We start from the raw sequence: 144,179 nt of genomic DNA, 5'->3' as shown, positions 1-144,179 counted from the left end.
TTGGAGGCTAATTACTTTACAATATTTTATTGATTTTGCCATACATTAACACGAATCTGCCCCGGGTGTACATGTGTTCCCCATCTTGAACCCCTCTCCCACCTCCCTCCCCATATCATCCCTCTGGGTCATCCCAGTGCACCAGCCCCAAGCATCCTATATCATGCATCAAACCTGGACTGGTGATTTGTTTCACATATGATGTTTCAATGCCATTCTCCCAAGTCTTCCCACCCTCGCCCTCTCCCAGAGTCCAAAAGACTGTTCTATACATCTGTGTCTCTTTTGCTGTCTTGCATACAGGGTTATTGTTACCATCTTTCTGAATTCCATATATATGCGTTAGTATACTTACTGGTGTTTTTATTTCTGGCTTACTTAACTCTGTATAATAGGCTCCAGTTTCATCCACCTCATTAGTACTGATTCAAATGCATTCTTTTTAATGGCTGAGTAATACTCCATTGTGTACATGTACCACAGCTTTCTTATCCATTCGTCTGCTGATGGACATCTAGGTTGCTTCTATGTCCTGGCTATTATAAACAGTGCTGCAATGAACACTGGGGTACACGTGTCTCTTTCAATTCTGGTTTCTTTGGTGTATATGCCCAGGAGTGCGATTGCTGGGTCGTATGGCAGTTCTATTTCCAGTTTTTTAAGGAATTTCCATATTGTTCTTCATAGTGGCTGTACTAGTTTGCATTCCCACCAACAATATAAGAGGATTCCGTTTTCTCCATGCCCTCTTCAGCATTTATTGCTTGTTTGATATTCCCTTGGACTGCAAGGAGATTCAACCAGTCCATCCTAAAGGAAATGAGTCCTGAATGTTCATTGGAAGGACTGATGCTGAAGCTGAAACTCCAATACTTTGGCCACCTGATGCGAAGATCCGACTCATTTGGAAAGAGCCTGATGCTGGGAAAGATTGAAAGAGAGAAGAGAAGGGGACAACAGAGGAATGAGATGGTTGGATGGTTCACTGACTCAATGGACATGAGTTTGAGTAAATTCTGGGAGCTGGTGATGGACAGAGAGGCCTGGCGTGCTATTATTCGTGGGGTCGCAAATAGTCAGACACGACTGAGTGACTGAACTGAACTGATAGATGGAGGATGAGTTATCTTAATAAACAGAAATATACATTTTTTGTTTGTTTCTGTGTTTTCCTATCAGTCTGACATAAGCAATCAGCTGGGGTCCCTCTGTCTACTCCAGGCTGAATCAAAGTCTCCACAGAAGAGTCTACATTTAGCAAATTCTTCCCCATGCAAGTCTAAAGATGTGGCAAATTTGGGGGAGGAGGGAAACAGTATGTATATACTTTTTCTAAGAGTATTAAGCTTCAGCAAATAATGTCCTAGGGCTGTGTTGAATGCATTCATCTCATCCAGAAAAAGCATTTCACAATCTTGCCAGATCCTAAGAGTAGCATTAAGGACACACACTACAAAACTGTTGCAAGAATGCATTTTATTTTATGTGCCTTAAAAAAATATTGTTTTAATTTATTTTCAATTGGAAGATAATTGCTTTGCAATATTGTGTTGGTTTCTGCCATCCATCAACATGGATCAGCCATAGGTATGCATATGTCCTCTCCCTCTTGAATATCCCTCCACCTCCCACCACATCCCACTGCTCTAGGTTGTTACAGAGCACTGGGTTGGAGCTTCCTGTATCATACAGCAAATTTCCACTGGCTATCTGATTTTACACATGGTTATGTATATGTTTCAGTGCTCTATTTGTCTCCATTTGTCTCAATTTGTCCCACCCTCTCCTTCCCCTGCTGTGTCCACAGTCTGTTCTCTGACTCTCCATGTCCATTGCTGCCCTGCAGACGGGTTCATTGGTACTATCTTTGTAGATTCCACATATATGTGTTATCATGTAATATTTGCTTTTCTCTTTCTGACTTAATTTGCTCTGTATAAGACGCTTTAGGCTTATCCACCTTATTAGAACTGGGTCACATGTGTTTCCTTTTATGGCTGAGTACTATTCCATTGTGTATATGTACCACAAATTCTTTAACCATTCATCTGCCGATGAACATCTAGCTTGCTTCCATGTCCTAGCAACTGTAAATAGTGCTGCGATGAACATTGGGGTTTATGTGCTTTTTTCAATTTTGATTTCCTCAGGGTATATTCCCAGTAGTGGGATTGTTGGGTCTTGTGGTAGTTTTATTCCTAGTATTTTAAGGAATTTCCATACTTCTCTCCACAGTGGCTGCATCAATTTGCATTCCCACCAACCCTGCAAGGGGGTTCCCTTTATCCACTCCCTCCCAAGCATTTATTGTTTGTAGATTTTTTGATGGTGGCCATTCTGACCGGTGTGAGATGATACCCTCTTTGCAGTTTTGATTCATATTTCTCTAATAATGAGTGATGCTGAGCATCTTTCATGTGTTTATTAGCCATCTGTATTTCTTCTTTGGAGATATGTCTGTTTAGGTCATCTGCCCACTTTTTGATTGGGTGGTTTATTATTCTGGTATTGAGCTGAATGAGCTGCTTGTGTATTTTGGAGATTAATCCTTTGTCATTTGTTTTTCTTGCAATTATTTTCTCCCATTCCGAGGGTTGTCTTTTCAACTTGTTTATAGTTTCCTTTGCTGTGCAAAAGCTTTTAAGTTTAATTAGGTCTCATTTGTTTATTTTTGTTTTTATTTCCATTACTCTAGCAGGTGGGTCATAAAGGATCTCTCTGTGATTTATGTCCAAGAGTGTTCTGCCTATGTTTTCCTCTAAGAGTTTTATAGTTTCTGGTCTTACATTTAGGTCTTTAATCCATCTTTAGTTTATTTTTGTGTATGGTGTTAGGAAGTGTTCTAATTTCTTTCTTTTATATGTAGCTGTCCAGTTTTCCCAGCACCACTTACAGAAGAGGCTGTCTTTTCTCCATTGTATATTCTTGCCTCTTTTGTCAAAGATAAGGTGCCCATACATGCATGGGTATATCTCTGGGCTTTCTATCTTGCTCTATTGGTCTATATATCTGTTTTTGTGCTGGTACCATACTATCTTGATGACTATATCTTTGTAGTACAATGTTACGTGTCTTTTTGCCACAATAGTAAAGCACATACATTATGATGGAATTGTGTAGGTTATAAGACCTAGAGCTTCCTGTTCAACAGATAATTTTTAATAGAAATCCCATTTACAATAATTGCTGCTCAGGTGATCTCAGGGTGTTCTATAGCAGTCACACTTGATGATAAGCAGAGTAGTTATTATCAACTCTAAGTTAGCTTGTATAAATTTGTTTTACACAATAAATGATGTGAATCATGCATTCTGTTTTGCAATCTCAATTATTTTTGCCATTTTTTATGAAATAACTCATTACTTTCCTGCTGACTGGAAAGTAATCAAAACTCCTTCAGGGAAAAGCCAGTTTCTCTATCAAATAATGAAGCCCTTGAAGAGAGTACCATAATCAACTTTACCAAGGGGTGAGGACGGTAAGAGGCAAAAGTAAAAAGGATTTACCCATAAATGTCCAGAAATACCTGCTGTGAGGTAAACACCTCACAATAGTGAATATGTACAACAGGAACTCGTAAAAAAGTTGTTTCTTAGGAGAGATTTGTCTTCTAGACTCCCAAGTAGTGGCCTGGGAATATCGTGCAATGGCAGCCAGGAATCTGAACCACTTTGTTGCCATTTGCCTGGTTACTAACAATTCAGGCACATCCAGTAATTACTAATTGGAATTCACTACTTTTCCTGTTTGAGGACTTTTTTTTTTTGACACTTTGATAACCTTAGCTATTTGTATATTTTCATCCTTACATAAGATTTTCCCATTCCAGTCCTTTGAACAAGTAGACATGTGATATACTAATAACAAATTAGTGATAAGTGATTGGTACTATTTTTGTCAAAATTTTCTTCTATTTATCTTTTAAAGTGCATTACACTTCATAATACGAGAAGAGAAGAGCATAGCCGACTTTTCTTCCAGCAAGGAAGCAGTAGTGTTGATAACAGCATTGGGGCAGAGCAGGGCAGAGTCTGATCTGTGTAATGCAAAATGAGTTTCCAAATTTGGGGACACACGCTTTGAACATTTGTAACTTTGGCTTTCCTTCCTTTAATCAGTAGGTTGACTAAAAGCAGCTGCATATATTGTCTTTGAGATAAGGCTTTGAAACACTGCAAAAGAATAAGGAAGACAAATTCATTATATGTCATTTCTTTCAGTCTGGCAGGCAGATGATAAGAGTCCTGTTTTCATGAATTATAGAACATCTATCCTGCTCTTGGTTTTGGGAGCCTTAAACTGTCAAAGCTTCATCTCTGTGAAACTTTATCCTTATCCTTAAATAGTTATTTTCATTACCTGTTTGCTTTCATTAATTCTTTCAGTATAATAGCATCAAAAGACCTCAGCAGCTATTTTATACATATGCTGCATCAGTACTCGTTACCTTGTTATATTGGTACTTAGTATACATATTAGTAAATGGGGCATTCTCTCCAGTTACTTTAGGGGTATCTATTTGTGATATTGTGACTTATAATAACAAATATATATTTGGTATTTTGGCATAAAACCTTTGGAATTTCCTAAGTGATAAAAACAACAAAGGTGCCTTTTATTTGTTAATGAGGTAGATTTTGAACTGACCTTAGGTAACCTAAATGTGGCGGCTGGTTGCCAAGAGAATCAACTTTATGTTTAGAAGCCTGGAATGTTCAGTCCAGTGCCCTGACCTCCAGTGAGGAGAGAGGACTTGGAGGTGGATGTCACCAATGGCCAAAGATGTAATCAGTCATATCTATCTGACAAAGCCTCTGTACAAACACAGAAGGATGAAGTAGCAAGAGCTTCCTGGTCAGGGAACATGTCAAAATTCTGGGAGAGCTTGTGTCTGGAGAGGGTCTGGAAAGCCCCAAGCCCTTTGCCCAAACCTCACCCTGTGCACGTCTCCTGTTGGTTGTCCCTGGGTTGTATCCTTTTAAAACAAACTGGTAATCTAATGTTAACTAAGAAATAAATGCACAACCTAAAAGTTGAGAGGTATATTTTATTCAGTGGACATACTGAGGATTTTAAGCCTGGGAGGCAACATGTCAAATAATCCTAAGAGAACTGTTCCCAGGAGGTGAGGGGAGGAGCCAGGTTATATAGGAGTTTTTGCAACAAAGGGCAGGTAGTTGGAAAAAAGTGAAAGCGAAGTCACTCAGTCATGTTTGACTCTTTGCGACCCATGGTCTATAGCCTACCAGGCTTCTCTGTCCACAGGATTTTCCAGGTAAGAGTACCGGAGTGGGTTGCCATTTCCTTCTCCAGGGGATCTTTCTGACTCAGAGATCGAACCTGGGTCTCCTGCATTGCAGGCAGAGTCTTTACCCTCTAAGCCACCATGAACACTCAAGAAAACCAGACATCTCAAGTTAAAGAATTTAGTGCTTTTCTATGTATGGGAAGATGCAAGAGTCTGGACTCACTGAAGTCATTCCTTTGCTGTGCACCTCAACTCTCTGGGGCCAGGATCTTTTGTTTTCACAACCTGAGTTCCACATGGCTTACTGTTGGGAGTGGCTGCAGTCTGATGGCTGCTGGATGGCAGGTGTTCTTTCCTTCCTGAGTCCCCTCCGGGCTCACCAGCTTACTATCTATGGTGGCTGCAACTGCTAAGGATTGTGACATTCTTTGTTCACTGATATGGCAGGAAATATTCCATTTCTCAATATTATTTCCATTTTAGGATAAAGTTACCGAGGTTAAGCAAAGTCAGAAGACATGGTAGTGCAAGTAACTGTTCTGTGAGAGGGAAGGGTTAGAACAGGAACAGTCTGCTTCACACTTACTCCTTTACCAGATCACACTTAGGACATTAAGAAACATTGTTTTCTTATCAAGCCACTGTTACTAGTATCTAATACTGTCCCTCAGATACATTGTGAAATACGGTCAGTACCATTTAACTCTCAAGATGTAGACTCATTAATTTCCTTAATTAAGAAAGTAACTCATTCTGTCATATTATGAATTATGAAACCATAAACTGGAGCTGGATTTGACATCTCCAATAGCAAAAGTTGATATAGTCTGCCATGTTTTAAAAATGAAATTAAGAATAATATTCACTACTCTATATGAAGCCAGTATTGTTACCTAGCAGACATTCATAGTCAGTGGCATTGTAGAATTACATTATATTTTGAACTTTGTAGCTTCTTAGTGTTACTGCCCAAATCCTGGTTCCCTCTCCACTGATGCCAAACAAAAATATGGAGACAAGAGTTTGGAGGAAATAGAAAGATGGGTGAAAGGAGAACACCACAGGCTAGCATCTCAAGACCTGTGCCCCGCTTTGGAGAATCTGAGGGAATCACGTAGGTGGGGCTTGCAGTCTGGGATATGTGATAAGAAACAAAATAGTGAGAATCTTGAATTCTTCTTCCTGCATTACTTCCAAACAGTCAGAACTGGTGTCAAGTAGTCCAGTAATTGGGTCCTTTGTCTCTATATTTATCACCTTACAACATTTTTTTCTGAAATACAAAAAGCTACAAGGAGTGGTCTGCAAAGGGAGTGTGGGGAAGGTAAGCACCAGGTACAGGATAGTGCAGTGTCAGGGAGTGGTAAGTTAGCTTTGTGAAATATTAATCTTGTTACAGACTCTGCAACAGTTAAAGCAAAGCTAGGAGTGATTAACTTCTCCAGGTTCATTTATGTTTCTTCTCTAGTCTTTTCACTGCTCCCCTGTCCTTTCCTTGTTCTCGGGAGAGGAAAAACTTCATTTCTATTTTTGCTGCAACATTAGCTTTAAGTCTGTAATTCATTTCTCTTGGAAAGTATTAGGCAGTAGCCTTTGACCAAAAGCATTCAGTTTAAAAAAAAAAGACTGACTTGAATATAACTCTTATTTTCTTTATATAAATCACCTTTGGGTAAAAGGCACTGAGGCAGGAGGTAGATGGGCCTCCATGCAGGGTAAAGCAATTGGAGATCTATCCCCTGTGGACCAACACTCCAAGACAAGGATGGCACAACTGAAAGAGGAGGCTGGGCCCCACCCAGACAGAAGACAAGAGACCACATGTTTCTTATTCTCAGAGTCAGAGACCTTCCTGACTACACATGTGCAAAAAGACTCCTTGGAGGTCAAAAGAGGAGTGATGTTAAGAGATACTACCTAAAGGCCTCTTTCGTGGAATCCATCTTGGCTGAGAGATGCATGGACACACGTGGGAGGATCCTGAGACACACCAGATATGGACTCTGAACCAGGCAAATCAAAATGACTGGTCAAAGGAAACCCAGAAGAAATGCCCCATGAAAGTATTTCAAATTGTCAATGAGCACGCGACTCAGCGACTCTCTCTGAGCCTGCCTGCGTGTCTATACACACATACTGTATTCTTTTTACTCCTATTAAATAATTTACTTGTTTCACCACTTTCTATCCCTGTGGGAGTTCATTTTCTGCAAAGCCGAAGAGACAGGGTCTTATCACTGACAGACCACTGGTCTAGTGGCTAGAATTCAGTGCTCTCACAGCCATGACCTGACCTCAATCTCTGGCTGGGAACTGATCTCTGCTTCAAATTGCTGCAGGCTGAGGCCACTAAGATCATGGCATATGGTCCCATCACTTCATGGCAAATAGATAGGGAAACAATGGAAATAGTGAGAGACTTTAATTTTGGGGGCTCCAAAATCACTACAGATGGTGCCTGCAGCCATGAAATTAAAAGACGCTTGCCCCTTGGAAGAAAAGCTATGACCAACCTAGACAGCATATTAAAAAGCAGAGACATTACTTTGCCAACAAAGATCGATCTAGTCAAAGCTATGGTTTTTCCAGTAGTCATGTATGGATGTGAGAGTTGGACTATAAAGAAAGCTGAATGCCAAAGAATTGATTGTTTTGAATTGTGGTGTTGGAGAAGATGCTTGAGAGTCCCTTGGACTGCAAGGAGATCCAACCAGTCCATCCCAAAGGAGATCAGTCCTGAATATTCATTGGAAGGACTGATGCTGAAGCTGAAACTCCAACACTTTGACCACCTAAGGTGAAGAACTGACTCCTTGGAAAAGACCCTGATTCTGGGAAAGATTGATGGCAAGAGGAGAAGGGGACAACAGAGGATGAGATGGTTGGATGGCATCACCAACATGATGGATATGAGTTTGAGTCAGCTCCAGGAGTTGATGATGGACAGGGAAGCCTGGTGTGCTGCAGTCCGCAGGGTTGCAAAAAGGTGGACATGACTGAATGACTGAACTGAGGCCACCTGAGATCAGCACTAGGGTGAATTTTGGATGTAAGTCTTCTGAAAAATCAACCTAGCAGTGTGTCACAGTGTTGGAATACTAGGACCATTTTTGAAGGTCTCCCTCTTGAATTTTCCTCCAGATTTAAAGAAGTAATTGCTCCCTTTGGCTGGACGCACAGGTCCTGGAGAAGACAGTCAACTACACCTGCCCTGATGCATTGTGATGGTGGATCCCTCGAGTGCTTACAATGTGCTGCTGCTTATTTTAGGTGCTCTACAGTTATCTCTCACTTTCCAACACAATAAATCTGAGAAATGGAAAGCTCAAGCTCAGACGGCTTCAGTCGTCTGTTTGAAATCCCTCAGCTTGAAAGTGATGGACCTGGTGTGCCAAACTGGTCTTGTGCTTCTCTATTCAACACTATCTCTCAAGAACAAAACCAAGGACATGGCTCGGAATCCCATGTTTCTCAGTGCTGGTTCCAACAAGGTCTCAGGAAGCAGTTATCAGAAGATGAGGAAGGACAGAGGAAGGAAGGAAGGAAGGACAGAGGGGGAGACAAGGATGTGCAGTGAGGAGAATTTGGGAGAGAATGGGAAAGTGACTAGGGCTGCACAGCAAAGGGCAGATCCACACTCAGGACCTGTGAGGTCACACCTGCTTTCTCATCATGAGGACTTCTCCTCTGGGCCTTAGCTTGGCAGATATTTGTTGTTTATTGCATCATATATTTCACTAAAAGTCTGAAATTTGTGATTTTCAATTATCTCATTTCTTTCACAATTATTAGTTGAAATACTTGAAACAAGGAAAACTCCCACAACTGGTACTATTTGATTACTCTGAAACCCTTTGAAAGAAAAAACAGAAAAAACTTAGAACTTCATGCTTTTGAGGTGATTGGTCTTGGAGAAGTTCATGTTTTCCAGATCCTTTGACTAAGCAGACTCTTACAAACACCACCTCTTCAAGGAAGCCAATCACTGTCCACCCAGCAGCCCTAGGAATCCACATCTCTGACTCTAAAGTCTTTGTGCTTTTAGAACAAAAACCACAGAAAACTGGGTGTATCCCAAAATACATTTCAGGTTTTGAGGCAAGGCTAGATGCACCGTTATTTTATGTAAATAAGACAGAGTATATAATTATGGTTTTGGCAGAGGCTCGTAGAAGAGATGAGTAAAGAGAGGGTTTCAAATATACTTACTCATGAGCTGTCCCGCATTCTGTGACATATCCATCAAAGGAGACCCACCCCAAGGTTGCCTCTTGGGAGGACACATCCATCTAATCCTGAAAGCCAAACTGGACACAGTGATTTTGGTGGGTATGATTTCACCTTTTCCAAAATCTCCACGCAGACAGAGGTGGGAAGTGGAGGTGTCTCCTGTCTGCAGAAATACATTTTCATGTCTTAGCCCCAAGTGTCAGAAAATGCAAGACTTTATGTCTGATTAAGACCCAGTCTCTCCTTCTGATGCAATCTCATTCCTAAACACTGATTTGTGTGGACCTGGAACACTGCTGCTGAGATGATAACATTTTTTTCCTGAGTAGTGCTTCTGACAGGAGAGAATGTAAAGCTAACATCTCATCACCAACATTAGAATCCTTAAGCCATGTTCTGTTCCTCTCACCCTTTCTTTTTGTCCACCACTGGCCATAGTGATATAATGAACTTAATACAATGGGTCTATTGTCAAGGGTGACACTTCTGGCCAGACATGATTTTGAACATAGCTCTGCTTCATCGTGGGCTTTTCTGGTGGCTCAGTGGTCAAGAATCCATCTGCCAATGCAGGAGTCATGGGTTTGACCCCTGAGTTGGGAAGATCCTCTGGAGAAGAGAATGGCAACCTACTCCAATATTCTTGCCTGGAGAATCCCATGGACAGAGGAACCTGGTGGGCTACAGTTCATGGGGTTGCAAGAGAGTCAGACAAGACTTAGTGACTAAACAACAACAACTGCTTCTTCATATTATAAAAATAAGCAATTCACTTATTAAATATCATCTTAGGCTTTTAATTTTAACACAGATTTCAGATGTGAAATCTTATTAATAATCTTTGAGAACTTAATCCAAAATCATGGAGGGGTTCATAGAATTAAGTTAGTTCTCATTTTCTTCATTTCTAAGATAAAGAAAGAGAATCCATATTATTCAATGTAACTATGACTCTGTGATCCATCTAGTCTTACGAAAAGCATATCAGAAGCGGCATTTTGTATCCAGGCTTAAATGACTACTGGGAAGGAAATGTGAGGTGTCTATTTATGGGGTTTGTTCTCAAAATTAATGGGAAAGACTGAAAGGGCTCGCATCATTAGTTGGAAAGCAAAGGGCACTTTGTCTCACTTTTCTGTGCCTGCAAGTCCAGCCAAGAAAGCGTGCTGATGCTCACAGGAGATCATATGCAGAAAGGATAGGCAGGCAGATCAACACTTGTCAGGAAGATGATTTGCAGGGAAATGATTTTTGGAATATTTCTAAGTCTCAGTAAATATAAAATAACTTAGGAGACACAAACAAAACTCAATTCAGAATGATATGAGTTGTCCATGGATTCCAGACAGTTGGGCTTAGGGAAGTGAACAGCTTTGTCTCACTGAAGTTTGAACAGGAGCACAGACCAAGTTCAACAGCTGTTGCATACATGAGTTGTTACTTTTTTCTCTTTTTAATTTAATTTTGTATTGAAGTGCAGTTGATTTGCAATGTTGTGTTAGTTTCAGGTGCTCAATAACATGACTCAGTTACATATTCTATTTTAGATTCTTTAAAAATGCACATTTAATTTTTCAACATATTATTTAAGATTTATTAAATTAAAAAAGGCCCCATGTGATGACTATAATTTAATGTCATTTAAAAAATTCTTGTCCTGATAAGACCTAATTAGTGTGAGAAACTTTTATTAATGCTTATCAGTAAATCAGATAGAAGAGAATGTCATTTTTTGCCAGCGCCAAAATTCCAGATCACAGATGCATGAAAACTGTTATGTTCTCATGCCAGAGCTTGAAAATATTCTGTTTATTTTTTTCTCTAAGACTGATCAAGGTCAAATTCTTCATACAAGAATAAAGGCAACTTGCCGATGATGAGTTTTGGATCTAATGTGAGTGTTTTCCTAAATTTGGAAAAACCTTTCATGGACACTGCAATGCCTACAGCATAGAAGTAGAGACTGGATATTCATAACTGCCTTTAGTTCTTTACTGTTAAATCCTTTTTATATGATTATGGATATTACTCCAAAGCACAGTAAAAATGAGATACCTTTGCTGCCCATTTGCAATAGGTGGCTCCTCGTTTTCTCAGAAGAGGACATCTGATGTGAGAGGGCAGGTCTGAGGTCTGGGATATCTATTCACTCCCTCCCTGGCTGCAGGAGAGGTTCCTTCTCAGCCCAACAAGGTTCCTGTTGACAGAGCGCAATCTTTGCATACTCTGGTTTAAAACATCCCTCTGAGGAAGGCACCCAGACCCCAGGACCCAGGACAGAAGGGTCCTCAGGAGCTTCCTGGGCACAGACCCCCAGAGAAGGGTGAGAAATGCCCCCTATGTCAATCACAGGAAAGGTGCAGCCCCTGTGGGAAAGGGCACAGCTTCCATCCACACACAGATAACACTCCCATCTAATAACTGCCACTTTAACCTTCTTTCTGCCTTTCCGCCTTTCTCTGCATTTTCTGCTTTTGTTTTCCTTCCTCTTCTCTCACCAACAGGTCCCTTTCTTCGGTGTGTTCTTCCTTTTCCTCCCTCACATCTCTCGAGCTCATTTCCTCTTTCTCTACTCCTGCTCCAGCTTAACTTCCTTCCTCACCACGAACTTTCCTTTTCTTTTTCATCATTTCTGACTTCAACCACTGCAGAGGAGCATATGCCCTTCCATAGAACTATGGTTCTTTCCGACAGGCACAGAAATGCTTAAAAGATATATTTGGAGTGATCTAATGTTTCAGTGTGGTCACTAAAAACTAAAGCTATGTCAGGATGTGAAGGGTTGGGTGGTAACTGCTGTATTTCACAGTAAGTTCCCTACAAATGAATGAGTCCTGTTCCAAGAGTAAGTCCAATTTGTTTCTAAGTCCAACGAAGTCAGCTCAGGTACCCAACTAACACAATTGGCTCTATAGTACTGCACTGAAATTGGTTTATAATACTTTTCACACAAATAATACATAAAAAACATACACACAATAAAGAAAACATTTTTAATCTTACAGTGCAGTACCTTGAAAAGTACAGTAGTACAGTACAACAGCTGGCATACAGGGGCATATTTGCATCTTTGGAAGTTCACAACTTGAAAGTTTGTATGTAGGTACTTACTGTACTAGAAATTTGCTTAGTCCTTCTTACTTCACTAAGGCAATTGAAGTTTTCTCCACTTGCTATGGAACCTTTACCTTAGAAGCAAACCTCAAGGACATGGGCCATGAATGTTTCTGACGAACTTGAAGCTTTCCACCAAGAGGCAAGTTCTGCAGCCCCATCTGTCAGAAGAAGAGGTGATGTAGCTTGTTAACGTTAAAACACACATTGTTTCCCCTACCTTGGCTTAATAAGTTAGGAATCTGCAACAATGATTCACCAGAAGATTAAACTACAACTCACCCTTGAACAATGGGCTTGAACTTCAGGAGTCCACTTATATGTGAATTTTATCATAGATACAGTGCTTATATTTTCATTGTACAAAAATTTAGATTAACAGAGTGTAGGGGGAAGTTTGGTTTGATTAGAGATCACAGAATGTGATTTCCAAAGGGTTCAAATCCTGATTTCAACCAAACTGCTTTAGCTTCCTGCCCTGGTGTGAGGGCATTTTTTGAGGCAGAGATGGCAGCCTGTACTTTTTCCACTGTGAGAGGTCAGAGCACCTGATCCCTTGTGTGTCTAAGGGGCAGCTGTATGGTATTTCCGTCTTGCACTGACATTGGAAGAGGATCGGCAAAGCTATTAAGCAAATAATTTCTTTTATCTGCTTTTGTGTATTTAAGAAGGATAAACTAGTAGCTTCATGCTGGTCTAAAATTTTCCATTTAAGGAATTTTCTGTTTTAGCATTGTCCCTGCCTCAATATAACAACTACTTTGTGCTGTTATAAAGTTTTTTTTATTAAAGTTAGTGTTTATTAAGTCTTCTTCTTGGCAAAGATTTTAATAAAGAATAGATATTACTCAGGTGGCAGAGTAGTGTGCAGATTCCTTCTAAAGAAACTATATTTTTCGTAAGAACAAAGAAAGATTGCAAACCATATAAACTAATTTAATTTGTCATTCAAAGTATACTTCACCTCCTGAGGCTTAAATTCCTATACCAACTGAAGATTATTATTTTTTCTATCTTTGCAAAATTACCAAAATAAGAAGTCAGTTATCTTTTAAGTCCTATGTATGAAGTGTATATAAACGAATTGTACAAAATCATCACACAGAAAAGAAATTGCCTGTCAGATTCCCTTGTGAGTTTCATACCTGTCAGAAGGAGCATTCTCCTTTAGAATGAAAACAGGCCCACCTTCGCTAATTTTCTACTTGATAAGAGAAAAAGTAATTATAGACAGTTAACCATAGAATTCACCACTTATTAATTTTCTACTCTCCGTCTGACTAAATTTTTTCTTCCATTTCTCTTAACTGAAGTTACTAATTTTACCTAAAAACATCTTTATATGAGTCAATGAGTCAAGCCTGAAGTTGTGTTATTTCAATGAGGTTAATGCAAATTATAAAAGACCAGATCTTTTTGCACCTTTTCCAGAGTAGCAACATGTGAAGTCAAAGTAAAATACATTGAAGGAAGATTTTTAGTAAGAAACTGTGTGGCCTGTTAACTCATTAAATTGTTGAATTAGGGTCGGATCACAACTCCATGCACACTGACATTTCTGTTTGCTTTATCCTGGGGACAAACAGCAGCAAGCCTTGCTTAGCAAGGAAACAAAACATATCCAGTCCTTTCCAGAAACATCCTGAACTTCCTCAAGGAGGATGAATGGACTATGGGGAAATTTTATTTGCTCTTGGTCAAAGGAACAATTAATTCAAAACAGATTTAAATCGGGGCAGCTGTAAGGCATTGGGTTAGAAAGAGGAAAAGGAAAAGAAAAAATTGTTCTGTGTTTCAAGAGAGTTTAGGAGATTTCTTTCAAGTCTAAAACTGCAACCCAAAGAACACAAAGCTTAACCAAAAATAACAGCATTATGACTCTTGGAAAAGAATCAAGACTTTTTTCAATAAAATAATCAGTACATCTGAGTGATCTACTATACCAACAGTTCTATAATATTTATACTTGTATTGATGTTGCAACATGGAACAGTGTATATATTGGACCAAAGTTGTGCTAAAATAAGGCAACACAGCAAAAGTTTGACTACAGAAGAGTTATTTTATAGTGTAAGCCTCCATGAATAAAAGTATACATGCTTATCATCAAACCGACACTAGATGTAGGATGGAGCAATAATTCCCACAGTTTGGTTTCATATATTAAGTGCTTCTATTTTGAGTCAATTTCCTAATATATGTGAATATAAAATTAATTTCATATTTCAACTAGAGAACATACTACCTAATTTTATATGGTTTATTCCATTAAGAATGGTCTCTAAAGATTTGATGAGACCATGATATTGTGTATGTATAAAATGTCTTGGGAGTTCTTTGCAAAATAGATAGTTTACATTTAATCTGCAAAATATGTCTATAAAACCATATAATTGTATGCAAAAGTATCATAATATTAACTTTGTATCTACTTTGTAAGTATCTAAACCATTTGTAAGAAAGAATAAACTACTTTTTGTATTTTGATAATAATCTATATCAGAATCTCCAAATGAACAAAATAGAAAAAAAGTACTTGAAGCCATAAGTTATATTTAGGTATTTGTCAAGAAGCCAGATTCCATGGGTTTTGAATATCTGACCCTTTGGCATCTTCCCACATAATCAGCCCTTTAACCCAGACTTGGAGTAAAGGGAATAACAGTGTTTTTTTTCCTTCTCTGTTTAACTTGGCTTAGCTTTCTGTAGAAACTCCTCTTTCCCACAGCCCAATTCCAAACAAATTGTAATGTTAACAATACCCTTACCATGGTTAATTCAATCGTTTTGCCTGTTAACCTGATGAAAGGCCAACATTAGATTGTTTCCTTTTTAGGTGAGAAAGTAATTAGGAATTTCAACCTATGATTGACTTGTATTCTTATTACTGAATTTCCTTTTTTAATTTTTTTTGTTTTGCTTTTGAGCAAAATTTTCCTCTTTCATTGCTTTTGAGCAAAAATTTCCAGACATGAAGAGATCTTAAGAGCAACAACAACAAAAAAAACCTTAGGGGGATGATATCAAATGATTTAGAAAAATATATGTTTTCCCTTCCTGAGTAACCAATAAGTAACAGAATGCTGGAAAATGGGCCACAGACAAATCTTTGATATGATCATTTTTCTGGGGTAAATTTGAGATGGTCAAATGTCTTGTTGATTTTTTGTAGTCTTCAGAGAGAAAATACATGGATTTGAAAAATAATTGTATTTTAAGTCAGGAGAGAAAAAATATCTGTCATGCTTTTGGTAGAAATTAAATAGCTAGGGGCTGGAGAGCAAGATGATTTAACCTTATGTGAGGGCTGAACGTGACTATCAGGACAGAGTATTTCAGCTTTGCTCATTTGACAGAAAAGCAGGAGCCATAAAATATGTCAAAAGTCTCCATTCATGAGGAAAAAGTGGGTTCCAGGGGCTGAAAAACTGCTGCCCATGACACTGAGCCAGGAGCTGGCTGGTCTGTTCCTTTGTTTTCCAGGGATCGATGGGGCACTACAGTCCTGTAAAGCATTTAAATGATGTCCACAGTGGTGGGGGTAAAGGTTGGGGCAACAGCCTTAGTGATTACACATGATGTAGAAATGCTATTAATGTATTCATGGTTTGAATGTTTAGTGTTAAACAGATGTCTGACTTTGCTTATCCAGAGCTGCCCCCATTTATTTCAGCAAAGAATTTCCCTCTCTGTTCCTTGCCATACACACACACACACATACACACCAAATCTTTCACAAACCAGAGAATATAGGTGTCCTAAAAAAATGCATCTTGGTCAATGATGGTCTTCATTGTTGTCAGTTGTCTGAAACTAGGATTGGATGTATTGGTGCAAAAGTTGGAAAATATTAAGGACTTTGGAACTCTCAGGATACACATTTGGCTTTTCATATCCACAGGTTCCTTGTCCACAGAGTGAACCAACAGTAATTCAGAAGTGTTTGAAAAAAAATTTCAGAAAGTTTCAAAAAAGAAAACCTCAAATTTGCCTTTCACCTGGCAAATATTGGGGCTTCCCTAGTGGCTCAGTGGTGAAGAATCCACCTGCAATGTAGGAGATTCAGGAGATGCAGGTTCGACCCCTGGTTCAGGAAGATCCCATGGAGGAGGAAATGGCAACCTATCCCAATATTTTTGCCAGGAAAATCCCATGGACAGAGCAGCTTGGCAGGCTATAGTCCGTGGGGTAGCAAAGAGTCAGACATGACTGAGCATGCATGCCTTTGCAACTATTAATTAATAGATTTGCATTGCATTTGGTATAATCTATCAGTTCAGTTCAGTTCAGTTCAGTCGCTCAGTCGTGTCCGACTCTCCGCGACCCCATGAATCACAGCACGCCAGGCCTCCCTGTCCATCACCAACTCCCGGAGTTCACTCAAACTCATGTCCACAGAGTCCGTGATGCCATCCAGCCATCTCATTCTCCGTCGTCCCCTTCTCCTCCCGCCCCCAACCTTTCCCAGCATCAGAGTCTTTTCCAGTGAGTCAACTCGTCGCATGAGGTGGCCAAAGTATTGCAGTTTCAGCTTTAGCATCAGTCCCTCCAATGAACATCCAGGATTGATCTCCTCCAGAATGGACTGGTTGGATCTCCTTGCAGTATAAGGGACTCTCAAGAGTCTTCTCCAACACCACAGTTCAAAAGCATCGATTCTTCGGCGGTCAGCCTTCTTCACAGTCCAACTCTCACATCCATACATGACCACGGGAAAAACCATTGCCTTGACTAGACGGACCTTGGTTGGCAAAGTAATGTCTCTGCTTTTTAATATACTATCAAGGTTGGTCATAACTTTCCTTCCAAGGAGCAAGCGTCTTTTAATTTCATGGCTGCAATCAGCATCTGTAGTGATTTTGGAGCCCAAAAAAATAAAGTCCGACACTGTTTCCACTGTTTTTCCATCTATTTCCCATGAAGTGATGGGACCAGATGCCATGATCTTTGTTTTCTGAATGTTGAGCTTCAAGCCAACCTTTAATCTATGGATGATTTAAATTATATAGAGGATATGCAAAGCTCCCATGCAAATACAACACCATTTTGTAGGAGGGACTTGAGCATCCATGGATTTGGGTATTTAAAGGGAGTCCTGGAGTCAGTTCCCTGTGGATATTGAGGGAACACTGTATTTAGTGGTCTAACGCTACCCATGAAGGCTAAGTTCAAAGGATCTAAAAATGAATCACATAAGAGCTTAATTTTCAGCTACTTAGAGAAGTCTATGTTGTCTTGCCTGGGAAATCCCACGGATAGAGGAGCCTGGTGGGCTACAGTCCATGGGGTTGCAAAGAGTCTGATATGACTTAGGGACTAAACAACAACAATAACAACAACACCAATGTTAATCTACAGAAGCATGGACTCATTCCCTTTGGTCTGTGTATCCAAAGCAGCTATCTAACATTGTTACTCAAGGCTGAGTAGACATGGGGCCCAGTATTTAAAGACTTACCCTTCTTTCTTTGCTTTTTATTGTTAATTGAAGTTAAGATCTCCTCTAGGGCATTAGATATTTTCTAGAACCGTAGTTCCTCTTCTTTCCCATAGAAAATTAATTTTTCCCATTCATATAGGACCATAAGAGCAAAACCTGGCCCTTATTTCAGTCTTCAATATTCCTGAATGCGATGAATGTAAGTGGTAGGTTTTGTTTAATATAGTACATAAAAATGAAAACCAGGCCATAGAAGATATGTTGGCTAAGCCTTGCCTCATCCTACACACTGTAGGAGGAATAAATGTCTAAAGAGGTGAGAATTGGAAAGATATTGAAGATATATGATGTAGGAAAAGTGTAATCCATGAAATCTGTTGAAGGACTCCTCTGATTTGGAATTAAAGTATTTTATTGCTCAATCCTATAGCTTCCATATGGAGAAGACAATGGCACCCCACTCCAGTACTCTTGCCTGGAAAATCCCATGGATGGAGGAGCCTGGTAGGCTGTGGTCCATGGGGTCGCTAAGAGTCGGACATGACTGAGCGACTTCACTTTCACTTTTCACCTTCATGCATTGGAGAAGGAAATGGCAACCCATTCCAGTGTTCTTGCCTGGAGAACCCCAGGGGTGGGGGAGCCTAGTGGGCTGACGTCTATGGGGTCGCACAGAGTCGGACACGACTGAAGTGATTTAGCAGCAGTGGCAGCAGCAGCAGCATAGCTTCCATATAACACACTCACAAGTGATTGTTTGGGATCATTTTATTTTTATGTGACTCCCATACTCTAAAGATTCACAATGTGTCTGAAAAATAGACAATCCTGTTACTAGTAACAAAAGTATCCACTCTCTATTGCTGTTGGAGGAAACCAGGGAAAATATTTAAATGTCTTTCTATATGTATTATCATGACCTGTATACAGTAGTCACTTAATAATGCTGCTACAGTTGTGCTCATGTCAAACATAGCAGAGTCCTCACTCCCATTGCTGGAAGGTACTAGGAGGCTACACAGCATAAAAGGAGAAAATAAGGTGCATATAATGAACATTCATTTAGTAGGAGTCCTATGTATTTATCCCCAATTCGTTTATTTGCTCTGCAAATATGATATGAGATCAGTTAATCTTTCTGCAATTCTGATATTTTCCTTCTGGACTAGAGATAATATCACTCATTTCTGGGCATATGGTTTTGTGGAAATTTCATTATGATAAAGAAACGCTGGGCTGGAGGAAGCACAAGCTGGAATCAAGATGGCCAGGAGAAATATCAATAATCTCAAATATGCAGATGACACCACCATTATGGCAGAAAGTGAAGAAGAACTAAAGAGCTTCTTGATGAAAGTGAAAGAAGAGAGTGAAAAAGTTGGCTTAAAACTCAACATTCCGAAAACTAAGATCATGGCATCCGGTCCCATCACTTCATGGGAAATAGATGGGGAAACAGTGGCTGACTTTATTTTTCTGGGCTCCAAAATCACTGCAGATGGTGATTGCAGCCATAAAATTAAAAGATGCTTACTCCTTGGAAGGAAAGTTATGACCAACCTAGACAGCATATTAAAAAGTAGAGACATTACTTTGCCAACAAATGTCCGTCTAGTCAAGGCTATGGTTTTTCCAGTGGTCATGTATGGATGTGAGAGCTGGACTGTGAAGAAAGCTGAGCACAGAAGAATTGATGCTTTTGAACTGTGGTGTTGGATAAGACTCTTGAGAGTCCCTTGGACTGCAAGGAGATCCAACCAGTCCATCCTAAAGGAGATCAGTCCTGGATGTTCATTGGAAGGACTGATGTTGAAGCTGAAACTCCAATACTTTGGCCACCTGATGCAAAGAGCTGACTCATTGGAAAAGACCCTGATGATGGGAAAGATTGAGGGCAGGAGGAGAAGGGGACGACAGAGGATGAGATGGTTGGATGGCATCACCAACTCAATGGACATGGGTTTGGGTGGACTCCGGGAGATGGTGATGAACAGGGAGGCCTGGCATGCTGCGGTTCATGGGGTTGGGAAGAGTAGGACATGACTGAGTAACTGAACTGAACTGAAACCGTATTTTGAAAAATGCCTACCTATTTATTTATTTTCGTCTGTTCTAGGTTTTCATTGCTGTGCGAGTGCTTTCTCTAGTTGCAGTGAGCGGGGCCTACTCTCTAGTTGTGGTATGAGGGTTTCTCACTGCAGTGACTTCTTTCATTGCAGAGCACAGACTCTAGGCATGTGGGCTCACTAGTTGTGGTACACAGCTTCAGTTGCCCCAAGGCATGTGGAGTCTTCCCAGACCAGTGATTGAACCCATGTCCCCTGCATTGACAGGCAGGTTTTTCATAATTAGACCAACTGGGAAATCCTCTATATTTCTGAGAGAGTATTAAATCATAGCTAATCACTAGCTTGGAATCATACAAAATGGCAATTTTTTCTTTTCTCCACATTTTATTTTCTTGACTTAATTTGGTCAAATAATAGCACAATTTAAAAAATATTCAGTTCTCAGAAAATAAAGGCTCTTGAAGGATGTAAAAAAATGTGTCCATGCATGAAACAGGCCACTCAAAGCTGGTGCACTGGGACAACCCAGAGGGATGGAATGGGGAGGGAAGTGATAGCGGCTTTGGGATAGGGGGACACATGTACACCCATGTGTCCTGATTCATGTCAATGTATGCCATTCATGTCAATGTATGGCAAAACCACCACAATATTGTAAAGTAATTAGCCTCCAGTTAAAATAAATACATTAATTTTAAAAAACTATGTTCGATCTCAAAATTCTTCAAAATCACATACAAGACCCTCAAGTAAATTTTTTAGTTTCAAATATATGTACAATTATGTGTGTGATAGTATACACTGCTGCACTGTGCTTAGTTGTTCAGTAGTGTCTGACTCTTTTTGACCCCATGGACAGTAGCCCACTAGGCTCCTCTGTCCATGGGGGTTTTCCAAGCAAGAATACTGGAGTGGGTTGCCATGCCCTCTTCCAGGGGATCTTCCAAAACCAGGGATGAAACCCAGTTTTCCCATATTGAAGGAGGTTTCTTTACCACCTGAGCCAACAGGGAAGCCCAAGAAAACTGGAATGAGTAGTCTATCCCTTCTTCAGGGGATCTTCCCAACCCAGGAATTGAACTGGGATCTCCTGCATATCAGGCAGATTCTTTAGCACCTGAGTTACTAGGGAAGTCCATGAAGTATCAGTTCAGTTCAGTTCAGTCACTCAGTTGTTTCTAACTCTTTGCAACCCCATGGACTTCAGCATGCCAGTTTTCCCTGTCCATCACCAACTCCTGGATCTTACTCAAACTCATATCCATCATGTTGGTGATGCCATCCAACCATCTCATCCTCTGTCGTCCCCTTTTCCTCCTGCCTTCTATCTTTTCCAGCATCAGGGTCTTTTCCAAAGAGTCAGCTCTTTGCATCAGGTAGCCAAAGTATTGGAGTTTCAGCTTCAGCATCAGTCCTTCCAATGAACACTCAGGACTGATCTCCTTTAGGATGGACTGGTAAGACTCCTTGCAGTTCAAGGGACTCTCAAGAGTATTCAACAAACACCACAGTTCAAAACCATCGATTCTTCAGTGCTCAGCTTTCTTCACAATCCAACTCTCATATCCATACATGACCACTGGAAAAACCATAGCCTTGACTAGACAGACCTTTGTTGCAAAGTAATGTCTCTGCTTTTTAATATGCTGTCTAGGTTGGTCACGGCTTTTCTTCCAAGGAGCAAGCGTCCTTTAATTTCATGGCTGCAATCACCATCTGCATTGATTTTGGAACCCCCAAATATAAAATCTCTATTTCCATTGTTTCTCCATCTATTTGCCATGAAGTGATGGGACCAGATGCAATGATCTTAGTTTTCTGAATGTTGAGCTTTAAGCCAACTTTTTCACTCTCCTCTTTCACTTTCGTCAAGAGGCTCTTTAGTTCTTCTTTGCTTTCTGCCATAAGGGTGGTGTCATCTGCATATCTGTTATTGATATTTCTCCTGGAAATCTTGATTCTAGCTTGTGCTTCATCCAGCCCAGCGATTCTCATGATGTACTCCACATATAAGTTAAATAAGCAGGATAACAATATACAGCCTTGATGTACTCCTTTTCCTATTTGGAACCAGTCTGTTGTTTCTATGTCCAGTTCTAACTGTTGCTTCCTGACATGAAGATTTCTCAAGAGGTAGGTCAGGTGGTCTGGTATTCCCATCTCTTTCAGAATTTTCCACAGTTTGTTGTGATCCGCATAGTCAATAAAGAAGAAGTAGATGTTTTTCCAGTATTCTCTTGCTTTTCCAATGATTCAATATATGTTGGCAATTTGATCTTTGATTCCTCTGGCTTTTCTAAATCTAGCTTGAACATCTGAAGTTCACAGTTGACATACTGTTGAAGCCTGGCTTGGAGAATTTTGAGCATTACTTTGCTACTGTGTGAGAGGAGTGCAATTGTGCAAGAGGAGTGCAATTGTGCAATAGTTTGAGCATTCTTTGGCATTGCCTTTCTTTGGGATTGGAATGTAAAACTGACATTTTCCAGTCCTGTGGGCACTGCTGAGTTTTCCAAATTTGCTGGCATATTGAGTGAAACAGTTTAACAGCATCTTCTTTCAGGGTTTGAAATAGCTCAACTGGAATTCCATCACCTCCACTAGCTTTGTTCATAGTGATGCTTCCTAATGTCCACTTGACTTCACATTCCAGGATGTCTGGCTCTAGGTGATCACACCATCATGGTTATCTGGGTCATGAAGATATTTTTTGTATAGTTCTGTGTATTCTTGCCACCTCTTCTTAATATCTTTTGTTTCTGTTAGGTCCATACCATTTCTGTCCTTTATTGTGCCCAACTTTGCATGAAATATTCCCTTGGTATCTCTAATTTTCTTGAAGAGATCTCTAGTATTTCCCATTCTATTGTTTTCCTCTATTTTTTTGCATCGATCACTGAAGAAGGTTTTCTTCTTCTTTTCAGTGAAAAGGACATCTATTTCAGGTATTAGTTCTAGAAGGTCTTGTAGGTCCTCATAGAACCATTCAGCTTCAGCGTCTTCAACATTACTGGTCAGGGCATAGAGTTGGATTACCGTGATATTGAATGGTTTGCCTTGGAAACAGAGATAATTCTGTGGTTTTTGAGATTGCATCCAAGTACTGCATTTCAGACTCTTTTGCTGACTGTGATGGCTACTCCATTTCTTCTAAGGAATTCTTGCCCACATTAGTAGATATAATTGTCATCTGAGTTAAATTTACCCATTCCAGTCCATTTTAGTTCGCTGATTCCTAAAATGACGATATTCACTCTTGACACCTCCTGTTTGTCCACTTCCAATTTGCCTTGATTCATGGACCTAACAATCCAGGTTCCTATGCAATATTGCTCTTTACAGCATCAGACTTTACTTCCATCACCAGTCACACCCATAAGATGTGGATGACAAGCATCAATATCATAAGATCTGTCTTATATGTGGAATTTAAAAACAAAAAAAATCAGCACCAAACCAAAGTCCTAGATACAGAGAACAGATTGGTGGTGGCCAGAGGCTGTGGTAGAGTAGGAGAAAAAGGAGAAAAAGGTGAAGGGGATCAAAGGACAAAAAGAAATAAGAAGATAAGATAAAAAACAGATAAATCATTCGTATATGTAATCCACCTTAGAAGTTGCAGAAACACTCCAAAATATTAAGTACCACAGAAAAGGAAATAAAGAACTGAGTTAAAACTCAGGTTATTTATTAGTCTTTTCCTAAGAAAAATAGTTTCCAGCCAGTGGGGGCCTCGTGGGCCATGGCAAGCTGACGAGAACATGTCCTTTTGGCCGGAGCTGTTGTGCCTACTCAGCAGACACCTTGCACAGCTCAGCCTTGAAGCTTCTCCAGGAAGATGTCAGTCTCATCTCTTCACATAAATGCGTACTTCTCCCAGCCTACAGTTTTATCAACCCTAATGGTTCTTCTTCTTCTCATCTCTTTTTAAAAAATCTCCACTGCCTGACAGATATTTCCACTTGGATGAATTACTGTCATCCCAAATTCAATATGTTTAAACTTAAATGCATACTCTTCCCTCTCCTCTTTCCAAAGAAACCTTAATGCCACATTATCCCAAGGACATCTGTACAGCTAGCCTTTTACCAAGCTGAAAACTGTTAGTTATTTTTAATTCTCAGTACACTCCTGTTCTGGTTCCTATGTTCTCTTCCAACTTGTCCATCTGAGATATCAGTTTATTTAATTTACTCTCCATTAGTGACCTCGCGTGCAGAGAGCCTGGGCTTTGCAACAGGTCCCCTGCTAAGTTTCACTTAAAATGTCAACAATAGTAAGTCCAATGAGGTTAAGAAACTATTTGAGAAATAGTCACTGTTAATAGAAAAAAGGGAAAGAAAGAGGGAGGGAAGGAAGGAAAGAGGGAAGAAAGGAGAGAAGGAAGGAAAGAAGTAGGGAGAGAAAGAAGGAAGGAAAGGAGAAGGAAAGGAAGGAAGGAGAAAAGCAAGGGAAGAAAAGGAAAGATAAGATATGTAAATAAAAGAGCACTCAATAAAACTTGGGAGAACTGGTTCTCCTTGTACTAGTTAGCTCCAGTAAACCATTAAACACTGTTCGTTTTCAGTAACTTGAGATGGGAGTGTTAGTCTGTGTGGCATGAGATCTTTCCAGTCCTGACACTTTATGACTTTTCTTTAGAAATCCCTGTTTTCTAGGTTGCAATCCTCAAGCTAGATTATGAGAGAGCCCTGGAGTCAAGTAGCGACCTCAGCAGGCCTCGAGAAGTGCTCAAGTTACTAGAGGGGTGCCAGAGAGCATGCAATTCCCCAGTGTCCCCATCCTAAGAAACCAAGACCTGCGATGCTAAGCCGGGGTCAGCTGCAGAACCTAAGAGGCTTGGTCAAGGATAAGATAGGGCATCCCTTGTCCATGGCTACTACCTGTTGTGCAGAGAGAGGGGTAACCCAGGACAGCATCTTAGGAAGACTGAGTCAAAGCCAGCCAGACCACCAAACAAATCTGAACCATCTAAAGGGCTGGGACATCCATCCAAGACATGGAAACAACCTAAGTGCCCATTGGCAGATAAATGAATAAAGATGTGCTGCATATATACAATGGGATGTTACTCAGCCGTAGAAAAGAAGGAAATAATGCCACTTGCAGCACCATGGATGCAAGAGAGACTATCATACTAAGTGAAGTAAGTCAGACAGAGAAAGGTAAATACCATATGATGTCACTTATGTGTGGAGTCTAAAATATGACACAAATGAACTTATCTATGATACAGAAACAGACTTGCAGACGTAGAGAACAGACTTGTGGTTGCCAAGGGGGAGGAGGTCAGGGAGGAATGGAGTGGGAGTTTGGGGTTAACAGTTGTGAACTATTTAATATTGCATAGAGAGTGGATAAACAAGGTCCGACTCGATGGACATGAGTTTGAATGAACTCGGGGAGTTGGTGATGGACAGGGAGGCCTGGCGTGCTGTGAGTCATGGGGTCGCAAAGAATCGGACACGACTGAGAGACTGAACTGACTAACTGACTGAAACAAAGTCCTACTGTATAGCATAAGGAACTATACTCAATATCCTATGATAGATCATAATGGAAAAGAATATTAAGAAGCTTATTTATACAGCTGAATCACTGTACGGTACAGCAGAAATTGACACAACATAGTAAATCAACTATACTGTAATAAAAAAAAACAAAGGACTTAGGTAGATAGGAGAAAAACATATTGGGTTGGTCAAAAAATTTGTTCTGGTTTTTCTGTAAGCTGTTATGGGGAAACCCAAATGAACTTTTTGGCCAGCCCAATATATGAAGCAGAGAAAAATTCTAGAAATTTTCTGTCAGAAGAACTTTGTCAAAGGATGATCATGTCCTCTGGCTAAAACTTTGACCTGGCTCTGTCTCTGTGTGTGTGTATATGTGTGTATGTATTTCTGTCTCTTTGTGTCTGTGTGTGAATGCTAGTTTGAAAGGAGTATGAACGGTTAAGATAAAAAAGCAATGGGCTAAAATATGAATGAGAATATAATGAATGTGAATATATATAAATTATTCTGTTAATGCTTCCAAGACATTTGATAGTGAAGGAAAAATATAAGTAACAGTTAGAAGAGGGTATAGATTGAAAATAAATGTTTATTGAGAACCTACTGATGTCTATATGTTGCTTCTAAAGAGTCAGCAACATATTACACAAACCTGGACCTCAAACTGTGCCATGATTTTAATGTAAAACTAAAATTATCACAATGCTAGACTAAAATTATCCTGCTTAGCATCTTTGCTAAAAACCACACAGAATAAAGAAGAAAGCATGTACACCAGACGAGTTAAGAAAGACTGTGCCTTGCCAAACCTTCTGTGAAGCTCCTGCAGGTTTGCCTGAAACTTAGTACACCCCCACCCCCACCTCACGTTGGTGGAGGAGGATGAACTCGCTCTTTCAAGCTGTGAAGTGGTCACTGGGTATGACCACAATGCCAATGAGCACATTCAGGGGACTCATGGGACAAAGATGTAGTTGAGGCTATAATCTACCAATAAAACATTCCTCCCAGCTCTGTTCTTAGCAAATGTGTGAGGATAGAAAGTGAGGCTAGTCTAGGTTGGAGGTCAAAGGTGACAGGTTTTCCTCTTAGCTTTCCATCTGTCACTGCAGCAAAAATCCCCAAGTACCTCTGTGCTCAGGCAGCTCTGAAGCTGAAAACCTTCCACAAAATTCGCATGTGAGAACAGGTTTACTCTTTTCTGTTGGTTTTTTTTTTTAATTTTAAATTGAACTATAGTTGGCTCACACTGTAGTGTTAGTTTTAGGTATACAGCAAAATGACTCGGCTATACATACATATGTATCTATTTTTTCCAGATTCTTTTCCCTTGTTGGTTATTACATACTATTGAGTAGAGTTTCCTGTGTTACACAGTAGGTCCTTGCTGCTTCTCTGTTTTATATTTAGTAGTGTGTATATGTTAATCCCAAGGTGCCAATTTTTCCCTCCCCCTTTACCCTTTGGCAATCATAATGATACAATTGAACTTATATACAAAACAGAAATAGATCCACAGATCTAGTTTACTCTTGTCTACTTTTCCTCCATTTATTTATTTCTCACTCATTCATACAACCTAGTTATTGTGTAAAATTTATGCTCTAGGTCCTAAGAAATAGAAATAAAGTGGTGAAAAAAAAGAAAGGGGCCCTGGGCTCACAGAGCTTACCATACAGAAGGGGATACAGACAATGACCAAATCGTTGCAATGAAGTGAATGTTACTATTACGGGAAGTGCTATAGAAACACAAAAGGTGCACCCAGATGAGGAGTGAGAAATCAATTTTGAAGAGAAAGACACTTCAGATGAGACAATGAGTTAGCTGAGGCGAGACTCTTGCAGAAACATGCATCGGTGAAAGCAGGCTGAATCATGCTGATTTAGAGATCTGCAGGTCTCAGTGGTTTATGTGTCCCTCATGGGTTGGCTGCAACTCTGAGATAGGCTGGAACCTGGGACCCTTTGCTGCAGTGCTTGCACCTGGACAAACATCTCTTCAAGCAACAAAATACAAAGAAGCTATAAGGGAGTAAAAATAACTGTCATGGGCAGTTGGGGCAAATTATGGACAGCAAGATACAAAAAAGACCAAAAAAATCCAACAGCTGCTTCTGAAGAGCCTGGAGCAAAAGAAGGGGGTTGGGAGCAAAAGCAGGATACTACACAAGCGGTCTGCACTAAGCCATCCCTCCCACCTGAACCCTGGACACAACCCTACCCTCACCCCATGTAAGGAACCAGTTTGCCCCCTCTTGGGGAGTGAGCAAGGGAACATTTTACTTGTTCTTGCTCTCCCGAATGCAGCAGGGTCCCCAATAAAGCCTTGCCTAAATTTCTTGTCTGGCCTCTAGTCAATATCTACTGATGGGAAGGGCAAGAACCCCATTTGGTATCAGCTTTGCTCTGCTCTCTACCTTCTTTCTCCAAGACATGAGTTGACAGGTCCTTCTTCATCTGGGCCATCACTTGTCTTATGACAGGAGGCAGACATCCTGTTGAAGCACAGAGCTATTATCCCCAAGTGACACGTGCCACTTCTGCTTATGTTTCACTGGGCAAAGAAAATCATGTGGCCAAGTCCACAAGGCCTGGGTGTGTAATTCCCAAAAGGCATGGCAGGAAACTGCACTATGAACTGGACTTGGTAGCAGAAGACTGAGACCATCCATCAATGTTGTAAACAAAGGGACAGACCAGTCATTGAAGTGGTGCAGTCTCAGACTTCAATGGTTGCCATGCTCCGTGATGTTAGATGGTGAAGTGGAAAGTGACAAGGCAAGAGCTGGGGCAGACAGGCTCCACAGGCTGCCATAGAGAGAGGATTTCATCACAGACGCTCTGGGAGCCTTTGCTGGCTGATTGGACTATGGAAACTGGATTGGAGAGAAGGCAGATTGAGGGAAGTGTGGACAGTAAGCAAGGTGAAAATTTACAAAACCTGAATAAAGGCAGTAGGAAAAAGATAATAGAATTTAAGGGGTGTTTGGAAAATTGAGTTGGCAGTGGTTGGAGAACTCTTGTATATGAGGGATTAATACCAGAACATGAAAGGAGGCAGCCAAGTTTTGTTCAATTCCCAGAAGAGTGGTCTCAAGCCCGACATAGAAACACAGAGCAGGGTTAGGCTAGGGAACAAAATGGTAAATCCCATTTGGGGACTTTTGATTCTGGCTCTTGGAAGCCATTCCAGCAAAGGTATCAGTGAGTCAGGACATATTTAGGTCTAAGGTTATGGAAGAAGGGAAATCTGAGTTAGAGGTGTACAGAGTTCATCAGGATATAAGCATGAACTGGGTTGAATGGATGGTGTCACCCAGATGCTGTGTGAAAGAAGAGGAGAGAGGATGGAAGAAGGCAGCACAACACAAGCACCTTTCCAGCTGAGATTTTCTAGCCCTTTATTAAACACACACTTTCCAGACTTCTATTTCTCTATCTTAGAGGAAGTGTTCTCATTTCTAAAGAAAAGTTTGGGACAAGTTTTCCCACTGTTCTCAACATAGCATGATCAGAAGGACAATTAAACTACAAATGAGGCAACTTGGGTTCCAATTTTCAGCTTTGCTCATAGCAACCATGTGTTTGTGTTGTTGTTCAGTTGATAAGTTGTGTCTGAGTCTTTGAGACCCCATGAACTGAAGCACATCAGGCTTCCCTGTCCTTCACTAACTCCCAGAGTTTGTTCAAACTCATGTCGATAGAGTTAGTGATGTCATCCAACCATCTCATCCTCTGTAGCCCCCTTCTCCTCTTGACCTCAATCTTTCCCAACATCAGGATCTTTTCCAATGAGTTGGCTCTTCACATCAAGTGGCCCAAGTATTGGAGCTTCAGCTTCAGCATCAGTCCTTCCAGTGAGTATTCAGGGTTGATGTTCTTGAAGACTGACTTGGGAAACACCTTAATCAGCAGTGTCTGAACTTTCTCATCCTGAAACAGGGGTGTTCACACCTTAGCTCCCTCCTGAAGGAGCTTGTCAGGGCTGGGAAAGCTACATAGTACAGGTGAAAGCACCTTGAAACTTGAAGTGCCTTTTAAACACAAGTTGGCGTTATACCATTCACCCGAGGAGGGGAAATTCCAAGATCTATTTTGAGATCTCATAAAATATGAAGGAAATAGAAAGTCCTTTGCCAAATCTCATAAAAGCAAAATTGACAACATTTTTGACATGACTCATTTTTCTCTTGAAAACCAACTATCAGATAAGGGTCAGCTCCTTTCAAATAGAAATTTACGGAAAATAGCACTTTTAAGAAATCTTGTTGGACTGAGACTGTCAATTTTTTCACACTGTTCATTTTTGAGGTGTCTGTTATTATTTACACATGATTTAGCCTGTGGCCCTGACCCCAACCCTGATCTTTATATTTTCCCCTTCAGGTTCAGTTCAGTTCAGTTCAGTTCAGTCGCTCAGTCGTGTCCGACTCTCCGTGACCCCATGAATGCCAGCACACCAGGCCTCCCTGTCCATCACCAACTCCCGGAGTTCACTCAAACTCATGTCCACAGAGTCGGTGATGCCATCCAGCCATCTCATTCTTTGTCGTCCCCGTCTCCTCCCGCCCCCAATCCTTCCCAGCATCAGAGTCTTTTCCAGTGAGTCAACTCATCACATGAGGTGGCCAAAGTATTGCAGTTTCAGCTTTAGCATCAGTCCTTCCAATACATTTAAATGGCGGCAAAATATTTAAGTTTTCCAATTATGTCACCAAATTTTCAGTGATCTTTTTTATGAAGCCCTCAGTATTAACCAAAAGCTTTGAATATCCACATACTTGAAGATTAATTCTAGATTTCTCTAGAGATGTGAATTAGAGTGTTTCCACTGCCAACGGTCCAGTGAATGTCTCTTCTATAACTGACACTTTTAAACAGTAATTATGATCCCCTTTCTGACACTTTTTATTTATTTAGATTGGAGTAAACTTCATTGTCATTGCTTATGTGTTTTGTTCTTGTAAACTCCCATTTAAATCACTGTAGTGCCCTCTATCCAAGCAGGTTATGGGAAATTTTGGACTCTTGGTTGTAGGTCAAGTGTTATTTTAAAAACTCTGTTAAGAGTGGGAACTTGTGCTTTCAGTTTACTATAGTATTTTTATTTTCACAACCAAAAAGTGTTCCAAATGTGAAAACATGATAAAATTCATCATATACCACAAGAACTATCAACTATAATTTAGAGAGAAAAAGAACTTCACTACACATTTAATTAAGTTTCTTTAAGCTTTAAATGTTGAAAACATGCTTGGTGCATATACATAACAGAATTTGTTTGGTCCTTGAATTAATTTCTAAGCTATAATATACGAGCTGAAGGAGTAATAAATGTTAGGTATAGAGACCATTAATCACCACACTCACCCCAAACATCACTATCATTTTATATGTTCTCATTCAGTCCTTAGAATCTTTCCCAACACAATGCTCTGGTAAGCCACGTCCAGTCACTTACCTGTTTGCCATCCTGAGGCCAGCAGTCTTCACAGGTGATAAATACCAATCGTCAAATGTATTTCATCCTACTTTATCTACAGTAGATGTATCTTGTATGTAAATTTTATCTTTGAACATAAAAAATCTTCCAGAGAACTTAACCTATGTTATAAGCACTAAAGCTATAGGCAACTACCTATTTTTTTAAACAGGTATTAACACTGCTTTTGGAATAATAAATTATGACTCTCCTCCTACTACTACTGTCTCTGTCACGCTTAGCTGCCATCCTCAAATGATGAAGTATTTGCTAATTGTTAATCACTAATGACTATTTAGCAGTCATTCCTACACTCATTTCAAATAAACTGTGAATTTAGGAAGGAAAGAGTAAGTTGATTTGAAATACTATGCAAACTTTTGTTTTATCGCTTCCATGACTACAGTCTATTTTCTCAAATCTCAGCTAATCTTTTCACTACTGTTTGTAAAGCAGTAATAAAATGGACTTTCATTGTGCACTAATGTGGAAAGTTATCATTATTCTTCCAGAACACATCCTATGCCTCTTATTGAGAGGCATTTTCCTTTTTCACATTCCATTGGACTCTTCCAAATGAAAATACACTAACTGCATTGTAAAATTGCACCATGTAGCTCTTGAGATCATGCAGATGTGTGTTGACAAAACAGCTACTTTAAACTTTGTGCATGGCCTTAAAAAAAGTGTTTTAATGACTAGGAAAGGAGATTTGTTCAAGAAAACAAGTTGACGGTAAGCAGCTGTTCCTGTTTTATACATTCCATCTGTTGGACCACATTTTCTCTCTGTCCCCTTTTCAAGTCAAATCTTCAACAGATTCATCTTAGTCATTCATCTAATAGTAAATGTCTGGTTTGGTGCAGTTGTGAGACTTGTAACAAACTAGTTGGTGAGTTTTACCCCCCCTTGGTGGGGAGACTTTGGCAATTTTACTCTGGTGCACAGTTCTTACCTGATGGCATGAAATCAGTTTCCAAGTGCTGGGAAAATGCAATAATATATCATTGTCTATAGCACACCAAAGAGATCTTAAAAATAGAGTTCGGGTAAAAACACATCCAAAAATGTTGGCTTCAGAAGTGTGTCTGTTATCAGCACATAATATGTCTCTTTGTAGACAGCCCACACTTAAAACTCACTTTGAATCAACTTAATAAGTCTTTGATGGCTAATTATAAAAAGCTCTTTATGTAAAAAAAAAAAACTAACAAAAATCGCTATTTGTTGATTTTTATTGTGTATTTGCTGGTTTTTATTGTATATTTTTATTGTGTATTTTTGCTGGAGCATAATTGTGACTGTATACTCATTAAAATATACTTAGACTGCACAAACCACTAGTCATACTACCTACATTGGATAATCTTATAGTTTCTACCATAGAAAGTACTCTGTTGCTTCAGAAAGTCTCATAATTCATGGGTTACATCACAGCATTGTCAGTCTCTCCTGAATAACCACATGTCTCAAATGAGAATTAAAATGACTTATGCTGTGATTGTGTGGCCTTGATAATTACCAGAGAGCCTAAGAGGTCTAATTTCCATGACTGAAGCATATTGACGGGGGGTGGCGGGGAAATGAGTGTTCCTGCTCTTTGAACCAGTAATCAATGACTTGAGGTTTTCTAAATTAATTATATGACATGTTGTTAAGATTTTATTAGATAACAATAGAACTAGTGAATGTCAGTCCACTTAAACAAAGAGCTATTTAAAATGTAAAAGTTTAATATGTTCACAGATATAGATGAGTAGACCACAGTCGACAATTTGAGTTCCTCTCAAGAATATTTTCATCAGGGGCTTCCCTGGTGGCTCAGTGGTAAAGAATCTTCCTGCCACTGCCGGAGACAGACTCAGTCCCTGATCCGGAAAGATCCCGCATGCCACAGATCAAGTAAGCCTGTGTACCACAACTACTGAGCCTGTGCTCTAGAGCCCAGAAGCTGCAACTACTGAGCCCATTTGCCCTGGAACCCAAGAGAAGCCACTGCAAGGGGAAGCCCACGCACTGAAGCTACGGAGTAACCCCTGCTCGCCGCAACTAGAGAAAAACCTGTGTAGTACAACCAAAAATAAATAAATAAAATTTCAAAAAAGAATATATAATATATAATAGAAAACTAACCTACTGAATGAACTTAGAACCATCTGGAATCTAATATTGGCAAAACAGTGATCAGTAACTTGGTATTGACATGTCACATAATACCTCCACGAGGTCACAGAGACTCTGTGACCTTGAATTACAATGTACATTTGAAGGGCATGTGTGACTGAGAGTCTGAGGGTCTTGCAACTTGACAACACTTAGCAGCTCAGAGCACCTGTAAAAAAAGGCTTTGATCAATAGTTTTGATGACAGAAAATGAGACAGTATAACCATAATATGACTCTTGACTTTATGTCAAGATTGTCCCTCTGTTTGTTAAGATTTACTCAGTTTTATTCAGAGAACTTCTAAGCCAAGATTTGTCAAGATCTGGTTTTTAAAACATTTTAAAATTAAATTATTTTATTGATGTATAGTTGATTTACAATGTTGTGATGATTTCTACTGTATAGCAAGGTGATTCAGTTATACATATATGTATACATTCTTTTTCACATTCTTTTCCATTGTGGTTTATTACAGGGTATTGAACTGTGCTATACAATAATTCCTTGTTGTTTATACATACCATACGTAACAGTTTGCAAGTCAAGATCAGTTTTGAAGTGTTTTCAAAACTTTAGTTTTCAGCAGAGCAATCAAGAATGTGTGATTTGCTTGAAAAATAAGTGACAGTAGATCCTAGAGTCAAACTTTTCTTTATAGCATTGCAGTGTTTCCTTGAGTAGGAGGTGAGGAATGTCATCCGAGTGAGCATCTTATGGCCCTGTGAGCTGGCACCCTCTGTGGTCTGAACCTCCTTCCTACTAGACTCATGACAATGAGTGGCTTGGGGAAAATCATTCTCTATGTGGGGCAGACAAGGAAAACCATCTTTACTCTGAAGAATGAATTGGACCCTCAATTTCAGACCAGTCAAGGGAGCTCAGACCTCAAAGAACTTGTAGTCAAGGAGTACGTGCATGCAAAGCCACTCAGTTGTGTCCTACTCTTTCTGATCCCATGAACTGTAGTCCCCCAGGCTCTTCTGTCCATGGGATTCTCCAGGCAAGAATACTGAAGTGGGTAGCCATTCCCTTCTCCAGGGAATCTCCCCGACCCAGGGATTGAACCTGGGTCTCCTCCTGCATTGCAGGCAGATTCTTTTACCTTCTGAGCCACCAGGGAAGCCTAAAGAGTAGACAGGTGTACACAAAATACTACAGTAAAGTATCTAAGTCCTAAAAATGCATAAGAACAAAACAGACAAAACTCAAATTGCATTCAGCGTTTGGGCATGGGAAGGGAAGACATGAGAGGAAGTGAAAGCAGGCAAGTGGAGGGGGTGGGATCCAGGACAGTGCCAACACCACTCTTAGCTTCTCTAATCTCAAGAGTAAGAAAAAACCTCCATGGAAGGGTCTGCCAGGCACTGAGGCTGGAGCTTGCTCACCACAGAGCCAACTTTACCTGCATCCCGGAGCTGGAGATGCCTCCTGGGGAGAATAGATGTATAGGAGAGTCCAGTGCAGCAGGGGTCCCGAACGGATACACAGACAACAGAATGTGGCCTCTGATCTCTTCCTGGACCACAGATCAGAGACAGAGGAATTTGTTCTTGTGCATTGCCAAGGCCACCATTTCTCCACTTGGTCTTTTTAATCTATTCTTTACTTCATTCTAATCTCTTCTTTATTCCTTTCAGTCTCCACATTAGCTACACTCATCTGCTTTCAGTCTTTCCGACTTGCTGTTTCCTGTCCTCAGGGATCTCGTGTATATTGTTCCTTCTGTAGGAAACCCTCTTCCTTCCCTGACACTCCATCCAATTCCCATGCACCCTCCATATCTCAACTCCAGCTTCACTCCCTCTGACCACATCTCCACCTCTCACCTGCACCTGCAAAGATCAGGTTCTCATATTTCTCTGTACTTTTCTTTTATAGCACTTGGTTTGTTTCTAACTATGGGGCTGTGGGCAAAATCTTAAACTGTTTTGCTCACCACGGTATTTTGTTAATATGTAGCTAGACTCTATTTAATAAATAAAAAGTATCATTAAACCATCTGAAAAGGTCATATTTGAGAACACTCACCTACCCTCTTGTGTTTACTTCTGTGATATCCCCCATATCTGAACCTCAGCATGAAATTCTCAACCAGATGTTTTATTCATTTTCCATTGCACCTTCTCTTCTATAATCTCAAGCATCCAAAGAAAAATAATCTTAGCTTTTTTAAGAGTAAGACTTAAGGGAAAAACCCTTAGTGTCCACTTTTTATCTTTGCTATTCTTTTGATATATCTAACTTGACAGTTATAAAAATTTTCTTCTGAGAAAGAAAAGTGCTCTGAACTGCTGGCCCTTATAATGTGGGGCATAGGAAATTTCTGTTATAAACAGAGGAAGTCAGATGTTTCCTTTTCCACAACTTCTAAGAAAATTATTATTGTTAACATCTATTCCCACCTAGGAATAAAAGGAATTTAATATAAATCCAAGAAAATTCCTCATCACAGAAATAGATTTGCTTCATCTAAAGAAACAGAGGTCAAACCACATTCTCATAAACTTGATGGGAATATTTGCAGTTTGTATACAAGACAGAGAGGCATAATTTAATTATTGATAAGAAATACCATTTGCTGATAATGTAAGAACATGATTTTATGTTTATCAAATATTTGAATCTTGTAATGATAATAGTGAGTCTCTATAGATGAAATGATGGCCTTGAAGTCAAACGCTTGTCCAGGTCAAACTGTAGCTGCCTGAGTCTTCCCATGTAACTTATAGTCTAAACCAGAATTTCTGAGAGTACAGAGGATACTACAAGTAACTGAAATTATGCAACTTTTGGCATGTTTATTTTTTAAAATAAGACAGCATTAGAATATTATGGAGACAAGTATTTTTAAAAAATATGTCTATTTTCCTTTTAAAGTAACTAATTAATTTTGGCTGTGCTGGGTCTTTGTTGCTGCACATGAGCTTTCTCTAGTTGTGGCAAGCAGAAACGACTCTCTAGCTGCAGTGCATGGGCTTCTCATTGCAGTGGCTTCTCTTGTTGCAGAGCATGGGCTGTAGGACGCACAGGCTTCAGTAGTTGTGTTGCACAGGCTCAGTAGTTACAGCACATGGGCTTAGATGTTCCACAGCATGTGGGATCTTCCTGGACCTGAGATCATAGAGCACTCCTCTCCATGTTGCCACAAAACCAACAGGGCTCTTGTATAGCTGAAATTTAATGCAAAATGCAGACTCTCTCTGAAGCCCAGAATTAAGAGATAAAAACAAGAACACTGAAGGAATTTGAAGCCTCTTGCACCTACAGCTCAAGTAAACATCAAGAAAATCCCAATGCTTCTCATAACAAAAACTTCTCAGACTAAAGGCCTATTTCCTTCCATTTCTGCTGCTGCTGCTGCTGCGTCGCTTCAGTCATGGCCGACTCTGTGCGACCCCATAGACGGCAGCCCACCAGGCTCCGCTATCCCTGGGATTCTCCAGGCAAGAACACTGGAGTGGGTTGCCATTTCCTTCTCCAATGTGTGAAAGTGAAAAGTGAAAGTGAAGTCGCTCAGTCTTGTCCGACTAGTAGCAACCCCATGGACTGTAGCCCACCAGCCTCCTCTGTCCATGGGATTTTCTAGGCAAGAGTACTGAAGTGGCTTGCCATTGTCTTCTCCATTTCTACTAGTCAATACAAAATGTCCATCTTTCCCCAGAAAATTACAAGGCATGCCAAAGGCAATAAAAGACGTGATCTGAAGAAATAAATGAAGCATCAGAAGCAGACTCAGATATAACACACATGTTGGAATCATCAGGCAAGGAATTTAAAGTAAGTAAAATTAGTAAGTTTAGGTCTCTAATGAAGAGAGGACAATGTGTAAGAACAGATGGGTAATGTAAGCAGAGAGATGGGAACTCTAAGACAGAGTCAAAAAGGGATACAAATTAACTTATCTACAAAACAGAAATAGAGTCAAGGATGTAGAAAACATCTGTGGTTACCAAGGGTAAGCAGGGGTAAGCAGGGGTAAGAAGGGGTAAGCAGGGGGAGGGATAAATTGGGAGACTGGGATTGACGTATACACATGTGTGCATGCTCAGTCATGTCTGGCTCTTGGCGATCCCATGGACTGTAGCCCTCCAGACTTCTTTGTCCATGGGATTTTTCAAGCAAGAATACTGGAGTGGGTTACCATCTTCTCCTCCAGGGGATCTTCCTGACCCAGGGATCTAAACCATGTCTCCTGTGTTTCCCACATTGACAGGTGAATTCCTTACCAATGAGCCACCTGGGAAGCCCTGATATATACACACTGCTACTGCTACTGCTAAGTCACTTCAGTCGTGTCCAACTCTGTGCGACCCCACAGACAGAAGCCCACCAGGCTCCCCCGTCCCTGGGATTCTCCAGGCAAGAACAATGGAGTGGGTTGCCATTTCCTTCTCCAATGTGTGAAAGTGAAAAGTGAAAGGGAAGTCGCTCAGTCATGTCCAACCCCTAGCGACCCCATGGACTGCAGCCCACCAGGCTCCTCCATCCATGCGATTTTCTAGGCAAGAGTAGTAGAGTGGCTTGCCATTGCCTTCTCCGATATATACACACTACTATATATATATTGGTGTATTATCATATTTCCTGATTCTTTCCTCGACTGAGTCATATTCTTCTAAAAAAAAAATCAGTCAAAAGCATTCATTTCTGTTGTACTTTTTTCGACTTCTACAATTTCTTTTTTTTAAAAAATCTTTATTGGAATATGGTTGATTTGTAATGCTGTGCTAGTTTCAGGTGTATAGCAAAGTGAATCAATAATATGTATATATATATATCAACTCTTTTTCTAATTCTTTTCCCATATAGGTCATAACAGAGCATTGAGTTGAGTTCCGTGCACTATACAGCAGGTCCTTATTAGTTATCTATTTTATATATATACACACTATTATATATATATATATACACACTACTATATATATATATATATACACACTACTATATATATATACATACTACTATATATATATATACTATATATATATATATACACACTACTATATATATATATATGCACACTACTATATATATACACACTACTATATATATATACATACTACTATATATATATACACACTACTATATATATATATGCACACTACTATATATATATATACACACTCATTTTTATAAAGACAAGTATAACTGATACACTAAGATAAGAGATAAAATGAAGTCATGTAAAAAAGGTTCATTGAGCCAGAGAAGACAGAAAAGAGGAGAAGGAAAGAAACAATGAATGCTTGCAATGAATAGAAAACAGTTACAAATTTGGTGGCTATTAATCCACCTATATCAATAAACACTTTAAATATAAGTTGTATAGATATAAGAAGACACACAGATTGTATAGTGGATTAAAAAAGACTTAATTATACATTATCTATGAGAAACCCACTTTTAAATATAAAAAACTGATGCTAAAAACAAAGCAATGGGGAAAAGAAATATCATGGTAACACCAATCAAAAGAAAACTGTAGCAGCTGAATTAATCTAAGAACAAGCCGACTTCAGCACAAGGAAAACTATCAAGTATCTAGGGTGGATTTTGACAAGCATAAGAAAATGAATATCAAAAAGTAATGCATAGTGCAATGAACTTGAAAGGAGGGAAAGTAGAAAAAAATCAAATCAGAAGTTGGTCATTTGAAAATATAAATAAAATTGATATATCTCTCAGTCAGTCTAATAAATAAAAAAAATAGAGAAGACACATATTATACGTATCAGAAACGAGAGAAGGGGTATCATTATTGCTTTCATGGACATTAAAGAGTGATAAAAGAATGTTATGAACAACTCTATGCCCATAAATTTGATAACTTAGAGGAAATAAACCAATTCTTTGAAAGACATAAATTACCAAAGTTCACACAGGAAAAATAGATGAGCTGAATATACTTACAGCTATCAAAGAAATCAAACTAAAAAATGAATAACTTTCCAGAAAATAAATCACCAGGCCCTGATGGTTTCACTGGTGATTTCTACCAAACATTTAAGGAATAAACAATAATACTCTATATAACTTTTTCAGAAAATTGGAACAGAAGGAACATCTCCTAATTCATCCTATGAAACCAATATTAACCTAATATTAAACCAGGTTGGCAACCCACTCCAGTGTTCTTGCCTGGAGAATCCCAGGGATGGGGGAGCCTGGTGGGCTGCCGTCTATGGGGTCTCACAGAGTTGGACATGACTAAAGCGACTTAGCAGCAGCAGCAAACCAGGTAGGCATTACAAAAAAGGAAAACTACAGACCAAAGTGTATAGTATGGAAAGGAAGAGGCTGAATGATGGGATTCTGGGGGAAAAATAAGATATCTTATAAAAACTAAGGGAATATGAATACACTATGGAATCACATACTAATTTATCAATATTGACTTACCATTGTTGTTGTTCAGTCATGCCCCACTCTTTGTGACCCCTTGGATTATAGCACTCCATCCTTCCCTGTCCTTCAGTATCTCCATAAGTTTGCTCAAACTCATGTCCATTGAGTCGGTGATGCCATCCAACCATCTCATCCTCTGTCATCCTCTTATCCTCCTGCCTTCAGTCTTTCCCAGCATCAGGGTCTTTTCCAGTGAATCGGCTCTTTGCACCAGGTGGCCAAAATATTGGAGCTTCAGCATCAGTCCTTCCAATGAATATTCAGGCTTGATTTCCTTTGGGGTTTTTAACATCTTTGATCTCTTTTCTGTCTAAGGGACTCTCAAGAGTCGTCTCCAGCACCATAGTTTGAAAGTGTCAATTTTTCAGCATTCAGACTTTTTTATGGTCCAACTCTCACATCCTTACATGGCTACTGAAAAAATCATAGCTTTGACTAGATGAACCTTTGTTGGCAAAGTGCTGTCTCTGCTTTTCAATATGCTGTCTAGGTTTGTCATAGCTTTTCTTCCAAGGAGCGTCGTTTTTTATTTCAATGGCCACAGTCACCGTCCACAGTGATTTTAGAGCCTAAGAAAATAAAGCCTGTCACTGATTCCATAATTGGCTTATTAGTTTTATCAAATGTATGATATTAATGTAAGATGTAAAATCATAGGAGAAACTGTATGTGGGGTATATAGAAATTCTGTGTACTAATTTGAATTATTCTATAAATATAAAACTGTTTTTAAAAATTAAGTTTCACTCTATAAAAGAGTAGTAAGAGAATAAAAAGGTGAGTATATTTACTTCTTATGACAAACATGGTTTATAACTATAAGTGAATAGGTAAACTTTTCTAAAAAAGTTACATTCAACACAGAGAGTGCAGGAAAATAAAGAAACAGAGGAATATATTTCAAATGAAAGAACAGATAAAACCTTGGAAAAAGACATCACTGAAGTGGAAATAAGTGATTTACCTGATAAATTGTTCAAAGGGTACAAACGTCTAGTATTTACAAATTAAATGTCACAATGTATTGCATAATTAGTATAGTTAGTAATTCTGTCTTTTGTATTTGAAAGGTGCCAAGAGAGTAAGACTTAAAAGTTTTCATCCCAAGGAAAAATGTGTAACTGTGAGATGATTCATGTTAACTAGAGTTCTTGTGGTGATACTCTCATAATATATACAAATATCAAATATTTGTTATTATACAAATATTAGTTTGTATAAATTGACACAGCCACTATGGAGAACAATATGGAGGTTCCTTAAAAGACTATAAATACAGCTACCATATGACCCTACAATTCCACTGCTGGGCATATATCCAGAGAAAAACATGATCTGAAAGCGTACATGCATCACAATGTTCATTGCAGCACTGTTTACAATAGCCAAGACATGGAAGTAACCTCAATATCCATTGAGAGAGGACTGGATAAAGAAGATGTGGTACATATATACAACAGAACATTACTCACTCATTAAAAATAATGAAATAGTACAATTTGCAGCAACATGGATGAACCTAGAGAGTGTGGTACTGAGGGAAATAAGTTAGATAGAGGAGACATACTGTATGAAATCTCTTATATGTGGAATCTGAAAAGAAATGATACAAATGATCTTACTTACAAAACAGAAAGAGATGCACAGACTTAGAAAGCGAACTTATGGTTGCCTGAGGGGAAAGGATAGTTAGGGAGTTGGGGAAAGTCATGTACACACTAGTATATTCAAAATGGAAAATCAACAAGGACCTATTGTATAGCACATGGAACTCTACTCAAGTTATGTGCCAGCTTTGATGGGAGTGGGTTTGAAAATGGATCCATGAATATGTATGACTGAGTTTCTTCACCTGAAACTATCACAACATTGTTAATTGAATATACCCTAATACCAAATAAAAAGTTTAAAGTTTTAAAAAAACAAAACATTATGTTGTACACCTGAAATTAATACACTGCTACATTTCAATTATGTCTCAAATGAAAAATAAAAGAGTACAATATAAATGTTACAAAGATTCTCACCAAGTTCAGGAGAACAGTGGGTGAGCAAAGTGTAGAAAGAGGCAGAAAATAAAGGAAAATACCAACTTGAAGTCCCAGAGCCGGAGAATACAATATCTGAACTGGAAAACCCAGTAGAGGGCTCAACAGCAAACCAGATAAAACAGAAGGAAGGGCCAGTGAACTGGAAGACAGGGCAATGGAACTCATTCAATCAGAATGGCAGAAAAAAAAAGGAATGAAAGAGTGAAGATAGCGCAAAGGACTTAAGTGATGTAGCTCAAAGCCCGTGAAAATACTGAAAAAAATTCACGTAATAGGAACGTTCTTTGCCTCTTTTAAGAAATAGGATTAGAATAGAATGGATTATCAACATAAAATATGGAATAAGTATAAATTAAACCTGTTATACGCACACAGATATAGAAATATTTTCTAGCCTAAACAAAAGGTGATGTTTACCCAGTGCTTTCTTTACTTGTGCTCAGAGAACTAGCATAAGTGATAACAGTGTCTGTTTCTGGGGTTTTACCCTCTTTTCTCAACCTAACTTTAATCAGGGTTAAGTTATACAAAATTAAGTATTTGAATTTAGAATTTTAATTTCTACTTAATAGATGACCCCGTCCTTAATTTATGGAAGCATATATTTAGCCCATATGGAAGAAATGAAAGAGAAGATTCTTTCCTAAATTTTATCCTACCCTTTGAGCTCCCTATGACATTAATATGATCTCAGGCTATAACAGCAAGGGTGAGAGATGAGCTAGCCTCACCCACACCCCATATGGAAGGGAAGATTAGACACAAGATGTTAGAAAGCTTATAATCTGCAAACAGAGTCTCCTCAACAAATGGTGTGACTGCTGCATGTCAAGCTGATAACCATAAAATAGGTGTAAATAAGGGCTCACAAGGAAAATTAAGAGTTTTTTTGAAAAGTCACTTCAAGCACAAATTATTTATTGGAAGCTGATGAGCTTCTGAGAAAGGTAATAGCCTGCAGCATTCCAAATTAGAGCAGTCTTACTACTGAAGCTTCCCTGGTGGCTCAGCGGTAAACAATCTGCCTGCCAATACATGAGACATGGTCTCGATCCCTGAGTCAAGAAGATTCCCTGGAGGAGGAAATGGTAACCCACTCCAGTATTCCAGTGTTCTTGTCTGGGAAATCCTGTGGACAGCCTGTCAGGCTACAGTCCATGGGGTTGCAAAAGAGTTGGACACTACTTAGAGACTAAACAACAACAAATACTACTGAAGCAATAAAAGGAAGAACTACAATCAAGTAAAACATGTAAACTAGAAACACTGATCATATGATAACAGTTAATCTGCTGCATGTGATTCACCAGGACTGTGGCTGCTGTTCCACTCACTCATCCACACGACCGTGTTAATTGTTCATGTTCTTTATTATTGCTTCCTTGATATCTATAGAAATGACTCGGATTGATAACTTCCCTTCCTTAATATTAGGAAAAAGTCCAATATCCTCTCAATGTCTCTCTCTCCTTTCACTGACCCACAATTATGGCTCCAAACAGACAAAAGTCTGTTCTCCAGAGACCACTGTTCCTACTGCACATCATGACTCTGGCCTTGTAAAGAGGAATAGAGGCCCCTCACGAAAAAATTTGAGGGAAAACACATTGAGAAAAGATGTGCAGCAACCGACAGTGCTGAAGAGCCTATGGGTGAGGTGAGTGGATGCTCTATGTTCAGTAAAGTGTGTCCTCTTTACTGAGAACATGTGTGTGTGTGCAGGAGGGTGGAGGGTGCAGGAGGAGCGGTCTTAATGGAGAAGGAAACAGTCAGAGACAATTTGCCGGGAGGAATTCTTGTTCCATGCCTGGTCTCCCAACATCATTATTATTAGCACGCTCTCCATTCTCATAAATGATGCTGTTTAGACAATAAATCATTCTGTCCGCCTAGGATCAGTCACCAGTTCTCAATTTTTGAGTAACTTAACGCAGCCAAGAGTTTTCATCTACTAATGATACCTGCCTTATTTTACTACTTTCCCATACTTACATTTATATCAAATATGTTAAATTATTTTTCATCGTAAATTATTTCCATATTTTAGCTGACAATTCCTAATGTCCTTAAAATTATCCCAATCTATGCGCCAGTCTCACCTTGCATGAAGAAAGGAAAATTGAGACACAGCAACTTTACCATCATGATTCTGTTTTCCCATCTAGCAACGATGTTCTAATATACCACGTTTCTAGTTACTTTAATTTACTCATTTTAACTCCCCAAAGAATACATTCATAATGTGCAGAGAGAAAGAGAGGAAGAGAGAAAGCACATAAGTAAATATAACAAGGTTCCTGCTGCTCCACTATGATGAAAATAATTAACTTGACTTGATAACTAACTTATTAAAAGTGCCTGGACATGGCTTCTAGGCTAAAATTATTGTTATGCAAAAGCCATCAGTCTCAGAAGGTTCTTATATCTTTTGATCTTAAATTAGATTACAAATGCACAACAAAAGCAGATACAAAGTGCTTTATAGCATTTGTTGAATTAGTAAAGATAATACAAAACCATTACTAAAGAGTATGAATATAATTGTGAACTTTCTTATAAGCTTTTTTTCTTGCCTTCCTGATTCCCTTTGTAAAATTATCTAACAATTATGTGTGACCGTTTAAGCAGTTTCTGTGTGTGTGTGTGTGTCTGTGTGTGTGAGTGTGTGTGTGTTTTCACTGTCAGTATTGTTTGGCAGGTTACTTCTTTTTCTTTTAAAGTACATCATGAGTCAAAAAAGGAATCTTAATCAAGCACTAAGCTCTTTATTTTCTGAAATTTGAGAATATACACTTTAGAAAACACCAGGGAATGCAATAATATCTTCATCTTTATTTCCCTCGACACCAAGTCACCTCTCACCCATCCACCTACTCAGCAAACATCTGGGAGCCCTGCTCTGTGTCAGGCACTGTGCTGGGTGCCGCACGACTTTAAAAGGTTACCCAACCTCTTTGAGCTGCAATTTCTTAGTCCATAAAATTGGAATAATAATTTAACTTCCACAGAAAATTACTAGACAACCTGGAAATCCCAAATTAAGCTCATCAACTCTCTGAAATGACTCATGACCCTCTGTGGGTTCCTACACACCCTCCAAGTATTTCTACTACATTCTGTATATCTATTTTGCAATTATTTTTCAATGTCCTTTCAGCCCATAGATTGTGAACTCCAGGAGGGACTATAATTAGATAACACCTCTTAAAATTCACAGCGGTTAGGTTACTAGGCAACTAAAATATTATTGAATCAAGTAAAATAATTAACTAATTAATTGAAGCATTACCTTTAAATGGCATCTGTTGTCTCATGAAATGGTAGACTATATGTTTAAATGTGTGAACTTAATTAATAAATATGAAATGTAATTGATTGAACTAATGTAATTGATGAACTAATGTTCCTATCACTCTCAATGTCTTGAGCTTTCTCTGTCTACCAACCAGCCCAAAACGGGACCCCCCAGAGTTGTCTTTCCTCTCACTCACCTTCCCACAGTGTTCTTCTGCAACCTGCTATTTTTCTAATACCATCTCTCTGTGGCCAAACTCAGAACTGGTGGACTTATTTACAACTTAGATGAGCAGAGTCAATATCCTATAAAATATATTGTATGTGGGGAAAGGCAAAAAACATACTGGTGTGGTGTTTGCAATAATGTTTTCAAGCTATGTTGTTATGACAAGTGGTTTGTCATCAGTCCTGCCCTTTGCTGCGGTCTCTTTAGCACCACAAGCAGGGAACTTGGAAACTACGGATCCCAGAATCCTTTTCCAACAGGCTTGAGATTGGATTCTGAGCTCACTGGAGGTTTAGCCAGCAGAGAGAAGGAGCATCTCTGGTCCCCTGGACAGCAGCAGACACAGAGAGACTTGTGTCCCCCACGCGCAGGCAGCTGGCATCACCAACAGCTTCCTCTGATCCCCACACTCCTCGCCAAGGTCTTCATACAGCTCTGTCTAAAATGCATCAAGTGATTTCTGTGTTCCTGAAAAGAAACAATCTGACATAGTGTTCATAATAAAACATATATTTTATACCTGAGATATTAAATTGATGACATTGGTTAGACAGTGACCTCTTTTCTCTCCCACCTCTCCACCCTGTGTCCATCGTCTTTCTCTGCTTTATTTTTCTCACACCACACACCACCATCTGATGACCTACATTTTTTGTTAATATTTTTAATTGTCCCTCATAGTGGAAGCAGCATGACAACAAAGGTCTTTGTTCTACACATTAAGTCTCCAGTTTCTAGAACAGTGCCTGCTGTGTGATTGTTTTTCTATCAAAATATTTTAATGAGTGGGTGATTCTGAGGGAACACTTTTTATTCCGGAGAGACTTTGTGTTTGCTTCTGCCAGGCTCCTGCAGTCTTCCCAACACAGGATCACTTTTAAATTCAAGGTTCCACCTTCGGAGTTTCAAACCACTGAATATGTATGAATTTCTGAGCTGAAACCGTGGACATGTAGGCTTCAGATCAGGAAAACCCAGGAGAGACTGTCTTCTCTAGGTCCTGAATCAAAACTGAAGAGAAAATGCACCCCCACCATGCAAGACTTCTATTGTGGCATTACTTCCTATTTGCGCTGGTTCTGTCTTGTCCCCTAGACCGAGCTCCCAGGCCCTTGTCCACAGCTTCAGGTGATGAGCTCCCAGGAACTCTTGTTACTGTGCTTGCTACCAGTGAGGAACTTTTTCCCCCTCTCTATTCCTCGCTTCAACTTGTTACCCTTTCTAAACATCCAGCCTGCTTAAACCCTAAAATCCCATTTTAATTTTCCCCAGCGTCATCAGCGGTTCTCTACCAAGGAGGGCTTCTCTCCATGTCTGCCCCCGTGTTGGAAAAAGAAGGCCCTTTTAATTGCTTGCATTATTTCTATAATCAGACCAAAATCGATCCTCTGGAAGGGAAGAAGAATCTGGTAAGACACTACTTCCCATGGGTAATATTGTCAGCTGTTTAAACACTGTATTTTATAAATATAAGAGCAGTAGCCATAACTGTCATTTTCATAAAGTGAGATTTCAACAAGTCTGCCTCTGCATAATCCGCCTTTTCTTTATGTCAAAACAGAGTTCTCTTTACTCTGAAACTCAGATCATTTTCTTGTTTTGAACCAGGGCTCAAGATATGCCTTTGGGCCCCATCCAGCGAGATGATCCCTTAAGAGCATCTTAGTCTCCTTGGATGCCTTTTGTAGCTTTGAGATCTATGTCTTTCGTGTTTCCCAGAGGAAGAAGCAAACATTTATGAGCGAGACTCAAAGGAAACAGCTTGTCCTTGCAAGTAAAGTGAAAACCAAAAGCAACAGTGATATCCATTCCTTAGATATTTCTGGCATAAACTCTTCAGCTCACTGGTTGAATACATTCTCAGGGTGAGGATCCTGTGTTGGAATAATGATCAAGGCATACTCCCATGAGACTGCTCAGGGAAAGGCATATTATTTTTGTCATGCCATATTTTGTGGTTTTAAATTACAAAATAAAATCTAGGAAGCAGAAAAAGTTTTTAAAATTTTTCAATTAAATTTATTTTTAATTGAAGGATAATTGCTTTACAGTATTGTGTTGGTTTCTGCCAAACATCAGCTTGAATTAGCCATAGGTATACACATGTCCCCTCCTTCTTTAACCTCCCTCCCACCTTCCTCCCCATCCCACCCCTCTAGGTTGTCAGAGTCCCGGTTAGAGTTCCCTGAGTCATACAGCAAATTCCCACTGGCTATCTATTTTACATATAGCAGTGTATACATTCGGAGAAGGCAATGGCAACCCACTCCAGTACTCTTGCCTGGAAAATCCCATGGGTGAAGTAGTCTGGTAGGCTGCAGTCCATGGGGTCGTGAAGAGTTGGACACGACTTAGTGACTTCCCTTTCACTTTTCACTTTCATGCATTGGAGAAGGAAATGGCAACCCACTCCAGTGTTCTTGCTTGGAGAATCCCAGGGACGGGGGAGCCTGGTGGGCTTCCGTCTATGGGGTTGCAAAGAGTCGGACACGACTGAAGCGACTTAGCAGCAGCAGCAGTGTATATGTTTTCATGTTATTCTCTCCATTTGCCCCATCCTCTCCTTTGTTCCCCTAACCCATATCCATAAGTCTGTTCTCTATGCCTGTGTCTCCATTGCTGCTCTGCAGATAGGTTCATCAGTACCGTCTTTCTAGATGCCACATGTACGTGTTCAGTTCAGTTCAGTTGCTCAGTCGTGTCTGACTCTTTGCGACCCCATGAATCACAGCACGCCAGTCCATCACCAACTCCCGGAGTTCACTCAAACTCATGTCCCCAGAGTCGGTGATGCCATCCAGCCATCTCATTCTCTGTCGTCCCCTTTTCCTCCTGCCCCCAACCCAGCATCAGAGTCTTTTCCAGTGAGTCAACTCGTCGCATGAGGTGGCCAAAGTATTGGAGTTTCAGCTTTAGCATCAGTCCTTCCAATGAACACCCAGGACTGATCTCCTTTAGAATGGACTGGTTGGATCTCCTTGCGGTCCAAGGGACTCTCAACAGTCTTCTCCAACACCACACTTCAAAAGCATCAATTGTTCGGCAATCAGCTTTCTTCACAGTCCAACTCTCACATCCATACATGATCACGGGAAAAACCATAGCCTTGACTAGATGGACCTTGGTTGGCAAAGTAATGTCTCTGCTTTTTAATATACTATCTAGGTTGGTCTTAACTTTCCTTCCAAGAAGTAAGCGTCTTTTAATTTCATGGCTGCAATCAGCATCCGCAGAGATTTTGGAGCCCCATAAAATAAAGTCTGACACTATTTCCACTGTTTTTCCATCTATTTCCCATGAAGTGATGGGACCAGATGCCATGATCTTTGTTTTCTGAATGTTGAGCTTCAAGCCAACCTTTTCACTCTCATCAAGAGGCTTTTGAGTTCCTCTTCACTTTCTGCCATAAGGGTAGTGTCATCTGCATATCTGAGGTTATTGATATTTCTCCCAGCAATCTTGATTCCAGCTTGTGCTTCTTCCAGCCCAGCGTTCCTCATGATGTACTCTGCATATAAGTTAAATAAGCAAGGTGACAATATACAGCCTTGACATACTCCTTTTCCTATTTGGAACTAGTCTGTTGTTCCATGTCCAGTTCTGACTGTTGCTTCCTGACCTGCATATAGGTTTCTCAAGAGGCAGGTCAGGTGGTCTGGTATTCCCATCTCTTTCAGAATGTTCCACAGTTTATTGTGATCCACACAGTCAAAGGCTTTGGCATAGTCGATGAAGCAGAAATAGATGTTTTTCTGGAACTCTCTTGCTTTCTCCATGATCCAGTGGATGTTGGCAATTTGATCTCTGGTGCCTCTGCCTTTTTTAAAATCTGCTTGAACATCTGGGAGTTCACGGTTCACATATTGCTGAAACCTGGCTTGGAGAATTTTGAGCATGACTTTACTAGCATGTGAGATGAGTGCAATCGTGCGGTAGTTTGAGCATTCTTTGGCATTGCCTTTCTTTGGGATTGGAATGAAGACTGACCTTTTCCAGTCCTGTGGCCACTGCTGAGTTTTCCAAATTTGCTGGCATATTGAGTGCAGCACTTTCACAGCATCATCTTTCAAGATTTGAAATAGCTCAACTGGAATTCCATCACCTCCACTAGCATTGTTTGTAGTGATGCTTTCTAAGGCCCACTTGACTTCACATTCCAAGATGTCTGGCTCTAGGTTAGTGATCACATTATCGTGACTATCTTGGTCATGAAGATCTTTTTTGTACAGTTCTTCTGTGTATTCTTGCCACCTATTCTCAATATCTTCTGCTTCTGTTAGGTCCATACCTTTTCTGTCCTTTATTGAGCCCACCTTTGTATGAAATGTTCCCTTGGAATCTCTAATCTTCTTGAAGAGATCTATTGTTTTTCCTATTCTATTGTTTTCCTCTATTTCTTTGCACTGATCGCTGAGGAAGGCTTTCTTGTCTCTTCTTGCTAGTCTTTGGAACTGTGCATTCAGATGCTTATATATTTCCCTTTCTCCTTTGCTTTTCTCTTCTCTTCTTTTCACAGCTATTTCTAAGGCTTCCTCAGACAGCCATTTTGCTTTTTTGCATTTCTTTTCCATGGGGATTTTCTTGGTCTCTGTCTCCTGTACAATGTCACGGACCTCTGTCTAGAGTTCATCAGGCACTCTATCTATCAGATCTAGTCCCTTAAATCTATTTCTCACTTCCTATCCGATATTTTTGTCTTTCTGACTTACTTCACTCTGTATAATAGGCTCTAGGTTCATTCATCTCATTAGAACTGACTCAAATGTGGTCCTTTTTATGGCTGACTAATACTTCATTGTATATATGTACCACAGGTTCTTTATCCATTCATCTGTTGATGAACTTCTAGGTTGTTTCCATGTTCTAGCTATTGTAAACAGTGCTATAATGAATGTTGGAGTACATGTGTCTTTTTCAATTTTGTTTTCCTCAGGGTATATGCCTAGGAGTGGGATTGCTGGGTAATATGGTAGTTTTAGTCCTAGTTTTTAAAGGAATCTCTATACTGTGAAAGCAGAGAAAGTTTTATCTGTTACAATATTTGAAAGGAGACAGGGAATGTTACTGATTAGAATATTCTTTTCATTCCTTTTACCAAAAAAACAATGTTGAAAACACGTTTTTCTACATAGATGACTCTCTTTCCTGTAGGTCAGTATGTCATATTGGTTTGGAATGTTCCTTTTAAAACTTAAGGGCTCAGATGGAGACACAGCCTTAGAGAACAGACTTATGGATATGGGGTTAGGCAGGCAGGAGAAGGTGGGATGAATGGAGAGAGAAGCTTGGAAACATATACACTACCATATGTAAAATAGACAGCCAATGGGAATTTGCTGTATGACTCAGGGAACTCAAACCAGGGCTCTGTGATAATCTAGAGGGGTGGGATGGAGAGGGAAGTGGGAGGGAATTGTAAGAGCGAGGGGACATAAGTATACCTATGGCTGATTCAAGCTGATGTTTGGCAGAAACCGATGCAATACTCTATTATCCTTCAATTAAAAATTAATAAATTAAAAAAAATTGAAAAGCTCAAAGATTTTCCTGTATTCATATTTACATAAAAACCTCTTCTCATTTGGATTAAATGCATTCCTCTAAAGGTTTTATTCTTTTAAGAATGTGATTTTTTAAACTCTATTTCAGTTCATCTTTTCAGGAACCCCTGAAATTGGGAGATGCTCATCCTGGTAAGGAAGATGCTTCATCTCTAGGAGTTCTGGGGTATTTTTTCAAAGACCACTGACCAGACATGGCAGATGCTAAGGAATTTTCAGCTTTTTGTCAAAGGCTTATTTTCTAATATGCCTTGCCATGAAAGGAAGCTGGGACAAATCAAGTTTCGGTAACATTTGAATAATTGGGATAAGGTTACCTGAGTGTGATTGCCTTAATATTTTCTTTTATAAGCAGCTTTATTAATATACTTCCAATGTTTTGTCTACTTGTTTCAGAAATCTTCCTTTCTCTCCTCCCTCCTTCCCTCCCTCCCTCCCTTCCTTCCCTCTATCTCTGAGTCAGTGTCTCCTCGCTTTCATTCTATAAGTGCATAAATAAATGGAAACTCATTATTACACCAATTTAGTTAACTATTCCATTAGGACATAAAGCTATTGAAACTCATGTTCTCCACTGCTCACATGCAGCTTAAACTTGCATCAGACAAGGAAATTAAGGGAGTATATAAACAGTTGGAAGTGCCAGTGTTCAAAATTCTATTGCATAAGTGTCAGGAATGTGTACTCACCCAGGGACTTCTTCACTAAGACATCTTTATTACCATGAAATATTCAGTGTTTCTGACTGTGACCCTCAACACCAGAATGATCTACAGGTGCTTGTTAAAATGTAGGTTCCTGGGACCTGCAAGGACCCAGAGAATCAGATTTCATCAGCCTTACCTGGATTTCTTTGTCTTCCACAATTAGCAAACTCTTTGCAAGATGGCCAGAGGGATTCACACTCTGGTTTTAGAACTAGGCCACCTGAGTCTGAGCCCTGTTTTTGCCACTTGCTACCTGTGGATTTAGGGGAAATTTGTTAATTTCCCTATACTTCAATTTTCTTGTATGTAAAGCAGATATAATAATAGTACTCACCTCAAAGGATTCCTGGAGGAAAAGAATGACCTAACACATAGAGTGCTTGGAACAGTGTCTAATATATCATTACATCCTACAGTGCAATCTACCATTCTTTCCTGATGATTAACATTTACAACCCCAGAAAATAATTCATTCATCCTTCTTTAAATAACTTTGAAAGTTGTTGATGTTGTTTTCAGGTCTCATTTTAAAGTCAGCTTTATTGAAATAAGTGTGTGTGCCTGCTAAGTCACTTCAGTCACGTGCAATTCTTTGTGACCCTATGGGCTGTAGCCACCCAGGCTCCTCTGTCCATGGGATTCTCCAGGCAAGAATACTAGAGTGGGTTGCTGTGTCCTCCTCCAGGGGAATCTTCCAGACTCAGATATTAAACCCACATCTCTTACATCTCCTGCATTGGCAGGTCGTTTTTTTGCTAGTACCCCACCTGTACATACAATAAAACACCCATTTTAAGTGCAAAATTCGATGAATTTTGATAAATACATACACCCTCATCATCCCCACCACAATCATGATGTGGAACATTTCCATCAGCCAGAAAGTACTTTCTGCCCCTTTATTGGCAATTCCCAACCCTGGGTCTAGGCAACCAGGGTCTGCCCTCTGTCACTATAGATTGGTTTTATCTTTCCTAGAATTTCATATAAATGGAAACATGACATATGTACTCTTCTTTGCCTGTTTTTCTTCTTTTTTCCTCAGAATCGTTTCTGCAATTCATCTGTGTTGCTGTCTAGATTAGTAGTTTCTTTTCTGCTACTGATCTGTGCTTCATCTTATGGATGTACTATAAGTTGCTCATCCACCCATTTGTTACTGGACATTTGAGTTGTTTCCTATTTGGGGTTACTATAAGTAACTCAAGGAACCTTTTTGTTGGCAGCTAGTTTCACTTTTCTATTTGAAAAAGACTAAAGTCAAGGACTCAGGAAATTGTCTGTCTTCATATAATCAATTTTGGAAAACCTTGAAGACTTGTATGAGCAGGGTGTGGTGTGGAGGACTAAGCTGGGGAAGAAAGAGCAATATTGAAAACTGTTTTCAATAATGTTTAAAAAATTAAAAAAATTTTTTTTATTTAAGTGGCCACATCATGCAGCATGTGGGATCTTAGTTCTCCAACCGGGGATTGAATCCAGTCTCTTGGCAGTGAAAGGGTAGAGTCCTAACCACTGGAATTTCCCTAAGTGTATTTTTTAACCAGGTTAGAATAAAAGCTTTACCTTAGCTGTGGACCCTTCTTTTCTTTTCGGACAACATATCTTCATGTGACTGAACTGTTCTTTTTAAACCTGTCAAGTTTTGCTCATATGAAATATCTTTTACATATTTTTTACAAGTGTCTTTATATAACATGTGCTGTGCTTAGTCACTTAGTCATGTCTGACTCTTCTCAATCCAACATAGTTAGACTCAATAAATACCTTCGAACTAGTTCGCCAAAGCTTTATTTTGCAGTATCCATTAGCCCATTTATCTTAAGACCTTTCTCTGTCACTGTTTCTATCTTATGTTTTCCTCTCAATTTCCTGAAGTCAGTGCAGTGGTAAGTTATTCCTGTGAGGGAAGCATTTTAAAAGCAGCATTAAATATGTTGAGATCCATAAAAGAACATTTTGGTCTCCTTTTGGAGCACAAACAATTTATGAATAGCAGTGTTATGTAATGATATCAGGGCTAAAAGAGTCAATATAATTAATACTCTGGGACATAAAATTAAAATACAGGGATCTGTTATGTTAATACATTTAGCAGATTTTTCAAATATGAGAATTAACAAAACCTCTCAGGATTGCCAAAGCACAAGGACATCACTGTTTACCCAGAAGAGAATGGCGTGGCATCCAGATAAGCTGAGGATTTCCCAAATCACCAAGTCCTGGTTCCTTTCTGTTTAATGGTTCTGTCTTCAAGTTGTCTCTTTCCTTTCACATTTTCCAATAAGCAGCAAGAAGAAACCAGCCTGTTCCTTCAACACATTGCTTAGAAATTGCCTTTGGTGAATATCCAAATTCGTCATTGCCACATAAACTGCAGACGACAATGCTGCTGATGTCCGCCACTGTATAAGGATTTCCTTTCCTCCATTTTCTGATAACGGGTTCATTTCCATCTGTGCCTTCCCTGGCAGTACTTTTGCCAGTATATTATTCATGATGTGTTAGGAGTTCTCTCAGATTATGGAGGCTTTCTCTGCCCTGCTTCTGACTCCTCACTAGTAGAGTTAATAGTCATATGTTTTCTAACAGTACTGTAAGCTTAAAAATAATCACAGCCTAGGACAGAGTTATACTGTATTCAACAGAAATTTTTAGGACTTGAGCCTGGGAGGCAGCATCTCAAGAAACCCTGAGAGAACTTCTCTGAGGAGGCGAGGGGAGGAACCAGGTTATATAGAGGTTTGGCAACAAAGGGCAGGTAGACTGAACATCAAAAGATTATTGTTAATGAAAGAAAACCAGATATCCCAAGATAAGGGATTTAGCACTTTTCTATGTATGGGAAGATGCAAGAGTCTGGGTTCACTGAAATCATTCAGTGGACTGTCTGGGGCACCTCAGCTGTCTGGGGCCTGTGTCCTGTGTTTTCCTCTGGGCTCACCAGCTATGGTGGTTGCAATCACTGAGGACTGTGACATCCTTTGTTTACTGACATTCCAGGTAATATTCCACTTCTCAAGACATTCCAAGCAATCTAGGCTTTTAAAAAAATCATGCTCCACAAAATTCTTCCAGTCTTGCCCCACTCCAAAGCTACTTTACATTTTAGGGATTTCTTACAGCAGGATCCCAATTCCTGGGACCAAAATTGGTATTAGTTTCCCATTTCTGCTATAATGAAAAGCCACAAATCTAGTTATTTAAAAGAATGGACATGCACTACCTCACATTTCTGGAAGTCAGAAGTCTGAAACAGGTCTCATTGGGCTAGAATCAAAGTGTGTATATGGCTGCTGCTTCTCTGGAGGCTCTTAGGGAGAAAGGGTTTTCCAGCCTCATCCTTGTCCAGAGACTGGACACATCTCTTGGCTACTCACTCCTCTCCATCTGCAAAGCCAGTCATTCTGGTCAAGACTTTCTCACGCTGCCTCCCTCTGACTCTTTCTGATGAGGACACTGACACATTTGCCTCCTTCTTTCATTTGTGAGGACCCTTGTGATTACACTAGGCCCACACAGATCATCTGGGATGATCTTCTCATCTCAAGGTCAGTTAGTTATAATCCTAATTCTATGTGCAACCTTAGGGAGAAGGGGGCGGCAGAGGATGAGATGGTTAGACAGCATCTCCTACATAATGGACATGAATCTGAGCCAATTGAGGAGCTAGTGAAGGACAGGGGAGCCTGGCAGGCTGCAGTCCATGGGTTCACAAGAGTTGGACATGACTTAGCGACTGAACAACAGCAACAAAACTCCCCCTTGCCACATGCCATAACCTATTCACAGGGTTCAGAGATCAGAAGGTGGCATTTTGGGGCCAAGACCAGAGTGGCAGATATGGGGGGCATTATTCTGCTGACCAGACCACTCTAATGCTAATAAACACCATTGTTTTGAGAAAGTAGAATGAACTTTATTTCTATCACCCTTGAAGATCCCCTGCAGTAGGAAATGGCAACCCACTCCAGTAACCTAGCCTGGAGAAGTCCATGGACAGAATTCTACAGACCATGGGGTCACAAAGAGTCGGACACAACTGAGAGACCAACACTTTCATTTTTTAACTTTTGGAATCCCCAAACCCACGTTGCTTCATGAATGTCTATAACAGGGCCAGAAACTTAGGGACTCTGACCTCATGCTGTTCCACTTTCCTTAATTAAAACCTCACATTGCAAAAGTGACATGGATGCTAACATGGTCCGAACCATCACAAGTTACCTGGTATCTAACCAGGTGCATTTCAAACAAATTGAAAGTAAAGGACCTTAAGGAGGAAAAAAGAATAATAGGAAAAAATATAATGAAGTTTGACATTTTACCTTGATAAACAGTACAGCCAGTGCTTTGCTTGCTAAAAAATAAAGAGAAGTTCTGCTTCTGAAATATTTTTTAAAAGTACATGTGCACTAATACCCGGTTTCCTCACATTTCTCCCTCTTGCCCCCACCAGCTGTTCTCTAAATCCCCCTTGGTTTGTGAACTTGTGGTTCTGGTTTATGAACTAGACCAAGAAGCCAAAGAGATGAATTCTTCAGTTTCAATACTGTTAATTTGAACTGAATGGTAATAATATCCCAGATAAAAAGGAAAGACACTGGTTATAAAAATCCCCAGGTTTAAACAGATTCATAAAACCCATTTCCAGGTCGAGCACACTTAATGAGCTGACTGCAGACCAGTGCTTCCAAAACTGTAATATGCATATGAGTTAACTAGGATTTGTTCAATAAAAGTTCTGATTCAGGTTTGGGGTGAGGCCTGAAGACTATATTTCTTTTTTTTTTAAGTCAAGTTTTATTTTATCGATTTTTGAATATTTATTTATTCATTTATTTATTTGGCTACACTGAGTCTTAGTTGTGGCATATGGGATCTAGTTCCCTAGCCAGGGATTGAACCTAGATCCCTTCACTGACAGCGTGGACTCTTAGCCTCTGGACTACCAGGGAAGTCCCCGAATCCTGTATTTCTGACAAGATCACAGGTCATGATGTGGCTGCTGATTCACAGACCACACACTGAGTAGCAAGGAGTTAGATGGCATCTCTGATTGTCATTGTCATTTGCGAGTGTGAAAAGAATACACAGTTGAATGCTTGTGTGCTGTTGCCAATTGTGCAAACAGGGGAAACGTTTAAGCATCTTGAGAAGAAAATTTTGATCTTTTCTGCTTGAGAGACAAAGTTACTGGGAAGTTGTTTTGAATTGAATACTTGTCCTTGTTAACATTTTGATGAAGTTGTCATGACGACTTTCCTGTGCTCAGTAAAGTGAAGACAAGAAGGCTTTAAAACTACATATCATCTATAAGACAGAACTGATCTCAAAGATGATGAAATACTCAGGTGTTCATTCATCCACTTAAGGATCATTTTATTGAATCCCTACTGCAATTCATGTTCATTTCTGGGCACTTAGGCTGGAAAGATGTCTTCCCTAACATCAAGGAATTCTTGGTAAGTTTTCAAGGCACATCAGTCATTCAAATGAGAGAATGTCTTTCATCACCCTTCAGTGGTTCCTGTACCTTTTGCTTTTTCACACACCCCACAGAGAATAGGGCCCCAAAGATAATAGGGACCACAGGCAGACTTCCTTTTAATACACTTCCCTTTATTGCATTTTTTTCTACAACTTGAAGGTTTGTGACAACTCTGCATCAAGCAAGTCCATCTAAGTCATTTCTCCAACAGTATTTACTTGTTTCCATGTCTGTGTCACATTTTGATAATCTCAAAGATTTTCCTGATTATTTTATTTGTTATGGTGATTTTTTAAAAGATATTTTTTTATGTGAACCATTTTGAAAATTTTTATTGAATTTGTTACAATATTGCTTCTGATTTATGTTTTGATTTTCTGGCCCTAAAGCATTTGGGATTTTGGCCCCAAAGCTCCCTGGCTAAGGATGGAACCCCCACCCCCTGCACTGGAAGAAGTCCTAACAGCTGGGCTACCAGGGAAGTCCCTCAGTGATCTTTGATTTTACTACTAAGACTTGCAGAAGACTGACTGATGGTTGGCATTTTATAGCAGCAAGGCCTTTTTTTAGTCAAGGCAGATACATTGTGTTTAGACATATTGCTATTGCACACTTCATAGACTGCTGTGTAGTGTTCACCTAGCTTTTATATGCAATGTTGTTCAGTCACTCAGTCATGTCCAACTCTTTGTAACCTCTTGAACTGCAGCATGCCAGGCTTCCCTGTTCTTCACTATCTTCCCTGAGTTTTTTCAAACTCATGTCCACTGAGTAAGTGATACCATCCAACCATCTCATCCTTTGATGCCCCCTTTTCCTCTTGCCCTCAGTCTTTTCCAGCATCAGGATCTTTTCCAGTAAGTTGGCTTTTTGCATCAGGTGGCCAAAGTATTGGAACTTCAGCTTCAGCATCAGTCCTTCCTATGAATATTCAGGATTGACTTCCTTTAGGACTGACTGGTTTGATCTCCTTGCAGCCCAAGGGACTCTCAAGAGTGTTCTCCAGCACCACAATTCGAAAGCATCAATTCTTCTGTGCTCAGCCTTCTTTATGGTCCAACTCTCACATCCCTACATGACTACTGGAAAAACCATAGCTTTGACTATAAGAACATTTGTTGGCAAAGTGATGTCTCTGCTTTTTAATACACTGTCTAAATTTGTCATAGCTTTTCTTCCAAGAAGCAAGCGTCTTTTAATTTTCATGGCTGTGGTCACTATCTGCAGTGATTTTGGAGACCAAGAAAATAAAGTCTGTCATTGTTTCCATTGTTTCCCTATCTATTTGCTATAAAGTGATGGAACTGGATGTCATGATCTTCGTTTTTTGAATGTTGAGTTTTAGGCCAGCTTTTTCACTCTCCTCTTTCAACTTCATCAAGAGGCTCTTCAGATCTCTTCACTTTCTGCTGTTAAAATGGTATCATCTGCATATCTGCTGCTGCTGCTGCTGCTCAGTCACTTCAGTCGTGTCTGACTCTGTGTGACCCCATAGACGGAAGCCCACCAGGCTCCCCCGTCCCTGGGATTCTCCAGGCAAGAACACTGGAGTGGGTTGCCATTTCCTTCTCCAATGTGTGAAAGTGAAAAGTGAAAGTGAAGTCGCTCAGTCGTGTCTGACCCTTAGCGACCCCACGGACTGCAGCCTACCAGGCTTCTCCATCCATGGGATTTTCTAGGCAATAGTACTTGAGTAGCTTGCCATTGCCTTCTCCGCTGCATATCTGAGGTTGTTGCTATTTCCCTGGGCAACCTTGATTCCAGCTTGTGCTTCATCCAACCCAGCATTTCACATGATATACTCTGCATATAAGTTAAATAAGCAGGGTGACAATATACAGCCTTGACATACTCCTTTCCCAATTTGGAACCAGCCACTTGTTCCATGTCTGGTTCTGTTACTTCTTAATCCGAATACAGGTTTATCAGGAGGCAGGTAAAGTGAAAATGAAAGTCACTCAGTTGTGTCCGACTCTTTGCGACCCCATGGACTATACAGTTCATAGAATTCTCCAGGCCAGAATACTGGAGTGGGTAGCCTATCTCTTCTCCTGCGGATCATCCCAACCCAGGAATCGAACCAGAGTCTCCTGCATTGCAGGCAGATTTTTTACCAACTGAGCTATTAGGGAAGGTGGTTTGGTAGTCCCATCTCTTTAAGAATATTCCACAGTTTATTGTGATCTACACAGTCAAAGACTTTAGCATAGTCAATGAAGCAGAAATAGATTTTTAAAAAATTATTTTGTTTTTTCTATGATCCAGCAGATATTGGTAATTTGGTCTCTGGTTCCTGTGCCTTTTTAAAATCCAGCTTGTATATTTATTTGGAAGTTCTTGGTTCATATACTCCTGAAGCCTAGCTTGAAGGATTTTGAGCATAATCTTGCTAGCATGGGAAATGAGTGCAATTGTACAATAATTTGAACATTCTTTGGCATTGCCTTTCTTTGGGGTTGGAATGAAAACTGACATTTTCCAGTCCCACAGGAGGTTTTCAAATTTACTGGCATGCTGAGTGCAGCACTTTAACAGCATCATATTTTATATGCACTAGGAAAAAAATTCATGTGACTCACTTTATTGTGATATTTGCTTTATTTTGGTGGCCTGGAACTGAATCTAGAATGTCTGAGGAACTGCCTGCACAGGACACTCTCTAGCTGAGGGCTAACCTTGGTGAAACTGAGTAGGTCCTGGTAGATAGGACTGAGGTAAATGTAGTCCTTCCTAAAGAGTTTGTGTCTTAGGATGGTAAAGGCATGAGTGAATGAGTTAACCAAGTCATAATCCAAGATGCAGAGGCATTATTTTGCAAGAAAAGGTCCGTCTAGTCAAAGCTATGGTTTTTCCAGTATTCATGAATGGATGTGAGAGTTGGACTATAAAGAAAGCTGAGTGCTGAAGAATAGATGCTTTTGAACTGTGGTGTTGGAGAAGACTCTTGAGAGTCCCTTGGACTGCAAGGAGATCAAACCAGTCAATCCTAAAGGAAATCAGTCCTGAATATTCATTGGAAGGACTGATGCTAAAGCTGAAACTCCAGCCTTTGGCCACCTTGTGCAAAGAACAGACTCCTTGGAAAAGACCCTGATGCTGGGAAAGATTGAAGGTGGGAGGAGAAGGGTATGACAGAGGATGAGATAGTTGGATGGCATCATCGACTCGACGGAGTCTGAGCAAGCTTGGGAGTTGGTGGACAGGGAAGCCTGGCGTACTGCAGTCCATGGGGTCACAAAGAGTCAGACACGACTGAGCGAATGAACTGAACTGAATCCAAGATGAAGGCATGTTGAGAAGAGTAATGCCAGTAGAGGAAAATAAACAACAGCAAAAAACCAGGTTTTATACAACCCTGCAATGTATGACAGCTAGAGGTGGACAGATGAGACCATCTGGACTCAACTTATTCTTCCACCTCATTTGCCTATACTTTTTTTTTTTGGGTGTACTCTGGAAATGGCACCACTTCCTTCTTATTTAAAAATTTTAAAATTGAAGTTGGTTTACAATGTTGTGTTAGTTTCTGCTATACAGCAAAGTGATTCGGTTTTATATGTACATCGTGGCTCAGATGGTAAAGAATCTGCCTGCAATGTGGGAGACCTGGAGAAGATCCCCTGGAGAAGGGAATGGCGACCCACTCTGGTGTTGCCTAGAGAATTCCATGGACAGAGGAGGCTGGCCGGCTACAGTCCATAGAGTCACAAAATGTTGGACACAACTGAGCAACTAACACTTTGACTTTATATATATATATATTATATTTTTTCATATTCTTTTCCATGATGGTTTATCACAGGATAGTGAATATAGTTCCCTGTGCTAAAGAGTTAGACCTTGTTGTTTATCCATTCTACATGTAATAGTTTGTATATGCCTGCTAATCCCCAACTCCCAATCCATCCTTTCCCTCCCTCCAACCTTTGGCAATCACAAACCTGCTTTCTATGTCCACGAGTCTGTTTGTGCTTCACAGATAAGTTCATTTGTGTCATATTTTAGATTTCACATATAAGTGATATCATATGGTATTTATCTTTCTCTGTTTGACTTACTTCACTTAGTATGATAATCTCTAGTTGTATCCATGTTGCTGCAAATGGCATTATTTCATTCTTTTTATGACTGAGTAATATCCTATTACTTAGGATGTACCATATCTTATTTATCCACTCATCTAGAACATTTAGGTTGTTTCCCTGTCTTGGCTATTGTAAACAGTGCTGCAATGAACACTGGGGTGTACGTATCTTTTTGAATTATAGTTTTGTTTGGATATATGCCCAGGAATGGAATAGCTGGATCATACAGTAGTTCTATTTTTAGTTTTTTAGGGAAACTCCATATGGAGTTTGTTCTTCAAAGTGGCTCCACCAATTTACATTCCCACCAACAGTGTAGGAGGATTCCCTTTTCTCTACACCCTCTCCAGTATTTATTATTTATAGACTTTTTAAATGATGGCCGTTCTGGCCAGTGTGTTCATCATTTTCTTTTTTAACATCAGGGTCCTGTCTTCCCATCTCCAGGCCTTCACTCACAAGTTTGCCTCTGCCTGAAAAACACAAAAGACAAAACTTTCTCTATTTTATCTTTTCTCAAATATGACCTACCCTGTAGGGCCTATCTCTAATAGTGTTCTGTTGCAAAGTATTTCTTCTGTCAGAAGATCTCTCTTCTTCCTTTGAGTTTTCAAATCATTATCTTTCTTAAAATAGCATGAGATCCCCTTTCAACTATGTGTTACTGGGTATTTCTTCTTATGTTTCCTCCTAGGTCTTAAATTCTAAGTACTCTGAGGACAAAAGCTATTTTGACCCAAGAGATTATCAAGTGTTGCAAGTAGAGAAATAGAAGGTTCCAGAGACAGCAGAACCAAAAAACACAAACTTATAGGTCTGGACTTTTCCCCAATACTAAGACAAATTGTAGTTAAATGCATTTTCTAATTTAAACGTCTTCTTAGTCTGACTGACGTTTGCCATGAGAACCGCGTAGTTGTCAAGGTTGGGAGGTGAGTCTAAAATGGACCAACTAGGTGGGTAAGTTTGGGGAGAAATATTAATATAAGAACTGGAGATAACCATAAACAATCTATCTCAGAGTTCCTGGGTTTGAAGAAAGATCGCATAATAATCATAATTAATTATGAATTCAAAATGAAACAGCATAATGAGTTCTTTATAGTCAGAAAGGTGACTAAAAACATTTATATAAGAATTTATTTTTCTGTGCTGGAATACATACACACACACACCCTGCACACCCACCAAACAGAACTAAATGTACCAAACCAAGCAGAATTAGGATCTTACTGGAAAGATGTAAATACTCTGCAACCGTAGAATTGCATTTGCAAGGGAGTAGTTTGGCGTTAACCTGAGAACCAGGGCACGAAAACCATCCACGCAGATATCAATTTCCAGCAGAAATGCTGGCGTCTTCTATCCACCCATACATCAATTTCCAGCAGAAATGCTGGAGTTTCTAACTACGGAGCACTACAGGTTTTCCGGCCCAGTGCACAGCAGAAAATATATATTTTTAAGTGGGCCAAATTTTCCTTGCGTTCCCTCCCTCTTTTTCCTTTCTCCTCGTTTGTCCCCGTCCCCTGGTGTCTGTCACCACACAGGAATTGCTGGGAAAGCGATTGGGCGGCTGGAGGACTCAGTTCTCCGGCCCTAGTCGGGTCGTCGTGGTGGGTGGGACTCAGTACAGAGCTGATTTTCCACGATCTGGTTTCATTGCAGTTTTTCTCCACTCTGGCTGCTAGACTCCGGGCAAAAAGCAGGGAGTCGTCTCGGGAACCCTCCCACCACCATCCCCCCCCAAAGGCGACCGACCGACTCCTGCGAGGAGGGCGCGCCGCGAACGGACAGAGGCCCCGAGTGACCTCACCATGGTGCGTTTCAGCCTCTACTTTCTTTTTCAGTCTTTTCGTTGCAGGGAAGGGGAGGGGTTCCAAAAAGAAGTCAAAGGCAGAAGGGAGAGGCTGTAAGGGATCCTTGGGGCGGGGAGAGAGAGAGAGAACGAGATGGAGACGCTGGGAGAGACCCAGGCTGGAGCGGGCTGAGCGTGGGCGCAGCGCGGGAACCGGGTCTGCAGCGCTTTGCGCCTGCCCCGCCTGTTGAGCAGGAGCCGAGTAAGCGCCTGCTGTGGGGAAACCGGTGCAGGGACCCGCAGGTGCCGCCGCCGGGTCTCCTCTCCCGCCCACCGCCCCCTCACCCCCAAGCTCTGCCGCCCACTCTCCTTCTGCGTTGGAAGCGCGGATCTGCTAGGTGCGCCCAGGAGCTACCGGCGATCCCAGAACGCAGCCCCGAGGTCTGGGACGCAGCCGAGTAAGTGGTCGCCGTGTGCCCGCGCGGGTCAGGGCTGCCAGGGGAGCGGCCCTCTCCGCGGCCCCCGGCCCAGGCCTACCCCCTCCCCTCTGCGAAGACTTCCTGAGCTCCCAGCTGTCCAGCCCCAGGGCCGGCCGGGTTCCCACGCCAGGGAGGGGCGAGGGCGCATAGGAGACGGCGCCCGGGGCAGCTCAGGGCCCGGGGGACCCGCGGCGGCCGAGGGCGGAAGGCCAGCTGTGGGTGGGCGCCGGGCCGCGCCGAACAGGCGGCTGCGCTCCAGGGGCTCTGGCGTGAGAACGCGGGGAGCCGGGCGCTGCTCTCCCACGGCCCGGGCGCCGGGGGATCGGAGCCCGCAGAGGGAGGCCGAGCTGCGCCGGTGCGCGGTTCGCGCTCCTACTGGGCTTGCGGCTGCGATCCGGTATAGCTTAGCGGGGCCGCCCTCAAACTTCCACAGGGGCTGCCGGGGCTCCAGCGAGGAGTGAATGTGCTTGCGCGCGTGTGTGTCTGTGCATGTGTGTCGGGGTGTGTGTTCGTGTGTGTTTGTGAGCGCGCGTGTCTGTGTCGGGGTGCCCGCTCGCGCGTGTGTTAATTGCTGCTTGGGGGGTGTGATTCCCTCTGTGATCTGGGGGAGCAGTGAGCAGGGGTCTGCGTCTCCGTGCCCGGAGCCCGTCCTGGATGGGCTGAGCAGCCTCGCGGGGGCACTTGTGTGGAGGCTGCTGTGCACTGTGGTCACGTGGTTTCAGGCTATGGATTCCCTACGTTTTCTTTTGCTCCCTCACTTCACAGGGTTGTGCCTTCCTTTCACACTTGGTGAACAGTGTGTATCTTCCGAAGTAAACCAGAAGGTTGAACGTGTCGCTTAATTGTGACTAGTGCATCTTGGTTTCCAACATACTGAACCCCTTCGGAATTTTAAGAAGAACAGGTCATAAAACATAATTCTAAATTAGAGCTTCATTTATAACGTATCAGAGTCTGCTGTGTGATGGTGATTTTATTAAATGCTTACCTCTTCACTAGAACTGCTCTTAGGAGGAACATCTTTGATCCTCTGATGACACTTGGGTAAGCGTCGGAGTCTTCAAGTGATGGATGTGGATTTTTATGTCTTGGTTCAGAGTGTAATACTAATCTGTTGCTTTTCCTGAAACGGCTGTTTTTGTTTTGTTTCTTCAGGAGTTGTCATTTCTGGTACTGTATTATGAATAGTGGTAAAAGTCAATAATGACAACAATATAACAAAAATATGAATGTCTAAAATTTCAAAGCAAATCTTAATTTGTCAAAAGCCATGCAAACTTTATTAGGCATTTGGTGAGGTTGCCGGTGTAGTCTGCACTCTGTTAAGTTATTGCACAGCTTGCTTTGTGGATTGCTTCCAGGGGTCTAGAAATTTTACTTAAACATTTGGGTTGCTGCATTGTAAGGGAGATAATCCTGGGTTCTCAGATAATTTAAAGTGATTTTCGACCCAATAGAAAAATAAAAACCACAGAGTTAAATAAGCTATTCTTTTCATATCAAAACAGCAGACTTTTTGCATAAAGCCTGTGTAGGAAAATTCTAGAATAATTAAATATTGTTACAGTAATTAAGCATCTCACATCAAACAGACCCACTTGTATGTTTTAAAATGTATCTGTTAGGAAACTTAAGTAGCTTAAGTTTATTTAATAGAAATTTGTAATTAATAGATGGCTACCTTCTGCTGCTTCTTGTGCTGTAAGATCTTTTTTTCAGTGCATGACAGAGAAAAAAGGAATTTTATTTTTCTCTCATTGAAACCCAACACAAATATAATAGAAAGTACTTATGCATGGTATGGTGTTTTATAATGTATGAATATAAAAAGCACCTTAAAGGTCTGCTACAGCGTACCAGTAATATGTTCAAGGTGTACTTTTTTGTCATTCTTGAGAATATAGAAGGAGATGCAGCTTCACAAGGCTTGGTCCTTGTATCTCTTATAACTATGGTTTATTAAATGACCTTATGTTAAGACATTATTTTGAAAAACTTTAAATCAATCAATATTGGATTAAAAATATTGGATTAAAATTGGATTAATTAATTGGATTAATTAAAATTAGATTTAATCAAATATTGGATTAATAAGTAAAGAAGTAAGTGAATTCAAATTGTTATTTCCATTATGAACGTCAGATTTGCCAAGAAGTTGCTTAGCTTGCTTTTATTTGCTAGGAAATAAAACTTTTATGTCATTGACTTTTATACCACTTAATTATAAATACCAAGCAACTTTTGTTAAATGTTACTATTTATTACTTTTTTGCATATTTGTGGAAACATATTTTTATTTCTAAAATATCAGTAATTTCACTGGTTTTTCATCTCTAGCCTTCTAGACGTTTTCAGTAAGCATTTGTTAAGTGACTGGTTGGTAGTTTTGGTTGGGTCTCTCCCTCTTGATACAAGAAGAGTTTTTTGGCAATTTTAGGTCTTTAGATGAATAAATTCAGCCACTCATAGACTAGTTGACTCATTTGACACTAGAGTAATTTTTTGGCTTTCCTGACTTACATATGCTTCTTCTGTTTTTCACAAACAGTTTGGAAATGTCTGACCTAGTTTATTTCTCTGTCCCCTGAGTGTAGGCCAACAGGCTTGCGCTTCCTATAGTCTTGAGGCTTATGAGTATGAACAGAATTATTTGCTAGGAGTGAGGGGTTTTAGGCCAGTCACCACAAGCAGCAGTAGGTTATAAAACTGGAGGGACTCTGGGCCATGTACCCCTGTGGACACACCTCCCCATGCGCCCCCCCCGAAATGTGATTATCAACTGCTTGTAGTTGCTTTCCTGGAATTCTTTCTGTTAATAATCTTTTTATTATTATAATTATTAAAATAAACCCTCCCTTGCAGAAAATCAAAGGCAACTCAAGTTAATTCACTCACCACCTCCTCCTTCTCATCACAGTAGGAATTAGTAAGAAGCCCACAGAAGACAATGGCTTTCGGAGTGAGCACTCTGGGAAAGGGGTCTGGGCAGACCAGGGAAAGCGTCTTCATTCTGAATTTTTTCCGGGTCTGACGTAATTCTATTTGCTCTTTCCCTGTGCTGCCTTACATCAAAAATACCCATTCAGACAGGTAACCCAGACAAAGACATTTATCATATGATGTCACTTATATGTGGAATCTAAAAAACTGGTACAAAGGAACTTATTTACAAACCAGAAATAGGCCCACAGACACAGAAAACAATCTTATGGTTACCAAAGCAGAGAAGGGAAAGGATAAATTAGGAGTTTAGGATTAATATACAAAACTACTATATATATATATATATATATAAATAGGTAAACAATGGGGACCTACTGTATAGCACAGGGAATTATACTCAATGTTTTGTAATAAATTTTAAGAGGAAAAGAGTCTGAAAAAGAATATACCTGTGTGTGTGTGTGTGTGTGTGTGTGTGTGTAACTGATCACTGTGCTGTACAGCTGAAACTGAGACAGTTTTGCAAATAAACTATACTGCAATTGAAAAAATACCTGTTCATATATCTGCATTACTACCAAGCTCAAATCGCCCTCAGGCTATTCATCCTTGGATTCAAGATGCCTGGCACATGGTGGGTGCCTAATAAGTTTAATTGTGTTATCTTCATAATTATTTTTTTCTTCTTCATAGTTATCGATTCAAGTTTTTGGATGCCTTGGTGCTGTGGGTATTTGGTTTGGGAATACTGTCTCTGGATTAGAATCTGTCTTGTGAGGAGCCTGCAGGAAAGAACACTGCTGTGCTTTTTTCCCATGGGGCTTGCAGCTGGTTCAGAGCTGCTTGTAACTGCTCATTCACCACTGCCCAACTACCTTTTGTCTTTCTAAGTTTACACCATTTACCCTCTCCCCATGACCTGTCCTTATTGACTTCCTGAATGTTCCACTTTCCTTGGGAATCTACACTAACAGAGGATTTGTTTTCTACACTTTGACCAACTGTAATTGCCTATAACTTAATTCAACATCTAAGCATCGGATCCACAGGACTGCAGCCCACCTCCCTGGGTCTTTCTATCCAGCTGAAAAAGCTGAGCATTTCATATTCTTTTTCTGACCTCAACCCCTTGTCCTTCCCGATAAGCCCCTTTACTCAAAACCACTTACACCCTCCTCTCTGGTGACTACTCCTTAGCCGTTTCCAATTTTCTCGGCTTTTCCTGTCTTAGTGCAATGATTTTGACAAGAAATGTCAGCTGTGCTCCATCCCTCTGCTCTCTTGCTGCTAGATGACTTAGCTCCTGATTCCCTCCAACTTCAGCTTCAGGGGTGGTTAATAGCTCTAGGCAGTTATTTTATTCCTTCTTGGATAATTCCTATCAATTTCTCCATGAGACATGTGGCAGAGTTTTCCAGCCCAAACTATCTTTCGTTTTTTCATTCTTAGCAGGTGATCTTATTTCAAATTCAAGGTAAATATTAAGATGGATTTAGCAAGCTACTTACCAAGATTCATCTTGAATGTGGGAAGCATTTCTTTATTTGACCTGTTCTGAGCATAATTCTTTTCTTATATTGAGCTATGCTATTTGCCTTTATAATATTCATATCCCAGTTTTTACATTTTAGAGTACTTATACAGAAATCTTTTATATATAATATTTGAAACATGTATGGCTTCCCTGGTAGCTCGTTGGTAAAGAATCTACCTGCAATGCAGAAGATCCTGGTTAGATTCCTGGGCCAGGAAGATCTGCTGGAGAAGGGATACACTACCCACTCCAGTATTCTTGGGCTTCCCTGGTGGCTCAGATGGCAAAAGAATCCACCTGCAATGTGGGAGACCTGGGTTTGATCCCTGAGTTGGGAATATCCCCTGGAGAAGGGAACAGTATTCTGACCTAGAGCATTCCATGGATTGTATAGTCCTTGGGGTCACAAAGAGTCAGACATGAGACCTCTATGGTAATGTTCCTTTTCTTCAACTCACCCTTAATTGGCATAGTTTGAGTATCTCATTATCATCAGGTAATTTCTCCTTTGGGTGCATTCCTGTTTTCCTGAAAGTGTGGTCCTGAGAGCTTAAGCAAGAGGAAAGGACTAACATAATTAATCTCCTCTGGGTACCATATAGTAACGATAATGTGATCACTGACCTAGAGCCAGACATCTTGGAATGTGAAGTCAAGTGGGCCTTAGAAAGCATCACTACAAACAAAGCTAGTGGAGGTGATGGAATTCCAGTTGAGCTATTTCAAATCTTGAAAGATGATGCTGTGAAAGTGCTGTACTCAATATGCCAGCAAATTTGGAAAACTCCGCAGTGGCCACAGGACTGGAAAAGGTCAGTCTTCATTCCAATCCCAAAGAAAGGCAATGCCAAAGAATGCTCAAACTACCGCACGATTGCACTCATCTCACACGCTAGTAAAGTCATGCTCAAAATTCTCCAAGCCAGGCTTCAGCAATATGTGAACCGTGAACTCCCAGATGTTCAAGCAGGTTTTAGAAAAGGCAGAGGCACCAGAGATCAAATTGCCAACATCTGCTGGATCCTGGCAAAAGCAAGAGAGTTCCAGAAAAACATCTATTTCTGCTTCATTGACTATGCCAAATCCTTTGACTGTGTGGATCACAATAAACTGTGGAAAATTCTGAAAGAGATGGGAATCCCAGACCACCTGACCTGCCTCTTGAGAAACCTGTATGCAGGTCAGGAAGCAACAGTCAGAACTGGACATGGAACAACAGACTGGTTCCAAATAGGAAAAGGAGTACGTGAAGGTTGTATATTGTCACCTTGCTAATTTAATTTCTATGCAGAGTACATCATGAGGAATGCTGGACTGGAAGAAGCACAAGCTGGAATCAAGATTGCCAGGAGAAATATCAATAACCTCAGATATGCAGATGACACTACCCTTATGGCAGAAAGTGAAGAGGAACTCAAAAGCCTCTTGATGAAAGTGAAAGAGGAGAGTGAAAAGGTTGGCTTGAAGCTCAACATTCAGAAAACAAAGATCATGGCATCTGGTCCCATCACTTCATGGGAAATTGATGGAAAAACAGTGGAAACAGTGTCAGACTTTTTTTTTTTGGCTCCAAAATCACTGCAGATGCTGATTGCAGCCATGAAATTAAAAGACGCTTACTCCTTGGAAGGAAAGTTATGACCAACCTTGATAGTATATTAAAAAGCAGAGACATTACTTTGCCAACAAAGGTCCGTCTAGTCAAGGCTATGGTTTTTCCCGTGATCATGTATGGATGTGAAAGTTGGACTGTGAAGAAAGCTGATTGCCGAAGAATTGATACTTTTGAACTGTGGTGCTGGAGAAGACTCTTGCGAGTCCCTTGGACTGCAAGGAGATCCAACCAGTCCATTCTAAAGGAGATCAATCCTGGGTGTTCATTGGAAGGACTGATGCTAAAGCTGAAACTCCAATACTTTGGCCACCTCATGTGACGAGTTGACTCACTGGAAAAGACTCTGATGCTGGGAAAGGTTGGGGGCGGGAGGAGAAGGGGACAACAGAGAATGAGATGGCTGGATGGCATCACCGACTCTGTGGACATGAGTTTGAGTGTACTCCGGGAGTTGGTGATGGACAGGGAGGCCTGGCGTGCTGTGATTCATGGGGTCGCGGAGAGTCGGACACGACTGAGCGACTGAACTGAACTGAACTGAACTGGGTACCATATGGTAAATCATCCTAAAATCAAATCTGTCCTCTCTTCCACTATATTTTTTGCATCCATACTACACTGTTTAATTAGACGTTTTTTTGCATTCTCCTCTGCAAGTATACTTCTTTTCCTCAGTTTGCACATTTGGCCACTAAATGTGGGACTTTAAAAAATACTTACTGCAACTAAATATAATCTTTACCTTTAGTTAGCCTATTGTTCCAGAGGGTCAGGATATTTTTGGATTTTAATTCAATGAGACAGGCTAGCTGTTCGTCTTCATTTAGAGGCTTGAGAACACTTAACCAGGATACAATTAATACCTTCTTCCAATACCTGTACAGAATAGAGAACGGGCAGAACATTTAGCCCCAACGCCTCCCCTCATGAGCCCATGAATTAATTAGCCATCTTTAGAAGGCTCTTCATGTTGTGTTATGGTCAGGTAACTCATTCCTCAGAGTTTACATTCCTTTGTGTGGCCCGAGTGGGTATATTCTGTGACAGACTTGATCAGATTCCTTGCTGGTATGTATTTCCACTTTCTGCAGACTATCTATCAAGTAAACCTGTAAAAACAGAAGGGAATAGCCCTAGGCTCCTCTGTAATGACGGGTTCCTTGTGATGGGTTCCTTGTGTCTCCCTAGCTGATAGGTAACAACGCTTCACATTTTGAGTGTGTACAGACCATAATGTTGAGAATCTCGTGGGAGTAGAGCCTGGAATCAGTGTCAAGTGCTCTTGGCTATAAAGTTGGTGGGATCCACCTTCTGTATTTTGAGAATTGAGACCATGGCCAGATTCCTTGCTCTCTATCAACCCTTCCTTCATCATAATATTTTAAAAGATGATTTTTAACTGTTCCCTTATCACATCCACACATGCTTTCAGTACTTTGTGGTGAAATTTTTCCAAATTAATGGATTTAAACTCTTTCGGAATATTTAACTTCATACTCTTGCTTGGACCTTAAATTTGTTACTGTGATTTTTGTCTTGCTTTTGCCAGGATAATGATATTTTCTTGAGGAGCTGAGCTGAAACCATACCAGCATCCGGTAGTTCTGCCTGTCCAGTCAGGTAGCATCATTTGAATATCTTTGCTGCCAGCAATCAGTGTGCTCTTCCTACAGATGAAGAACACGGTTAGCACTTCTGTATCTGGCAACAAGAATGAGAATTGAAAGAACATTTTTTTAATTTGTGATTTTTCTAAACACATGATTTTTCAAAAGCTTCAGCTTACTTTATGTTTTAGGACACACTTTTCAGAGGTTAGTCACTCTTTCGTACCCCATGATGAAGTGCATTATGGATTATGTATGTCACTGAGGAAGATGCAAAGTTTATGACAGTCCTGCCTGCCGGAAGTTGAAGTCCGTGTGTGAAGATACCAGCACCAGAAACAGTCTCAGAATTACAGAGCAGCACTCGACCCAGGAGACTGACATTTGTGCTGCAGTTTTGTAAGTTCTCAAGAACCTCAGAAGCCATAGTCCCACTGGAGGGAGGTGCTGAAGAAGCCTTTCTGGGGAAGGTCTGGTGCTCAGGGGAGGTTTTACAGCAGGATGAGGTTGCTGGATGTTGCAGGACCGGTGGGGTATAAATATATGGGAGGGCGGAGAGTGTCGGAGGCAGATGACCCATGCCTGAGTCATGCAGCAGGCAGCTGGGTGTGTAGGTGTGACAGGTGTGCAAGTGTGTGTGAGTGTGTAAGGGTATGTGTGGACGAGAGTGTGAGAAGGTATGTGTGTGTGTGAGGATGTGTGAGGGTGAGAGTGTGTGAGGGTGTGAGAGTATGTCAGAGTGACAGTGTGTGTGTGAGAGGGTGTGTGTGTAAGTGTGTGAGTGTGACAGGGTGTGTGTGAGGCTGTGAGTGTGAGTGTGTGAAACCATTTATGGACGAAGAACTGCATCGGCAGTTCTTCACACCCCGCAGCTCTGTAGTGCCCCTTTGCAGGAAATAGGATGACATCCCATCCTTTTCTAGATTCCCTGCCCCTCTCTGGGTTTCAGGGGGGCTGGTACCTCCTCAGCCTTTACATCTCAATCTGGGCTCTGCTTCCCAGAACCTTCGTTGCTCTTCCACATCTGCAAGAGCTTGTTATGTTTCTCTGCACCTCCCTGTTCATCTCCTATCTTATTATTATCCTCGCTGCTGCTGCTGCTAAGTTGCTTCAGTCGTGTCCGACTCTGTGCGACTCCATAGACGGAAGCCCACCAGGCTCCCCCATCCCTGGGATTCTCCAGGCAAGAACACTGGAGTGGGTTGCCATTTCCTTCTCCAGTGCATGAAAGTGAAAAGTGCAAAGGAAGTCGCTCAGTTGTGTCCGACTCTTAGCAACCCCATGGACTGCAGCCTACCAGGCTCCTCCGCCAGTTGGATTTTCCAGTCAAGAGTACTGAAGTGGGTTGCCATTGCCTTCTCCAATTATCTTCGCTATAATTTATTTATTGGACTATAGTTGATTTACATGTTCTGTTTCAGGTATACAGCAAAGTGAATCAGTTATACATATACATACACATATATCTATTCTTTTCAGATTCTTCACCCTTATACATTATTACAAAGTATTGAGTATAGTTCCCTGTGCTATACAGTAGGTCCTTGTTTATCTGTTTTATATATAATAATGTGTATATGTTCATCCCAAACTCCTGATTCATCTCTCCCTCCCTTTCCCCTTTGGTAGCCATAAGTTTTCTGTTTCTGTTTTGTAAACAAGCTCATTTGTACCATTTTTAGATTTCACATGTAAACAATATCATACGGTATTTGTGTTTCTTTGTCTTATCCTCTGCTGTAATCACATCCTGGATTGTCTACAATGAGAGGAGGTACCATCTCAGGTTAGTTCCCATTCTGTTCACAGACATGTAATAGAAGTGCTCCAGAGATCATGAGCATTCCATTGAAATTGTATGATGTGAAATGGGCAGCTGGGAGCAGTGAGTGTTGGAGAATATTGGTAAAAAGATTTCCAGTAAAATAGGGTTAGGTTACAAGATCGGGATGGCCACTGAACCTTTCTTTATTAGGTTATGTGAAACCATTTTGTTTTTTTGAGTTTTGGGGAAGGGCTGTGTGGCTTAGGCATCACTTTTAATTAGACTTTCATACATCAGTTTGAACACTTCAGAGTTTGGGATGCATCTCTAGACGTAACAGGGAAATTGTGTGACTCCTCACCTTGCATCAGATGTTGCCATCCATGAGGTTGACAAAGCTTAGAACTTTAATACTCTGTCTTTTAAAAAGATTTGTTCACTTACTTGGCTGCATCGGATCTTTTGTTGCAGGGCACAGACTCTCTAACTGTGGCGCATGGGCTTAGTTGCTTCACAGCATGGGGGTTCCTCATTTCCCAACAAGGGATCAAACCTGTGTCCCCTGCATTGCAAGGCAGATTCTTAATCCCTGGACCACCAGTAAAGTTCCAGTGCTGTGTATTTTTATTAGTTATGTTGTGTTACTAATCTAATTTTATATGTATGCACTGGAATTGTTAGCTCCTTATTCTCAATTTTCAACCATTTTGCAACTTCAGATATGCTTGATTATAAGTAGTTAAATGATATGTGGCTCATATGATTAAGTAAACATGGGACACAATTTCACTGTTTCATTAGTATAATATGAACTTTTAAGTTGTGTATTTGTGAATATAAAGCTTAACATAGGTTAATTCTTCACCATGGATGAAGAATTTAGAGAATTACAAATGTAATGTCGAAGACACTTGGATAAACATACTAACATTATTGAGACTTGATGTGTCAAGATTTGAAGCAACAGATTTTTATGCTGGATTAGCACTGTATGTTTCCAGGTGTGATCAGCAAAAGGCAGTCCTCCCCATGAAAACTCTGGGTAAAAATTCATTTTTTTCAATGTCTTAAAATATTTGCAGTCACGAATGATAATTAACATTCTTCTTTGTTCATCTCCACAGCAAATAACAGTTTAATATGCCACAGCCTCTATTTCTGGGTCTTTTTTTTTGTGGGGACTGTTTAGAATAATGTTCTTAAGCTCTTACTGTGTCATCTATGCTAAAGAATTTTCCCGGGGGAGCAAGATGTGATAGTTCTTGATAGAGTCTGAGGGTGGCAGCTCACCCTGGCTGAAGTCACTATCTCTCCCCACCTCTGTCCGAGTTTATCTTACTTAGGCTAAATTATCCCTACAGCTCACCTGGTGACTTGGCCAGGAGCAAGAAGGCTGGGTGTAACAGGTGTCATAAGGTCACACTCTACAAAAGTTTCTCTTCCATTGATCCTGCCCCATGGTCAACTCTTTTGGATTGATCCATTCCTTTGGAGTGGACACGGGGTAATGTTCTATATTTTTCTTCCCTATTAATTTTCTGCTTTGCTGATGAAGGAATGTCTTAACTGGAGGTGGCTAGAACATTTTTGCTCACCTGCCTGGGTTTCTATCTAAATCAAACCAAATAAAATCTGTTTAGTTCTTCTTGTCTTAATATTGGCTGTGTTTCAGTGCATAGTGGATGTTGGGAGCTGGGGTGCTGTCAATCTGTTTTACATACAGTAAAATGGCATTTGGCTATTTTTTTTTTTTTTTCAGTAGCTGTCCTTGATAAAAAAGCGTTGGTCATTGCATGAGTACCAAGAATTTTTGCTGCATGCTAGGTGTCACACACCCTTTTAAGTGGTGTAGAAACCCCGTGGTGCTCACAGCATCAAGTGGATAATCTGACAACATACTTTACGACTAACTCTGGTCCCATGTTTCAGTCATGCTCCTACTTGAATACTGTGTTACGGCTATATTGTCTTGGCTGCGATTTGTCACCAGACTCTTTCTTGTCTTGCCTTTTTCCTTTGCACAAATTTTTCTATTCCTTGGAATCCTTTTTCTTGTTTCCTATGCTTTGTTGTTCTTAACTTACTCAACAAGGCTCATCTTAAGCTATTTATTTGAGGAAGCACTTACCAAAGTACTGTGTCAGGGTTAAAACAGGCTTTTCTGTGTCCCCATGACACAGAACACCTCATAACAGAGCATACTTCACTAAACTTGTATGTTTTTATTCTGTCCATACACTGACTCCTGCATGAGACTCTCCTTTATGGTCTAGTGTTGGCTTGTTTTCGTTTGGTTTTGTTTTTAATTCCTGAATCCTCGGCCCTTAGAATGCAGTAATAGGTGCTTAATAAATAACTTACAGGATGTATGAACAAATGAATGGTTGGATGGATGGGTAAATCCAGGAGTTCAGAGAGACAGAAAGATTAAAGATTTTACATAGGTAGAATAATCATAAAGAAAGGTCTTAAAGAAAGCATGGGCTCCCAAGGGGGCTCAGTAGTAAAGAATCTGCCTGCCAGTGCAGGAGATGCAAGAGACTCAGGTTTGTTCCCTGGGTCTGGAAGATCCCCTGAGTAGGAAAAGGCAGCCCACTCCAGTATTCTTACCTGGAAAATTCTATGGACAGAGGAGCCTGGTGGGCTACAGTCCATAAGGCCGCAAAGAGTTGGACACAACTGAATGACTGAACACAAAGAAAGCACTTGTGATGAATTCCAGGGCAGAATATGAGCTTAAAGAGGAAAGTTATAGTCTCGTCCAGGGTTGGAGAGAAGCATGCGTCCTTGGTCAATGGAGAGTGAGTGTCAGATGAAGGTAAAGCGCTGGTATAGCCACACAGTTAGTGAGACTTAAAGTTTTTCATCTGTGAGCAGTACCTATGCACTTGGTAAAAGAACTCACAATCAGTATATAATTGTTTGAAATAAAAAGGAATATATTTTCAATATTTAACACATTCAGGTTGTTCCAGCTGAAGCGTATGAAAAAATCCAGCCTTACCCTGAAGCACAATTGAAACGAGAAGAGTGGTTTCATGTGTCTTAATACAGCTATAGATATTCTTTTGGTATAAAAATTTTGAAATTTGAGGAGTGATCATTTCATAAAGATTGCTTGCCATATAGGATCTGAAACCATTAAAATCCATCCTTCTGTGAATGGAGCCTTTATTCCTGCATGAGTTTGGAATATCATGGTCACTGGAAAATTCTGGTCCCCTCGTTTTCCAGATCTTCCAGATGTTGACAAACTACACTTTATTATAGAATAGCAGAATAATCACATTAATTAATATCACCATGATCTCATCAAGAAAACTTGAAGTATTGGGAAGCTGTCCAACTACCATGGTAGATGTACACGGTGCAGCTGTGAGTTGAGGAAGTTTTCCAGTTCCCTCTTTTCAAGCCAAAAATCTGTCCTTAAATAGAAGAAAGCTATAAATAACTTATTCTTTAAATTAGAATAAATATTATTAAATTTCAAAATAATAACTGTTAAGCTGAAAATTTCCAATTAAGAAAAGTTATTATAATTTAACATCACTGCAGAACAAAACCCACAAGAGTGGTTACTTCTTGTGTTTACATGTAGGTGTAAGAACAAATTGGGAATTTCAGAATAATGATTTATTGGACAATAATGAAGCTAACAGAGATCAGAGCAAGTACAATGAATGATAGGGAGAAGGAGCACAGTAGAAGTTCTGAGAACAAATTGAGTTTACCCCCCTAAAATACATACACTTATAACATTCATACCCTAAACCTCCTGCCCTAGAAAAGTCTACACAGGCAGCATTTCATTTGTTGTAGAATGATGACATTGGAGCTGTCATGTGACTTCCAGGAAGCTGCACAGTGCCCTTGGGAGAGAATGAGAATGATAAGGACACAGGGTATCTGATGCTGGCATGAAAGCAGCTCTGACCTTGCATATCCTGTGAGTGACTCTTGAGACATCCCCCAGGGTGTGCAGAACTTTGCACACTTTGACAACTACTGCTTTGGTAACCAAGCCTTGAACAAAGAAACATCAAGGGGCTAGAAAGATGTAAACCTAATTTCAGGCAATAATAGTCAACATTCATTAAGTACATACTATGTTCCAAGCACTGGTAAAACCGAATAACCCTTTTTGAACCCCCTGGGAATTGTTCTACCCTCATTTAATTTAAGATGTGGAAGCAAAGTCAAGAGCAGAAAAGTAAGTTTCCTAAATATCATACATCAAATCAGTGGTGGAACCAGTCTTTTTAGCCAAGCATCTTCTAAAAAACTATGTTTACCACCTTAACTACTTACATATGTGTTTCTGCTGGTTTGCATATGATCAATAGTGTTTGTTTTTAAAATAATGAGATTAGACTCTGTAGCATAATGAGCTTTAGAGTTAGGTTTTGGTGGTCTGTGAACTTCCAAATAGAACACATAAGACAAGAAAAATTAATACATTTAGTACAAATGATAGAAATTCAGTTTAATTAAAATAAAAGTATCATTAAATTCTCCACCAGTCTAAAGTTATGACTGTAATGTTTAGGAAATTGTTTTCATATTAACTCTTGAAGAATATTTTGTTGGATTTACAACTTAAGGTAAAGAGAGTTTTTTTCTTCTTTCAGCCCGTACATTTTTGTTGCACTGCTTGTCTCTATTGCTTTGGTGAAAAGTAAGTACAGATCATATCCTCTCTGTTTCTTTTTTTTTAACCTCTGGATATTATTTTAAAAGTTTTCTTTTTATCTTTGAATTTCAGAGGTCTGATACCGTTATGCCTAGGTGTAGTTTTCTTTGTGTTTATCATGTGTGGGTTTTAATGAACTTCTTGGATCTGTGTTTGATACTATCATCAAATATGGAATATTTCTAGCCATTATTTGTTCAAATATTTTTCTACTTCCATTTCCTCTCTTTTTCCTGGACTCTAAATGCATATGTGTTAGGCCTTTAGATATCCTATAGATTTCAGATCTATTTGATCATTCTTTGTTCTCTGTGGCTTTGTTGGAGTAATTTCTGTTAACTTGATTTCATGTTCACTGATCCTTTCCTCTGATGTTAAATGGAATTCTTTATTTCTGTTGCTGTGATTTTTAGCATTTCCAATTGTTTCTTTTTCTTTGCATTCTGTTTCTTAATGGAAACCCCCTCTTATGGCTGCTATTCAACTATACCACTGGATTCTAATATATATTTCTCATGGTTGTTTTTAAAGTTCTGTCTGATAACAGCATCTGGGCCATTTCTTGGTCTCTTTCTGTTGACTGTTTTCTCTTGATTGTGAGTCACTTTTTTCTTCCTCTCCTCATGTCATGTATCGGGTGTGTGTAACATATACCACATATGCATCTTAGCTGAGGGGTTCTTGGTGTTCTGGTCTCTCCTGCAGCTGCTAAAAGTCTGATAAAAAGCCTCTGACCTGTGGGAGATTTTGCATCTTCCACCACTTCTTCTGGGATGAAAATAGCCCAGGTCTTATTTACTTTGGAATTTAGTTCATTTAGGTTTCTTGTAGTCCTCCACTGAGTTTTTTCCCCTTAAACTTGGCTAAGGTACAACATGCTGCTGCTGCTGCTGCTGCTAAGTCACTTCAGTCGTGTCCGACTCTGTGCGACCCCATAAGGTACAACATATATTAATACAAACAACCTCAAATACAAAAACCAGACAATAATTAGATAAGATTTGACAACTGTACACACGCATGAAACCACCACCACAATCCAGATAAAAATCACTTCTGTCATTTCTCCTGTGTCCTTTTCCAATCAGCACCCTGTCCTCTATTTGCAGGAAATTGTTAATTGGCTATCTGTAGGTATAGGTTTGCTTGCAGTGCTTAGATTTTACACAAAGTAATATTTCAGTGTGGACTCATGTATGCAGTCCCATTTACTCACATAATAGTTTTGAGATTTATCTTTGTTGCAAGTGTCGGCTGGATACATACTTTGCACTGTATGGCTATACAGCATCTTTTTCATTCATTCATGTGATTGAAGACATCTCAATTGTTTCCAGTTTTTGACTATTAGAAGTAAAGCTGCTTCATGAATATCTGTGTTCAGGCCTTTGTTTGTATATGTATTTACTTTCCTCATGAGTAATTACCTAGAAATGGAATAGCTGAGTGGTATGATAGGTTATGTCAGCATTTTCAGAAACAACCAAACTGCTTTCCAAAGTGATTGTTCATTTTCTCATTCCCACCAGCAGTTTATGAAAAATTCCAGTTATTTCCTATCATCATAAAGTCTTGACATTGTCACTTTTAAATTTTAGATATTCTAATGGGTTTTTGTCTCATGACTAATATTATTGACATAAAGAGATGTTTATTGGTTAGTATTAGGTTTAGGTAAGATCATAGGGTGGGGGTGTTATCAAGTACAAGCTCATACAGCTTGCTGCATGACAGGCCAATAAATCCAGTGATGAGTTGTTGGGACAAGGAATATTGGCTTTATTCAGAAAGCGACCAGATCAAGAAGATGGTGGATTCGTGTCCCAAAGAACCATCTTCCCTGAGTTTGGATTCCAGTTTCTTTTGTAAAGCAAAGAAGGGGACGTGAGGCAGTAAAGTATAAAAGGTGATTTTTTTGTTGTTATTGTTCAGTCATGTCCTTCTCTTTGCGACCTCGTGGACTGCAGCATGCCAGGTTTCCCTATCCTTCACCATCTCCTGGAATTTGCTCCAACGTGTCCATTGAGTCCGTGATGCCATCCAACCATCTCATCCTCTGTCATCCCATTCTCTTCCTGCCTTCAATCTTTCCAAGCATCAGGGTCTATTCTAATAGAAAGTATTGGAGCATCGGCTTCAGCATCAGTCCTTCCAATGAATATTCAGGATTGGTTTCCTTTCGGATTGTTTGGTTTGATCTCCTTGCTGTCCAAGGGACTCTCAAGAGTCTTCTCCAACACCACTGTTCAAAAGCATCAATTCTTTGGTGCTCAGCCTTCTTTATGGTTCAACTCTCACATCCATACACGATTACTAGAAAAACCATAGCTTTGACTAGATGGACCTTTGTTGGCAAAGTAATGTCTCTACTTTTTAATACACTGTATAAATTTGTCATAGCTTTTCTTCCAAGAAGCAAGTGTCTTAATTTCATGGCTGTAGTCACCATCCACAGTGATTTTGGAGCCCAAGAAAATAAAGTCTGTCACTGTTTCCATTGTTTCTCCATCTGTTTGCCATGAAGTGATGGGGCCAGATGCCATGATCTTAGTTTTTTGAATGTTGAGTTTTAGGCCAGCTTTTTCACTCTCCTCTTTCAACTTCATCAAGAGGCTCTTAATAGATTATTGCAAATATTTTGTGGTTCCAGCCAGACCCTGGAGAAGATGGGTTAACTTTTTCTTTCTTGCAGCTATTCACAGGTGGGCCTCCTCAGAATGTTTCCTGTGAGCTGAACAAAGGTATTTTAACCTAATGCTCAGGCATGGGAAGCATTGTTCCCAGAGACAGTCCATTTTGTACACTTCCAGCTATTGGAATAGATATTCCAGCTATTGTACACTTCCATCCCTTTAGTGATTCATTTGTAGTAAAAGCAATAGAACACAAAAGGTAGAGAAAAAGAAGCAGTTCCAATATGGAGTCAGAGGTGTTCTTCCCTGTTACAGTAACTTGTGATGGGGTTGGTGCCCTTTTTAACAAGAGACACCTGAGAATTATCATTCTCTCTTTCTCTCCCCCTCATGTGAAGGCACTGTGAGAAGGTAGGCATCTGCAAGCCAAAAAGACAGCTTTCACTAAAACTTATCCATGCTCATGCCATGACATTGGTCTCCCACCTGTAGAACTTGAGAAAATGCATTAATATTGCTCAGGCCACCTGGTTACCCAGTTTATGGTAGTGTGTTATGGCAGCCTGTCTGACCACCATACGCTGTCTTCAGACTCCCAACAAACACCTCTTTTTGAACAGTACCCTCTTCTTTTTCCTTCTCAGCACACTTTTCTTATTTCTGCTTCTCCATCTGAATCATAACACCCTTAAGTATTAATATTCACCAGAATCTTCCATTGGCTACTTTCTATTTCTTTTGTTGCCCTTTAACATTGAACAGATTGAGTTAAAGTCCTGATTTGAATGACTTCCTCTATGTGGAGAACCACAGATTCATATCTCTAATCTGTTTTATGCTATTTAATTAAAGACTTGAATTTTTAGATGTATCTCTATCCATATGTCCCACTTAACAGTTCACGATCTATGTGTACAAAACACAGTGGACCATCCTTCTCTCAACCTGGCTTCTGCTGCCAGTTTCTATTCATGGCACATCATCCTCCCAGGCAAAACCTGAGTCATCCTGCTCCTCGGACCTCGTCAGTTGCCACTGATGCCAGCTTTAATTTTGGACTATCTCTGGCACCATCCTTTCCTGCACTCCCCACAACTTCCTGTATCCCCTCCGTTCACCCGCACTGTCCTTCTTTCATGGCACGCCCTTCTGCTCATGACTTCACGTCCAATCTCTCGTCATTTTCAAATGACCTTAGTGAACTTCATGCATTTCTATGTGCAATGAGATATTTTTCCCTTCCCCAAAAGGTAAACATTAAATAATAAAATGGAAAAGGAAGATAATTGACAAATATAATAAAAATGAATAGGACAGCTCATACAAAACAATAAAATAGAAAAGGAAAACATACAGGAAAACATTTTCAAAATAATTTCTTCTCCAGTTGCTACATATTTGTATTTGTGTTGCGTGTACAGAAGGACCTAGGTAAAATAAAGGGAAAAGATGGAGTGACCCATATAATAAGGACTTAATACATCTATATCCCTTCCATGTTTATACCAGATGACTCCAAGCTGATAGTCTTGTCTTTTAATTTCAGCATAAAATAACTTACTAGATGCCTACAGCTGGATAAATTGTGACCTGCACTGGCTTGTTAGATTAAGGCTGGAAACATACTTAACTTTCAATTAAGTGGCAGAGACAGGGTAATGAATAAGTCAGGCTATTTAGAAAATATGTTTGGAGAATTAAAGAAAGACTAAAGATAGCTTCTTGAGAAAGTGCAAAAGGTGATGAGAAAAATCAAGAAAAAGAGCCTGGGGAAATGTTTTAGAAGCTGTAGATGCCAAAACAATTTTACAGTGTGCATTCATATTGGTGTGGTATGAAGATGAAGTGCAGCATGTACAGTAACTTTCAGGTGTGAAACTTGAACTCAGAGGACCAAGTGTGAAGTTCTTGAAGCCATTGCAGCTTTGGTGGGGGGCCCACAGAAGGTGAGGGCCTCCCAGCCTTTCAGTTGAGGAGGCAATCAGAGTGCATGGGAGTGAACTCTGGACTCCAGGTCAAACGGCCTCCCTTTCTGAGTAACCTCTGACCCTCAGCAGCTTTGGCTTTGGGCCAAGTCACAAGAATCTGGATTTCTGTTCTGCCATCTGTGAGTGGGAAGGATTGCAGTAAATAATCTCTAATGTCTTTTCAGGCTCTGAACTTGTGTTATGTAAATGCTGTGTCTTTGTGTAAACGATACTGAAATGAAGGAGAAGCATTGTTTGGGTTCACTGTGAACAGGAAGGTTTCTTGGAACTTTCCCTGTTTCCAAGCAGTTAGAGACAAGAAGGCCTTAAAACAATGTTGTTGTGGTTTTAGATTTAATGGGAAAGGACTCACTCTCTCAACATGTCGTTTGCGGTATCCAGATATATACCTGCAAACCCACGCTCAGAAGCCAAGTGTCATTTCTGGTAATGATTTCTTTTGAACCAATGTGGCTCAGATGGTAAAGAATCTGCCTGCAATGCAGGAGACTTGGATTCGATCCCTGGGTCGGGAAGATCTCCTGGAGGAGGGCATGGCAAGCCACTCTAGTATTCTTGCCTGGAGAATCCCATGGATGGATGAGCCTGGTGAGCTATAGCCCATGGGGTCTCAAAGAGTCTGACACAGTTGAGCAACTAACACTTTCAATCATAATGTAAAAATTCAGAAAGAATTGAATTTCTGGTGGAATTTGCCGCATTTCTTTGGCTGGCCTGGTTCCAGCATTGTGTCAATGTCAATGACAAAAGACTGTTTTCTGTCTGAAGAATCAGAAAGAGCTGAACAGAACACTTGAGAAGGCTCCTTCCTGCCCGGTGGCCTCTAAATGGTTGGTGGCCTGTGCCCCGTGGACCTACCAGAGAGACTCTCTGGTGTTGCCAGGACGGAGCCCTGGTTGAATGGTAGGGGAGAGGAGGGGGTCTTACTCAAAATCTCACTCTCTTCTGTGTCAGCGTTAGTCCAATCCACCTCTATTTTTTCACCTTTTTTAGCCTTCTCCTTAGGATTTTAAAGGAAAATTTCTCAGAAAAATACACTTTCCTGTAATTTATTCCTCTGCTTTACTATAAAGACCCCTTGAGTATGTCAGAGACACCCACAGCCTTTCTAGTTGTCTTCTGACTCTACTTGCTTTCCCAACCATAGAGATAAAAGTAAAATTTTGCACAAGGGGGTCTCATGAGAGTTCATGGGGTCCTGAGAGGGCATCTCACACCTGCATTTTTATGTAAAAGATATAAATACACACTCCCCATAGGATGATAGTGATGATTCAAGGAGATAATGTATATGATGTTTTATAAGATCAGCAAACTGAGTCTATAAAGGATCAGACAGTAAATAGTTTAGGCTTTGGTGGCCTTGGGGGTCTCTTGCAATTACTCGGTTCTGCCACTATTGTTCCAAAGCTGCAACCTTAGGCCACGTGTAAATGAATGAACTTGTAAACATGAAAACCCCTGTTTTTCCTGTATTATCAGTACTTCACTTCCAACACCAAATGTGTGTGTTTCCTCTCCCCAGAAATTGCAACACCAGCTGGGTGTCCTACAGTTTAATTCAGTTCTGAGACCATATCCCTAGAGTTAGTGTCAGATCCCTTAGGTTGAGGGCAGTCCCACAAGACTGCCCTGACTTCAGATCCTAATCTCACATTCATGCCTCTGGTGCTTCTGACCAGCTAACCATGAATGAAAGGTCTGCGCATCTCCCCTCTTTGTGTTCCATAATATGCTAGATGAGCTCACAGAATTCAGGAAAATAGCTTGCTTACTGTATACACATTTATTATAAAAGGATACAATTCAAGAACAGTCAGATGGAAGAGACACCCAGGGAAGGTGTGGGGAAGGACCTGGAACTTCATTGGCTCTGGGCACCCCACTGTCCTAACACCTCCACGTGTTCCCCAGCCCAGGAGCTTGTCACCACAGTTGGGGTTTTCTATGGAGGCTTCATTATGTAGGCATTAAGGTTAAATCATTGGTCATCATTTGCAGAGATGTGGATGGACTTAGAGACTCACACAGAGTGCAGTAAGTCAGGGTAAAACAAATATGATGTAATATCACTTATACATGGAATATAGAACAATGGTACAAACGAACCTGTTTGCAAAGCAGAAAGACAGACACATGTGGATACCAAGGGGGTAGGGGTGGGGGGGATGATTTGAGAGATTGAGATTGACATATACACACTACTATGTATAGAACAGATGACAAATGGGAACCTACTGTATAGCATGGGGAACTCTACTCAGTGCTCTGTGGTGACTTAAATGGGAAGTAAATCCCAAAAAGGGGGATGTGTGTATACATATGACTGATTCAATTTGCTGTACCAGCAGAAACTAACACAACATTGTAAAGCAACTACACCCCAATAAAAATTAATCAAAAAAATAAAAGCACAAAAAAAGAAAAATCATTGGCTATTCTTGATTAACTCAAACTTCAGCCTCTCCTTCCCCTACCCACCAGAGATCTGGGTGGGATGTAAAGTTCCAACCCTCTAACCCCAGGTGGCTTGCTGTGTCCTAGGTGACCCAAGGGCCCCACCAGCTACCTCATTAGCATTAAAAAAAAAAGACCATCACTCTGGAGATTCCAAGGGTTTAGGGAGCTGTGTGCCAGGAAACAGAAAAGAGCAGGAGTGGGCAGAGACCAGATATATATTTCTTATTATGGCACAACATGGCTGTGTTCCAGTGAAACTGTATTTATGGACATGGAAATTTGAATTTCATGTTGTGCTCATTTATCATGGAATATTCTTTTGGTTTTTCTTCACTTCATCATATGAAGACCATTCTTCACACAAGGGCTGGACAAAAACAGGCAGCAGGCTGGATTTGACCCACAGGCCATGGTCTGCCAGCTCCCTGAGTTTCCGGGTCTTCCTCGGGGCTGGTTTACCTTCCTCTGACCCTCCCACTATTCCAGGACCAGCATCTCCTCCACCTCCCATGCCTCCATCACGATGCATTTCTTCCTGGTCTCCTTGTTTTGCTCTTTGTTGGTTTCCATGTGGCTAGGCCTATGTGTCTTGATTAATTTGTTCTTGGTTAGGCTGGAGAAGGTTCCGTCTCCAGCAGAGCTTACAAGTCTCAGGTTTTTATGACTCTGTTAGTTTGTGGTCCTTTTTTCTCAAGGATCTTGGTAAAAGTTCCAAGGGCTGGTCTAGAAGGATCAAAACTCACTATTGTGTCTTCTTCCAGAATCTTCCTTCCAAATGTGATAGGTTGGAGCTCAGATAATTTGACTTTCTTCCACTGTAGAGTGAATCCATGCTCATGAGGTCACCCTTCTTTCCCATCAAGGAGAAGTCACTTGGATGCCTCCTCATTGTTCAAAATATTAAATCAGATGCTCCACAGCTGTGACAGTCAGTATCAGAATTGACTTTACTCTTGTCACAAACCTATTTTAGTCAGATGTTGGGTGACTTATCTTGATTTCACAAGTATCTTAAACATTTTCCGAAGTGTATCAACTCTCCCTCCTCATCGCTTAAACCTTTCTACAAAATAAACCAACTTTGAGAGGTAAATAGATAAGAGGGTTACCACTGAATCAATTTTGAGAAGAACAGGTAACTTATAAAAGCAAAAGTTGGAGATAAGATTCTTTGTATAATACATACTAATCATTTTCAATCTAGCATTCTAGGAAAAGAAAATCAGATACCATGGGATTCCTGTTTTAGCTTGGTTTTAATTTAAAAATGTTCCACATTGGAAATAATTTGGATTTATTGAAAATAGTATGCACTGTAATGACATAAGATTTGCTTGATTGATATAACAAGTTTGGTTTAATGAGTAGAAAAAGAGATTTAAAATCTAGCATAGTTCTTCAATGTTTATTCTAATATTTTATTAAAGAAATTTGGCATGCAACTTATTAGTTAATAGAATTACATAAGATGAAACCAAAATAGAATCTCAGTGCTCTGGGTTATGCTGTATACTCCATTATTTTGTAATTCAATAAACAGAACTCTAACTATTGACATAGATATGACTTTCTTGGTATGTGGTAATGTTCTTCAAGAGGAGAATGTTTTCTGTATTTCTGGTACACTAAGCACCTGCTATCGGAGAAGGCAATGGCAAGCCACTCCAGTACTCTTGCCTAGAAAATCCCATGGATGGAGGAGCCTGGTAGGCTGCAGTCCGTGGGGTCGTTAGGGGTCGGACACGACTGAGCGACTTTACTTTCACTTTTCACTTTCACACTTTGGAGAAGGAAATGGCAACCCACTCCAGTGTTCTTGCCTAGAGAATCCCAGGGAAGGGGGAGCCTGGTGGGCTTCTGTCTATGGGGTCACACAGAGTCGGACACGACTGAAGTGACTTAGCAGCAGCAAGCACCTGCTATAAATGAGTTTACTTGGCTTTGAAAAGTGATGATTAAAAGTGTCATAGGCTTAGCATATTACCTGTCTTTCTGAGAAGATAGAATACATTTGTCAATCATTTATTTAGTTACTTCTGTGAGCCAGATTATCCTGTGGAATGCCTTGCATAACTTTTCCCTAATCATTCATATACCCCTTTTTCCTCATCGTTTTATGCGCAAGGTAACAGAAGCTCAGTGAAGTTAAGAAAATGATTCAATATCACCCTATTGCTGAGGAGTAATTGGGATGGTTGACTTCACAGCACATGTAGGAAATAGTTCTTATTAGGATACCTATTTCCATATGGAGAGAGTCGGGGTGAATTAGCTTAGGAATTTGACTAAAATCACCGAGTTGAGAAAGGGTAGAGTCAAGAGGTAAACACACAGCCTTTGATGTTGGAACCTAACTCAGCCTTTGGTCCTGGAAGCTGACTTGGGTCCTCACACCTGGTCCGTTTTAAAAGTTTCATCAGTGTTACTACCTAAATAGTAATGAAATCTATAGTCTTAGAGAATGTGACTTTATTGTTTTTTTCCCTAAGTAATTAAGTAGGATTTCACCTTACTTGTAAATTTCAAACACTGTTGAACTACAGGCATTTCTCATACAACATGATACAAGTATTCCTAAAAATCTCTGTATGCTGCAAAATTATGCACTAAAAATAAATGGACTTATGGGTAGAAAATGTGTTGAAGTGAAACCAATCAACACTTATGGCAGTAGCTAAAGCTATAACAGTCCTAACAAACATAAAAGCTTAGTTAAAAAGACAAGCTGAATTCTGATGAATACCGCACTACAGTAATTACAGGATCAGTTTAAGGGGAAGAGGTAGCTTGATGGGAAGGGACTATAGGAAAGTGAAGAGCCTGATGAGTTATTGAGAAAGGGAACTAAAAAAGGAAACTGTAATAAGAGAGGGAGTATATTCAAGCTGGGCTGAGGGGACTTGCAGGGGTGAATGGGGGTCTAGGTGACCCCTATTTTACACTGACATTATCCCCCATTAGTGAGTATGAGCCAAACCACATCACAAAAATCCACAGTATCTGCAAACAGATGAAAACAAAATGGCTTTTTATAGGGTAAAAAGGAATCACTTGTCTCTCGTAACTCTGCAGAAGAATCACCACATTTTCTGTAAACATATTCATAAAAAGATGAAGTTATTGTAAGGAACTAGGGTTCGATCCCTGGGTCGGGAAGATCCCCTGGAGAAGGAAATGGTAACCCACTCCAGTATTCTTGCCTGGAGAATCCCATGGATGGAGAAGCCTGGTAGGCTACAGTCCACGGGGTCGCAAAGAGTCAGACACAACTGAGCGACTAAGCAGAACAGAACAGAATTTGAGCAGTATAAGTATGATGTGGATTCTAGGAAGAGCTGGAAAGTATTCCACATATTTCTGGGACAAAATATTGAAACATTTATATGATTTCCTTGTGACCTGCCACTAAGAGGGAATGATATTTAATTTGAAGAGATACTAACTGTATGCACTCAGATTTCAGTGATAATCCTGGTAGAGAGGTTTAAAAGCACAGATATTTAGAATTTACAGTCCCCAAAGTTTTGTTCTTTAATTAGTCATAAAGCATCCTGTAACAGTTTGCTATAAAAATTGAGAATCAAAAAGTGATAATTCTTAGACTTAAAATCTCCCAGCTCTAGAGTGTCAACATTGCTCTTATTTCAAAATTATCACGGAATTGCCTGATGAATCCAAGAATGGTATGGATCACTTCCACCTTATTTTTAAGAAAGAATTAATGTAGTGTGTTAAGCATTTGTGTCCAGTGCTGTAGCTTTAGCAAGGCAGTTATTTTCAGGAAAAGGAGAGTTCTTTGTGTTTTGGGTCCCCAGGACTGAGGTTGCCATGACCTTTAGAGGTAACTTCCTTGTTCTGCGGAGGGTGGCCAGCATGGTCTCTTAGTAACAAAAATTTAAACTAAGCATCTTCCGCTTGCGCAGAGAGCTGGAACTGCCTTGCACTGTGGAAGTCAGTAGCCGGCCTGGAATCTGAACTGCTGTCAGCTTGCCCGTGTCTGAGCTTTGGAATAAGGAGGAGCTGCTTCCCTAAAGAAGGCTTCAGAGGACAATTGGAGCAGCCCAGTCCCCATGAATGGTCATGTAATATTGCAAACCCCACATCTGGACTTGGTTATGACGAATAACCTGGTCTTGGGACGTGAGCTGTGGACAACTTTAGAGGGTGCTCTTCTGGATCCTGGTCTCCCCTAGGCTATGGTTTATTGATAAGGTGAGTCAGGAGCCTGTGGGCTCCCTTGCCTTCAGCTCTGCGTCCCACCAGGAGACGAAGCCTGTGGGTTCTCTCTCGGAGATGCTTCGAAATTGATCTGCTTTTTATCCACAGGGCCACTTTCTGATCCAACCCAGATCAGCCGCCTGTCCAACTCTGACCTGTCCCTCATCCTGCATTTCAGATAATCTCTTGAAAATACAATGGTATTCTCACTTCTTAGTCACCCAACCCTTAGAAGAGAGTGGTGGCTTAGGTAGCATGGTTTACACGCGCCCCCATCTGTACATCTTGAGACCTCCGCTGGCTCATCTGCATCACCCTCCCCCGGTTCTCCCTGGCCGCACACTCCGGCCGGGCTGGGCCCGTTCATTTCCTGGGACGTGCCCTGGTCTGTCCTGGCCTCCAAGCATGCTGTTTTCTCTGGGTCTCTCTTCTCTCGGCTCACAGTCACCATTCATCTTGGGTGTCTCTTCCTCCTGGAACCGGATTGGGATCCCTGGTGTCACTCCTAGAGTGCACCCTGTTTGATAGCACATGTCACACTTGGGGCTGCATGTCAGAAGTAGTTTTCCTAATCCTCTTACACCGTTGCTGGGAATTTCAACTGGTACAGCCACTATGGACAGCCACGATGAACAGTGTAGAAATGCTTCCTTTAAAAACCAAAAATAGAAGTACCATATGATCTAGCAACCCCACTTCTGGGCATATATCTGGGGAAAACCATAATTCAAAAAGATCATGCACCCCAGTGTTCACAGCAGCACTATTTACAATAGTCAGGACATGGAAATAACCTAAATGTCCATCAATCAAAGAATGGATAAAGGAAATACGGTGCTTTTATACAATGGCATATTACTCGGCCATACAAAGGAATGAGATAATTTCATTTGCAGCAATGTGGATGGACCTAGATATTATGATACTAAGTGAAGTCAGAGAAAGACAAATACCATATGATATCACTTATATGTGGAACCTAAAATATGATACAAATGAACTTATTTGCAAAGCAGAAACAGACTCACAGACATAGAGAACAGACTTATCACTGCCAAAGGGGTAAAAGGATGGGAGGGGGGATAAATTAGGAGTAAGAAACTAAAAATAGTCTAGTCTTCCTGCTAGATTGTAAGCTCCGCCTGACTATGATGACTTTTGCCCATGGCTCTGCCCTTGCACCTGGAAGAATGTCCCACATATAGTAGGCCACTCATAAATGCTTGTTGAGTAGACTGGAACATGAACAAATGAAGGGATGAAGCAGGAGGCAAGACGCAAGCCAGTGCATCAGAGAATCTGTGGGAACGGCGCTTACGCAAAGCAAAATGCCAGGGGAAGGTCAGGTGTGTTTGGAGCTTTAGCTTTCAGGAGCTCATGGCTGAATTTAGCAAGGAGGTTTGGGTGACACGGTGAAAACAAAGCCAGAGCCTGGCCAGTGGAAGAATAAATCTTGTGTCAACGGGCTGAGTGCTGCACGGGGCTGTGACTGGAAAAAGAAGCAGAGCTGGCATTGGAGCTGGGAGCAGGGGCATCATGAAGGAACCCGGCTCTCCCTTGCCTTTTCCTTCCACTCAGGGAGGCACAGTTTTTTTACTACTTTGTCCAGGTTCCCTGGTCTGTCACAGGGGACTTGTTCTGTAAATATTGCTTCCTGCCAAGTGAAAAGAAACACATTTTGAAGGCCTGATTTTTGAAATTTTATTGAACAACTTTTCAGCTTTGGAGGAGTGAAAACGTTCGATGTTCTGAATGTTAAGCTGCCTTCTTGACATTTGTTTATGAAGATGGTTGCTACAATTTGGGTGGGGCATGCACACTTTATCCTTACCAAGGGAGTTTGTTTTGAAGTTCTCTCTTCTTTCAGCTACTCTTCTAAATCTGGACTTTGGAATTTAATCCTAAAACACATATTTCTTGAATCACAGATTTCGGTATGGCTGGGTGCTAAGCCTGGCATGTGACCTGCTATTGTAAAACAGGCTTTCTGTGTGAGAGAGTTTGTATGGGGTGCTTCCCCCACCTCCCCGCTCCGGGTTTTTCACATGTGGAAAACAAGGGTTTGTGCTTAATTCTTTCCTTGGAGATTAATGATGGAGTATCTCATTACCTACACAGCAATGCATCCTGGTTATTTTTTAAAAAATTTATATTGGAGTATAGTTGATTTATAATGCTGTGTTAGTTTCAGATGTACAGCCAGTGAACAGTTATACGTATAAATATATATACTGTTTTTGCATCCTGGTTATTGATATGAGGTCAATAGACGGGTCTTTATCGTCACTCTAGAGGAATTAATCACTTACCAGTAAAGGGAGAAAACATTCAGTTGATTTGGAGGCTGTTTAATCATCAGCCTCAGTTCAGTTCAGTTCAGTCGCTCAGTTGTGTCCTACTCTTTGCGACCCCATGAATCACAGCACGCCAGCTGAAACTCCAATCGTCAGCCTGGGGGATGGCAAATACCTCTTTGAATTTCTGAGAATATCTCTCCCACTGCCTCCCAAGGCCTTGTCACCAAATTTATCACTTCAATTCACTTGTTTTTTTCCCTCGCATGTCACTACCACATCTACACCCAGCTCTGTATTGCATTCAGGAACTGACCCAGCCATTTCTTAAGTTGCTGCTAATGTTATACAAAAGAATCATCACTGGTTCCCTTGAAGAGCATAGTCTGTCTTCCTGGCAACCTGGCAAATGACTGACAAACACGAGTTTCCAAGGTACTGGCATTGGCTGCATCTGTTCGTAGTGTAATTTCATCAGCTGCACAGACGAGGGACGCTAATTAGTTTGTTGATACATATGTGATTTAATGAGACTAAACACTTAACTGATCTTGAAGTAAGCACAATTTGTTTCCTGTTGCTGTTTTTACTTTAATTAAAAAAAAAAAAAAGAAAAACATGTTAAGCACATTGGCTGGAAATTAGAGCACTGTGTCATCTTGGAGAAAAAAGAATTTCCAGGAAGTCTGACTGGTCAGTTGTGTTCTGCTCTAATGATATTGAAGAGAAGAGGATAAAATATTGGGTTTGAGAACAAGGGTTGAAATCCAATTTAAATAGAAGATTAAGCATAATGGAAGAATTTTCATAAACTACATTATGTCGGAATCCTCAGTCCAATACTAAAATTATAATATGTACCAGAATAACTGATTTTAGGAAGAAATTTCAGACCTGCATTAGCTGCAACATATAATCTTCTATTTTTATGACCTTTTTTTAAGTGCCCTCTTTTCTAGTTATTGTATTATATTTTTATGTAACTGAAACTATGACATTCAATTAATACAATTTTTCTTCCTAAAAATTCACATAAAATAATGGTATTTTGATTTTTATTAATAAATATTTATTTAGAATTATCTACTAGACTCTTCTTAATTACTTTCAAGTTGTGCAAAACCGAATCCAGAGAGGTTCTCTATTTTGGTAGTGGGAAGAGGTGATGAGGAAGTAACTCTAACCCCATGGTTAAAATTATCTTTGTATTAAAACGCTTCATCTAATTTGCTTAGCTTTTTGCAAACACGAGTCAGTACTATGGCCTGTGCAGCCTGTTTTCATGGGACCATGTCCACGCCCTCTCCCCTGTGTATCTGCTGCAGTGGCAGAGTTGAGGCATTGATCACAAGCTGAAGTGACCCACTCTGCCTTTATGGGGAGGTTGGACCCCTGATCTCCACCATGCCGGAGGACAGGAGTTAATAAATAGTAATAGGTGGCGCTCCTGCCAATGTAGGAGACATATGAGATGTGGGATTGATCCCTGGATGGGAAGATCCCCTCAAGTAGGAAATGACAATCCACTCCAGTATTCTTGGCTGGAGAAACCCAAAGACAAAGAAGCCTAGCAGGCTATAGTCCATAGGGTCACAAAGACTTAGATGGGACTGAAGTGACTTAGCATGCATGCTCAATAGTGTTGTTGAGAAGCATTAAAGACTAAGAAACAGCTACTTGTAGAACTGAATCTTAAACAGATCTTGGTGGACAGCTGTAGATCTGCAGGTCTTTCAGAATCCAGTAACCAGTCCTCCATCACCAGATCACCTCTAGGCACCCAGCAGCCTCTAAAAGAGACCATGCCCTGTTCTCTGCTGGCAGAATATGGTTTTTGCTCCTTAATGCTGAAAGGATCTCCCTTTGTACCTTACTGAAGATTCATAAATTATGTATGAACACAGATTTGGGGTTTGATGTTAAGAAACAGAGTCATGCAGGTGAAATCTTTGAAAATGACACAAAAGAACTTATTTACAAAACAGAAACAGACTCACAGACATAGAAAACAAACTTATGGTTCCTGCTCCTCCTGCTCCTGAGTCACTTCAATCGTGTCCGACTCTGTGTGACCCCTTAGACGGAAGCTCACCAGGCTCCCCCGTCCCTGGGATTCTCCAGGCAAGAACACTGGAGTGGGTTGCCATTTCCTTCTCCAATGTGTGAAAGTGAAAAGTGAAAGTGAAGTCGCTCAGTCGTGTCTGACCAAACTTATGGTTACCAAATGGTAAAGGGGGAGGGATAAATTAGGAGTTTGAATTAAATGTATACCTATGGCTGATTCATGTTGAGATTTGACAAAAAACAACAAAATTCTGTAAAGCATCAATTAAATTAATGCTTCAATTAAAAAATAAATTTAAAAAAAGATACACACTAAGGGAAAAGAATATGAAAAAGAATAGATACATGTATCTGTAAAACTGAACTATTTTGCTGTACACCTGAAACTAACACAACATTGTAAGTCAACTATACTCCAATATAAAATAAAATTAAAAAATAAAAAGAAGCAGAGAGTTCCAGCAGTTTCTTCTGGCCTGTCAGCATCCGTCATCTTCCGCAAACCTGATAACCCAGCAAGACCCCAGGGGCTGTCAGATGTGAATTCAGCTTCCTTATTTGTCCCAGTTTGGAAAATGAATTGTCCATTGTTCTAAGCCTATCAGTAATTTATCTGTGAGAAATTATAAGCTGATGTTATATACATTAGTAACATACTGAGAGCACTGAGGTGCTTAGAAAAGACACAAAGTAAATGAACTCCAATTCCAAAGACTGAAGTATAATCCTTTATCCTGGATGATTCAAGTACCACCAGCCAGCAAGCAGGATAATTACGTTCTTGTTTGCTTTCTAATGTAAACTTATAAACCATATCTTCAAGATAAATTAATTCTAGTGTATAAACTAAGCCTGATTGTTTAGAAACAAGTGTAACTTGGTAATATATGAGTTTGAGTTAATTGAAACCCATTGGCCCTGGAATCAGATGAACCTGTGTTTGAACCATAGCTCTTGTACGTTCTAGCATTTCAAATCAAAGATGACACAAACGTTGAGTCTCTGACCCACTGGTGATAAGAATACCTATTTCAAGTGGTTGCTGTGAAGCTTAAATGTAAATACAGGGTTCTTAGCACTGTACCAGACCATGTGTTCTTTTTCCCTCTTTTTTGAGTTTTTTGATTTTCCAAGTATGGAAATAGTCGGTGGACCCAGTTAATCAACATCATTGTACTGTTGACAAACTGAATTTACAACCAGATGGTTCCACTGAAAAGTTAACTAATGAGACATGGGTTGTGACTTGTGTGGAGGCTCCATTACAACATCAACAAAAACAAAAGTACAGGAGAAAATTGGCCAGAAGGGTCATGCTCCTGACTTTGGGGACTCCCAGGGAGAGAGGCCTTCGTGGATTACTCCAGCATCATCTGGATTTGTATCCAAAGTCTCCTGTAAATCCAATGGCCTCTTCTTAGGAATCAGGAGTCTTTTGAAAAAATATTATTTGTTTTTAATTTTGGTGATATTTTAAAAATATTTTACTATTTATAGAGACAAGTCTCTTTGGCACTAATCATTTCAATTAATTTTTTTCATGTAAAAGACAATGTTTCAGATCTAACAACATATACTTGGGCATCATTATATACATTTTTTCTTTAGGTATGTTTAGGAGACATTATGCATGCTACTCTGATTTTTTAGAAAATACAAACTAATGAGAATTTAGTAGTATCAGCAGTGATATGACATAGTTTAAGACCCAGCTTCTGTCATAAAACCACAATATTTCACCCTTGTGGAATCAAATGAGACCAAATGGGGTATAAAAACGGGAATCAGTAGTTTGTGCTAAAGACATTTTGGAGAAAATTATATTCCATTTGAAAATATTAAAATACTAAAAGCAAGTATTTTTCTAGTATACTATAATGCACACATAGGAAATAAGATCTTTACCAAACATTTCATCCATTTTATAATGGACATTTGCACCAGATTTTTTTTTTTTTAACTTGAAAATGACATAGGACTGTATGGTCTTCACTTTTTCATACCTGTGTTTTTCTCTTTCCATAGGAATACAGAGCCACTCCGCTTTCTCCTCTGACCTTCTGCAGCCCCCGGACTCCCTGGTCACCAGCATCTCTGGTCCACTAGTGGCTTCTGTGTGTCCATCCTGGTAAGAAGAACCAAGCCCAGGAGCTATCACCATGTTCTGTGCGAAGCTGAAGGACCTGCAGATCACGGGGGACTGCCCCTTCTCCCTGCTGGCCCCGGGGCAGGTCCCCAGAGAGCCCTTGGGGGAAGCCACAGGGAGTGGGCCAGCAGCTACCCCAGGGCAGGCAGGCGTCTGTCCAGGTGTCCCCGACAAGAACTCGCCCGGAAGGCTTCCCCGGAGGAAGACCAGCCGCAGCCGGGTCTATCTTCACACTTTGGCAGAGAGTATTTGCAAACTGATTTTCCCAGAGGTGAGTGCCTGCCCTTTCAAGATCTTACTGACATTTTGAAAATGGTAATAGGGTGTTTTCCTAAGGAAAATGTGAACACTCGCTTTCTCACTTTCAAGGCTATAGTAGATGTAGACAATTTGACAAGTATCTGAAAACATTTAAAAACATTTTTAAAAAGCAATCATTTTCTTAAATTGTGTTTAATCTTAAAATGTTTACAGTCTTGCATTCTTTTCCAAAGCACCCTGCACTCTGACAAGCTTTATGACTTTGAGCAGCTGTTTCATCCTCTTGGCCTCAGCATCCTTATCTGAAAATAGACATGCTTACAGTCCTGGGTCCCTAGAGTTTGCACAAGCATTAGGTGAAATAATCCACAGCTCTCACCACCCACAAGGACCCATTAGTTACTTATGGATGGCAAGTTGTTGTTTTTATTTTTATGGATTCATTATCTATTTGTTTAGAGCTAAATTCCTTGGAGAATAACTTATTCTCTGCTGGGTTTCCTTCATCTAATTCCTAAGAGCATCATCTGTTCCTGCCAACTTGATGAGGTGGGAAAGAAAGTGAAAGTGAAGTCACTCAGTCGTGTCCGACTCTTTGCGACCCCATGGACTGTAGCCCACCAGGTTCCTCTGTCCATGGGATTTCACAGGCAAGAATACTGGAGTGGGTTTCCATTTCCTTCTCCAGGGGATTTTCCCGACCCAGGGATTGAACCCAGGTCTGCAGCATTGTGGGCAATCGCTTTACCATCTGAGCCACCAGGGAATCCCTGGTGGGAATCCCTGCTGAGGTGGGAAGAGCACCCCTTGTCCTGCTGGGTTGGTCAGGGTCACAGGCCTGTTCATGACACCCCTGTCACCAGTTCGGATGTGTCTTGGTGTAGGTCTGTGGGCTGCACAGCCTAATGCTGTTTTGAGATCTGGAGCACCACCCTTAAAGGGATTCAAGAAAGACAAACACTGTATGGTCTCATATGTGGACTCTTAAAAAACAACAGTAAGTCATAGAAAAAGAGATCATACATGTGGTCCCCAGAGGCAGAGGGTGGGGAAGGGGATTAGAGGAAGTTAGTCCAGAGATGTTGGAAGATAAGATAAATGAGTACCATGGGTATAACTCATGGTGGCCCTGCCATCCTGTGTGGTGTGTAGGAAGGTTATCGGGTACATCCTCTGAGTTCTCATCACAAAGAGAAAGTTTTTTGTTTTCCTTTCTTTTCTTTGTGCTGCATCTGTTTGAAAAGATGGATGTTAGCTGAGCCTATTGGGGCCATCCTTTCACCCTATATGTAAATCAAGGTGTCATGCTGCATGCGTAAACAGTGATGTATGTCAATTATTTCTTAATAAAACTGGGGGAAAAAGAGAAAACAGGGAGCGCTGGGGAGAGGCCATAGACCTAATTAGGTAAAATATGTTTGGAATACACAGGGCGTGTGGTGAGCTCCTCACCCCATGGGCCTAAAGAGAAGAGCCACTGAAAGTCTTCATGGTGTGTCTTCCTCCCTCTTGTCAGTGTTCACAGTTTTATGCAAATTCACTTAGCCTAGGAGCCTGGGCATTGAAAGAATCAGATTCTGGCTCTCATAATTTATTGATGATTTTTAATTGACTCCACACCAACCCTTTGCCTTGTGAGAAACACTGAAGGACCACAGGCTGCTGACTTTTAGGACTGGAAGGAACTTCAGAGGTAACCTTGTTTCATTCCCAAGAAGGACCTGAGAGGCTAAGCGACTTGACCAAAGTCACACAGCTTTTGAAGGATACAGCAATTACTGCTGTCAGCAATATGGGCTCAACTGGCAAAGAAGAGACTTGAAGCTTGAAGCATGGATAAATTAAAATTGGCAGGAAGTTGAGGGAACTTATTTCAAATATAAGATAAGCACAGTAGTAGACTGGCTAGTGGCCTTTGAGATGGAAATATTTAATTACCGTCTCCCTGCTCCAGTCACCAGCAGCCAGTGTTGGCTGGGATGAGGGATGTAACTCTTCCCAGGCAGTTGGTTGGTGTCAGTTGGTTGGGAAGCAGTTGGCACCCTCATTTCCAAGGGCAGAGCATAGGGATGAGCAGATGGTGAGGTTGGGAAGCTGGAGAGCGGCCATGCTTTCCCCAGGTCCTGTCATTACCCTGTTGGCTTCATTATTTTGTTTGATAAATTCTGAATTCCTACAATGGAAGTCATGCACATATTGGAATCTCTTTTAAAAACATTCAGAATATCAAATATATGTGTTCTTATTTTCCTTTATTTAGGATAATCTGTGTCATTTGTTTGCGGGCTCATAGCTTTGAGTGTGCTGTCATGTAGTAGGGAAAGCCAGGCTGAGGACTTCCAGGAGGCAAGAGGGCTGCCCTTGACCTGAAGAACCAGGACACTTTCCCACAGCTGAGGCCATTTTCATTCACATTTTAGTGAACATCCCAGGGCCGGATACATTCATGCTGAAGAGCAACCAAACTAGATTACTTCATCAGCTATTCAAACATCTAGGTGTCTTTGATTAAATAGGGCTTTTTAAAAAACTGATCTTTTTTAAGTGAACAGATTTAATGCTTAGCTAACTGTTCAGTTTCAGTCCCATCGGTAGCCCAAAAGAAGAGATTCCAGATAGCATTTGATGGCATCCTCGTTCTTGTTTTCGATAATTATATGTAAACTCCAGTTATGTTTTATGGGGGACAAGTATTATAGTTCATTATCCTTAGCAGATTTAGAGTGGGAGATGGCATTCCAGAGTCGTGGAATCGTAGGTTACAAAGGTCTTACTAGTGCAAACTTCTCATTTGATTGAAGAAATTAAGACACATGAAAGTTAGATCACTTGCTGTAAGATGACTCGGGGAGATGGGAAGGTCTCTGCACCTCATTCATAATCTGTTGCTCTTCTGTTATATTATTAGCTGGTTTTTCATGGAAATTCTCGCCAATAATCCTGTAAACTCCTCAAGCAGAGTGTTTTAAAAATAACTGCATCATGATCTTAGCTACAGTTGTAGCAAATCAGAACCCATTTCCTGAACTAAATTGAGTCACGTATGCTTATATGAGGGCTTCCAGTGCAGGAGACATAAGAGATGCGGGTTCAATCCCTGGGTTGGGAAGATCCCCTGGAGGAGAACATGGCTAACCCACTCCAGTGTTCTTGCCTGGAGAATCCCATGGACAGAGGAGCCTGATGGGCTACAGTCCATAGAGTCAGACATGCGGCTGAAGCGACAGCACAGCACACAGCAGCACACGCTTATATGAAGGATATTATCCCAAATCAAACACCTTGTGGGATTAAGGGGATCTGGACACGACTGAGCGACTGAACTGAACTGAACTGAACTCAAGGAGTTCCTGAAGTCTCTGAATGTGTTGTGAAATATTGGGTTGCAAGAAGAAAAAAAGAAGTAGTATTCCATTATCCTTATGAGCTAAAATTTCCTTGGTCTAGAAGAACATTAAGAACTATAGAAAACATCCCATCCCAGGTCCTGCCATACTTAAAAGCTTTCAATGACTTTTCTTTGCTCTTACATAAAAATAAACTTTCTTAATGTAGCCTCTAGGCAAAAAGAAAAAATGAAGAAAAGTTAAAAATCATCTGAAATAGCAACTAATCCATTAACCAGACCTAAGAAATTCCATTCAGAGTGTTCCCAGAAATACTGGATCAAACGGCAGTTGTACATGAAGTGTTAATATACTAGTATCCTCCAGGGCCGTCCTGCAGCCGTTGATTCTGTGTCATAAGGTGTGAGATCTCAGGGAAGTTGAGTCCTGCTCCTGACTTTCTTGTGATCTGCATCATCTCAGGGTGTGTTCGAGAAGCCTTAGTGCCAAGGTAGGAAGCTCTAGACACCAGCAGTCTTTACCAATAAATGTTTTGTCTGAAAAACTTGCGGGTTTTGTTTTGTCTTGCTTTGAATTTATAACAGTTTTCCAGAGGAGCAATGGTGTATGATGAAAGCAGACACCAAAACCTGTTAAGCTGTAATATCACTAACGTATGCTGCTCTAGCTTGGCTAGGACTTCAGAACTTTTTACTGAAAAAATTCTTTTTTAAAAAAGTTTTATTGGAGTAGAGTTGACTTACAATGTTGTGCTAGTTTCAGGTGTACAGAAAAGTGACTCAGTTATACATACACATATATTCATTCTTTTTTCAGATTCTTTCCCCTTATAGGCTATTACAGAATATTGAGTAGAGGGCCCTATGCTATACAGCAGGTCCTAAGTTCTGATTCAGCATAGAAAGTCAGGAACACACCTGTTCTAGGAACTCCAGCAATAAGAGAGGGACCATTTGTCCTTTCTTACAATGGCAGCATATATGTTAGGAGGAAAGGACTAGAAAAAGAAGTTCCTGGTGGCAGTGGGAAGGAAATGAAAGACCAGGAAGAATACAGACTGAGAATGGTAAAAACATTTCCTAGTGTTTAACCAAAAGGTCAAGAGGAGGAGAGAGGATGGTGGTATTTCCACTAGTACTCGAGGTGAGGAAGGAGAAAGTCTTCAAGGGCAGAGATGGATGGATTTTCTTTCCTTGTTGCCCATCCCAAGTTTCTGGTCAGAGCAATAAATTGTGTATCAGTTCAGTTCAGTTCAGTCACTCAGTCGTGACCGACTCTTTGCAACCCCATGAATCACAGCACGCCAGGCCTCCCTGTCCATCACCAACTCCTGGAGTTCACTCAAACTCAAGTCCATCGAGTCAGTGATGCCATCCAGCCATCTCATTCTCTGTCGTCCCCTTCTCCTCCTGCCCCCAATCCCTCCCAGCATCAGACTCTTTTCCAGTGAGTCAACTCTTCGCATGAGGTGGCCAAAGTATTGGAGTTTCAGCTTTACCATCAGTCCTTCCAATGAACACCCAGGACTGATCTCCTTTAGAATGGACCGGTTGGATCTCCTTGCAGTCCAACGGACTCTCAAGAGTCTTCTCCAACACCACAGTTCAAGGACAAAGCTCCCAGCAACCCAGAGTTTCATGGGTTTTCATCCAAAAAGACTTGCTGGTGTTCGTGATTCCAGAGTCACTCTCTATGAAGTCAAAGACCCTTGATGGGGTGAAGCTGATACTGACAGTCTTATATATAACTGATGGGAGTGCCAATGGCTACAAACTTTTATGAAATTGATCTGGAAAGACCTACTGAAAATCCATAGGTTTTAAGGATTCCACTTAAAAGAATATAACCTATAGAAATAAAAAACAATACATAAGAATAAGAAAAAAACAACAAAAAAATTGCCCTTGAGATATTGAAGCCTTCTTAAGCACCCCAGGCTGTCTGCTCCTGCCTCCTTTAGGGTCTCAAGTCTAATGTTTCCTTCTTCCTTCCCGGATTTAAAAGAACATGCCTGCAGTTCCTTTCCTAAACCTGCTGTCTGCCTGCCAGGCAATCACCCTTTGCCACAAGGTGCTGGGCCCTTGCTCAGAATCTGCCTGCTGGCCCAGCAGTCTCCAGCCCTTCTTTCTCTCTCTCCTTATCTAAACCATCAGAAAAATTGTTATATGGGTAAATTTAAGTACTATTTTATTTCTTTTCAGCACTTGTATTGTCTTTCAAGAAATTTCACATTTCTTTTGTGTTCTATTAATATATGCTCTTTAGAAACCGAAGGTTCTTTTCATAATTTCTTTAGAAGCTTGGTCGATTTTGCTTAACTTTACTGTCTCACTTGACCAGTGGAAAGTCCAAGAGGGATATAAATAGTTCTTAAGGAAAAAGGAATTTCACAACTTGGGACAGAGCCAGAGAATTCTGCACTGTCCTCTGGATTAACTACAGAAGGCGGCTGTATACACATGCAGATACATAGAATCTTTTTTTTTTTATGGAATGTAAAGAAGTTACCAATGATTTACTTTCCACTTATTAACTGGTTAGGGAGAGCAAGCTGCTAAGAGATATTAATTGTCAACCAATATTTAAAACTATGCAGGCTTACATATAAGTATTTTGCAATCTAGGAAGATTTATGAGATACTGAGAAATCAGTAAAAGAGAAGAACACTGTAAGTATTTTGTGAAGATTGTTTGTTCAAGGAAAAGAAATGAGTACAAGTTTGGGGAAATCCAAGATTTGTTTCAATCAGTAATCAACTGAACTCGGTGACAGATTGGATTTAAGGGATGAAAGAAAGGGAAGAGAAAGATGCTCGGAGTTTCTGGAACAGGCAGAGACAGGAATGATACATGAGCAGGATGTGAGATTGTGGGAGGGTGGAGGATCTCAGCGTGGAGTAGGGGGCTGCTATGGAGCTGTGGAAGGAATGAGGGTCTCCTGGCTTGAGCCCCGCTGAGACTGAAGTCCTGGCTGCATGTCCAAGGGATTTCCTGACCTGGAGAAAGGGGTGCCTGACTTCACCAAACTGAGTCTCTTGTGTGATTCCGGCTTGGTGGCTGTCGGAGCCACCCACCAGGGACACAGCCCACATCCAGATTCAAGTCAGTCTGAGTGCTTGGCTTCTTCCCAAATGTGAGAGCCGTTGAAAATCAGTTCTCTTTTCCACAGGGATAGTTCAACTACACTTTTCATTAAAGTAGCAATGCTTCTGCTTCTTCTCTTCTTCTCAAAAGAGACGCTCTCAGAAGAAATTTTTGTGAAGTATGTATCTTCAAGAAAATGATTATTTAAAACTTTTCTTTTCAATTTTCAGTTTGAGCGTCTGAACCTTGCCCTTCAGAGAACATTGGCAAAACACAAAATAAAGGAAAACAGGTAAATTGAATTATTTCAGTTGCATGAATCTCCTGTTACAATCACTGACATAGCTACTAATAACCAGTGCTTAGTGGTGTCTCGCATATACGAATCATTTTGGTATGCCAGGAACTGGGCTAAGCATTTTAGCTGCCACTAATCTGAAAGGAAGTGTGTTCATTTTTCACAGTTCATATGTCACTAAGCTCAGGTTTCTATAAAATGTCTAGAATGTTACAGCTGTTTAGGAAATGGCAGAACGGAGCTTCAAGCCTGGGTTTTTCAGAGCCCATGATTTTAACCATGTTACCTTGTGCTTCTCCATTTAGTAAACTCCCAAAAGGCCTATTCTTTTCTGCTAGGGTGTAATTTCTGAAATATTTAACAAAGTTAAGGCGTGGATTAGAGCAGACTCATGTTTGAAGAACAGTGCCAAGAATCTGGGGCCAGGTCCCAGTGCAGCCTGCCTATCCCTTTGCCCCAGCCTGAGCCACAATTTTTAAAAATTAATTTAATTATTTTAATTGGAGGCTGATTACAATATTGCACAGGTTAAATTTTTAGCTCCCGCATCAGGAGGGAAGGATGTGGGAGCAAGAGGTGGGCAACTTGGGAGTGGGGCGGCAGCTGGATCAGTCCTTCGGGAGGTGTTTCGGTATTTTCCTAAGTAGCTTGGTTATACTGATTATATTGATATTCAAATATCTGTTCCATTCATACTTTTTCTTCTACTCTGTCTTTGAAATTTTCTTTAACAAAGCTTTCTGTAGCAGTTTCATATATAAGGTGAATTAAAAAAAACCAAACAAACCCTGATTTTTAGAGTTCATTTTACAAATACATCTTGGCACATTTACTGCTGGTGGATAACTTGATTTGGCTTTGTTTTGGTTTCCCGGAAATTGAAGGATTATTTGCTGTGTAAATACCACAATAAACACTTGTGTTCAAATTTCAGAACTGAATTTGCAACTTTTGCAAACCAGTATCCTTGTCAGGAATATTTTATACATTCATCTATCTGTCTGCTGCTCAGGAGGGGATCATCTGCCCTGTGCATTTTCTGGGATTAATTTCGTTCACTGACTGACTGGTCCCAGGCTGCAGGCAGCAGGCAAGCCAAGAAGGGGTCAGAGACAGGTCCAAAAAGAAAGTGTGAATCTATGTGTCTGACAGAAGCTGTGTTTGCAGAGTGATATGGACAGCATTCCAGAAGCCTCTGACCTTAATTCTCAGTCCGGCTGATAAGATAGCCAGCAAGTCCTGGAGCTGTGCTACTGTGTCTGTCTGCCTGAGGCCTTGGCAGCCAGTTGACTCAGAATTTATTCCCAGGGCTTGGTGTCCTGAAATGTGCCTAAGCTCGATGCTGATATTCAATTAGGATGTGTTCCCAGATATGGAGCACTTTAAAAAAAAACAAAACAGCTCAAAACTTAAAAAAATGATTTTGAAATTTTGAAAAATCTTTTTACCTCTTCTTTGACTTCTTAAAGAGTTGATCATACTGTTCTACTGTCCTAATGATTATACCACTGTTGAAATAAGAAGAGGGGCTTTTTCTCTTATGAGACTGCCTGTTGATAATGCCAAATGTCTTCTCTCTGCTTTCTTTCTTTAGTTCTTGGCTGTGTTGGGCCTTTTCCCCATCTTTCTGGCAGGTCGGCTGCCATTTCTACTGAGGTCAATGTGCTGACTGCTGAGGGGTACTTCACTTTCCTGCCCACCACCATTTAAAATTTTTTTCATTTATTTATTTTTAAATTGAAGGATAACTGCTTTAGAGAATTGCGTTGGTTTCTGCCAGACATCAGCATATATCAGCCATAGGTATACTTATGTCCCCTCTGTTCATGAACCCCCCTCCCATCTTCCTCCCTATCCCACCCCTTTAAGTTGTTACAGAGCCCTGATTTGAGTTCCCTGAGTCATACAGCATACCCACCACCATTTTTAAGTGAATGAGTTTTATACAGTCATTATGATACCCTTTGGAGTTGGTTTCGAGCTTTTGCTTTTATCTTTTCCTAGGACCTTTTGATCACATCATCTGTGAATTCATGGCTGGTGTATGTGTGCCTGTGTGTATAACACACTTACATTTGGTGGTGTCCATGCAGACATATACCTTCTTTTTAAGTTTTTTGAAGGTAAAGTTAGCCACCTTATTTTGAGTGGCACTGTGTGATGTTTGACTTAGCTAAGCTTTGCTGGGAACTGGCAGAAGAGTCCTCTGAGTAGCTTTAGGCTAATTCTTCAAAAAAAAAAAGAAGTTGCTTAAATCAGAAGAAGGAACAAATCTGAAGACTGACTAATATAGTATGTAACAAGGGGTTGGGAGTATCTAATTTAAACTAGATGTAATATCATAGCCTGATCCCCAAGTTAGTTAGATAATATGTTTCTGACTGTTGTTCAGTCGCTAAGTCATGTCCAACTCTCTGTGACCCCATGGACTGAAGCACTCCAGGCTTCCCTCTCCCTCACTATCTCCCAGACTTTGCTCAAACTCATGCCCATTGAGTCGGTGATGCCATCCAATCATCTCATCCTCTGTTGCCCCCTTCTCCTGCCTTCAGTCTTTCCCAGCATCAGGGTGTTATTCCAATGAGTTGGCTCTTCGCATCAGGTGGCCAAAGTATTGGAGCTTCAGCTTCAGCTTCAGCATCAGTCCTTCCAATGAATATCCAAGGTTGATTTCCTTTAGGATTGATTGGTTTGATCTCCTTGTAGTCCAAGGGACTCTCAAGAATCTTCTCCAGTACCACAATTTGAATGCATCAGTTCTTTAGTGCTCAGCCTTCTTTATGGTGAAACTCATATCCAAACATGACTACTAGAAAAACCATAGCTTTGACCAGATGGATCTTTGTTGGCAAAGTGATACCTCTTTTTTAGCATATTGTCTAGGTTTGTCATAACTTTTCTTTCAAGGAGCAAACATCTTTTAATTTCATGGCTGCAGTCACTGTCTGCAGTGATTTTGGAGCCCAAGAAAATAAAATTTGCCATTGTTTTCACTTTTCCCCCATCTATTTGTCATGAAGTGATGCTATGATCTTACTTTTTTGAATGTTGAGTTTTAAGCCAGAGTTTTCACTCTCCCCTTTCACCCTAATCAAGAGGCTCTTTAGTGCTTCTTTACTTTCTGCCATAGAGTGGTATCATTTGCATATTGGAGGTTATTGATATTTCTCCCAGCAATCTTGACTCCAGCTTGTGATTCATCCAGCATGGCATTTCACATGTTGTACTCTCAGTTCAGTTCAGTTCAGTCGCTCTACACATAAGTTAAGTAAGCAGGGTGACAACATACAGTCTTGACATACTTGTTTCCCAATTTTGAACAGTCTGTTGTCCTATGTTATAAGCAGTATTCCTTTATGTGATCAAGTAGCCAGTGGATTGATTTTCCTTGTCAAGAATTTTTTCTTTTGAAATTTCTCTACATTTATCATGCTTTATTGAAAGCTGTTTGATATAGTATTTTCAATTTATGCCTATTTGTGATCTTGGCTTGTCTAATAGCAAACTGAACCACAAAATAACTTGGGTATCTTTTAATATGCTTTAATAGTTTTGTAAATTTAATTTTAATCAGTTATCACTATGAGAAATCATCAAAAAACAATTAAGCAAACATGAACCAACAAGTTGTCCATTTGAAATTACAAAAACCTTTTATCAGTCAAAATGTATGCTATCATCGTATATCATTAATCATATATATTATATTAATCATTATTAATATATAAATATAAACTTCTGTGCTACTTAAAGCAGTTCAGTAATTGAATATGGAATAAATTTCTTTAGTTACTACTTTTATATTAGATCAAGGATAAAAGTTTAATATGATGATGCCTGATAGTTAAATATATAGAACCTAAAACCTCAAAATAGCATATACTGTGTATTTGCTTTAGAAAATAGATAAGGACTTACTTAGAAGTGAAATCCATCAGTAGGTAGATTTTTCTTCTTGGTTGGTTTATCAGGAAAGCCCATCCTGATTTATTATCATCCTTGGCCATTTTGTACCACTGGGTTTTCTGGCAGTACAAACCTCTGTACTATTAGCTTATATGAAGTTAGTTTCAAAGGCAGATATACTTTATAAAAAGTGATGAAACCGTCTATATCATGTATATTTTGGGGTTTTCCAACATTGATTTGGTTTGTACATGTCACTGCTCCTTTCCTTTAAACTCGGCAGTCAAGATTTGCCTCTACAGAGAAGGTAATTTAAATTATTTTCTGTCATCATTTCTGTATGTTATAATCTGGAATTTTAGCATTCATTTGTCAGTTTATAATTTAAGATGTTGAAATAATTTCAGGAAATCTTTGGAAAGAGAAGACTTTGAAAAAATAATTGCAGACCAAGCAATTGCATCAGGTAATAGAATTAAGTATATGAAATTAGGAAATAATTTGCTTATAGAACTATTTCACCTGTAAACTAAAATATTCTATTCCTAGAAAATATTTACCTGGAGAACTAATATTTTCTTTAAAATCTTCATGTTTATTTGTTGGTAACAGCCAATGTGAAATGTTAAATATCATGTTTTGTGTTAATGTAAAGAATAACTCTTTTTCATACTTATACCTTTGTTTGACCTCAAACGTTTCCTCTTCTTACAATGTTTATTTGCTGAGAAGTAGATAAGGCTGCTTGGCAGGCTGATTCATAGACATTCATATGCTTTGGTCTTGAACTTAGGAACTAAGTGTCCTTCATTTATGCATGAAAAGTTCTACTCAACATAGTAACATAAGTAATTTTTTAAAGGTTGGAAGCAATTATGAGAAATATGTGAGCAGTGCTCACATGTTAATACTTAGTTTGGAAGAATCAAGCAGATGAGTGACTTTGCCATACTTGTCCTTTTCAAAGTTTGAGTACATGGACCAACTGGCGAGGTTTTTTTTGAAGTAGAAGATTTGAAAAATTTGCTTCTGCTGCTGCTACTGCTGGCTGACTTGCACTGAATCCTCTCTCTGGGTCAGGCACAATTCTAACATGGCCCACAAACACCACAGCAGTGCTGTGAACAGGGCATCCACGTTTCCCCTAAGTTACAGATGAGAAAAATGTGGTACAAAGAGTTAAGGAATAAAGGAGGCCAGCGAAGGAAAAGTTGTGGAAAGTAAATGATATATTTCCAACACATTTTCATCCAGGTAACATTAAATAACAAGAATTCTATTTTGCTCAAAAATAATAATAATAATATTTACTACTATTATATTACTTTATATCATCTCAGGAAAAATGACAAAATTGAATTTCACCACCAGTGATATAAATTAATTCTATATCTGATGCTATATTCCAAGGGGGCTAATACCCCTTCACAACATGTGCCACTGTTTCTGATGTTAACAAGGTGGGAAAACTTCTTTTGAAAGAGACTTAACCCTGTGATTCCAATTGCTCTTTTCTAGTTAAGTTTCAGGGTGATAAAAAGTCATATCTTATACTCGATCATTCTTTCATAATTAACCAATTTGGGTTTATATTTGGAGTTACTTGAATTTTAGAAATGAATTTACGCAGATAATTTGAACAAAAATGGTTAATTTTGGTTGGAACTCTTATTAGCAGATATAAAGCAAGCTAAATTGTCAGATAAGGTGGTATTAAAAATAGTAGTAAAAATACAGCTCTGCTAAGATGATGCATATGATATGGCAGAAAATGTGTTCTATGCTTTCAGGAGTTCCAGTGGAGATCATCAAAGAATCTCTTGGTGAGGAGCTTTTTAAAATATGTTATGAAGAAGATGAATACATCCTAGGTGTGGTTGGAGGAACCCTTAAAGATTTTTTAAATAGCTTCAGCACCCTCCTGAAACAGAGCAGCCACTGTCAAGAAGCAGAAAAGAAGGGCAGGTTTGAGGACGCGTCCATCCTATGCCTGGATAAAGATCCCAATGTCTTATATGTTTACTATTTCTTCCCCAAGAGGATCACTTCCCTGATTCTCCCCGGCATCATTAAGGCAGCTGCTCGCATACTGTATGAGACGGAAGTGGAGGTTTCCTCGACGCCTTCTCGCTTCCACCAGGACTGCCGTGAGTTCGTGGACCAGCCCTGCGAGCTCTATTCCGTCCACGTCAGGAGCGCCCGGCCACACCCGCCCCCTGGGAAACCCGTGTCCTCGCTGGTCATCCCCGCCTCGCTCTTCTGCAAGACCTTCCCTTTCCACTTCATGCTGGACAGAGATATGAGCATCCTGCAGCTCGGCCACGGCATCAGGCGGCTGATGAGCAGGAGAGACATGCAAGGGAAGCCTCATTTTGACGAGTACTTTGAGATCCTGACCCCCAAAATCAGCCAGACGTTCAGCGGCATTATGACCATGCTGAACATGCAGTTCGTGGTGCGAGTGAGGAGGTGGGACAACTCCGTGAAGAAATCTTCCAGGGTAAGAACTGTTGTCCTGTTGTGATACGGAATCAATGATTTCACTTTTACAGACTGGGTGTGAAAAATGTAAAAATATACAGTACCACTTCAGAATATTTGAAACATTTTTAAAGTCTTTATTGAATTTGATACAGTGTTGCTTCTTCTTTATGCTTTTTGGCTTTTTGGGTGAAGGGAATGTGGGATCTTAGGTCCCTGACCAGGGGTCACATTTGTGGAGTCTTAACTACTGGACTGCCAGGGAAGTCCCCAGAATTTTTAATAAAATATTTCTGTTTAAAATAATTCTAAAATACTTTGAAGGCTGGAATAAATTTAAAACAAAATTCTTTGTGCATTCATTTGCTTGCTTACTTAAGGCATGACTTCGCAAATATTTTTTGAGTGCAGTCTACCTTTTAAAATCTTTGTGTGCTCTGCTGTGCTAAGTCACTTCAGTCGTGTCCGATTCTTTGCAATCCTATGGACTGTAGCCTGCCAGGCTCCTCTCTCCATGGGATTCTCCAAGCGAGAGTACTGGAGTGGGTTGCTGTGCCCTCCTCCAACGGGATCTTCCCGACCCAGGGATGGAACCCATGTCTCTTACATCTCCTGTATTGGCATATTGGTTTTTTACCATTAGCGTCACCTGAAAAATATTTATGGATTATTTTAAAACTGAATTACAAAAATACTTATGTAAAAATATGGCTTTGATCATCACGAAATAGCTGACTTAATTTGGATAATAAGAAGAATTCTACAACAAAGAAACAAAAATGACTTGTTTCTTAGAGGAGGCAACTAAATGGATTCTTAAGTCAATATTTAAAAGACATGGAAAAATCAATAACTTGTTTGATTAACCATTAGAATATGTGTGAGAGAGTGTTCTGCTCTCATCTCATAGTAGAGAACTATGAATGATTTAGAAAAGAAGTTTGGAAATCACAGTCAATAGTATAACTGAGCTCATAGAAAGGCTCATGACTCACCTGACTTCTGGACAAGTTAACCCAGAAGACACACTATCCTTCCTCCCAGATGGAAACAGCTTTATTACTTTTTATCATAAACACAGTACAACTAAATGTTTAAAAATAGGTAATACTTTAAGATGTCCATTGCAAAATCAGAAACATTATGTACATTTTTGTTTAAAACAAAAAAGCTACTTTTTACAGTTCTTTTTTATCAGTAAATGATATCTGTGTGTGTCCTTCCATGTCATTAGACACTGGTCTCTTTCACTTTTTCAAAGACCATGTCGTATCCCATTGTGTGATCGTCCTGTACTTAGGTTAACCTTTCACTGTTGAAGGACGTCCAGGCTGCTTTTGTCGCTCTGTTTCGTTAACACGTATTACATGTCTGTCTCCTTCACACACGTGAGTGTGTGACCCGGAATGAACACATGAAGCCCCCTCATGCAGGGGTCCCATGCACCCTTCTGCTGATGGCTGCTGCTGAGAGAATGTTGGAGCAGAAGGATCAGTGTGGCCTGTAGTGAGAAAGCCTGAAAGCAAGAATTGGGGGCATTGTTGATTGAAAATCATGATTTCTGTGTAAACTATGATGCTGGGAAAGATTGAGGGCAGGAGGAGAAGGGGGCAACAGAGGATGAGATGGTTGGAAGGCATCACCAACTCAGTAGACATGAGTTTGAACAAACTCTAGGAGACGGTAGAGGACAAGGAAGCCAGGTGTGCTGCAGTTCATGGGGTCACAAAGAGTTGGACACGACTTAGCAACTGAACAGCAACAGTTCTCCAGTATATTCTCCAGATGTATGCATGCATTTTAGAGCTCATAGTAAATTGAAACCATAAGAAAGCCTATTGTTTTTGTCAACAGGTAGGAAAAACTCAAGTTTAAAAACAAAGGTGGAGTGGGGGGGGGGGGACTAAGATCCTGCAAGGTGCATGACTTGTTCCAAAAAAAAGAGAAGGGATTATCACTGTACCTGCTTTTCCTCACTTTTTGTCTGTTGGGAACGTGAATAAGCCACAGAGCTTGGTCCTCCTTCTACATAGGTGATGGACCTCAAAGGCCAGATGATCTACATGGTGGAGTCCAGCTCCATCCTGTTCCTGGGCTCGCCCTGCGTGGACAGGCTGGAGGACTTCACGGGCCGAGGGCTGTACCTCTCCGACATCCCCATTCACAATGCGCTGCGGGATGTGGTGCTGATTGGGGAGCAGGCCAGGGCTCAGGACGGCCTGAAGAAGAGGCTGGGCAAGCTGAAGGCCACGCTGGAACAGGCCCACCAGGCCCTGGAGGAGGAGAAGCGGAAGACGGTGGACCTGCTGTGTTCCATCTTCCCCAGCGAGGTGGCACGGCAGCTGTGGCAGGGCCATGCTGTGCAGGCCAAGCGCTTCGGCAATGTCACCATGCTCTTCTCGGACATCGTGGGGTTCACAGCCATCTGTTCCCAGTGCTCCCCGCTGCAGGTCATCACCATGCTCAATGCACTCTACACCCGCTTTGACCGGCAGTGTGGAGAGCTGGACGTCTACAAGGTAGGGGGCCAGGCCCTGGACGGGGAGAGTTGGACGTTGGGCCAGGAGCCTGACCTGGGAGCAGGCATCCTGCCTTCGTTGTATGGGTGTCTTCTGGCTCTGAATCTGCTCAGAGATGATTATTCCAGAAAGGACAGCCACTGTGTCTTTTCACAGAATGCAGGGGCTGCCATACCCTCAGAAAGGTGACGTTTTAAAGTTAGTGAGCTTGACCCTTGGTCTGTGAAAACTGAGATGAATTGGTTTTGTTTGGTTTTGTTTTATTTTTCTTTTTAAGTATTTATTTTTTTGGCTGCTCTGGGTCTTAGTTGTAGCATGTGGGATCTAGTTCCCTGATCAGGGATTGAACCTGGGCACCCTGGATTGGGGGCTTGGAGTTATAGCCACTGGACCACCAGGGAAATACCAAGATGGACTGTTAAGCCTGAGATGTTTCAAAGATGGAGGATGTAGCCTTTCCATCTGCAAAAGTAAAGAAGCAGGAAGATTACATGAATTGTCTTCCAACAGATTCATTCATAGAGTAACAGGATGCTTTTAACGGCCAGGGAATAGAAACCCAAATCACCTGCTTGTCTGGTGACCAAGGACAGGAGACCGTCTGTCTTCAAATCTCGTTTTCTGCCTTGTTTGCTTTGTAAGCAGAGAAAGTTAAACAACCTTTCCCATTTCTGAAACAGAGGATATAATATCCATTCACAGAGTTTATATGCATGAATAACATGCCTTATATCCTGTAATCTTCATGAACGGAGCTCTTATAAAGATTATGGTAAAAAAAATATCTGTTATTCATCAGCCAGCAGGGTTGACTGAGTGCCTGCAGGGTACCAGGTATCATTCTAGGCTCTGGGGATGCACAGAGATTGTCTCTGAAACATAATAAACTATTTATAATGTAACTATTGTTAATAAGGGGTTTGCCAGATGGCACTAGTGGTAAAGAACCTGCTTGCCAATGCAGGAGACATAAGAGATGTGGGTTTGATCCCTGGGTTGGGAAGATCCTCTCGAGGAGGAAATGGCAACCCACTCTAGTATTCTTGCCTGGAGAATCCCATAGACAGAGGAGCCTGGCGGGCTACAGTCTATGGGGTCTCACAGAGTTGGACTCTACTGACGTGACTTAGCATGCATTGTTAGTAAGAGAACCAATGAAGATATTCTGCCTGTTTCTTTAGAAGTAAAGTGCTTTTTTTTACTGATTTAATGTATTTTACATAGTTCTCAGCATTGGCTTGAAGAATAAAGCATGCTTCTCATTTATGTGGCTTGAATCATGTTTTAATTTGCCACATAAAAAACTATTTCAGACTTAACCAACATGAAATAAATAAATGATTGAAGAGGAAACAAAGATTATTTATGGGACAACATAAGCCCTGCTTGGTTCCAGTCTAGATGCTCACAGTGAAACTTTCTCTTTAAAACATTTCTAACAGGAAATTCCAGACAGAACTGTGTTTCCCTTGGGAAAAAAGAGGTCCATGTATAATTACAGATAAAATAATTGGCTTCAGTTAGGTTAAGCCTGATGGCCTCTTGTGGAATTCACTGTATTTATTTGTAGACAGCTGATGTCTTGAGAAGGTCTCCTCTCAGAACTGTGAGGAGGTCTCGCTCTCCTCTGCAAACTGCCCAGCTGCTCACAGAAGCCGCCCACGGCTGCACGGTGCTCCCTGCTGAAATGTTTAAAAATGTTGTCACTCCTCTCTAGCATTCAGAACCTTACTTCTCATGGTGAAGATGGGGTGCAGAGTCCCCTGGGGACCCAGCTGCTGTCCCAGCCAGTGAGTCTGTGTCCCCGTTTCACCAGCTGTTCATGTCGATGCTGTGTGGAAACACTGGAGAAGCTGTGAATAAATGGGGAGGGGGCCTCCCCTCAGAATACACTTAAGATACAGAGTGTGTTCCCATCACCGGCTCACCTGTGCCTGGCTGGCTTCTGGGGAACAGCAAGGCTTGTTTATCCCAGTCCCCAATTGGACCAGGCATTCAGTTTCATTTTCTTTCATTCTTTTGGTCATTTTCCTGCTTGTTTGATTATTTATCTAGTGGTTTAGCATATCCTTACTGGTCCTCCAGAGTTTGCCACCGTGGTGGAGGGTGGAGTGCAGTCCCTGTGATAAGAGTCCTAGAGCAGGGAGGGGCCCAGAGAGGGACACACAGATAGAGGACAGGATAGACTCCCTCTGACAGCGGGGACGTCATGCCACACTTGCCAGCGCAGGGGCTCCAGCAGCATCGATACTCAGCAGGGCTGAGGGGGCCTCTCCCCCTACTGAGTAGCTCGTTGAGCCCTGTGACAGGTTAGCCCCTAGGCTGAGTGCATCTCCGTGTGTGTGGCCGAGGTGATGCTGTCAGATTGCAGGCTTGTTCACTGGTGAATATCCTGGGCCCCAGTGTTGGAGGAATTGATGAGACAGCTGACTCAGGGAGCTTGCTTTCCACCAGGAAAACAGACAACAAAGGCATGAATTCACAGCACCCCAGTTAGTGTGCTCTCTCTGGAAGGAAATAGGTGCAGGGGAGGCAGGTGAAGGGATTTCATGGAAGTAGTCGGAATCACCTTTCTTGCAAGGTGAGTTTTAGCAGAGCCTGAGGAAACCAGGTGCCTAGTGGTCACCTGCAGGAATACTGATCCAGACAAAGGAATAACAAACGTTTGCTGTGTTTGAGGGAAAACAGGAGGCCAGCAGCTTGGGGTAAAGTGAGCAAGAAAGAGAATAAGGAGAAGGATCAGGATCAGGGGCAGCAGAAAGGCAGGACAAGAACTTTGGGGCAGCTTAAGGGCTCTGGCATTTATTCTGAGTAAAATAAGCAATTGCTGATGTTGTCCCCTTTCTCTTCTCTCTCACCTTCACCCCTCCAGATTGCCAGATTTGGATCTGAACAGTGATATGATCTAGGTTACAATAAGAATTTGGAGGAGGAAAATGCACCTATTACAATTTGGTAGCTTATTTGTGGATTTAAATGAACTGTTAGCTTTGTATATTGAGCATGACAAATGAAAATCACTGGTAACAACAGCAACCAGGACAATGATAATAACTGATCAATACATGAAATTCACAGAAGAGATTGATTTCCGATATCTTTCCAATCACCACTGTCTCTGCCTCCCACTTGACATCTTAGTCTCTGTATTTTATGATTAATATTCATGTAGACAGTTTATCATTGCTATGACAGCACCAAAAGTTCTTTTGAAAAGTTGCAATGTCAGTTTTAACCTTAACTATATTCATAGGATCTTGATTCAGTAGTGACTTTGTTCAAAGCACTGTATTTTATGCTGAGAGGATATATCATCCAATATCGCAAACATATTGTAATATATTCAAAGTATATCATTTGCTTCTACAAAGTCCATTTTACATGGCGCAGGAAGAAAGAGGTGCAATGATGTGGGGAAATCAGTGGCAAGTCTGGGAGCAGACACCCCTCCTGACACTGTATTCACAGCAGGGTGCTGCCTCTCAGCTTAGAAACCTTGTGAGTTTCCTGGAAAGAAAAACCTTTTCCAAGAGTCTGTGATTGACTCTGATGTTTCATTGGCCCATGAAGCTGAGATTTCTGCTTCATGATATAATTTCTGCTCTATGATGTACACTGTGATGCTTCCTGGGTTTTTTTTTTTTTTCGTAATGTGGAGAATCTGTTGTGCATAGGTGGAGACGATTGGCGATGCGTACTGTGTGGCCGGGGGCTTGCACAAAGAGAGTGACACCCACGCTGTTCAGATCGCGCTGATGGCCCTCAAAATGATGGAGCTCTCTCATGAAGTCGTGTCTCCCCACGGAGAACCCATCAAGGTGAGGCTGATCACGTGTTGTGAAGGAGATGTCACGAGAGTAAATGCTGATTAGTTAGTCTTGCTGTATCTCACTGTTCTCTGAACCCAAGGTAGGCAAGGTGCCAGCGGGAAAGCCGGAAGGAAAGTCAAGGAGCTGTAGGAACTGCAGACATGTTTATTCTCTCCTGACTGGCACAGCAGCCATAGCAGCAGACAAGCTGTATTTTCTCATGGTTGACCCAGCGGACACAGCCATAACCGTGGCCATAACGGGGCCTCAAGGACTTTTCAGGTGGAATTTCTATATGTTTACAGAACAGAAGTGGCCCGTGCCCAAGTGGGTACATTGTGACATGCATGCGCAGTGCTATAAGTTATCTCAGTTGTTACATAACCATGTATTTACAGCCCCTGGGGCCAGAGTGAGAGGCCATGGGGTGAGGGAGCCTGACCACCACCAGCTTGGCTAATTAGCTTTTCCCATACAGTTAGTTATCAGTAGAATGGTACATCCATCAGGGTTTAGTTACATAGAGTAGAGCTCCAGCTCATTGAAGCAGCAGAAAATCTGTAAGTGGCTTACAGATCACTAGGACCAAGGAACCCATCCATGACTTGAGCTCTCAAAGAGTGGATCCTAAAGCCATGCTTCAGAACCATGGCTTCCTCTGTGATCTGGAAGCTGGTTCTAGAACTACACAGCCTCAGCCAGCCAGGAAACCATTGTGCTCGGAAAGTAGCTGTCTCCACTACTGGCTGCACAGCAGAGTTGCACCCACTGTAATTGCATCAGCAACGTGGAAATCCTGCATCATGACTCTCACAAATTGAATGACTGGAACCAGGCTCCCTGCTCAGTCTGGGAGAGGGAGCACATAGTCTTCTGCTGTGCTCAAAAGGGAAGTGTAGGCAGAAATCCAGGTTCCCAGAGCTCATACACGGGCGTCTGATTCACCAAAACCTCAGTACATCTAGAAACTTCAAGGGAGTTTGAAAAATGTAGTTTTTGGTTTTCTGAGCCCTGCAGGGGAGGAATTTTACTAGAATGAATGTGAACTGGTAATCTGGCAATATTTTCCAGGACACATAAAATTCCAAAATTTCTAAATAAGCCAGATAAATCCCAGAATAATAATGTCTTATTGCAGATGATAAAATAAAATTAATGCGCCCGACATAGATTTAATAGATAACACATGAACAGATATCTTTATTTGTCCCACTTGAAGTGAATCTGTCACTTAACTTTTATAGAACAGTCCTCAATTGATGACCTTCAGAAATGGGCCTTTGAAATAATATGGAATCCTATCTGGCATGATATAAAATATAGAGAGAAGGAGGAAAAAGAAGTTTAGCCAGAGCTCTGGCTTATACTATAAAGAACCTGCCTGCAATGCAGGACACCTCGGTTCAGTGCCTCGGTTGGGAAGATCCTCTGGAGAAGAGAATGGCTACCCACTCCAGCATCGTGCCTGGAGAATGCTATGGACAAAGGAGCCTGGCAGGCTACAGTCCATGGGGTCACAAAGAGTCAGACATGACTGAGCCATTAAATTTCACTTTCTTTTTCTCTCCAATGTTAATATTAATAGAAGCTGTATGTGTAAGCCTTCACAACTATTTTCTAAGAGAATGGTCGTCCCAGTTGTGTTATATGTGTGACACGCTTCCCTAAAGTTAGCGGTGTAAAACCACAGAGCTTTTGCGATGCATTGATTCTGTGCAGTGGAATTTGGATGAGTCGTAGCACGAATACCTTGTCATTTCTCAGAGTATATGGTACCTCCACTGGGAATTCTCAGTGGTTGAGGGCATGCAGAGTAGCTGGGATTACATCACTTGAACCAGAGGACCATTTCAAGATGCCGCCTATCTCACCTGCCTGGGTCTGTGGTTGGGCATGGCAGAGGGTGGACCCAGCTGGGACTGTCAGCCCAGTGCTTTACATGTCCTGCTCCAGCTGGGAAGCCTCGGGACGGTCACACTTCTTACCTAGGGGTGGGTGTCCACTGAACAAAGTCGGTATCTGCTGCATGGCCTCTCACACCTTGGCCTTAGGAGATACATGGTGACACGACCATTGTATTGGTCAAAGCAACCTTAAGCCTGCTTCGAAGGGAGAAGACATAGATGCCAGGTTGCAGTAGGAAGAGTGTGAAACAATTCTCTACTGTGTTTTAAAAGCATCACAGTGTCTGACTTTTCCAGATGGTTAATTTCTATAATTTTTTAGAAGATAATTATATTTTGTTTTTTTGATGAGGAATCTCATAGCATCAAAGTGAATACATAAAATATCCGGATTAATAATAAACCCAGCGATCTCCACTTAAATGGGTTCTATAATTAAGATGTGTATGTTTGGGGAAGGGTGTTAGTGCCATGATTTTTGACATTTGTAGAAATGTACTTTTACAGTTTTGCAATTGCAAAAATTATTTATAGCTAATTTCAAAGATGGTTACCCAGGTAATAATAATTTAGCTTTGCTGCTACTCCTGCTAAGTCGCTTCAGTCGTGTCCGACTCTGAGCGACCCCATAGACAGTAGCCCATCAGGCTCCTCTGTCCCTGGGATTCTCCAGGCAAGTTTTACTGACCTATAAATTCAGGTTTAAACATGCCTTTTTATTTGTACTGAAGGAAATTTCTGATGGCCTTAGGGGTTACTCATGAATTACCAAAAGTGCAGACTATTTTTAGTAGTGAGAAAAAAAAACACTAATGTGTGTCACGGGAGCAGTTGTGACTTAAACATCATTTTACTTAAAATATGTGTAGTATATGTAATGTATAATATAGTTGAACCACATTGTAGAGGAATCCACAATTCAGTGATGGACAAGGGCAGTCAAGACTCTACTGGATTTGAAGCTGTGTGTTTCTGGCTGCAAAGCCCAGGCTTTTATGCCTTCTTACCCTCCTTCCCCATGAAATGGAATCACAGTGAAAAAATAGGAAATATTTTTGTTTTCAAACTCTATGACTTTCTCCAGCATGTCATGTGTACTAACTGTCTACTCAGTTATTCTACGGATTTCCTTACTAACACCCACCCGCTGAGGCTTGGAAGACTGCAGGTGAATTCTGTCTTAGGATGGAGACCTTGACCAGGCTGGGAAACACAGTGGGAGTCAGGAAGTGCAGACTGCACTTACTGTATGCTCTGGGAGCCTCCCTCCCAGCCCAGCAGCCAGTGTGTGGAAGGGCTACGTCTAAAGTGGCCCTGAATGGGAGACTCCCCAGCAGATTTCCATTCGGGGCATGATGGGCACCTCAAACTTTGGACCATTTTTGTGCTTGTAAATTTACAAGATCTCTGATAAAGCTTTGGAGTCAAGAGTACAATTCAGGGCTGGGGGAGGGAGGGAGGGGAGAAAGCAAAGGACCTTGGCCTTGTCTGTGTTGTTTGGATGTATTTCTATATTAATTATGCAATAGAAACATTAAAACACTATGATGAACTTGTCCTATTAAAAGCTAGAATAACGAGGTACAAGGGAGAAACTGGTTTAATGAGAAAAGTGCCCAAAGAAAATAAAAACTTATGAAAGCATGCTGGTATTTATAAGCAGAAGATAGCCTTTTGTCACCTTTCTTGGTTTGTTTAAATTATTCTTTGTTAATTGCTTATGTATAGAACCGTATTCTCCTAAGGAAGAAAAAGCCAGATGCAATAGAAATCTATGTTTTTGTGCTTAAAGTAAAACTAATGAAGAAGAGACTTTAAAAGTAATCCAATCCTGAATTTTTTAGGTGAGGAAAGAGTACAAGGGAAATATTTAAATTTAGAGAAAGGCAGACAACCAGACGCAGAGAACAAGCCATTGGTCACCAGTGAGAAGCAGGTGGAGGGAAAGGGCAGGGAGTGGGGGTCAGAGATACAGACCACTAGGTATGAAATAAGTAAGTTACAGGATGTGATGTACAGCACAGGAAAAAAAGCTAATATTCTATAATAACTTTGTGTGGGGCATGATCTGTAAAATATTGAACAATTATATTGTACATCTGAAAATAATATCATAAGTCAAGTATACTTAGATTAAAAAAGTCAGACTGCCAGCTATTAGCCGAATTTTGGTTTCTAATACAAATCCCCTGATTCATGATGTAGTACTTTTGTTTAAAAATGTTGCAGAATTCATGGTTTAACAGATGATTCTCAGAAGTTCCTAGAAGAGGTCTGAAATTAGCCATAAAACTTGGGAAATCTGGAGTCTCCTGTATTCTGAATTACATCTAAGTGACTAAGTCCTTAGCCTCTGTGTACAATACAGGGATCTAATGGAACTTGTTTTAAATGGTCAACTGAACATAGAATTTGAAAATAGCAAACGTGGTGTCTGATTGTCATCTTAAACATCCTTACTCTCACCTGCTTCGTTGTAGCAGTGATTTAAAAATCTGTGCCTCCTCTAAGATCAGCCAGTTTTCAGTCTAAAAGATCCCAGTTTAAACATTGTCTTAACTGCTCTCCAAATTATCAGTAGCTTTCAGAAATCCTAAACATTCACCTCAGTGTATTCTGACTGCCTCTCATACCCAGATATGGCATGGCTCTTGTTTTCCATGGATCCAGATGTTGTTGACTGAAGTGTTTATAGTCGCTGCGATCCAGACTCAGCAACGCCAGCTTTCTGCTTCCTCTATCATTTTCTGCTTCAATATTACAATTCTTTTTCTCCCCGGGTTAGTCATTTGAATAGTGAGGTAGTGTCTGGCATAAAGTTCTTGTGAGCAAAATACCTAAACACCCACACTTTATATCCTGAGAAGTGACCGTGTTTTGGGAAACAGCTTCTGGGCTCTAGAAGTCCTGTCTCTCTCACCCAATGGACAGAGCAGGTTCATGTAAACAGCCCGCAGAGACTTTGTCTGGTCACCATGGCGACTGTGGTCGGTTCGTGGGGGGGCTTTGATTCAGATAGGAAAGACGGGTGAATTACACGTTGTGTGATTAAACCCAAGTGCATTCATGGAGAAGCGAAGAGGGGTGACTGATGCCACACTCGTGGTTCTCCCTTGGAAGGGAGGAGTAGAGGAACATCGGCTGGAGGTTTGGAGGAAGGAGGAGGTGTAGGAAGAGCGAAGAGTTTAATAATTTCAACAGGTCCACAAACAGCACTGACAGGAGTGTTTTTCCAATGGCGAGAACACTGACTTACTTTTCGCTTTCAGATGCGCATTGGACTGCATTCTGGGTCAGTTTTTGCTGGAGTTGTTGGAGTTAAAATGCCTCGTTACTGCCTTTTTGGAAACAATGTCACCCTGGCTAACAAATTTGAATCGTGCAGTGTCCCCCGGAAAATCAACGTCAGCCCAACCACTTACAGGTATGATGCCACTGAGCGCCTGAAATGTACTCTTTTATATGCAGTTGTCATTTTTGTTCATTGATTTGTCTCATTCTTTGTAACTTTTTCTTGCTTAGATAATATTAGAGAAAAGCCATAATTGTGTCATCCTCATTTTAACTATTTTTAAACTACTTGTTAGACTATGGGAATGACCCTCCTGAGATACCTGTAGCCTGGCTGTCATTCTCAATGTATATCCTATCTCCCCCGTTATTACCCTTTAAGGGTAATAATGTATTCCTTCTCACGGGCTTGGGAGGTATTCTGACACTGACCAGAGTTATAGAGACCACACAAGTTGATGGGCATGGTCCTTGAAAAGAATGCCCTTAATTCATGTGCCAGGTGTGTATACATTTTATCTGCTTTGAAAAATTAAATTATAATGGAAATCCTTGAAGAACAAAAAGGTTTTCCAGATCTAAGCAAGTGAACTATTCTCTATGATGGCTTCATAGCATCTTTCTACTCCTAACAGCTTCCCTTTCCAGCCCTGATTCTAAGTTGAAAACCTTGCTTTGTTTTGCACAAGAAAGGTTGAAACCTGCTAAGAACCGCGCCAGCTTCATGCTCAGATCCAGTGCACCTGGCTCCCTGGCACTCTTGACTGTGTGTGGTTCTTGTCCTGGGGACTGACAGCCCTGCTCCGGATTTGCTGTCCTCTCTAACATTTTCTTTTGAAAATATCAGGCTTCTCTATGATCAGTTCCTTCAGTGAAATGATTCTTCCCATCAAAATACAGTCATATCTGTTTACTTACCTCTTTAAAGGTAGCATCTTTGTTTTGTTTCCAAGACTGCCTCTGCTGTCTCCTTGTGTTCCTGGTCTTTTTCCAGAAAAACTCTGCACACAGGTCGTCTATACTCAGGGCCTCCCCTTGCTCTTAAGCTCACTCTGGTCAGTGTTTGTCCCTCACAGACCACTCTGACGGTTCCCAGCAGGGTCATGGGCGCCCCTTGCTAAACTCAGGGTCGGGTCTCTCTCCTTATCTTCCTCACCATCTCAGGATGTTTTGAATATCTTCTTCTTCAGGCTTTTGTGACAACAGATTCACCAGGTTCCCTTGTGGCTGCGCCTTCTCCTTATCTTGGTTGCTGCTGTCTCCACAAAACCGTTCCCCACCAGGTTATTGGCATCCTTAATCAATAGAAACAGACTAGAGGCCAGATAGAAAATTTAGGCAAGGCTTTATTGGGGCCCCTCCAGTGTTCTTGCCTGGAGAATCCCAGGGATGGGTGAGCCTAGTGGGCTGCCATCTATGGGGTCGCACAGAGTCAGACATGACTGAAGCGACTTAGCAGCAGCAGCAGCAGCAGGAGGGAGTGAGAACAAGTAACAACAAGTCTCCCTTGCTTGCTCCTGGAGTGGAGGGTAAGCTAGTTACCTTTACGGGGTGAGGGTAGGGTGTGTCCAGGGGTCTGGCTGAAGAGGGGAGCTTAGGTGGATTCCCCATCCCTCTGGTGGTGTTGAGTGCAGGGGGCATGTGCAGTACCCTAGTTTTACTCCCAATCCCCTGCTTTTGCTCCTCAGAAGTGGCAGTTGGGTTTTTGGTCTTTTTGTATCTTTTGGTCCAAAATTTGTTCCAGCTGCATATGCACATAGTTATTTTCACTCCCACAATTTCTTTCTGTTTTGTTGCTGGAGGAGAAGTTTGTCCAGGTGCAAGCATCGCAGCAAAGCATCCCAGATCCCAGTCTGTCTCAAAAGCACCAAACTTTGGAAAACTGTCCTGCCCAGAGCCATGTCTGTATTCTCATGTTTCCGAAATTTTATGGTTTACCACTTTTATCTCTAGCCTGACTCATGATTCTCCACTGAGCTGCTGCTGCTGCTGCTAAGTCACATCAGTCGTGTCCGACTCTGTGCGACCCCATAGACGGCAGCCCACCAGGCTCCCGTCTCTGGGATTCTTCAGGCCAGAACACTGGAGTGGGTTGCCATTTCCTTCTCCAATGCATGAAAGTGAAAAGTGAAAGTGAAGTCGCTCAGTCATGTCTAGCTAGACTCGTATAATTCTGTCCTGTATTTCTACTCGGATGACTATTTGACCTACTAGATGGCTAATGTGATCATGTTAGAACAACTGACTTCCAATTCCCCACCCCCATGTGGATAAAATCTACTTCCCACCCAACGAAACTCAGTCTTTTTAAAGGGCAGCAGTGTCTACCTAGTTACTCAAACCAGGGACCTCAGAGTGACCTCTCCCTTCTCCCCATCATGCCCCACCCCTGCCTCCACACGTGTGTCCTGCACATAGCCTTTCTCACCTCCTCCAATGCCACCACCCCAGCCCAGTGTCACCCTCACTCTTGTATCTCGTGTGCCTCCTCCTTGGCTCATCCTCCACACAAGAGCCAAGTTCTCTTCCTAAACCATAAGCTGATCTGGCATCCCTGCCCTACAAGCCCTCCAGTGGCCTCCACTGCAACCAGAATAAAATCAGACTTGTAACCACAGACTCAAGTCGTATCTCTGGTCATAGTCACATCAGCTCTTACCACCTCATTTTCTTCCACTTTCTCCTATTTCACGGATCTCCTGCAACCCCAGCCTCATTTTTATTCATCAGACTTGCTAAACTGATTCCTGAATGGAGGATGCCTACTTTCCCTTTCTCTCCTGGGTCAGCTCCTGTTTTCCTCTTTCTCGTGATCTGATCTTAAGTCAGATGTCACCTCTTCAGGGAGACATTCCTCACCTGCCCTGGACACATCCTCACGTGGTCATCTCAGCTCATCCCTGTGCCTGAAAAGGTTAAGTTGAGGACAAGAGTAGATTTTATGAAAATTTATGCAGTTATAAAAGGTGATTGTTTCTTTGCAGAGCTTTAATGATAGAACGTTAAATCCTGGAATGGTATTTCTCAACAAAATAATATTAGGAAGCTTACCTTCCTTGATATATTTATGAAACATGTACATTTAGGACACTGACTATATCCCCATACCCAAAAATATCCACTACCTTCAAACTTCTGTTTCCAAATTCTAATCAGTAATTTAAGAAGTAGCAATGTAATAGCAGTTATACATTCCTTTCTTTTAAGTGTCATTAGGAGTTTTAGTCTTGGGGACAATTTCCTGCATTTTTATTTGTTTTTACTGAAGTGCAGAGAACTCACAGAGACTAGGTTTGGTATCATTTGAGTTTTGGATCAGTGGATTGATGAGAAGAGTGTGTGATGATCCAAGATCATTAAAGACAAAACTGGCAGATGGGGCATAATGGAGCCACCCCTGTGGGTGGGAAGGTTGACCTAGGAACTCCGGAGGTGACTCAGAAGCAGGACTTGGATTCCATGAGGGAACAAGGAACGTAAAGGGCAAATGACAGAATTAGGAGAGTTGATGCAGCCACTTGGAGGACATGGTGTGCAGTCCGGGGGAGTAAGAAAACCGCCTTCCACATGTGAGCCTCTGCCCTGGGACTGTTGCTGCTAATCTCAGATCTTTCTTTCCTCAAGCTTTCATCTAAATGGTTTTATATTTCCAACCTGTTTTTCTTATAAATTTGGACCTTTTAAAAAAGATGATTTAATGAACATTTTTAATTCCATGACATTGTTTATCTGTTCAGTTCAGTTCAGTTCAGTCGCTCAGTCGTGTCTGACTCTCCGCGACCCCATGAACCACAGCACGCCAGGCCTCCCTGTCCATCACCAACTCCCGGACTTCACTCAAACTCATGTCCACAGAGTCGGTGATGCCATCCAGCCATCTCATTCTCCGTCGTCCCCTTCTCCTCCCACCCCCAACCTTTCCCAGCATCAGAGTCTTTTCCAGTGAGTCAACTCGTCGCATGAGGTGGCCAAAGTTTTGCAGTTTCAGCTTTAGCATCAGTCCCTCCAATGAACACCCAGGATTGATCTCCCTTAGAATGGACTGGTTGGATCTCCTTGCAGTCCAAGGGACTCTCAAGAGTCTTCTCCAACAGTTCAAAAACATCGATTCTTCGGCGATCAGTTTCTTTAAAAAGCATGGGATTTGTAGTCAGAATACATGTCCTGCGTTCCCCAGTACAGGGCTTACCAGCTGTGTGATCTTAAGAAAGGCTCTTAATACATTCTAATGATTTGCTTTAAAGGCACTTCTAAATGCACCAGATACAAAAATAAAACCAGAGAAAAATAGACTCCCACTCAACCTGTCCATATTCTTTTACAACTTGCCTTGAATCCATTCAATATTATGTTTTTGAGATTTTTTTTCTTGATAAAATGTAAATCCAGTTCATATAAATCTAGTTCATTTAGTTAAAATATTCCAAATGCAGTGGTAACCTGGTCAACCAGCTTGAAAAGTGAAGTAGATACTCCCTGACTTCCAGCATTTACCATTTCTAAAGTGTAAACACTACACAGTGACTGGTTTCACCCTATCCATGGTTTAATTGGCTTGCAGAGTTCTCCCAGGCAGGTCAGAGATAAATCTAACATATCACCAGATGTGCCTGTGTTGTAATATGTATTCTAGGATATAAGTAAGCCAGTCTGTCTTCTGTCCATGGTTAATTTCAGGATAGCCAGTTTTTCATTATTATGCAAAGTGATTTGATAAATATAATTATGCACATGTCTCTAGATAATATACCTATGAATGATATTCCCAGATCGCGAGCTTCATTACTCAGTTTCAGCTTTACTCAGCATTACTCAACTGTCCAGAACCATCTGTGTTCCATTGTGTCTGAAGGTTTCTATTTCCCAGTGCCTGATATTATCAAACTTATTGTTACAAATATGGCAGGTGTTATGTGACATCCAATTGATGATTAATAAATCTTGTTTAAACAATTTATTTAATATCTTCATAACTGTCCTAAGAGACGTGTATTATTATGAAAGTGAAAGTGTTAGTCACTCAGTCGTGTTTGACTCTGTGCGATCCCATGGATGGTAGCCTGCAAGGCTCCTCTGTCCATGGAATTATCCAGGCAAGTATACTGGAGTGGGTTGCCATGCCCTTCTCCAAAGGATGGAAGAGAGGAAGCTGGAGATGGGGTTCCATTTCCAGGGGATCTTCTCAACCCAGGGATCGAACCCAGGTCTCCTGCATTGCAGGCGAATTCTTTACCATTTGAGCCACAAGGGAAGCCCCTTGTATTATTATAGTTCCCTTTTAAAGACTAGAAATCTGACATCTTTGCTGTTATTCAAACTTAGATCTACCACACTTTGAAGCTTACCCTTTCAATACTGTGGAATTCTGTAATTTTTCACACTATGTTACCAACTACTATGCCTTATAAATAATAGGTACTTGAAATATTTACAAATCCATGACTAAAACATCATTTCACTTGTTTTATTCTTTTGCAGACTACGTATTTATTGATGCACTTATAAAATTAGTTAATTGAACACTCTCATGTATTCTGTCTGAGGTCTGTAATCCTTGAGACCTTCATGTCGATATAGCCCTTTCCTCAGTACATACAGAGCATCATAGTTCCGAACTTTAGCACAATATCATCACTCTTTTCATTTAGATATCCCATTGCAGGCTGGGGAGTGGAAGAGAAGATATGAGTAATTTTCTGTAGAAGCTGGTTTAGAGCTTGTTCTCATCCATGGCCTGAATAATAGATCAGAGAGATGCTTATTAAGTTTGCATTTGACAGAGACCTTGGGAAGCAAAAGGGAAGAGGAGCCAGTAACTTAATCAGTGTGATTAGAATTTAAAATGAGTTTATCCTCATGGACCAATGAAGCAAATAATAAAAGCTGGTAGAACATCTAAGTTTAAGAGGAAATTTAATTCTTAAGAATTTAAGAAGAAAACATATTGCAAATATCAGATAGTAGAGTATCCATATATACAACTAAACCTCACTTTAGTCCTACTAACCTAGAATTCATAAAAACTTTATCCAAAGAGATCCCAAAGTTATTTTCCCATTTTGTGTGTGTGCTCAGTTGCTTTGGTTGTGTCTGACTCTTTGTGACTCCATGGATCGTAGCCCACCAGGCTCCTCTCTCCATGGAATTTTCCTGGCAAGAATACTGGAGTGGGTTGCCATGCCCTCTTCCAAGGGATCTTCCTAGTCCAAGGACAGAACCTGCATCTCCTGCTTTGCAGGCAGATTCTTTACCACTGAGTCACTGAGAAAACCCCATTCTCACATTATGTGTGTATGTATATATGTATGTGTATATACATATATATAGGGCTTCCCTGGTAGCTAAGCTAGTAAAGAATCTGCCTGCAATGCAGGAGATCCCGGTTTGATTCCTGGGTTGGGAAGATCCCTTGGAAAAGGGAACAGCTACTTGCTGCAGTATTCTGGCTTGGAAAATTCCATGGACTGTATAGTTCATGGGATCACAAAGAGGTGGACACGACTGAGCGACTTTCACATATATATGTGTGTGTATATATTATATAGAACTTTTCTTTCAAAAGTTGTTGCCCATGATTATTTCTCAGTAATATTTACAAAATGAATGGATATAGTGTCTTATATCTTTCAACTCCTTCAGTTCTATAATATTATTTTCTTATATTATTAGACTTTGCATCATTTGGGGTTTTCCCACTGTTATGAATTGCACTGTTGTATAGATTATGGATGATATTTTTACAAAAATATTTTATAGTTATTTTTCCTAATATGAGTGGAATCCATTATTTGGTGGAACTTCCTGTTATTGTGATTTGATTCTTCGAGAACAATGTGTTTGTAAATATCATGAGGATTTTTCTGTCAATCACACTGAAGATAGTGGGTTTATCAACATTCTCAGGAATGTTCCCTTAGTTATGTTACCTTTTCTTGACTAGACAGTTATGTCAATCTTGAGTTTTATGATCAATATCTGCCTTTTAATCTTTACAGATTACTCAAGGACTGTCCTGGTTTTGTGTTTACACCTCGATCAAGGGAAGAACTTCCACCAAACTTTCCTAGTGACATCCCTGGGATCTGTCATTTTCTGGAAGCGTATCAACAGGGAACAACTTCAAAGCCATGGTTCCAGAAAAAAGATGTTGAGGAAGCCAATGCCAATTTTTTAGGCAAAGCATCAGGAATAGATTAACCAAGCACACACCTGATTGTTAGCCTTTGGGGTTTGACTCCTTGGAACGTGAGTGGACCCTCTGAGAGCACACTGGCATAGTGGTGAGCTGAGGACCAGTATTAACATTTCAGGAGCCAAGTCACCATCTACTTTTCCTTCCACTTAACATGACAAAAATGTATTCACTTCAATATTCAATTTTTCAGTGAAAAACAAAGAAACCTCAAAAAGTGACTTTGAGGGGATATTTCTGTTATATAAGAATATTACCTGTACTCAGAACTCAGCACCTTGTACATAAATCAGGTAACGTAGTGACCTGTACCACCTGGTGAGCTGTCTGCGTATCCTGCCCTGGCCGAATGCCCTGGTTGTCAAAGTGCTTGTGGTAGTGTTGGTTGCCTTAAAAATGCTTTTTGAATAGATACGATAGTCTTAATACCATAAGCTCTTTGAACCTTTCAACTGTACATTTTGTTACGTTTCCTCATTTAACAGTTAGCATATATAATAAGATAGACTGAGTTGTTTTATTTTTCCTGTTGCACTTTCTTCTTTTTCCTTTTCTTAAAGAAAATAAGCCATTATGGGTTAGATGCAATATGAATTTAAAGTAGTTCTCCTGTAAATATCAAGATGATTTTATAAAAATATTCTCTACAACATAATATGTCATAAAGATAAGTATTTCCTTTTTTGACATTTTTAAAAGTCTATACATGGTAAAGGCTATTTTAATTCATAATAGCTATTTCATTTCTATTAATTCATTTTTGTGTCATCTTCAGGGTAAAAGAGGGTTATGGCCTATATTAAAATGCAATAATATCATTATGATTTACTTTAATTGAAGCAACATGGAGTAAAGGCAGCATTCAGGGAGCGAGCCATGAAGTCAGAAGTGAAGTACTTACACACACAGGGTTAATTTGGACCTATTTCAGCAGACACCCTCCATTGCCAGGCTGAGCCACAGAAAGTTGCATTAGGAAAATCTAAGTTCAGAAGTCGGAAATAAGACTTGTTCTTTTTGCTGATAGCTTATTTTTAAGTATTTGTGTCGAGCACTTTGGTGTGTATATATGGCCTCAGAATCAAGCTTTTGTCTTAAGTACACATCTGTGAATATTGTATTCTAGTGAAATAACTCAATGATATTTTTAAAGGGAATGTTAATGTTGATGAAGAAAATGATGCTGTGATTTCATTCTGGAACTTTCAAAACATTTTTCTGGAACATAAACTTTTATTTTTAGTGATGTTAGTCTAAGATCTCTGCTGAACTAAATAACATACAGAGTTTGGTTGGAGATAAGATCTGATTTTTAAGTGAATACAGCTTCAAAGCTAGAGAAAGAGGAACATAAAAGTGTTTAAGTCACTATTAGCAGAGCTTTAGATACAGCAAACTCTTATTTGTGGATCTGAGAAGTAATTCAGCTTAAAAATTTAAAAATTATCTCCATTGGTCCCCAGTCTAGTCCATGGCGACCTCAGGAACACCAATAATTTCTGATAGGTCTCTTAGCATCCCTGTGTATTATTATATATATTACAATAATTATTATTTACTCAATAATGATCCTGTGTCTTGAAGCACTGATGTGGCTCATTAAACGCCAATCCTATTATTGGGGACTATCACAGGACTTGGAAAAATATAGTTATAATATTACAAGCATATGCAGTTAATAAAAGAATTTAAAAGTAAAATCAAGACTTAAATATATTTTTCTTTCTGGAACTGAGCCCAAGGAAAATATTAGAAATTAAGGGAAATTAAAAAGCTTAAGATGTGTTATTTATCACATGTTTAAGCAGACCCAAATTTGCTAATAATTTACGTTCCAAAAGTTGTAAGTTAATTGGAATTCAAAAAATATTCTCTCTCTGTGTGTATAAACACATGTACACACACAGAACCAGTGAAGGAAAATATAAACAATCTGTTGTTCAGTTGTTAAGTCATGTCCAACTCTTTACAGCCCCATGGACTGCAACATGCCACGTTCCTCTGTCCTCCACTATCTCCTGGAATTTGCTCAATTTCATGTTCATTGAGTGAGTGATGCTCTCTAATCATCTCATCCTCTGCTGCCTTCTTCTCCTTTTGCCTTCAGTCTTTCCCAGCATTAGGGTCTTTTCCAATAAGTCAGCTTATCGCATCAGGTAGCCAAAGTATTGGAGCTTCAGCTTCAGCATCATAGCTTTGAACATTCTTTGGCATTGCCTTTCTTTGGAATTGGAATGAGAACTGACCTTTTCCAGTCCTGTGGCTACTGCTAAGTTTTCAAAATTTACTGGCATATTGAATGCAGCATTTTCACAGCATCATCTTTTAGGATTTGAAATCATTCAGCTGGAATTCCATCACCTCTACTTGCTTTGTTCGTACTGTTACTTCCTAAGTCCCACTTTTCACACTCCAGGATGTCTGACTCTAGGTGAGTGACCACACCATCATGGTTATCTGAGTCATTAAGATCTTTTTTTTTTTTTTGTATAGTTTTTCTGTGTATTTCTGCCACCTCTTCTTAATCTCTTATGCTTCTGTTAGATCCTTACTGTTTCTGTCTTTTATTGTGCCCATCCTTGCATGAAATGTTCCCTTGATAAAGAGATCTCTAGTCTTTCCTATTCTATTGTTTTCCACTATTTCTTTGCATTGTTCATTTAAATAGGCCTTCTTATCTTTCCTTGCTGTTCTCTGAAACTCTGCATTCAGTTGGGTATATCTTTCCCTTTCTCCCTTGCTATTTGCTTTTCTTGTTTCCTCAGCTATTTTTGTAAAGAATCCTCAGACAACCACTTTGTCTTCTTGCATTTCCTTTTCTTTGGGATGATTTTGGTCACTGCCTCCTCTACAATGTTACCAACTTCCATCCATAGTTCTTTAGGCATTCTGTCTACCTGGTCTAATCTCTTGAATCTATTCATCACCTCCACAGTATCATCGCAAAGGATTTGATTTAGGTCATACCTGAATGGCCTAGTGGTTTTCCCTACTTTCTTCAGTTTAAGACTGAATTTTGCAATATGGAGCTCATGATCTGAGCCACAATCAGCCCCAGGTCTTTCTTGTCTTTGCTGACTGTATAGAACTTCTCCATCTTTGGCTGCAAAGAATATACTCAAGCTGATTTCGGTATTGACCATCTGGTGATGTCCAGGTGGAGAGTTGTCTTTTGTGTTGTTGAATGAGGGTACTTGCTATGACCAGCATGTTCTATTGACCAGACTCTGTTGGAAACAATCTAAGGGAAATATAAGCAATCTGAGTGAAAGCTACATGGGAATCCCTTGTACTATTCCTGCAATCTTTCCATAAGTTTGATATTTTATCCAAAGAAAAAGTTACTAAAATGTGTTTTCTCAAAAATATTCAGTCACCTGTTATAGATTACCTAGCCCAGTGTGCAAAGGCTCCTTAACTGTGGGATGCTATGTAATCAGATGGACACACAGCATTTCTGTGACGGAATGCACTCAAAATCTTCAACATGCTAAAAACTTGGAGGAATCCCTTTCTCATCTCTGCCTTATCAATTCTAGAGTATGTACTTGTCAGAGACACATTCAGGTCTGGATTGCTGAAGGTGCCCAGGGACAGAGCTTGAGGGTGAGTTCACAAGGAAAGCGAGGGACCAACACGGGGTGAGCTTGAGCCTGGTGTGGAGTTGAGAATGGAGAAAGAGTGGACGCAGAGGGTCTCCGGCAGGGTTGAGGGCTGAATCTTACCACCAAGTCAACCGTTCTGTAATACAATTTGAGTCCCCAGATGCCTATTCCTCCTGAGAATTCCAGGAGCTGTTCTTCTGTTCTGTTGTTTCCATGACTTCTTGTCCCATTACTTTGTGTCCAGTACACAGAATAAATTCGCTTGTCACATTTAGTTCTCAAGTGAGCACAGAGTTCCCTTGAAGTCTCCCAGAGATATCTGCAAAGTGAAATACATAGAGTTCAAAGATCTGTTCCCATTTTTCCTTCTCTTTCTACTTCCATCTGGACTTTGTAAGAAAACACAAAGTTTTTGAACCTAGCACTGAAGAAACTCATTTCTTGTATTTGTTCATGTTTTACTGAATGACTACTATGTGCCAGAAACATATAATGCTGTTTTTGGAATTCCAAGTAAGGCCTCTTTTATCAAGAAAGAAAATTGGAAGGTGAACATAAGAAAAATAATCACAAAATGCCATGGAACCCGAAGGAGGAGACTCAGTGCCTGCAGAAGGGTCTTGGTCTTCGAGGAAGTAGCTCATCAGACCAAGGGAAGGACTGCCAGGCAAGTGCACGTGTACACACAGACACACAGGCTTGGGGTGCAGGGTGCACTCTGCATCCTCAGGTGCTTGGATTGAGCTGGTGGAGGTGGGGAGGAGAAAAAGGACAGAATGACCATTTGTCAGAGTGACTATGATTGTTAATCATTGTTATTATTAGTTATTATTCACTTCCATGGAACCCTTTGTTCAAAATGGCTTAAAAAGAAAAGAAGCAAAACAAGCAGACCATTGGCTTCTGCTTCCCTCCCCAACAGTTTTCAAACCACTTCAAGCGCAAAGGAAGAAATGTGATGCTGAGATAGGAGTCTGTGCAAGCATGCCAGAAGTAGCATGGATGAGGATGGAATTTACCTGCACAGATGACTAAATGAGCTTCCATCTGTGTCTCAGAAGAAAGTGATGCAGGACCACAAGGATGGCCACAAAGCTGGGATGCCTGGCCTGGAAATTTCATGTCACTCTCACTTGTCTTTCACACCCTTTGGTGGGAAAGAAGGAATGGTTGCTCCAGTAGTTGGTTTTCTTTTTTTTTTACTACTAACATTTTCTCCAAATTACCTGTCTGTGACATGGCCAGACCCTCCAGGGCAGCTCTGGTGAGGTAAGGAGCAGTTGTGGACACAGAGCAGGCTGCTGGGCAAGGTAAGGGGGAATGAAGGGAGGCGTGACTGGGGGGCATGCACGTCCCCATCCCCACTCCTGAGAGCACTAGTTCAGTTCAGTTCAGACTTATCATTTCCTGCAAAACCAAACCTGCAGAGACTGCTGCAGAGATGCTAGGGAAGTGCAATCCCCTGGGTCTAAACACAGGCTAAAAGCAGGGACAGCTTGCTTTATTCAGCAGACTTTATAAGTGTACAGTCTCTGCTGGAATTCGGCTCCAATCCTGGGAAAACTCTGTGTTCTCTCCTGAGAAGGGGGAGGATCCCTCCCAGTGTGAGAGGCGGGGAGCTTCTGGAAGTGATTAGCCCTTTGCAGTCAGGTTGCCTTCAGTTTCCTTCTGCTCTTTGCGTGTTTGATTCCAGATTGTAGGCGAAGTGTGGCTGCCTTTAAATGCTTCTTTTATGTGATGTGCGCTCACTTGGTGATGTGCACTCTTGCAACATTCTACACTTTAGTGCCACCTATATTTCTCCTGAAGCAGCTTTGCCCTTGACCTGTCACACATGCATCTGTTTTGACCAGCTCACACAGTCCACACGCTTTTACCTCTAAAACTATTAATATTCTTCCTGCATTCAGTGCCTGCAAAAAATAAAAAGATAGGTTTCATAAATGCATAGATTCCAAATTTAAAAAAAAGAAAAAAAATAAGCAAAAGAAAAAAAATGATATCCTAAAAGCCAGGCTTCTTTTATTATCAATGCAAATTCTTTTTCATCATAATAAATTTAGTGTCAGGAAGATGGGATAGAAATTGGGATGACATTTAAGTTGCAGATCTAGGACTTAATCTCAGAAATTTTGGTAGAAGATTTGTGATAAAGGTCTGCTGCCTTTCAGTTTTTTCAAGTATTTCATGTCAAAATATTAAATTGCAACTAAACCTTACAGATTGGGAAGAAAATGACTTGGCAGAAAATGGCTTTGCATAATGCCCAAATCTTAAACTGTCAGCTAAGATGTTTGTTTAGTCTGAAATGTTGCCAAACCCATCTGTACTGAAGAAAGAGCAGTGAGGTAGTCTTGGGAGAAACTAAAACAAAGCAAAGCAAAACAAAGATGCTGTAGAAGTTGGACACTCCAACACATTTCATACCCAAGAAGAAGGTAAAGCTGAAGGCTTTTGGGAAGTCACAGTGAGGAGGCTCAAGAAGTTCTGTGACTTTGGAAGCACTGGTGGCCGGTGAAGTTGTTCAATCACAGTGAGCTGCCTGCTTCCCCAAATAAATTGTATCTTGGAAAATTGAAGTGGATAAAAATATATTAGTATTTGAGAATGTTCTGTTCCTTCACCTCCTCCCACATGTAAGTTAAAGATGCCCCGCAGAATCCTATGACACAGCTTGATAATCCCTAATTTCAAGCAGGGTTCGCCAACCTTTTGGATTCTGCACACCATCAGTATTAATAAACTGATTAATTAGTAAACTGACAATATATTATGAATCCATAAAAATACATGTTATCATATATGTATTATTAATATTTATGATTAGTATAATATGCTGTTCTCAATCTGATATACTACAATATAGTAAGCTTATCTTTAAAGAGCATGAAAATAAATAGAAATTATAGTATTTTTTTCACTTACCCTAGTGAATTGTCTTTATATTTTACTCTGGAAACTGTTACAACAGGCTGGTGGGTCTCCCCTTTGATTGAGTCACAAATCACTTTGAGAACTTGATAAAAGATAAGACCATCACCCTCCCAAGCATGTGCGCATGCTATTATACCCCGAGACTGATGTGAATTTCCAGAGGTTTGGGGATTCCTTGGAATGTACTTCTGGGTCACCCCAGTCGGGTAGCAGAGACCCTCAGACTAAGAACTTATTATCTAGAAGGGAGAAAACAGCAAGTCCTATTTGGAATGAGAGGAGAATGAAGAGCCAGTAGTCTGTGAATTTTGGCTTAGATGTGACCAGTTGATTTTTGGAGCACAAAGGGAATAAGTTCTTTCACTCCTGGTTCTGTGGAATGATTCATGGGGCTTCGCATATGAGCAACTAAAGTTTTCTTTTTAGCAAATATTAAACATATCTCTCAATGTATTTTCTCAAGCTTTTGGTAACTGTGCATTGCTCTAAGTATCTAGCAATTTTTTTCTGGTTTAAGTACTTCTTTTCATTGTTCCTGTATGTGAAATAGGAGAGCCACTGAGCCTTGCACTGAAAACCTACTTAATACTTACAACACTTCTTTTATTATTACTTTCACAGTTGTTTTAAATAACACATTTATTTTGAGTTCTACTTCTGGCAGAGTTGCAAAATCTATCAGAAACTTATCCTGTGTCTCAGAAGCTTGTTAAATATTGCTGCCACATAAATATTGTAATAAAAGTGTTAAATAAAAATCTTAAAATGTTAAATGAGTTCTGTTTAAAAAGAAAATGAACTGTTGAATTAAGCAAAAACAACATTTAATACTTTTGTTTTCTTGTGGATCTTGCTGTTTCAGACAGAGGAAACCCCCATACTACTAGTATGACTGAAATGTATTTCTTTAGGTATGTAAAACTCCTATTTCTGACAAAAGTCATGTTCAAGTTTTTCAAATCACAAAATCTTTTTTAAAAAGAGAAAAACCTTAAATTTAAGACTAGAACTGTGCTCAGCTTATCCAAGTGCAGTGTAATGGTTAGTAGCACCAGCTCTGGGTCAGTTTGTCCTGGTCGCATGCTGCTAGATGTTTTTCCATCACTCTCTTGCATTTTGTAGAGAAATAGAAGGACTGACTGCCTTCGTTCTACATTATCTTTTCAAGGATGTTTGTACAAGCGCCCTTAGAAAATAGCAATAATGCCTTCCTGCAGAGCAAAAGGCAGGCACAGTTACTACCCATTATAAAACATTTGTGTTCCTAAGCTGGGGGTTTCTGTCCTATAACTCAAACCACTGTATGCAGAGATCACATTGTCTTGTGGAAATGGAGTTGGGGGCAGGAAGCCAGTACAAGACTGATTCTCTTTGCTGGCATCACTGTGATCCATGAAGTCTTCTGTCGCTGACCAAGAGAATGCGTGTGTCTTCTTCCAAAATTCATGAAACCATGGCAATTTAACCTGTTAACTCATAAGTAAAGTAAAATCTCACTCTTTGTAGTCTTGACAGTTTGGCAGTGAGGATGGGAGGCTGATGGAAAACGTGGCTTCCTGGAAGAGGGTAGGTGAGGGTCTTGTGGGCTGATCAATGGGACTTGAAGGGAGAGTCCATGGGATGTGGTAGCAATGATGGTGACCAAGTTGTATGTTCCACAGGGTGATAAGTGTTCTAAGTTTTGTCAGCTAGTGAGGAAGGCTCGTGGGGAGTTTCATGTCAAGTACCTGGCAGGAGGTTCAAGTTCAGTTGTCTCAACAGTGACTTGGTTGTTGCAACACTCCTCTGGGTGAGAACTTTCTCCCCAGTCAGGCTGTCAGCTCAAATCCACACTGTCACCATAACCAGTACTAGGAACAGTCCTGGACTAGAGCAAGGTTCCAGCCTCTTCAGACCACGTTCACGGAAATGGATGTTCACACGCAACACAAAGGAAGACGATCACATGCCCTGTGAGCGGAAACCAGATGAATCACTGAAATACTGGCGAGTTCACCTGTGAGGTGCGTGTGCTATGTTGGAAGCATCGTGCCTGTTAGGGAAGAATGCAACTCCTGGGAACTCTTAGGCTTAGCTCTCCTGACAGACTTTCACGCGAACCGCAGATCTTTGCAGAAATGACAGGGATCGATGAAATTTTTCAGTAGTCATGGCTGCCAAAAGTGAGCTTGGTTCTTTCTCATGGAAACCACACAAACTCCCATGGAAACCATTGAGAAGGCATTGCTGTGGGGTGAACTGTGTCCCTCAAAATCCATATGTTGAAGTCCCTGGTCCCTATTTGGGAATAGGGTCAGAGCAGGTGTAATTAGTTGTGATGGGGTCACATGGGGCAGATAGACTAGACCCTTAATCCAACATGACTGGTGTTCTTAGAGAAAGGAGAAATCTGGACAGAGAGACACTAGGAGAACCCATGTGAGTATGAAAGCAGAGATCAAAGTGATGCTTTTACAAGTCAAAGAATACAAATTATTGCCAGAATCACCAGAGGCTATGTGAGAGGCACAAGAACAGGTAGTTCTCACAGCTGTCAGAAGGAACCAAGCTGCTGACACCTTGGTCTTGAACTTCTCATCTCCTGGGCTGGGGACAGTAAATTTCTGCTGTTAAGCACCTGTATACTTGTTTCGGCAGCAGCCCCAGAAAACTCATGTAGGCTTGGTTGTGTATTTGAACATTTTGTGCCCTCAGTTGGGTTACAATGCTGATTAATGTGACTGGGGAGACTGACACCAGCAAGTGATGGAAGGGACAAGACACCCTAGGCCTCACGTGTCAGCTGGGAAAGAATTTAAGGATATTTTCTTGGAAATAGGGCAACACATGCCCCAGATTAAAGTAATCTCCTTAAAAAGAAGTTGCTGCCTTGCAAGTGGCACTCTCATCAGCTGGAGTGAGTGAACCCCACACCCCCCTGTGGAATTCAGTGTTGCAAAGGCTGCCTAGCCCACGGTCCCCCGGCTGAGATGGACGGTGTGAGCCCAGGGACCCCAACTTCTGCTCCAGGGTGTTGAGCCAAGAGCTCCCTCCAAATTAAATGTGAAGGCTCCTCACTTAGCCGGTGGGAGCCACCTCCCACCTGCCCCCAACCCTGCATTCCCTGACCTCTCCTACTCAGGCCTCAGTGGCTTTAAGTAGAAAGACAAGGATGAGGTCAAGGTCTCTCTGCCCTGGGATGGGATCACAGGTCATGAGCACTCACCTGAATATTGGGTAGGAGGAGTGGGAAGGGAGGAGGGAACTGAAATGTGACTTATGTTTATAAGTCACATCCTAGCTCATTCCCTGGTGAGATGGGGCATGTGAATTACATTAATGGGATTTAGACTAGGTGGCACTAGGGGTAAAGAACCCGCCTGCCAAAGCAGGAGATATGGGAGACATAGGTTTGATATCTGAGTCGGGAAGATCCATAGAGGAGGGCATGGCAACCCACTCCAGTATTCTTGCCTGGAGAATCCCATGGCCAGAGGAGCCTAACGGGCTACAGCCCATAGGGTTGCAAAGAGTTGGACATGACAGCAATTTAGCACACACACATCACATAGTGGACAAGAGAAGCAAAGTGTTTGGGACCTTTTAGGCTAATCCAGTACTGTTACAGCTCTGAGTATCCACTTGGAAGTGACCTTTCTGCTTTCCTGCTTCCTTGATTCCTGGTGTCTGAGGAGATGCTCCTGACCAAACAAGAGCCCACGACCTGAGGAGCTGAAGTCTTCAGCCTGCAGGACTCTGGTCTAATCATTTTGGTGACTAGAGCCCCTGGCAGAGGAAATCAGCCTTCACCAGAGGTCCCTCTTGGGGTTTAGACCTGTCATCTCCCTCACAGCGATGACAACCCCTTCCCGCCCCTGCCCTGCCACCGTCTAGCCTAACTGGCTGCTCTGAGGCTTTGGTCAAAACCGAATGCCTGATCCGAAGGACTGTGCTTGTCTCTCCGGCCTGCTCTTCCATCTGGGGACAGCTTGACTCAGTCTCAGTGATTAACAAGGTGGGAAGCTCCCACAGCCTCACTCAGTAAGTGGAAATGGTTTGTTTAAGAATGTAGTTGCCTAACCCTGCAGCATCTCAGCTTTATAGGAAAAGGCAGCAGCTGTAGAATTGGGGGGCATCGTTATTCCCCCCAAAGCTACTGGCTCAGCAGAGCCCTTGGTGCACAGAGACCACTAACTCGTCTGGGCCTGGTTTGCTGACAGATTGGCTGAGCTGAAACCCAGAGTCCTACTCTATTTTTGCTTATTCTTGGGTTATACTCATGTCCTACATCCTTCAAAAACTATATACCCACAGGCTAAAGGCTCCTTTATTTGGGGTCCTGACTGTGGAAATGAATCACAATTGTTGATGCTGTTTGAATTTGTGTAAATGCCTACACTAAGGACCTGCTCTCCAAGGATAGTGACAAGACTCCTGGGGATGAATGAGTCTGGATCACTCAGATTCCCACCATTACCACTTGGATGTGTCATTGTACCAAACACAACATAGTCGCTATTGTAGGTCAGGCCCCAACATAGCTCAGATTCAGAGATTCCCCCCACCTGCTAGGCTTGGGACTCCTGCCAAAAATAGACCCACCTGTCTCTTGGTGAGATTGCCTACTGGCTCAGTGCATCGCCCCTCCCCCAGTCCTGGCAGACAGGCCACATCAGACTTTGACACCACCAGTGTTGACACCTTTTAAGGTCATGATGCTGAAGTTCCAAGCAGATCAGCTCACTGAAGTCACGTTATTATAGCCCTTGAAAAGAAGCTGTATACTGTTTTCAGGTTTGGGGAACATTTATAATCTAACAAATGTTAGATTATAGTTTATTTGCAGAATTTTTATCTAGTTTTATTGCAGAATTGTGCTAATGGTCAAGTTAGCTGATTTTCCATGGTTCCTGTCACCCACAAGCACCTAGGACTGCATACCATGAGAGCAGGCTTCTCAAAAACAGACTAAAATTTCTATTGGCTCCACCCCCATCACCTCTCCTGATATATACACCTTAATAAAGAAGTATGTTACTGACGTCAGTTGGTTGAAGAAAGTAATCACCTCCTGTGGGCTGCTTCCTGGGTAATGAACAGGATAAACAGAATAACTAAAAGTAGAGCTACCATATAATCCCACTAACTGGACATATATCTGGAGAAGACTGTACTCCAAAAATATACATGCATCCCAATGTTCACAGCAGCGTGGTTTACAATAGCCAAGACATGGAAACCACCTAAATGTCCACAGACAAATGAATTGATAAAGAAGAGGTGGCACATTTATGCAATGGAATATTACTCAGTCACAAAAAGAATGAAATAATGTCATTTACAGCAACATGGATGGACAGAGAGATTATCATACTAAGTGAAGTAAGTCAGAAAGAGAATGACAAATATCATATGATATTACTTACATATGGATTCTAAAATATGACACAAATGAACTTACCTATGAAACAGAAACTGACTCATAGACATAGAGAACAGATCTGTGGTTACCAAAGGGGAAAGGGGGTTGGGGAGGGATAAATTAGGAGTTTGGGATTAGCAGATACACACTACTGTATGTAAATAGATGAATAGCAAAGACCTACTGTATAGCATGGGGAACTATATTCAGTATTCCGTAGTAAACTACAAGCGAAAACAATCTGAAAAAGGAATATATGTGTGTGTGTATCTGAATCACTGTGCTGTACACACGCAATGCTGAAACTAACACAGCATTGTAAATCTACTATACTTCAATCTGTTGGCAGCCCAGATATTAACAAGAAGACCTAGAAAGTTCTGTTTTAGCTTTGGTTCAGCTGCCTGGGTCCCCTTGCCAGAGTGACAGTTCCAGATCACAGGGATGAAGAGCTTTTGGTGGAGCATCTGCTGGTCCATTCCCCACTCAGCGGCTCACCCAGGCTTGAGTGGGGAATAGAACTCATGTCTCTAAGTTTTATTAAAGAACATACCCTTGTCTTTCCTATACCTGAGTTTTCCAGATGAATGGTATGGGCTAAATTAGGAGAGAACTGGGAAAAGGCTGAAGTCACAGCTATTGAAACAGGTCACAGGTTCACGATGGTAGAAGGGGGCCATGATCCTGGTCCCCAGGGAGGGGCCACCTTGACCACAGATCAGCAAAGGAAGAATATTCTTGGTCTTTGTTCTCCAGAGCTGCCCGGAGCCTTTCTCATGAGGGCACAGGCCCCGTGCGGCTCTTCAAACTGTTTTAAATGCCTTAAATTGTATTGATTCTTGGGCCTGCCATTTCCTGCCAGACAACCCTGACTGTGATCTAATCACTATTTCCTTTAAACTGACTGATTCCATCAGCACCGCAGGGCCTGGCTCCAGCTCCTGCAGCTCCTGCAACTCCTGCACAACTGCCTGTCTTCCCACTCTCTGCTGTAGAGGCTCCTCGGCCTTTTCCTGTGCAGAATGGATGCCTTCGGCTGCTGAAGTCAGAGACACCACCCAGGTCCTGAAGACACTGCACTCAGACTCAGCTCACTGGTCAGGGACCTTAGGAATGGTGATAAAATTGCCTGGACTTTCTCCTTAGGTCGTGGTGGAGGCTGAACCATCACTAACAGGACCAGATGGTGAGGGCTGGCTCTGTAAGACAAGCCTGGTGGTTGATAGACTTGTAATGCTGGCTGGGTCCAGACTCCTGGGGGTCAGATGTGGTTAGGGTCAGTCCTGCAGGGTGGTTTCACTGCCACTTGGAGTCAGATGGTAAAGAAACTGCCTACCAAGGCAGGAGACCCTGGTTTGATCCCTGGGTTGGGAAGATCTCCTGGAGGAGGAAAGGGCAACCCACTTCAATATTCTTGCCTGGGAAATCCCCTGGACAAAGGAGACTGGTGGGCTACAGTTCATGGGGGCACGAAGAGTTGGACATGACTGACATGAACTTGAAGCTTAAGCCAAATTGAAAAGATTTGGGCACAGTTTTCAATCAGATTAACTGAAGTGCTGTATTTGTAAAACAAACCAAATGCCAGGATGGTGTAGATCTAGGGGTAGATTTTGTCGGGAGATAATTCTGTGTCCCCTCATATTTGTGCCCATCTCATGACCAGCGGCTCTGACTGCCTTTGGTCCACACTGTCTTTCTAGGGATGTGTACATGGTTAGCTGCCTTAGAAGTAGAGATAGCACCTCCCTCTGAAGCAAAGGGAGGCATGCGACCATCTAGCAGAAAGGATTCAGCTCCTTAAGTCCAGGACTCCTGCCTGTAAGTCAGCCTACTACATGCACAGCCATGGTGTGGCCCTCTTTGTATCCCCCTGTGAGATTTGGGACTTGGGAAACTGGCCACTCTGGCTACTGCCGTTGATGTGAGGAACCTGTGGTCCTCACCACTATCCCAGGAGTTTCATGTCTTCCATCAGCATTCTTCATATGGCAGCAGGCTAACTTGTTGGTTTACAAGCTGGATGTGGTTAGCATAGGATGCTAATTTTTAAAAATCAGACTATTTTATTTCTATTTTGCATAATAATCTAGATCAAAGCTATCACTAGGGAATTTCAGTACATTTGGCATCCCTGTCCCATCAAGGAATGTCTGTCCCTGAGTCACAACTGCAGCATTTGGGCTGACAAATCTTCGCCAGTCCACTGCATTTCCCAACACTCCCTTTTATTTTAAATGTTGCAGAACAAAGAATAGCATTTATCTTGTTGGAGGTTTACAGGAACACTGTGATCTGACCTAAAGGGGACAGCTGCAAGAACAAGGGATTCCCACACCAAGAAGTTTGCAACAACCAACCACACCGTCTCCCGTTTTAGTATAAAAGAAGCCTGAATTCTAACTTAGGTTAAGATGTTTCTTTGGGACATGAGTCCACCACCTCCTTGGGTTTGCTGGCTTTCCAAATAATGTCACTATTCCTCACCCCAACAGCTTGTCTCTTGATTTATTGGCCTGTCAAGTGGCCAACAGTATGAGCTTAGATTGGGTAACAAACCTACCCAAACTGCCTCATCACTTCACATCCCTTGCAGCTTTGTGGGTTTTAGAGCTGTGATTCTTAAATACCTCCTTAGTATAGCAAAACCTGCTCTATGAAAATTATGATAAAAGGATTTTTCCCTGTGTCAAGAGTCTTCCTCTAGAGACTCCCATATTGTGTGTGTGTGTGTATGCTCAGTCGCTCAGTCGTGTTCAACTCTTTGTGACCCCATGGACTGTAGCCCACCAAGCTCCTCTGTCCATGGAATTTTCCAGGCAAGAATACTGAAGTGGGTTGCCATTTTCTACTCCAGGGGATCTCACATCTCTTACACCTGCAAGAGAGACACACACAGCTATCTCTGACCAGCACTATGGCAGAATTGTATCAAAGCAAACCTCACTTTACAGAACCTGTGTTCTTGACAACTACACTCAATTCTCAAGACAATGAAATTTAATGCAATCCTACCATGAACTATAGGACTTTTGCATTAAATTTCTTCCCTTGTCACATCTAAATATGACTTGATTCATGGTCTTGACAACTGTGTGTAGTTGTCAAGAACACAGGTTCTATAAAGTGAGGTTTGATTTGATACAATTCTGCTACAATACTGGTTGGAGATAGCTGTGTGTATCTCTCTTGGAGATGACATGGTGGTGGTCAGTTTGCATCCTGAAACTAGCTGAAGTACAGGCTTTAACAGCCCTGAGTTCAGTCCTCAGGTACTTGTATCAACAGCTCGGCTGTTGTGAGTAATCTACCTGATGACTGTAAGACCAGACAAAGTTCCAGCTCACACCTTTGCTTTCTGTTTCCAGAAGGAGCAGCCATCTTGTTTGTAATCTGGATTCCTAACAAGAGGGCAAGGCACAGGTCCACCCAGTTTGGATGGACAGAGTATAGGGAAAATAGCTTCTTCAGTTTCCTGCCCTGGGAAGGCTGTATATGGCACAGAAAATAGTGGCATCACTAGAGTGAGCCATCTGCAAGGCTGCCAGCCGGTACTGTGTTAACATAGGCTAATCCTCAAACAGACCCTGAGTTTTGGTGCCCACATGAGTGATTTATTTCTCACATAACCAGTCATTCAGGGCCTGACAGACAAAGCTGTCTCCTCCATGATGTCCCCTGGGGAGAGGGTCCCCTCCTCCCATCGGGGAGATGGGTAAGAAAATGGGAAAGTCTGTGAGGTGGGTTATGTCCAGGCTGGGAGGTTAGCACATCTCTTCTGGGGCTGGAACTCTAGGATGTGGCCAGCCTCATTGCAAGAGACATTAGGAAGAAGCAGGGTCCTTGGGTAATTAGTGCAAGCTCTGACACAAGCATTCACTGTGGCCCCACAGGGTACCAGGCAGTACCTGTCCACACCCTGCACCACATGGTATCTGGAAGTTCCAAAGAATCAGGAAATTGAGTGATTTGCCCAGATCAGTGTTCTTAGTGTTCTTGCTCATTATCCATGCCGCCAGAGGCAGTGTAACCTGGAGAGCAGGTGACAGTGGGGGAGAATCATGATGTGGCAAAACCTACCAGATCCTCCCTGAAGGGAGTCGGATGTTCCCTTCCCTCTCCCAAGTTAGGACGACCACGGATGGTGCTCTTTGGACTGTGTCCATCATCTCTGGAACCTACTGGACCAGAGCCCAGAACCCTCTAGGGAGAGATGAAACACATCTATTATAAGCCTGGCGGTTCCCAGTTTGGGGGTAGGGCACCCCTGGGAGGACATAACCAAACAAAGAGTTTGTCATCACCTTGCAAAGGCAGGAAACGTCTCTCACGGACAGGCTGTGTAGTCACGTCCATCTGCTGCAGTGCGGGTTGTAAAGGGACCCCAGAGGGGTGCGGTCTCTTGTAACCAGATGCTCTGGACAATCAGGGCTTGCATGCTGGGGGCTTCCCACCTGCAAGCTGCACATTGAAGGCGGCGTCTTCCCAGATGGGTTTTGCACTAAGAGCAGGGACTAAGTGCACTGAGAACACTGCCAAGGGACTGCTAACAGAAGCTCGTTACTGCCAGGGCTGGACGTCATCTGTGCAGAACTTCCTTGTAGCTACTGCAATCTGCTTGAGAACCTCTTGAAGTTTTCCACCTGGAGTTCCTGTTCATTTTCCAATCTGGACATCAAGGGAGGGGAGCTGGGAGTGCCGAGCATGTGACTTACCCTGGGGACTGGACAGGGGTGTCTGAATGTGGACCACCCTTTGTAAAATCAGTGGAGGAAGGGGGTGCTTGTTAAAGTTGCAGATTCCTGCAAACAACCATAGACTCATCAA

General features: G+C 41.0%; 1 protein-coding gene across 11 annotated transcripts; it reads left to right on the top strand.

The window, feature by feature from the left end:
- Positions 1–62,665: 62,665 nt before the first annotated feature.
- Positions 62,666–134,724, top strand: GUCY1A1 (guanylate cyclase 1 soluble subunit alpha 1). Of its 11 annotated transcripts, none has more exons than XM_088828054.1 (11): positions 62,666–62,906; positions 77,456–77,502; positions 88,522–88,810; positions 95,200–95,591; positions 102,243–102,304; positions 106,624–106,682; positions 108,007–108,716; positions 110,731–111,216; positions 114,891–115,034; positions 120,199–120,353; positions 127,216–134,724. In XM_088828054.1, exons 4-11 carry the CDS (start codon positions 95,334–95,336, stop codon positions 127,415–127,417), a joined length of 2,076 nt encoding a protein of 691 aa, XP_088684180.1. In that variant the 5' UTR covers positions 62,666–62,906; positions 77,456–77,502; positions 88,522–88,810; positions 95,200–95,333; the 3' UTR covers positions 127,418–134,724. The 11 variants fall into 11 exon arrangements, with proteins under 11 accessions (XP_088684180.1, XP_088684182.1, XP_055260786.2 ...); XM_088828053.1 differs by lacking the exons at positions 62,666–62,906; positions 77,456–77,502 and adding exons at positions 62,993–63,342; positions 91,402–91,545; XM_088828055.1 differs by lacking the exons at positions 62,666–62,906; positions 77,456–77,502 and adding exons at positions 64,051–64,407; positions 71,005–71,461.
- The last annotated feature ends 9,455 nt before the right edge of the window (positions 134,725–144,179 follow it).

This window comes from Moschus berezovskii, chromosome 19, assembly GCF_049115385.1.
Source record: "Moschus berezovskii isolate FMDL1 chromosome 19, NW_MosBer_1.0, whole genome shotgun sequence".
Taxonomy (NCBI): Eukaryota; Metazoa; Chordata; class Mammalia; order Artiodactyla; family Moschidae; genus Moschus; species Moschus berezovskii.
This window is presented reverse-complemented; position numbering and strand designations above follow the sequence as displayed.

What these genes read in the sequence shown, in the direction of transcription:
- GUCY1A1 (XM_088828056.1), top strand. Translation starts at nt 95,334, where the DNA reads ATGTTCTGTGCGAAGCTGAAGGACCTGCAGATCACGGGGGACTGCCCC. An exon ending in GCAAACTGATTTTCCCAGAG is followed by an intron (nt 95,592 to 102,242) that starts GTGAGTGCCTGC and finishes TTCAATTTTCAG; the next exon opens with TTTGAGCGTCTGAACCTTGC. An exon ending in CACAAAATAAAGGAAAACAG is followed by an intron (nt 102,305 to 106,623) that starts GTAAATTGAATT and finishes AAATAATTTCAG; the next exon opens with GAAATCTTTGGAAAGAGAAG.